A 144179-nucleotide genomic window follows, 5' to 3' on the forward strand; every position below is an offset into this window, starting at 1 on the left:
AAGTATATGAAACCACTGTTTGAAAACGCTATGAATAAATGATAATCAGTTGTGAACTAGAAGCCAGTTGGTGTGTAGTCACCGAACCTACAGTTTACATTTATGCTTGCCCCAAGATACGAGAACCATGTGAGCAACGCTGGAAGGGACTTAACAAAGCCCACTGCAAATCCCTGTGCACCTGCATTCAGGGGGCCTGTGGAGAAACAGAAGGATTATCAATAAGGAAAATTTGCTGACAACCATGAGGTGGAGGTCATTCATTATACATGTGCATGTCTGTGCGCATGCAACTGCACAAGCGCACACATGTTTGCACACAGTGTCATTTTGTGCACCCAGAGGGGAGTTTAATGTAAGTGTAGACCCCTGGTCATCAGTCTTACATGGACTATGTACACTAAATGTGCATTTATAAATGCACACATGAAAAACGTGAAATGCTTCCTTCAATAACACTGTGATAAAGGTGCCTGTTACTAGCAGATGATGAAGATGTACAGATGCAGGTGTGTTTCAGCACATACGTGGACATAATCACACATTCCATCCTGAAAATGTGTGTTATTTTATTTACAACATCCTCAAATATAATGATGAGTATTTTGAAGGTCTGAGATGCAATCGTTTTAGAGAGTGACCGATGTATCTTACTGGTTATTCCTCCAGTAATTAAGAGCAAACATGCTGCTATACATGCAATATTCATACTGGTCACTTTAAATATCCTTGATTGCACTACTACCTCTCATCTCATCTTATTTTATTCTTAAATTCTATTTTTTATTTTAACTTGTTATTCTATTTTATATTTCCTATTCTATATTTATATTATTTATATATCTCAGGTCTGTACATTTATACCAAGAGCTGCTGAACAGAATTTCGTTGTGCCTTGCATAATGACAATAAAGATTCTTGATTCTTGATTCTTGATTCAGAGGCTGTTTGTAACAGTGTTGGTTTAACCCACAGATGTAGCTGTGTTGACATGTTTGGATCAAATATGTTTTAAGGTTGCATTTATCAGTATCTTCAAATGTATTGACCTGACCTGGTGGCTGTGTGTGTGCAACTTTACACAGACTGGTGAAACACAACATGTGTACAGTAACTGCAGGCAACATTTTCAGGAGTTTATCCATAGCCATATTGATAAAACCCTGTTAACATCTCCAGATGCTGTAGTATATCATTTCTTTTTCTTCCATGCTAACAGCGACAGAGAAAAAGAGGTACTTGTGGTCACGGAAGGGCAAATTAACACTTCAACACTTGTTCAGTCGACCATAAATATGATATATCCATCCAAAATCCATCTATACTTTGCACGATACTATACAAAATAGCATGTCTAGAAGGAAACGGGAGGCCCCAAGTTAAGACACCAGAGGAATGAGAGAGAACTTTTAAACCAGGGGTAATCTAATCCAGAGAAAGACTATCCAACCAATGAGAACCAGAAAAAAGAAACAAGAACAAGGAGAGCACTGAATAACGAGAAGTCATGCAGGGAACAGTACAAGCACATCGGGTAGGTAAGTAAAACAGACAAAAAGACAAGGCTAGACAGGGACTAGCAAGGCAGTGAGGCACAGGTGAGATTAATGAGGGGGGGATCACACAAGGAGAAACCAGTCATATAATCAATGAAGGGAAACACAGACAGAAAGTAAAGGAAGACAGGAAGAAAACTTTCAGGTTTTACACAACGATCTGAATTGTCCAGTGAGTGCCGTCTTCTTTTTAATTAGTCGATAAAATCACGTATTAATCCATGCACCTGTGTTACTTATACATGTATACAGGAGGTAAACAGGAGGGTGTGTTACCTTCCCACAGCCTCTAAAACGACGGCTTCATGCGGTTGAAAATCAGCTGATTCATAGCAGAAGCGCAAGGAATTATCTGCCATTTTCCGTTGATGAAATGGTTTGAACTAAAACACAGTGAAGATGGATGGATTTGGAGGTGTTTGTGCCCACACTAAGTCCCCACAGCCTTTGTTCTAATTCTCAAAGAATTCCTGAACTCATGTGCTTTTCCACTTTTCTTTACATGGGTATTTCCCATCATCACAGCTGCAGTCAGTCATATGATGCCTCCTCGATTTCCTTTAAAGACCACACTGACATTATTTTGCATAATGCCTGGAAATACTTACAATTTTTGTTTTTTCATTTTCCTGCCAATAGATGAAGGGTAATTCTAGTCATTACAGCACAATGGTGGGTAAATGAATGGTCTCATTGGTCTCAGATGGAAATAATTTACTCTGAAGTCTCTGTTGTCGTCATGTCTGGTTATCCATTTATATTGCTTTGGACTTTTATTTGTTTTTAAGTCGTGGAATTGAGTTGGACAAAGTTAACTCTTGAATGGGTGAGCTTACAAACCTTGTGGTTATCAGAAAGATGTGTCAGTATAGAAGTCATTAAAGCTCATCCTGTTTGGAAGTGTTTTCAGAATGTCTTATTAATGCAAACAAACAAATAAATAAATAATCCTTCATTAGAAGTGATCTAGACAGTATTTTAATTTGTCAGCATAGCTTGTTACAGCTATGTATAGCCTACTGTAATTCAAAAATGATTCATCACAGTAATCATAGTCACATGTTTGTGATTAATGCAACATGGTCGCTGAAGTGTAAGAACGTAGCGCTACCATTTGGAAATCACAGTTTTCCTTTTCTGCAGGCTCGGCCAAAGTAACAAAGAGAGCAGTGTTTTGCCGTTAAAGCAGTTGAGGTCAAACCAGTTTCCCTTGCGTGTCCTTACTTCTCTTGGCGCTGCTCTCAGTGACACATTGACCGTTATCAGACTCAGGGCGCATGTCGATGGAGTATCAATCGTTGTTCCGTCGCTAAGACTTTTTATGTCTCTGTCCTTTGGTAATGAAGCTCAGTATATAGCCTTACCAGTGCATATAACAGACATTGTTCAGTCCAGTTTTGCTCACTTTGGTTTTCATGTGGAACACCGTCCTGCTGACTGATTCGTGATTCAAGTGGCCCGCCCGTCCGCACAACTGTTGTTCTCAGTTCCTCTTTCTAAATTATGCTTGCTGGTTTCCAGGCTGTGGTGACAGATGGGTAGAAACTCTATGTAGTGCTTACACTCTCTTGCCAGTTCATTAGATACACTAGTGAAACAAATGCAGTCTAATAGAACAGCCCTGCACTTAATCATAGCTTTGTGAAGGTTGTGGTATTCAACATTCGTTTCAGATAACTGAGAGAGCTGCGGTTTGTTGAACTTTTGAATTGTATTGTGTCGTACTTGACACGTGTCCCTGTTATTTTGACAAAGTAATATTGGTTTAGTGGGCTAGGTTAAATAACAGAAACACTTTAGTGTTTGATGCAATCCAGTTTAACAGCACCACAAACTACATCCTCCAAAATGATCACACAATTGAAATATCACATTTATGACACTGTTTCAATATGAGCTAAGCTTGAAATGCTTTTGTGTACCTCATAAATTGGGAGCTATGGGGAACGCGTATGTACTGCATGCATACTTTGGTGGGTGATGCTCAAACTGGCAACTTAGGTATCGTACAGACATGTGTGTAATAATTATTCATTCTAAAGTCTAAGTGACTTGAGTTCCTTGACCCTGACAGATACAACAAAACTGGAGGACGATATGGGAGAAACCCATTACGAATGCAGGCTGCTACTCTCTTTTGTTATTGCCAGACTTATATTACTGAACTGTTTTCGCCATTTCATTAATTAAAAGTCCTCTAATGATATTATCTTTCTCATCCCGAAAACAGCTTGATGCGAAAACAACGACAAAAATCTGATGCGTTCACATTAAATAGAGCAGACATTGTTTGTCACCATTTTTAATGATTTTACTACTTGCATTTGCAGAAGTCATTAGTGGCGTTATTTTGCCTGCAGCGCCGAGGTGTTAGCAGGCTCCAGCTAATATAAGCCGTGAGTATGCAAAAACATGCTCCCTATCAGTCTTTGAACAGTGTGTTGTCTCTCCTAGCACCACCAGCTGAGACGCACATCCGCTGCCAGCATCAATTCCCAGTCTGATGAGATCGCACTGTTTGTGTGTGTGAGAGGGAGACGGAGGGAAAGTTTGCATGCAAGCCTTTGTTTATCATTAGGCCTTGGTAGACAACTCAATATGTTTGTCCTTGTTGACATCTTTGTTGATGATCCCTGAAGTAATCATGTGATGCCGTTTTATTATTTGCGAGCGTTTGTAGTTTGACATCATCGTTTCTGTCTCCTCTTTAGCAGGAAGCCCAATTTAAACCAGACCTTCTGGGCTCCGTTCCACAAGTGGGAAAATATTTTCAGACTCACAGTGAGGTTTGTAATAACATAATTAAAAATATAGATTTTTTGAGATACCCTTGTTCAACAATACAGACATGGTATGTTGTATGATTCACTCCGCTGGTCTGGAAAGTTTTAAAAAAAAGTTAAAATGTGTTCTTTGTTTCATTTTTAGTATTCTCTTATTTCCATACCACAGTCAATAGAGGGGAACACACAGACAGGAAGTAAAGCAACACACCAAACACCAGGGAATTTATGTTTAGTCAGTTGTATGATTTAAAAACAATTCACCTGTGTATTTGAACATTTCAGATTTTGCCTTTTGGTTTATCGGAAAAATATTCTTGAAGGTCCGCATAACAAACTGACTAGTCTAATGAGCTCAAGCTTCTTTTTAATTATAGGTGAATCAAAAATGATTAGTGTCTGTGCGAGTAATTCTATACAGGATTATACCTGTATACAGGTGGTATATAGTGTCAGGTCTGGTGTGCTGCCGTTCCGCAGCCTCTACAGCTTCATGTGGTTGAAATATCAGCTCATTCACAGCAGAAGTGTGAGGAATTATCGGCCATTTTCCACTGAGAAAATGGTTCAAACTAAATCACCGTGAAGACGGCGGGAGTTGCAGAGGTGTTTGCGTGTCCCTACAGCCTTTGTTCTAATTCTCGTAGGTATTTCCGATCATCACAGCTGCAATCACTCATATGATGCCTCCACTTCCTTCACAGACATTATTTTGCATAATATTTACATAGTATGATTCACTCCACTGGTCTGGAAGTGATGTTTTTTTAAATATTGTGTTCTTTTGTTCATCTAGTATTGTAGAGTCTATTGGGAACCTACCCACACTGGGCTGACAACAGGGCTGGACACACTGCTGTGCCAGCTACGTTAACCAATGTTAATTATCAGAACAAAAACAAATGAAATAACCTTAGATAAGGTTAAACTAGCAACATCCAGTAAGCTATTTATTATTATTATTGGCAGTCATTATAATATGCTTCACTTGTGACTTGTACTTCTTTTCTTTTCTTTTCTTTTCTTTTCTTTTCTTTTCTTTTCTTTTCTTTTCTTTTCTTTTCTTTTCTTTTCTTTTCTTTCTTTCTTTATTTAAGGTGTTTTCTGCCTTGCCTGCCAAGATACACCTCTGTAAATAGAGTAATGGTAGCTAACATTAGTTAGTAGTAACAGACTGTGCCATGAATTCTATAATGTCTAATCAGTGCCCTGATTTTTTTTTTTTTTGTCTATTTCTCGATTGTTCCAAGCTAATTTATGATAAACTGTCAGTCAATCACATTCATTTGCTTCTCTGTTTGCGGGCTAGAGTATATATACAGCCAATGGCGCCTCAACTGGAATGTCACTTGCAATGCTGACTGAGGTTTAGCTTTGGTTTGGTTACATTGCTCAGGAAAATTCAAGGAACCCTTTTTCAAAACACATCACATCTCAGTGGGAAAGAAAGTCCTGCCGGATGTAGCCTGACAATATCGGGGCATGTTTAAGACACATCGGATGGACTGATACATAATGTCACAGAGGTGCTCACCCTCCAGGAACTGCCTGCGTACTCTCACCTCATATGGTCGGGCATTGTAGTGCACCAGGAGGAACCCAGGACACTCTGCGCCAGTGTTAGCGCTAACAATGGGTTCAAGGTTTTCATTCCAATACCTAATGGCAGCCACAGAGCCATTGTCGAGCTTGTAGAGGTCTGAGTGCCTCCATGGATAGGCCTCGCCAGACCACCACTGACCCTCCATACAGGCTTTCACATCCGTCTGGGTGAACCAGCTCTCGTTTGTGAAAAGCACAGGGCGCCAGTGGTGGACCTGCCAATTCTTGTGTTCTGTGGCAAATGCGAAGGGCCCACTAGAGAATGTCAGACCCTTAGGCCACCCTCATGAAGTCTGTTTCTGATTGTTTGGTCACAGACATTCACACCCCGGAGGAGCTGGACTGACTGTGCAGCCTCTGCAGGGTCCTGGTACTGCCTCGTGCTACCAGTAGTCACACTGACTTGTAAGAAAAGATGATGAGAGTAAAATGTCAGTGACCTCCACCTGTAAAACCTTTCCTGTTGTGGAGGTCGTCTCATTGCTGCTCCTCTGGTGCACCTGTTGTTAATGTCATTTACATTAAAGTAGCTAAAAATGATTAACCCCCCTCTGCTACTTAACTGACCACATCAGTATCCCAGAAGTTTAAATGACTTGATATTATTCTCTGATTAAGACGTGTTCCTTTAAAGTTTGAGCAGTGTGTAATGTTATTCTATGTGTGTTGTTTAAGCAGTGCTACACAACTCATGGTGCTGGTATCAGAACTATAAGTTAAGGAAGTTTTCTCCTGATGTAGCAGAGCTGCTGCCTTCAGGGGAGAGAGGCACAACGACTCCCCAGGACCACAGGCAATGGATACAAACATCTCTTTTTAGTACGTGCAATAAAATCACTTAATTTTCTCCACAATTTATTTGCACCCTCTGTAGTTGCCAGCAGTCGCTTGCCATATACTGTTTTCTTTTTCTTTTCTTTTTTTAATATATTTATTGGACTTTACCTGTTTTAATTAGTTTTTATTTATTGTTCACAATTAAAGTTTTTACTACTTTTTATTCTGTTTTCACTAACGATGAGACTGCTTTAATGAGCTGCAAGCCAAATTTCCCAAGTGGGATAATAAAGACCAAAATGAGCTGCTTTTACAAGCTAAACATTATGTAAAATCTTAACTGCTGATAAACTGCCAGCAATGCATGTAAAATACAAGCAACGGAGCAAAGAGGCATAAAACTGATGGATTTGCACACTTTACTTATGTATAGAATTAATTTAACATATCCACTGTTAATACTGTATTATTTGACCTCTTGCTTTTCATATTTTTAAGCCTTCTAACTTACTTTGATTATATGATGAGATCACAGTCAGCTTTGACTCTGTCTGACCGTCATTCTGTTTATTCTCTCTCCTTCTGTAGTTGATCAGAGCAGGAACATTAATGAGTTTGATGCAAAGGTTTATTTTACAGAACAATGTATCTTCCTACTACTGACTGGATATGAGTAATTACCAACATGGTAAAGACATGACACCATGTAGATTGTTCCTGTTCTGGAACGAAAGCTGTAAAAAATGTGTTCTTAGTCAGAGGTTGGAAAGAAAACCAGGTATCGTAAATTCAGAAACGGGCTATGATCCCATACTTATTTTATGGTAAACTTTGTATATAATGTTACTTTAAGCTCCATTTGTGTTCCGTGAAGAAATATTAATTTTTCACACCATGTCACTCACTTGCTACTCATTTGAGTTTAATTCATTCTGCCACTTTGACCTCCGGTGGTAAAAGTTTTCTTGGATTAATCTTGTTTTGAGGAGACGCTGCAGCGTTCAAGACACTTACTGTTAAAAATGATACTGTCAAGTCCAAGTTCCATGAGTAGGCCATATTCATTATTCCAAATACTGTATACGTTTCGAATTTGAAAAAAAAATAAATAAATGAAGTGGGATGAAAACCACAGGTTGTTAACAGACACTAGTGAGGTGACACCCACAGATGTTCCTACTTAAACCCCAACTACCCACCAGTCTTACATTTATAAAAGCTACTTGGATGAAGCGTCTTCACAAAACTCCACTTGTCTTTGTTTGAGCTTGTTTTCTGGGTCCCGTTTAAGACATTTCACCTTTCCTCTAAGTCATTAGAATTCATCCTCTGGGGATCATGAGTCTGGTCATGTCACTTTCATTTATTAAACCCAATATTACAAATTTACCTCGTTTACAGGCTCGGCACAAATTACATGAACAAACCTGATATAATTTAAAATGATAATGAAAATATTAAATTTTAGCGGACATTTGTCCAGAGCCAAACATCTATTGCATTTGATCCAGTAATTGGAACCAAAGTGAGGCAACAATCAGTATGGGTAAAAAGAGTTAATGAAAGGAATTCATAAATTTGTTAAGAAAGAAAAAGAAAAGCATTGTGTTGTCTACTCTGAAGCTCTCGTCTGAGGCATGGGGTCACCTCCCCCTCCCTCCCTCCCTCGGGAAGTTCTTTGACTCTAAACGGGGCTGAGTGTTAGGGTTGGGTAAACTCATAAGGAGAAAATACTTTTGAAATGAGGACAAACCGCAGCTCCAGCTTCAATCATCAGATTCTAAAATGTAACCGGTGTCCTCTCACGGAGCTAATAAGAGCGAGGCCTCGACCTCTGACCCTGCCGTGGTAAAGGCCGCCACGCTCATGTGAAATTAACAGCTATTAACAGGGAGGTCACTGCTAATGAGGACCCCTGTCTGGATGTCCGAGGAGATCTCAGCCTGTGGAATGTGGACTTCTCATGTGCTCTGGGAGAAGTTAGCACCATAGCATCCAGTGAGACAGGTTAAGTCAGTACATTAAACAATACACTGAATTTTATGAATTCCCGTGTACACTGTGGCACTGGAGACTCTGGGAGTGCAGTGCGGGGACACAAGTATTTACTTAAAGTGCAGCAGGAAATGCTCTAAATTATGAATCGTGAGTATAAACATATTTTGAAATGAACTAAAATCTAAAAAGGTGTCAGTCCTTAAGTTTGTCTTTTCTTTCTTGAGCTCTTTAGACAAGGTTACTTGTAGCCTGCAGCCGTTTCATTAATACACAACAACATGTTTGGATTAGCATTACATGGCCACAACATTTGCATACTTAGCGATCCTGCTGTCCCCATTGGCGTGTCTAGCCCATTTTCAGGGGTGCTCAAGCCTGCTAAGAGTCTGCTAAGAGTCTGCAGGGTCTGTTCAGTCCAAAAGAAGAGACAAAGGATAGAATGATGTTGTCTCTTATTTAGGGTTGTATCTTTAATAACCTTCATATCTTTAAGTTTGCTTTGCACTTAATCTTCTTACTTCGTTTTCTCATTTAAGTGTAATTTAATTTCTTTATATTTTATTGTGAATCACTATACATGACCTGGCATCTTATTTTGTAAGACATTACACAAGCTTAAAACAGTTTTGGTTTCATCACATGTCAGATCTCAGTATTTTTTTCCCCCCTGTTCTCTGAATCATTAATGTGCATGGCTAAATGCTCCCATTTGTGCCGTTCCCAGACCTTCAATTTAATTTTCTCCATCTGAACGTGGCTGTTGTCTGTGCTGATATGAACTAACTGGATTGCAAGAATCTCATTGCGATTATCTGATTACAGTTTATTACCCTGTGAACTCGCACCACCCTGTGCTGCTAATAATCAGGCACCAGGAGGTGCTGCAGGCCATATGGGGGGCGGGGGGTCAGGGTTACTTCTGTGTGAGGGCAATGCTGATGTCAGCTCTCCTTTCACTGGTGGAACTCTTGGATTTGGATATAAAAGCGTGTACTTAACATTCAGTTTTACACTGTGTAATGAAGGAAGGAGAGAAGGATTTTATCAAGCTCATAACATAGCCGTGAGGCATGGCTATGATGTGTGCTCGTCACTGTACTGTTGGATGTCCTGAAACTGACACAGTGTAACTTTCCCGGAAACAAAACCATTTTTTTGTGTAGAAATCCAAGGTCTTCATTTAGTAACCAGAAACACTGATGACAGACAGTGAAATAAAGCACCGACATATACTGCAGAGTAGACTTTAATAAGTGAAAAGGTCACAACTAACTGTCCTCCAGCCTTAATTACATAGGAATGATTCAACAACTGATCTTATTACAGGAGTTACCAGTGTTGCCAGAAACGGAAACCAGCTGATGGTTTCCAGTCCACAGACTCCTCAAAATATGAGATATGTTCGACTGATATTTTCATTAGTAAAATGTAGCACTGCCAACAGGCTTACACTCTTGCTGAAACCCAGAATCAAACCACGGCCCTTTAGATCTTCAATCTAACGCTCTCCCAAATGAGCTATTTTGGCTTGGGCCAAGGTGTATTTCATAAAGTAGTGTGGTCAAAGTATGGCGACAGCACCAGAGAACAGCCATCCACTGCAACTACTGCGGCACATAGGAATCTGATGAAGCAAAAGCAAAATATGCTCAACACGCTATTTGTCCCTTTATTTTTGAAATCACGTTAGTAGGAACAGTTAAGTCTGGTCCGTGTATTTTTTGGTCACTGAATTTTTGATTAAAAAACAAAAAATCGTTGTTTGATTTTCATTTTAAAAATTAAAATTGCAATAATTCAACTTAACTCGATTGTTTCTTAAAACAAAAAATGAAATAGTTCAAAGACAAACAAAAAAGCGGCGTTTTTTTTATATTGTGCGACTAAGTTGTCGTTTTCAAAGTAAGAGCACGGATGGGTATGGACACGGATCAATACGTTGATTTTCTAAACAATAAAAAAGTCTCAGTGAAGATGACATGACTGCAGCAAAACTAAGCCACATATTTCAGGTAAAAATTACTACATATAATCAGAGAGTTGTTCGCTACTATCCAACATTATAGATTTTTGCAGAGTCAAAAATCACTTCAGAGTAAGGTTCTAAAGACATTTTAGCCTGGGCTAGGGTAACCACAGATAACATAACAGTCATGTACTTGGGCGCTCTGGCCAGAGACACAGTACTGTCCTCATGCTTGTGCTTCTACTTTGCAAAATATGAAAAAATGGGCACTATCGTGTTTCTGTTTTCTAACGATTTTAGTTTTTTGTTTTAGAAACGCAAAATGAAAAAAATCTAATTCAAATAACTGCTCATATTTTGTTTGTTAATATCCTTTTCTGAACGGAAAATCCAATGACCAAAACATATACAGACCTCGTCCAATAACAACTTTCTCTTTTTCATTTTGGATTAAGGGATAAAAGGATTTATTTGAATTTTTGTTGTTTTGTTTTGGGAATTTAATAATAATCAAATAGCAGTATTATTTTTTCCCCATTTTTGTTTCTGGTTTCAAAAGTAAACTTGAAATACCAAAGAATACACCAGCATCCCTGACAATAGGCATCCTGATCTTTGTGAAAGCAGAGCACATTCAGTGCACTAACCCATGCACACAATCACACACGTGAAGAGTAAATGCACTTCGGTTTTGTTTCAAATCAACATTAAAAAGGTATTTAGAAAAACTAAATTTAGATTATTTATTATTTTTAGTCCCAAAATAAAATCCACAACCCAAATGAGTGTGAAACCACCCAGTCTGGCAACACTGATAGTGGTCTGTTTCTTACAAAGATTATACACCCTCGGGTGTTGGGGTATCAATCAGTGTCAGTTTGTCTTTCATTTAGCCCTCCCCATCTCTTTTTGGAAGGCTCCTCTTCTTCCAATCTTCCCTCAATAAAATTATGTTTAATGGTCTTCTTGGCTGCTGATTTCTTTTTTTTGGACTTAGGGAAAGATGATCGTTTTAGCAAAAATCTATTTCCCTAAGATGTAGCCTAAACAAACAATTCAGTCTGGTGACAAATCCTGGACTAATGGTTGCTGTGCACATTAACCACTTGGCTAAGAAGTCACAGCAAAAGACAATAAGACTTAGATGTGGACTAGGTGAACAACAACAGCAACAAAAAACTACTAACATATGTCTTGGGTGATAACAAAAAACAACCCAGACTTGGCCTGGCATGTTCCAGGCAAACCAAAGCTCCAAAGATGTTTAACGCGCTCTTTTCAAATTTAAAGATCCTACACAATGTGAGGACAAACTGTAGGTGCAGACTTCCTTTAATGCTGCAACATTGCATCAGTTTATTAGACCAGGAAAATTGTATTCACACAGCTAAAAGAATTTGATTATCTGCAACCCAGACCACCTTAGATTTAATATCAGCTACTTTACCAAAGGTGAAAACCTTGTTTGTGTCTCCGCATGCACATGTTTTTGTGTTTGACTTTTAAGTACGAGTCATGTACAGCAGTCCATCTCCAATCCCACTGCGAATCTGACCAGTGCATCATCAGTGTATCTGTTGCTGTTGCATCCTGCAGTTGCCGCGTAATGGATAGCTTGGGCGGCAGAGTAAACACTTCAGGGGCGTGAGCTGTGTGCAGGGGAGGTCAGACATCTTGATTTATAGCCACTGTGATAAATCGCCTCCTCCTTCGGGGAGGAGGTCACCGCCAGGATCCTTCTGACTGAAGAGCATCTGTGGATTCAGCTGTGGCCTCCGTGACCTGCAGGCAGGGCCGCCGATGCGTCCTGGAGGCTGAGCGCCAATCGAAACCTCCTCCTTCCCCTTGTCACTCGTCTCCTCCTCCTCATTTGCCCTTTGTTCCCTCCTGTGCCTCTTCCCACTTGAGTACTTTTCCTTTTGCAATCCATCTCTTGATTTTCATTCTTGTGCTCATTGTCTCTTACAAATCTTTGTCCTGCTGCATCTGTATCTCCACTTTCTGTCTCAGATATCACAAAACCTCTTTCTTTGCCCTCTCCTGCTTCTTCTCCATTTACACAGTTTAATCTTCTGCTCCTTTGTCCCGTCCTTGTTCGGTGCCCATTTCCATCCTCCTCTTTTCCCCGTCTACTGTCTCGCTGCTCCTCTACTCATCTACTCTCATCTGTCTCTCCTGAGCTCCTTTCTCTTTGACTTCTTTCCTTTCTTCTCCTCTTGCTCCTACCTAATGAGACAACATGCATTAATGCTCACTCCATCATCATGTGAGTGCAAATAGCTACTTAAAAACAGACTGAGAGCGTGCAACCAAGGGGTATATTTATGTACAAAGCCCACCCTGAATCGCCATGAGGGTTGATTTCCCTGCAAATGCATCAACAGGGTATTTACTACAAGCCTAAATATGTTAATGAGCTCTGATGCAGTTCATCTGCATTTGAAACTGCTCCTATTTTAAATAACTCCTTGATGGTATGACAACTGTTACACAATAACAGAGCACAAAAGGAAGCTAATCACTAAGCGAATGACTTTTTGTAATATTCTTTTCATATCTCTGCGATGTATGTATAATTATGCATGCTACAACCTACACCATATTATTAGGTGCACGTAGATATATTGCACAGGACTTGAACTTTACTTGTGGACTTTGCCTGCTGTAAAAGTTAGGAAAAACAAGCAAGATGCAACTGTGTTAAACAGAAAACTGAATAGCCTGCCCTTAGACGTAGTCCAATTACACACTATGTGACGCTGTGCTTTAGAAGCTTGACACTCCATGTGAAATCTTTTAGAATCAGGAGGAAATAGGCATATTTTTTGAACCCAAGTTAATTCTACTTGCCTGAATGGTATCATTAAATGTGCCGGCTTCTATTCTTCTATTGTTCACTTGCTCACAAAAGTGTGTTATGAAAAAGTGTAAAAGAGCTTGAGTCCATGACAGATCATTATATTATTATTATCATCATCACTAGGGGTCCTGCTGAACTACTGGCAATGGCCGCTGACTGTGACTTTGACTATTGTACAAGGTAAGTACAATGTAAGTTGCACTTGAACACAGCCAACGGCCAGCTGACACATACGCCGAAAGGAATTAGGTCTCCAAACCAGAAAGTGGTGGTAGTTAAGTTCAGAAGAGGTTTAGCTATGAAGCTAGGTAACAGGGGGGCTGCAAACCCTTGAACCGAGCTGGCATCTCTTGAATCATGCTGATCACTTGCTCTTTCATTTATTCATTCAAGATGATCATGATAATCGTTGTAAAACGGTTTTGTTGTTAAATGCTCAGATTAGATGGACACGATCAGGCATAACAAGTTTCCCTTGTGCCTCAAAAGCAGTTGTGACTCATCAGAGAATGGATATGGGCCTTCTTAAAGTGTCCTGTGGGTCTGGTAACAGAATGTTGTTAGTGGGGGTCATTGAGTCCTATGGGTTGAGGGGAGGGGCCTCTATGGATCATCCCATAGATACTTGATCAATTTGGGATCTAGTGCATTTGGCGGCCAGGTAAACACCTTGTGCTGTTCTTCATGTTTTTGTGTTGTTCCTAAACAGTTTTTGTTTGTGTGTCTGTGTCAGGCTGCATCCTGCTGACAGTTACTCAAAAAATTATCAGTGTTATTCAGTTCTTCTGTCAGTGGTTTTAATGTTGTGGCTGGTTTAATATGATAGATCCTTCTGTGTGTGCTTGTGGAATTTTGTCATTTTAGTAACTTTCATCAGTTCCGTTGCTTTGTCTTTTTGTGCACTGGTTTGGTAAACTGAACAGCCTGTCAGAGTAATGTCTTTGACCAACTCATTCCACTGCTGATTCAACATCCTGAAGAGGCTTAAATGCCTGCAGGAGTCGTCCGACTAGAGCCAATGGTGTGGGTCACACCCAAAAACTAGCACCACAGATGCACAGCTAGGGAGAATATTCAGTCAAAAATACCAAATAATGTCCTATTTAAATAATCAATTGACCAATTGTACCTTGATAATGTGGCACAAGGATCCAGATATCAGCAAATATCAGCAAAAAAGCTAATGACCCCTGGAAACCCTAGTGGAGCAAAAGACAATGGACAAATTGATTGTATTTTACCATTTGATATCATACGTTTCTATATTTATGATGTTTTCTTGGATTAAATACTGAAACGTTAGACCTCACAATCTGTTTAAACCCAGTAATCTACAAACAGAAAAAGAACAACATTATGTGAATCAATGTTCTCATCAGTATGGAGCAGGTGATGTCTACCGCTCTGTCTTGTCCTTCACTTCTCTCATTATCTCGCATTCCAGGAAACACATATGGACACAGTGAAGAGAAGTATTCTCTTAGGAGATCAGTGTTTGTGTTCATGCTCCAGATTTATCCCACGTATCTGAGTGTGTCGGTATGTGCATGTGATGCTGTGATATGGGGAGATGGGCTGAAAACACCTACGGCGGGGTGTTTGTTTGTGTGTGCCTGTGTGTCACAGGACCCTGTCATTTGATTACAGGTCACACTAATCTAATCATCCAGCTGTGAGCTCAGTGAGCAGACGTTTACGAGAGGGACTGTTGTGCTGGTGAACACAGACCTCAGTCTGTCACCACGTTACCTTTTGCTCAATGGCAAGCAGTGTCTGGGCAGACTGTGATATCCCGTAGCCGTTTCCCAGACTGATTACCAAGGGAATGAGTGGTTTTTGCTTCAATTTAGACACCTCACTGGCTACGGTTAGACATGGAATTGTAAACAAGGGGTCACGACTGGCCTTCCAAACAAATACAGGTCTATGTGAAACCTGGAAGATGTCCAGGTGTGATGGAGGACAGAGGCATCTCAGAGATAAAGCTGTTATCAGTGTGACTTACAGGACTGGCTGGGACAAGCAAGTCAGTTCTCCTCCCTGAAATCAAATTGACAGGAAATACAGTTCCCTCAGATGAACTCCAAAGGCACTTCGGCAGATTTTCGTTCTCGTGGCCGCTTGTGAGGGTTGGCAGCTGATACAGATTTTCTCAGGCTCAATCAGCTGAGCGGCTTGAGGTAAAAGAGATCAATACTTTTCATTTTTAACACGGAGGCAGTATCGACCCCCTGAAACGGCCTCTTCAGTGGGCACGGAGAGGCTTTCTGCGCCACGATAAGAGGCGTATTATTTTAATCATCATCATCTTTCATCTGCTCCCCTCTTATCTGGCGGCTTGACACAGGAAGACGGTTGTGGAGAGGGTGGCAGTATAAAAGGCTCCACGGAGTGCTGTGTAGTCACGGAGGCAAAAACAGATGGGTTGATTCAAGTCTGAACCTGTGACTTCTTATTTTTTTGAATTAAGGCTGTAGCTAATTGGATGACACGCTAATGCCAGGTTGTGAAAACTTGTTGGCATCCATTTATGAATGCAACCACGAACACTGAAGCAAATGAAAACTTGGGGCCATCACTGCCTTCTCCAAACCTAGCACAACATGTACTATTCATACTAGGAACTGGATATATATAATGACTAGAGGTTGTACAAACTAGTCAGTTAGTTGACAGCTGATCACATGACACACGCCTCAGAGAAGAAAGGTGAGGAGCCCATTGGGTTGTTGCAGCAAACTAGCATCATTTCATCAAGCATGTAGAGAAGTACCACATTTTTCCTGTCCTTGATGTCAGTGAATACACCATGTGAGAGATGGTAGTTATAACTGACAGTGTTCCTGGTGTTGACATGGGCTATGGCTGACCGTAGCCTCTGTTAAAGCTTCAGTAAACTTGCAGTAAAGACACTGTAATTTTTTTTTTTTTTTGCACAAAATATGTATTAAGGTCAAGAATAAAGATCTCATTGCTGAAAAGCATTACTTTTTACTGGGTTTTTAATTAGTGACGTAATCGGCTAGTCAACTTCAGCTCGACTTTCACCACATATTTGTCGATTTAAAAAAACAAACAAAAAAAAAGAATCAGAATAAGTTCAACTCCCCAATAATAACAGTGGTTTTATAAGCACTGTAGTAGAAGTAAGGTTAGACCGCAGGAAGTACTGTTGCATTGAGGCAGAGGATTTAAATAGTTAAGTATGACCATCTGAATGAATTCAAGTTAGGTAACATATTACTGGGCAGGGCATTTAAAGTTCACCATTGCCCTCCGCATTGGTAAATCACTTGATCTTTAGCAATTCGTGATCGGTCCTCAGGCCACTTAGGATGTGATGCATGAAACTGATTTGTTTGATTAGGGGACTCTGGCTTTTACTTTCTGATTCTTTTCCCCAACTCGTTTGTTGTTGGAGCAGCTACTAGAGGCTAGTTCATAGTTTCCTGGCACCTCCATTCTACCGATCACTCTAACACAAATGATCTAATTAATCAGTTCAACTTTGTCTGCTCTAAACTCTTTGCACCACTGAAGGTCAGATCCAGGTCGGTAGTCAAAAAGCAACTCTGGATAACTGGCCAAATCTGCAGCCACAAAAAGGGGAAATCAGAGTGCATGTGGAAGAAATCTGCTCTGGTTGTTCATTTTAATCTCATGAAGGGCGCATATCTGCAATTGAGATGCGCACACGGTTCCATTCATAGGATAATTTAGGGTATGCATCAATCTGCTACTTAGATGCATTACCAATTCTATCATTCTCAGGGTCATTGCCCCTAACAACCGACACAGAAAAACACAAGGCTGCCATAGATATTTTTGAAAGGTTGGCTGTGACTTTGTGCTTTTCTAGCAAGAGTAACTTTGCAGCAATATACATCAGCTAATAACAGGCTGCAGCCCCAAGACGGGCTCTATGGAACAGCTGGCAGTCGGAATTTGTTGCCTACCTGTCCTTAGCACAGAGTGTAAACATAGCACAGGGTCTCTGGAGAATTCTGGATTGATTTCTCATCAGTGGTTTAAAACCATTTGTGTGTCATTTTCTGAAAGAATTCTAAAGGTATGGATAACAGCAAATTTCTTGTCACTGCTTCTCCTCTAAAATGCTTCTCTCCTTGCACATGAAGTGCCTACAGTTTGCACAGAGGTGCCTCCCGGACTTGATTTACATCACACCAACTCTTGTAGGAATTAAAGGCATGAATTGACATTGACAACACAGCTCTGCTCACCTTTCTTGCATTGCTGATTTTCCGTTTCCTTCTCCCTCATCTGCCTATGACAGGCTTTTATGAGATAAGCTCCTGCCTTCATGATGTCTGGCAACCAATCAATGGAACACTGACAACCATGTAATGGTGACACCACTGCAGCTACAACAGGAGGCTTTTCAGACGTATTTTTTGAGTCACCCATTGTATGCATGTCTGGCAGAATTAAAATTAATTAGGCAATTTTAATATTAGTCCATTTTAATTAATACAGAAGCTAAAGTGCTGTTTTAGAGCTGCATCTGAGCATAAGCTGAATAGACACCGTGACGGAGAACTAGAGCTGATGTGGCTACAAAATGTACTCATGCTTCTCCCGCTACGTCAACCACTACTGCCATTGCTGGAATGGCACAGTACCTATTACTAGTGCCGCTCCAGCTGCAAGGTTTATTGACAGGGCAGCTGTGACTCAGGACAAGTCTGCTAATGGCAAGTATGGTGGTTTGGTCCTTGGATCTTTGTGTCAACACTTGAAAGTGTCTTTTCAGTGAGACACTGAAATCTGAATAAATGGGCTGTGTAACTGCAATTAAAAACTAAATGTGTGTGTGTTTAGGGCAATACCCAACTCGGTGTCTTGCATCTGAATCCTAAATTGTGTTGTTGAGCAAGGTGCAGAGACCCGCATGTGCAGCACTGCTGCTGACACAAGCTGCAGAGGGGGGTAAATGAAGGCTCATTTCCATTTTGGAATCAGTATTGTCATGAGTTGCAACACATAGCTATGTAAACACTCAACAGAGGCACCAGCACATACACTGTAATAGTTGCATTATCATAAGAAAACAATAAATGTGAGTATTCGTGGCCATGTCCACATTCAGGCACAGTGTATGATGAAACCATAATATTTCAGGAGGGAAAACAAAAAGATCATGCACCCATCCTGCTGAAGATCAGAGCAGTTGGGTTCCATCATAATTCGTCAAGTGGCAGAGCAACCAACAGACTGCTTATTGTAATTTTATTCATTGGCCAAATTGGCACACGAAACACAAACCATATTTGTGGCAAAGAAAGAACAGTGCAAAGCTAATGTGGTTGTGAAGTTGTTGTTTCGCTGCGGTAATAGACTCCCTGCGACAAACTACTGTTTAGAACTGGCCTTAATGTTTGAAGGAAAATCACATATTTATTCAGTCAGATTGAATTATGTTAACTGCAGCCTGGGTGGTTTTGTATTTTCCCTTTCGTGATCTTTGAACTTCAGAGTCAGGTTAGGTTAGGTTAGGGTTAAGTACTTACCCTAAGTACTTGTGCACACTTCTGCACAGGTGGAAAACTTGATTAAGTGGTAGAGTCTTGCTGAAAAGTTGCTATTATAGTAGCAGCACTGCCAACAACTGTCCACATTGGAGAGCAATCCAAAACAAGCAATTTAACAAAAAAGGAGTCCGATAGAGGACACACAGCAAAATACACGTCAGTGAGCTTTTCAGAGAAAAAAAAAAATCATCTGTCTCAGGCTGGACTCCAAACATGCTGTACCTCTCCTGGATGCAAGCTGTAAACCTAACTTAGAGTTACCATCAAAGCATCTTGCCTTTTTCTAACAGCAGCAAAGGACTCACAGCTGTGTCCATGGTTAATTTAATCTCATGTTCATGTTGCTAAGGAGCTCAAAGCACATGCTGTATGTCATTTCAAGAGGTTTACCGGCCCACATATTTGCAAGGTAAACAACCCTGGTATCACAGTTACAATCTAGATGATTGTATATTATTCACATGCAACTGTAGGCCTGAGCTCGGTGGGTGGAGGGACAGGACAGAGAGAGGAGAGTTGCAGGAGGAGAGCTTTATTATCAAAGTTTGTCTTCTTTTTCTTTTAAAGGTTGCTGCTTTCCCTCAGTTTTAAGCTATTTTTTTAGGGGTTTGGGATTTTAAAGAAGTCCTCTTAGGTTCTAGATATGGACTATTTTCACACTTTTCGGTCATTTTATATCTCTTAAAAATTCCAATTTGATGTTGTAACCCATTTTGTAAGTTGATTAGAGCCTTCTTCAAGATAGACATCTGTCCTATTTAGCCCATATTAATTAAGATCCATACTGACACACTTAATATTCACCTTTAATATGCAATTATAACCATGACATTTTAGAGTAAAAGTGGAAAGTGTTGGATAGGTTTTGTATGTTTTATCCACAAAGACGACAATAGAGACTCATTCCCTGATTCACTCATTCACTGATCACTATAGCTGGATCATAACTTTGCTTTGTCCTCATTGCTTCATAAGTAATAGACTGGATGTCTGGATGTGCAAAAAATCTTGAAAATTCCTGCCACTGCACCGATCACACGCTCATTCTTCCTTTGTAGATGGGATACATTGGCTTCTTTCTCTGAATCCAGGCCCAGTTCAGTCCATTATGACACTCTTTTGTTTTTTCGTGACAAGGTTACAATAACCAGGCACCTCAGTGCCGCCAAACACTGATTACCTTGAGCTATCACTGCCAGCTTCCATTCATCCTCCCTATGAATCACTTGTGCCGCGTCCATTGTGTGACACAAACCAGAGATAGGGAGGAATTTACTCACTTTTTGCGTTCCTGCTGTTAGGTAAATGTCAGTGTCACAGTGTTGCTCTGAAAATTATTTTCAGATTGGTGGCTGTGCATTATTGGAAGACACTTGCTTTCCTGAGCCCAGTGGTGGTTTTAGTCATCAAGCTCAATAAGATCACCCAGACTGTAATCAGGAGACCTCTCCTTCTTAAAAAATAAAAAAAAGTGACCTCTGCTTCCTCTCCAAGCAGCCCCTGACAGATTTACCCAATAATCCTTGCTGACAATTCACCAGCGAGAGCTCTCAGGATTGTAAAGGAGATTAACTAAACAAATACATCACCTTTGGAGGCTAAATCTGTCTTCAAGGAGAGTGGTGAGAGATGAGCCATATGTGGAGGGAAATAAAGACAATAAATGAAAACATCTGATCGCTACACAGGGTGTCCTGTGACAGTCAAAACATGCACTGCATCCTTACAGCAACCTGTGTGTCACTCACTATGGAGTTGCCCTTGAGCACAAGCTTAAAAAATACAATTTGTATCCAGAGCCTCCTCTCTTGTGACCTTTTCAAAAAATCATTTGCTATGTAAAGCACTCTGCAATCCACTTATATAAATGAATAAGCTGCATTGCCTGCACATCGTCACCTTGGGCTCGATAGGGAGCACTGAGTTGAAAAGTAAAGACCATACAGCTTTTGAAACCTTAATTAACAACCAGTGAGAATAGGAGGGATTCATACTTGGATTCTTGTAGTGAATTCACTAATACAATTTCATCCCTTCTTAGAGTAGTATTATAGTATTATTAATTGGACAGAATATAATTTTGAAAAAAGAAATCCTTTTACCTGCTTTGCCCCTCACTGCAAGGGGCAAAGTGATTTTTTAAAAAGTGATGCAACATGAAAATCTCTGTTAACATGTAACAAGCCTTGTTGTGACCAGTGGAATAAACTTTCATTTTGCTTGCAATCTGCAATCCCACCACTAGATCTCACTAAATCCAATATACTGGTCCTTTAAGCAGAATCCATGGTTTTTCTGAACTTCATGGTCAAATAGTATCAGAAACTCCATCCCACCAGATGGTGCATATGAAACTGGGTGAGTCATACAACTATTTTTAGTATTTTCCAGCATGTCTTAAGAAGTTAGCACCACTATTCCTTGTCAAACATGAGTGACATGCAACATTGCCATCAAGTTTATTTTCCAAATAACTGAACAGTATGTCAGTTTTTGTCTTTTTTCCATTTTCACTGTTGCTGTGACTTTGTATTGACCAGACAACTATGTGTTGTGTTTTCCTTCCCTATTTTCGTTGTTTTCAAAGGTTTTCATCAATTGCCACCCAACTGTTATTATTTTATGTATTATTTCATATGAGTCAGTCCCTGAACTATTTATTTTTCGGTTAATTTGCGTGGCCCTTTGCTCCCTTATGATTCTCAGTGGACTATCAGAAAACGCCCAGTGTAAAGCCATAAATGCGTTGCTCCCATGATATAATATTTGGCATCAGTGTAGAGGCTGATTACAGGAAAACAACCATAAGAACTCTTGAAAAGAAGTCACAAAATACTTTAGCGTCATTAGTGCCAAGGCACTATTTAGAGCACTTAGGGTCTGATTGCTACTGTATACAATGTGACATGAATGTAAAGAACTTTACCAACATTCTTGATGCGTGTGCGTTCAAACGCTTGTGGTTGTGGCATGGTTTGGAGAAAGTTTGTCCAGATATGGTACACATGTATATTTAAAACTTTTTCTACTGATGTTTTGGAAAACTCCGTCTGGGTGAAGATGTGCAAATCCTCAGTCTAACAGTGATAATATGTAGACAGTGATTTGTGACAACCGAGTGTGCGCTGCTTTGGGCATGACCAAAAAAACAGCAAAACTGGTGACATGTTTTCACACCAACGTAAAGTTATTCTTCCACTACACAGAGGAACAGGGGCGTCAGAGTGTAAAACAGAGATCTCTGCTACATAATCCTTCGCCAGCAACTAAACAAAACTGGCAATATTCTTATTTTAGACTTCTGATTGGCCTACGTAACTTTAGGATCATGTATCTGCCAGCTGCTTTGTTAACTTCTCAACAGAGTATCAGTTGTTTTTATTTGTACATTTTAATGTGGCCAGACAAAGTTTGCATGCACTGGATGTTTTTAGAATGAATTTAATTTAATTTACACAACAGAGGATGGGAGGAAAAAAATAAATAAATGGATGCATGGATAAGGCATGATTATGTACATGTAGCTCAGCATACGTTCACACAGGAAGACTATTTTTATCCTCTAATTCACAAGTTTGTCTCTCTTCCTGCTTCACTAATCAGCTGACTCTGGGGGTTTACATTTTAACCATTTACTTAAATTCTTGGTGCATTCCATATTTGGTGTTAGTGGTGAAATGAATGCCTCAGAAAGTGATTTGCTCATGATCTGCAGCGAATTATCAGTTAAAAACTCTCCCACGCACTTGGTATTCTTGATGATAGACAGAGATTAATCACAGCTCCAATAAGGAACCAAATAACACATCCCAAACCAATCCCACAGCATCATTAACCAAACAGCTGGTGTAGCTAGACTAATATTCTGAGAAGAACTGGTAACACACTATTTGGATTTCATTATAGAGGAACGTTTCAGCTGATATGGAGACAGAATTCTTGCCAAGCACAGTCCTACAACCAATCAGAGGCATTTTGCTGTAAACAAAAAAAGTGTTCAGAAGACATGTATGACTGCGCCACTGGTTCTTTTCCATCCATCACTACATAAAGTCCAACCAAACGATTTGATTGGCCCGGCAGATCTTTGCCAGAGCGTAATCACTTCCAGACCAACTTTTTGCCACAAAAGAATTGTTTGCGTGGGGAAGTCAGTCTCCGTTCCAGACTACTGCTGACTCATATGTCCAGTATGTTCTAAACCATATTAAATTTAACGTTCAAGTATTCAAATTCTATATCATTTCAGCTCATAGATTGACAATGTAATGGAATTAGTAGCTAACATGCAGATACTTTGCAGATCTTTCTCCCCTCTGAGTGCGTCTGTGATGCTTCGCTGGATTGGCACGGATGCCCATGATCCATCATTACCAGACTCAGCCAATGCCTAGTCACCTCATCCACACACTTCTCCGCAGGCTGTCTGCTAATTAGCAGAGGCACAGAGTTGTGAAGTAGCTGCGGTGCAATAAAATAAAATCCACAGTACAAGTTATGCGTGCACCCCTAACGTGGAGCAGTGATATCTTAGATTTAGCTCAGTGAGTGGATATTTAAATATGGTTTTATATCAAAAGTTTTGTCCAGAGAGAGGAAACTTATACTGGAAAAAGAACAAAATTGAAATGAAATGGAAAAGTTTAGTTCAGGAAACACTTTGAGCTGAAAGTTAGGACCATGACAAAAGCTAAGTGTGGAAGAAGTGAGGAAAATAATATTTCTTTGTGAGTGTTTTATATTTCTGTGTTTTTCCAGACTATATTTCCTTTATCCACTGAACAGCGAAACATCCGTAAAGGTTGATGACTGATTTCAGGTACTTGAAGTGACACAGTCTGCGTTGCCCACATGCTAGTGCAACCACATGTGCCACCAATCGTTAAAATGCCACCGTTGCTGCACCTGGCGGACGGTTCTCGTTGGCCGTTTGACAGTTTCAAGATAATTTGGTTGCTCGCAGGATGCTGTGCTGGAATCCCTGGTGCTGGGCCAAGCATTAAAAACCAGAGATATACAAATGAGAAAGAGTTAGAACGACAGCTCATATTTATAGCTTAGTGGATTTAATTATATCCCACTTCACTTCACACGAGGGTCTTTGTTAGGTTTAAGTGCTGTAATTTTACAAAATCCTAGGAGAGTGATATGAGCTGCAAGCATTCTTGTTGGTAATTCAGCTCTGTGATCATTTTTGCCATGCCTATGAACTGGATTGAGTTCAACTCTAAAGTGTTTCTATTATTTAAAAAAAAGCCCACTGATTGAAATGAGGTTGTCAAAATAATAGAAACTCAATTGAATTGACAGGTCTCTCAGTTATTTCAAACAAATGCTAAATACGCACAACTAAAGTGGCCAGTGAGTATAAATACAATGAACCTTTTATTTTTACGATGGTGCTAATTATGTAACATTTTTTGATTTACATCAGACAGCATCAGACAGCATTCAATAGACCTGAACCAAGGCAAAACTCTGCTTATGTCTATTGAGTAGATGCTCCATATATGGACCATATATGGTTCCTTGCCTTTAAGTGATGAACAAATGTAAACATGTATTTAGACCATTGCAAAATTAAGTGCTGATTCAGGCACTTGTCACCATACACATTAGACAACAATAGGCCACTTCTTCATGGTACATAATAAAGCAGTTATGCTCAGCATTCATGCAGAGGTGGACCTTGAAGACCACATTTGACCTGAGAACGTTTCTTTGATCTTCATCGATTAACAGGGTGAAAACCACATTCTTCTACACCTCAGTGAGAGGCACAGGGTCTCAATTTAAAATTTGCGGACATTACTACATATGCTTCCACGTTGCACAAATGCCTAATGTGGCCCAAAACACATTGTGTGTTCACTCTACCAAAGGAATGCAGTCAAGCGCACCCGGACCACCTCACTCAACTGACTTGTATTGACTGAGACCTCATTTGTCAGTTGTGTTCACACCTGTACTTCTAGATGGTCGATCAGATTCCTTCAGACGGATGTTCATGTAACATCTGAGCAGGGACGTTTTCTGCTCTTGAGACAGGATTACTGCTTCAGGGCTGCATTTCACCATAAAAGTATGCAGACAAATGAACACTGCACTGATATGGGATATGGGATGTGTTCATGTTCACCACAATAGTGTTGGATAGCAATGAGTTCAGAGCCTCTTGCATGGCAATCAGGTTCTTCCAGACCTAACTGAAATCTCATTTGACCTTGTACAAGGGAGTATTTTGTCATGTTGAAACAAAGGAATGTAGCCAACCTCCAAATGCGGTCAGACACCAGCTCACTCAGACGCAACCTCTGTTGGTCCTGGTTGTGTCTGAACGGGGCATTTTTCTGCTCTTGACACAGGATAGCTGCTTCAGGGCTGCTAAATAAAAGTGTGCAGACAACTGAACACTACACTGATATGTGATCCCTGTGCTCAAGTTCACCACAATAGTGTTGAGCAGAGGTGAGTTCATAGTTCATAGTTTCTTGCAGGCCAGTGAAGTTCCTCCAGACCTAATTGTGATCTTGTAGGACCTGGTATAAGGAAGGATTTTGTCACACTGACACAAGGAAAAACTCAAACACCATATTGGAATCATACATTGTATGAGAGTGCACTTTAGCTTGTAGTGCAGATTTCCACAAGCAGTTAGAATTAATTCGAGTAAAAGAGTAAAATCAGATTTTTGTGTGTGACACATTTAACATTAGTTATTGATATGATTACACATACTATGTATTAGCTGCTGAACAGAACATCAGTTGGCCTTGTTTTTCATAAGCCAATAGTCTTCACGTCATTTTCTTAGTAGCAATAACATAATAATTTCAAGCTTCTCAAATTGTCAGCATTTTGAGTTTCTTTGTTGTTTTTTCATAATAAGAAACTGAATATTGCTTTTTTGGTGCTAAGCCAAGGCAATAAGCCTGACACGCTGTTTGAATATGTGAACTTCAAACATAGAAACCCTGATTTTTTCATAACTTTCTCATATTTTATAAACCAAACTGAGAAAATAATCACTCAGTTAGATGAACCGATAACGAAAACTATCATTAGTTTTCCTAGAGTGTGTGTTCAGATCAGTTTGCTTCCCACTGGCTGACCTGGTTATCCTTGAATCCAGTGCCATTTATATTAAAACTATAACACACTTGTATCAACAGTGTAACTCAATAGTTTATTTGTGTAACCGAGGGTCTTTTTAGCTTTATTCTGCCAAATTTTAGATGATTCTACATTACATCTGGGGAGTTCCTCCGCAAGCAGACTGCAGCACATGTCATTTATTTACAAAACCTGTACTAAAAGCCACCAGCTTTATTGAAAAGTGTTTGTTTCAGTTTCACACAGACCTTCCCAGAGGGGGATCAGATATCTGTCGGAAGCAGAGCCAGACAATGTATTCCCTCCTGCCCTGCCACAGACCTGTCCCCCCTCCTCCCTTGCAGGACAATATCGGGTCGAGATCATGACCCGTCACCACATGACCCCCCCCCCCCTCCACAGACACACACACACACACACAACTCATTCATTCCATAGGGACACATGAGCTCATGATTGTTTTCTGTCATTATCTTTGGATCAATGTTGCTGTGCACGGAGTGATTATGTTTTACCAGTCTGATTCATGGCACGCTGATGACGTGCTTATGATCAAGTGTGCACTTCAGCTTGAACTACCTCACATCAAAGGATAATGAAAGTACCTGGCTATACTATTTTCAAGACCCTTTTCACTGGATGATATGAAAGGTGTAATTGTGGCATATATAATTAATCACTTTGACAGAGATTACCTAAAAGTGCTACTTCAAAGGCTCATTTCTTCTTTACATGTTCCACATACTGTACTGTACAAAATGTTTTCCAAGAGAGGGGCGAGGACTGGGCCAGGCCACTTGGACAAAAATACATTTCAATATAAGTAAATCTCTTTAGCAATTTTCCACTTTGTCTTTATTCCTCTTCCCAAATCTAATGGAGGCTCCTGCGGCTTTAGAAATAAGCTAATTTCAGCCTGACAAAATTGTGTTATGAGAATGGGACTGAGTAGATTGATTGAAAGGGCAATAAGGGAAGATCAATGTGCAGATCAGCGCTGGACCTTTGACTCCACAGTGCATGGCTCCCTGAGGCAGATTTTGCTTCGATTCGGATGACACCCTCTCGTTTAGTCTTTGGAGCAGTATGCTTTGACTCTAACTGGCTCAGTCCTGCTTACCTTAGCACCATGCTCAGAATCTCTAAGTGCCAAGAGGAGAAAGGAAAATGGGCACCTCATTCTAGTCCCACAGGTATTATAAGGATTATTTCTGTCACAAGCTCAAAGGAATCTAGCAATTATTAAAATGGCTCTTGGCATGGCCCTGGCACTAAGTTGACTTGAAAAGTGTTAGGGGAAAATATTGCTTAATTATTTTGGTACTTGGATTCACTAAAATGGCAGCTTTGTTCAAATAAAAGTTGTACCAAGGGACACTTTAATCAACTGCCAGAGCACTTAAACAGAGAGGCAATTTGGTTGACCAGCCTAGATACCACATGGGCAGCAGCCATACTCACTATAAGGGTTATATGGGTGGGTTTATAGTCAAGTTGATTGGAAAGAATTTGGACTCACTAAAACGGCACTAGTTGACCCAAAGTTGTTGGTCGTCAAAAGTGGCATTTTAATTCACTACACGGGCCTGTGCGGTCGCTTTGGTCCAACACGTAAACTTCTTTTCATTTCAGTCAACCAGCATGGGTGCTTTGGCAAAATTGTTTGATCTGATCCAGGTCACGGTATATTCAAAACTGGACTGGTAGGGTATCCTTGAAGATCATTTCCCCACTCATCCAAGTAACTTCTTCAGTCCTAAAAGACTGGTGGGGGGTTGGGGTTTAAATAGGAACATCTGTGAGTGCTGACAAATACATTTTGATAATCAATTGGAGGCTCTGTGATTTTCAAGACTAGTTACGAAGCTAGTGGCGTCCTTTGGCCAATCAAAGATGTGTGAACACCAGAGCACTTTGGATGACCAGAAGTTTATTGGGTTGACCTGAATAGAGACCTATGCTGCTTTACGGTGTGAGGATAAACACCACCAATAAGTCAACTAAAGATGTGCGTGTTGATTAACAAGCGGGGCATGCCCAGGTTGACCACTTGGACCCTTTACCAGAGCAACATATTGGTTGAACACAACCACAGATTGGTTAACGAGAGAGGCTCTTGACCTGACGAGAAAGTCAATCTGAGTGCTTTGTAAGTCGTCTAAAGGGATATTTGTATTGGAAGTGTACAGGAAGAATCTGGTAGAATAGACTGAGGTACTTGGGTCGAACTGAGGCACTTGTGCTGATCAGATGGAGAGGTATGGGTGAACGTGCTCCAACAGTGAAGCACATTGTTTCAGAGAGGAATTTCAGCCACACAAATACAACAGCGGTGTGACAATGGCACAAAAATAAGGCATGACTCTGTCCCACTGTGGCAAAAATATATGTGGGTTAAGGCTACAAAGAATAGGCACCACCCCTCCATCACCCTCTGTGCTGGTATAAATGTACAAATCTGGGGAGAACCCCCCCCCCAACCAACATAGCTGGCATTCCAGTGTCAGCAGTCCTCAGTCTGAATGACTTTAAGCAGGGCAGGCTCCATGGGTCACAGACATTACTTACCTACATGCAGAGAAACATCACTATGAAAACATGGATAGAGATACGTTTTTTTTTTCCCTCCTCCATAAAAGCACGTGAGGTGCGTCTGTGTGTGCAAGCGTTCGTGTGAGTTTACACACTCACAGGCTTTTGTGTGCAAGTGTGAGTTTGTGTATTTGTGTTTTCAGAGGTCATGTATACAAAAGAGTTCAACCAGGTGCCACACACAGACCTACAAGTGCAGATTCAACAGGAATAACTAAGACCTCCCACATCTTACTGGGCCTGAGTCAACCTGTCATCATGCGTCTTTCTCACACCCCGCCGCCCGCCCTCTCTCAACTCCTATTTCACCTTAATTTGTATATTTTTCGCCCCAGCCAAATCTTTTATTAGAGGCTATTCTTCTTCTCAGGCGAACATCTAAATCCTGCACGGAGCAGCATGCGAGGCCAGCTGGGAGGGTTCATGGTGGAGTTTTCGACAGAGCGATGAAGAAGGAGAGCCAGCGGACTAAACCGCTCCCTTGGGGGAGAGATAAACATTTACTTTTCCATGAGGGGATGGCAACAGCATCACAAGCAGTTGGAAACAAGGGGAAGAGAAAAAGAGGTGAAAGCAAAAGGAAGCGAAGAAAAAGAAAAGGAAGCGCGTGACTCATTAATCTGAATCTAATGCCCAATTTATTCCAATAACTGTGGCTGACCTGAACACTTTTTTTTTTTGAAAGCCTTTTTGAAAGCAAGCAGACCCGAAGTTGCGAACGCGGTCGCCACCAGACATTAATTATTTTCCGCTGCACTGTTACTAGAGGGCACTTTGTATGGGGCGTGATGTGGAAACTGATTTTTATAAAACAAACTGCTACATAACCAGAGCTCTCACTGGGCTGTCAGGAACATTTACAAATGTGTTTATAGATCAGAAAGTGTGATTTGTTTTTCTTAGACACATTATTTTAGATGAAAGAAAACAATCTATATTAGAAAGTGCCAAGTCTCGGCTTTCATTTCAGCAGGTTTACATTAGGATGGGAAGAACCGTATGGGAGCCCTTTTAGCAGGTTGTCCCAAAATTCAAAAGGGTTCAAAAGTAATTGGACACCCACTTAGTGTCCCCTGTGCAGCTGTGAGTTGTTTTAGAGAGTCCAAATACAGAAAAGCTCACATGAAGCTCAGAGTTGATTTAAAGCTGACAGACTGAAGGAAATGAAAATAAGTGGTCCGATCGGCTAGCAAACTCTGACGGGTTCAGTAAAATGATGTCCCATTTTTAACATTCCTTTCAATGGTCTAAGTAACACCAGAAGGTGGCCGTGTGTTATATAGTACTGCACGCGGCCAGTGTCAGGCTCAAATTCATGGTAGTTTTGACTGAATATTAAAAACTCAAATAAACGTTAATCATGCTTTCTTTGCAATTTCTGCCACTTAACAAAACTAACAATTCAACCCGGGGGCGGGGAGGTGAGAAACGAAGGCAGAGGTTGTCTTTCAAGCACAACAGTCCCCGCCTTCAGACACGGTCCATTAAATGATTTGTGCTCTTCCAGTTTGCGTGAGTTTTAAGACACAAAGTCAAAGAATAACCAGCAAATCTCACAAAAAAAAAATTTTAAATATGAGAAAAATATAACAAGTTGCCGCAAGCCTCAGTGCCCTGCCATGTCTCAACAACTTTTAGTGTGTATATGGATGTGAGTGTGCGTGTGCCTGTGTAGTGTGTGTATGTGTGTGTATATATGGAGGGTGTGGAGCATGTGTGTGTGTGTGTGTGTGGGTGGGTAGATGGGGAGGGAGTATAGACTAGCAAAAAAAAAAATCTACAGTTTTTATTGGATTTTAACAAATCATATTAATATACAGGGAAGTTTTGAGCATGTAACTCCGGCGGCTACTGCATATACAGGGAATGTTTAACTTGTAATAAAAAAGCAATTTGTTTAGTTCTTCAGTTGCAAGACAGGAATATTGAAATGGATTTTTCTTTACGGAGCAGAACGTGATTAAAGTCTGTTTACCAGCTGCTAATGGAAGAAGACTGGTTGTTGGGGGGTGCTCTAACGCTCCTGTCCCAGCATAAACCATTGGTGACACATTGATGGTGCACTGCATTCATAAACAACAGAAATCTTTTTTTTTTCTTTTGGACCGACGGGCAGCTCTCGCCACTGCTTTGCTCGCCACATATGGGAGCGTGACTGTGATTTAGTTTCAGGTGGTAAAGCTGTGTGTGATATACAGTACGAATCACATAGAAAGCTCATTCCTTGGAGTGTGTAGTGTGTGGTCGACTCGTGAGACACATTGGGATGCTGTGTGTTGTGCTGGCAGCCCCACTGACCCTAATTTATAATGACTCCATTGTCTTGGGGGAACACAGACGTATATCAGGCGTAAATGAAGTAGGACAGGCACTTTAGCTGGGGAGATGAGGTGATTATAGCTCATGGATTAGTCTGCCTGGGTGAGGTGGATCATCAGCCTGGTTTACACACACACACACACACACACACACACACACACACACACACACACAAAGCACAACCTCAAGCACGCAAACACACATGCAAATCACTTGACCCGCCGTTTTCTGTACGCACATTGATACGTTGATGAGTTTGCAAGATGCACGCATTCATGCCCGTTACACATGCAGTGACTTCACCGCTGCACCCAAACAAACACGGTGTGAAGCTGATTTACTGTAAACAAAGCCCACAGGAACACGATCATGTGCCTTCGAGTTAGCGCCAGGCCCGTGATTTGAGGATTCACAGTGTGCAGCAGGTGCATGTCTGTGGTTACATTATTTTCATTTCTTCATTTTATTTTTGGAGAGTTCAGGTGGTTCTGGTACAGTTAAGACCACATAGAGGCGTTTTACAAAGACAGACTACAAGTAAAATCAAGCTTGTTTCTTTAGTTCAGGTGTGAAGAGATTTGATCTCAGTTGCTAATTCTTTATTCTTGTTACTTTTCTGCACTATGTATGCTGTTGCAAACTGCAATTTCCCCACTGAGGGACAAATAAAGGTTTTCTATTCTATTCTATCCCTAACCCTAACCCTAGGTCCTGGGATATGGTTAGGACCTCAAGATTAACGGGTGATACAATCAATCTGCTGCACTGAAATCCAGTGAGTTCCTTCCCGAACGTTCCTCTCCAATGCCGCGCTGTGAACACGAGTCAGTTTAACTTCAGTTCAGTTCAATATTAAAGCTCACATTGCCTTGAGCCACGGCTGAAGCCTCATAGCGCCAAGCATTTCCACCATGTGTTCTCCCTTAAGTACAATTCAAGAAGGAGACACCCTGAACTCACTTTAATAAAAAATACAAAGAGGGCAGAGACAATCTGAGGTAATTTCAGCTTTAAACGCACGCCTTGAGACTGCACTACACCCTGTATAATTCCCTAATTTCTTTTAATTAAGTTTTACGCTCACTTGTTCTCATCAAGCTGCTGTTTTAATAGTGTTCCGGTGTAAAAATTCAAAAATAACAACAAAATAATCCTGTTCTTCATATTATAATTGACTCCCAGCATGCTCAGTGCTGGTGTTAGGGTGTAATGCTGTTTTTTTCTTTGTGACTGTGCTGTTATCTGTTGTTACTGAGAAACACAGACACAACAATAGAGATGTTTATTTACATTATTGCTCTTCTGGAGTAATATGATACCCAGGTATCATGGTCAGTGCAGAGCAACAATTTGAACTGACACTGCTGCATTTTGATTGCAGCACATCTGTACATTAAGAGGCTAGTTTCTGGGCCTTTTATAAATGGGATCATTCCAAAGAAGGACAGGTGTATGAAAATGGCAAAGGTCAGATAGCACAAGTTCTGAATAAAACCTCTAACAGAGGTTAGGGCCAATGGAGGAATCTGACATAGTTAACTCAACCACCTGCTTGAGCAGTATTCCTGGAAAAATGCTCAACTATGTAAGCGAGAAGATATTATAACAGTCTACCTACTGAGCACCATATGGCAGACACACAGAGTTAGCTAAAACAGTTGAGCAAACAAACATGAGCACTTGGAGAATTCGGCTCATTTTAGGTCTTTGTTGTGCACAAACCTACCAAATTCTCTTTGTCTGGGCCGTGTGAACCACTTAGTCACTGTGTTGCTCGGCCCATAGCCAAAGACAATATTTGATTTGATATAAATTGTAGTCCATATGGCATGACATCTACACAATGTCCTTTTTTTCTACGATTTTACCTAATTTTGCAGCCAGAGCTTGCAGCCTGGTAAAATCCTTAAGAAAATCCTCACGTGAAAAGCAATATCTACCCCCTCTATTAAACTGCTGCATATACGAGACTATTTAATTTTTGTGGTGTGAGAAACTCCAAGTAGCTTCTAAAATAACTTTACACACTGCGGCATCAGAGGCTAAACAGATGGAGAGGAACTGTGAACCGGGTGAGACGGAGTTTAGCAGGTCTTTTCAGGTGGAATAAATCAGGCAGTTTGTGAGCCGCAGCCCGAGGAGCAGCAGCACAGACTGTTTAGTGTCTCAGTGAAGTTTACAATCCTCCAGTTGAGCCCAGACCAGCTTCCTCAGTGGTACTGTTGTTATAATGAGGATTAGTTCAGCTACCAGGCTGAGCCCTGTCTCTCTGACTCGCTAATGGACAACCTCCCAACTCCTCCCGAGAGCTGAGGTTCATGTACTCTGGACAATGTGAAATTACGAATAGTTTATTTTAACCTGCTCCTACTTGAGCATGCTATAGATCCCCACACCCCAAAAACACAACACACTGTGCAACCTGACCGTTTGAAGCTTTCCCCACGGTCACCGCTACATGGCGCTCCTGAGCCCAAACCACCACAGAGCACACTGTACGTCCACATCACTGAAACCTGTTAGGATTTATAGTCTCCTCTATAAATGTATAGCGATGGAAAAAAGTAAACTAAAATAAGGACAAACAAGTAGGTTTTCATTTGTTTTCGGTATAAATTATTCGACTTTTTCGGTTATTTAGTGCGTAATGGAAATATTGTTCGACCGAGGAAATAAAAGCTCTGCCAAGAGAGATACTTGAGACTTTTTTTACTGGTTCCTGAGCAGGCTCGCTGGGGGAAAGACATGTATTGAAATCATCTGAATCCTGTTGAGGGGCAAGGCATGTTACAAGAGGATTATTTCCTGGAAAAATAATTCAGTAAACTCATTTAAAGACGCCTCCACGGTAAACTGTAAACTGGAGTCCGCCTTATCACATTCGAGCGAAGCTGTATGAGAGTTTTAAACAGAAAGTAAAATTTCGACAGGATTTATAACGACTGCTTTATTTTTAATGAAAAAAAAAAGTTCAACCGGTGAAAGTGGCCCGTTGAGCAGCGCTGTTTATAAAACCACGCGGGATCCGTCTGCGGGTCTGGGAAGCGCAGATACCCCACTAGGAGAAGGGATGTTGTTTTTGTAAGAGGAACGCCCGTCATTCAAAACCCAAGCCAATGAGACTGCGCGCAGCCGCGAAACTGTACACTGCAAGAAGTATCTGCAATAACAAACAATGCCGCAGCGCCTGCACCTAAAAGTTCCACTTGCGTAACTTCATTGGGGTGGCCGACAATGCGGCGAGCAAAACTGTCTTTTACTGTATGAGGCTGTGATGCCTTTATTTAAGTGAACTCGTCTGCTCTGGGAAATACCTCCATCGCAAAGTTTCAACAAGGCAAAGCTGGGGAATCATTGTTGCGTCTTTCTTCGTTTCCTCTGGGAAAATAAACGATCTGAAAAAGTCTTTAGTTATGACTTCTCAAAGTATGTCTTAAATAAAATGATTAAAACAAGTGTTAAAAAGTGTGGGCTCTATGAAGGAATATCAGCGACAGCTCCTGAAGCCTGTCTCTGATATAGGCTCCGTAAGAGAGCGGCACCAAGGGATCACCAAGTCCAGGCAAGAAATCAGATAGACGATCTGAGACTAAAAAGTGTCTCAGCCTTAACTGTCACAGACGAGCTTTTTTTTCAAGTGTGCAGCGCCTGGCACAGTAGGAGGGAGGAAAGGAGAGAGAGAGAGAGAGAGAGAGAGAGAGAGAGGGGGGGGGGAGCTGGGGGGTGGCGTTGGGTCTGAAGGAGGAGGGGGGTTGGTCCGGGAGAGCAGCATGGTAGTAGGAGCAAGAGCGCCGCTGACTTGGTTTGCTACCCCCAGATTCACAACACCGCCTCCCGTGCGCTCTCGGTTACGTGGCGGAACAGCTCGTCAGGGGACGTTCAACCCAGAGATCTTGTGCGTTTACGCGCGGCGGTGAGGTTTGTTTTCTGCTGGACCAGCAGCGCTCGGGCAGCCGGCGGAGGCGGTTTGAGTCCTCTCGATGATCCACGGCGAACCGGAGGAGGACAGACCTCGAGCTGAACGGGGACTGCGCTGCTGCTCAGGAGCACTTCTTCTCTGATTTTCGCGTCTTTCCTTTGCACACGAAACGTCGCCTCCTGTTAGTAAATTTCACCGCGAGTTGGAGAAAGTGCTCGCGGAGCGGAGCTGAGTCGGAGGAAAATTGTCCGTGGCCGAATCAGAATTTTGTTTGATTTCGCGACTTTTAGCGTTTTTAAAATATTGTTTTCATTTGACCAAGTTACTCGTTTAATGTAGAGAAGTCTGCCAAACACAGACTGGATTCAGACTCGCTATTTTTTTAAAAAAAGAAAGAGAAAGACACTCAAGCTTAAATGTTGTTAAACACCGAGGAAGGAGCCACATCTGTTCGGGAATAAAAAGCCTGAGCTGGACTGAGATCCCTTCTCATCACCCTTCACTATATTCATCATTTTTTTTTTTTTTTTATTTTTTTTTTTTTTTTTTCATATAAATAAAAAAGGACTTAAGGACGATTTTGTTTCATCGGAGTTCCAGAGCAAACATGCCGCAGGTGGAAATGATCCTCTTCCTCATCCTCATCATTGGGGTGTGCGTGTACGGCCAGGACCCAGCGTCCAAGGTGGTGTCCGACCGCTACGCCGTCTTCTGGAACCGCACCAACCCGAGGTGAGTGAACCCGCGTGCCCGCTACCGCGCAGAGACTCGCCCGCTGAAGAGCCGATACTAACACCGTCGACTTTGCCCGATTGCAGCTGCACTCTGCGACCACTTTACGGCAATTTAGTCGCTGATTGACTGCATGTGTAGTCTAATCAGAACACCCCGAGCTTTATGTGTGGCACCACACGTGTTTAAAATCAAGATAGCCCCGCTTAGGAAGCACAGCAGCTCAGATCATGAGGTAATATTTACGTTCTGTTGCCACCATCATTAAAGCAGACTCGTGGTTGACTAAATTAATGTTTACGTTTCGCTCATAACTACAACCTTGTACTTATTGATGGAGAGTTGTGATGACTGCAGTTTAAGCTTCCTCCTAATCAGCTGTGCGTAATCCTCACTTCACATGCTCCTTGCTATTACGCACCATTACGCGCTATTACACATTAATGCTCAGTGTTTGTTTTTACATCCAGGTTGTATTCAAGTGTCATACAGAGGCGCTGGTAGGAGTGTACCAGGCTGAGTTGAGGCTGTTGCTTTAACTGAATCACCACTTTTCTGACAGCGATTAGAAAAGGCAGAGTAGTGTCTGTGCCATGGCAGGTTGGTAGATATTTCAAGTCAGTGCGTGGTCTGTGTGGTTGATTATTGATCTGTCACAGTAATACACCGATTGGCTCTGAACGCGCTGCTTAAGTGTCATTTGTTGCATAGCTTAACTGAAAAGCTGCAGTGCACAAATGTGTTTTCCTGCCAAAACTCCTGGGTGATGGTGCACAGATACTCCTAGTTCTGTTACTAATGTGACATCTCTCCGTCTAAATGTCCTGGTGTGTGTCAGGGCACCTCCCTTGGTGACTCAGTGCGTCTCTCTTGGCACCTGAGCACATACTGTTATAATGAGTGTCTGTCACTTTGTTTCAGCTGAGCAGAAATACTTTGTCCTCACTTGTGTGTCAGCAGCCTGGAGTTTCGGCATGAGTCAAAAAACACAAAACAAATTTCACATGAGCATTCGCTCAGGCACAAGGAACTGGTTTGTTGGGCTTTGCAGTCAAAACACATATCGAGGCTGCTGTTTGGCTTTGAACACATTTTGCCTCGGGGTCAGTTTAACCGACAATATGTTAATGATATAAATGCAAACGCGGTGGTGGTGACATGAAAGGCAGCGGATGCAGATCCTGCTCCGCTAACAGATAGATATGTGAGTCTGATAACAGCTCTCTGTCCTGCTCACAGGCTGTAGGTTGTTGTTTTTTTCTTCTTCCCCTCTTGGCATTCAAGCAGTTCCCAAGTCTGGTTTCTTGGTTTCCATGTTCCCTCGTCCAAGTGTCTCCTCCACCCTCTCTGCCCCTCTCCCGGCCCACGCTGGGGCAAACAATAAGGGGGTACACAGGGGTATTTCAACAGCGGCCAAGGCACAGCGTGGCGCCCGGTCTTGTGAGAGATCCACACATGCTGAGGTCACACACTTGGTAGTAACCAGGCAAGCCGTGGGTTAAGCAGCACAGAGGGGACCGTTGTCAGGGTCAAAACCGGGGCAGTACCGCTGGCCGTGGGGGCCCGATGACGGCCCCGGCACGGCACCCTGCCTCGGCTTTGTCTCGACAGAATGGAGGCTAAATAAATGAGTAACTCTAAATGACTGTCTCCTTTTCTCATTCATGACTTTAATCTAAACCTGACCCAGGCTGTATAATGTAAAAGAGGGAAGAGGGCCGTGTTTGAAGCCCGGGGGCCCCCTGACCCGCGGCAGAACCTAACAGTATTCCATACAAGCTCACGGGCTCTGAATCCCCGCTGTTTAATGTAACCATACTCAGTATTGGAGCCCTGGGAACCTGCTGCGGTACAGTCCCAACTTCCAGATGAGCTCTCTTACCCCCCTCTTCTGCCGTCTCTGCTGCATATTTGACCAAAGTGGGGAAAAATGGCATCGGGAGCAGCAGTCCATACTCAGCCATTCATGAAATCCCCTACAGGAGCCCTGGAATTGGAATGGGAAGTGAGTCGTGAAAAATGGAAATGTGTTGACATTTTGATGATTTTCTATTGTTTCAAAGGTGCTGAAAGGAGCCCCCTTTTTTTTGCAATTTAGATAAAGGTGTTTGTGGTGCTTTGATCTCAAGGAAGCATCTTTCTGCGCTGATGCTTGATGCTGATTAGGCTCAGATGAGCAGGACCTGGAGCAATGCAGGAGGGATTTACAGCCGCGAGGATGGTTCAGCTTTTCCTGGAGTTTGAAAGGCTTCCACGGTGACAGCGAGCAGCTACGCTTGTATAAGCCACGTAATGAAATTAAAAGGAACTCCAGCAGCAGGGAGCCGTGTTAGAAAGGCATTGATATGAAGATTCATAGTTATTTTTGTTCGTGCCAAATCCCCCCCCAAATAACTGAAAAGACCTCAAATAATTGTGGCATTTTGGTATATATCAGTCAACAGTCATTTCCTCGGCGTAGAGGCTGCAGTAAAATCATTTGTGTTTTGCTCAGTGAGTTTACTCACAGTGTGTCTATTAATCTGTGGGTGTCGCGCACGCATGTGTGTAAGCTGTTCACATAAGCTGGGATGTGTCTGGGAAATTCAGGGAATGCTCCTAATTTGGATATAAAAAGCCATAAAAGCCAGAATTTAACTAAAAAAAGATTGTGCATAAAATACGTAGAAAACTGTTTCGTGACGTATCCGAGTGCTGTGAACGCAGCACTCTGTGACAAGGCTTCTATTTTCAGCACTTTTTTTTTTTTGACACACCGTACTTTGCAAATAGAAGTTAATTCATATGGATGTAGTAGTATTAATCGTAACTTTTAAAATTTTAAAGATATGTAGGAAGCCGCCCGAGACACTCGTGTGTTCCCCGTCTGCTCAACAGTTCAGCCTCCTCCTTTATGAGAAATGGCAGTAAATTTTGCACTTATCCTATTTATATTAATTCACATCGTTATTCACAGTTACAGCTGAAGACTAGATGGAATATTTTAGCACCAGAACCTTTTATTATACAGTCACGAACATTTATATTCATAGACATGATGGCTTTTGAGAAATTTATGACCGAGAAAGCCAAAAACAAAGTTTAGTTGTACACTAATTTGTGACTTGACAAGACTTTATGAATAAAATTAACTACGAGATGACGTCTAATTTAAAATTTTTACTAAAGACATATTTATTAACCATTAGTTAACACTAGTTGCTACTCATAAACCTTGTAAAACGTGTCCTTTTATGTTATAAACACTACATTATAAATGTAGTGTTAACATGTGACATGTTAACCTTTGATAAAGTCTTTAGTTATGACTTCTCAAAGTATGTCTTAAATAAAATGATTAAAACAAGTGTTAAAAAGTGTGGGCTCTATGAAGGAATATCAGCGACAGCTCCTGAAGCCTGTCTCTGATATAGGCTCCGTAAGAGAGCGGCACCAAGGGATCACCAAGCCCAGGCAAGAAATCAGAACCCGGAAAACAAAAGCCGTGGCAATTTGCGGTGGAAAAGCTCATGTAAGAAAAATGAGCCACAGATGTTGCTTGTCAGCTTCGCCGGCTGTGTCAGTAACCAAATGATGGAATAAAGTGTAAGAGTCGAGTATTTACTGCTGCTCTGACAAGGAGCTATTAGTGAATTCCCCGCTCACCAGCTATTTAGCTGCTTCATTAAAGCCCACCCGGGTCCATATGGTCCGCACGCAGGCACTGCCTTTGCCCAAGGTGTTTATTTGTTGCTGATAGGTGGGATCAGCGAAGAATCAGGACCGGGTTCCGTCCCTAATCTCCCAAGCTGTTTGTGTCTCAGACGCCATGGAAACTGATACCCCTCGTCATCAAAGAGCCTCATTGGGTGGGACTAACGACCTGACAGCTGGGGAGAGAGGGATTCCAGCATTCAGGGAGAGCACTGTCACCCCAGGGGCTTCCTTTAATCCCAGATAAACCCATCCAAAGCTTTCTACAGCAGATGCAACATATTTCCCCATAAGACAATCAAAGAATCTTTGCAGTGGCTTGTTTTCATGTTCAGTACTCGCTTACAAGACCTCTGATGATCCACATACTGTTTGTCCTTTTCACTGCACTATGGATGCTTAGCTACGGTTGTTGTTCTGTGGAGGTAATAAGCTCAGGAAACTCCTCGTTCACGTTTCTCCTCATAGCAGAATGACCTCCGCTATTTGCTTTTCTTGCACTGCTCTCTTTTTAATCTCCACTTAAAGAACAATGTTCAATTTTTCTCTCGGTGGCGAGCCGATGTTGTGATAGTTTCCCAGTGGCATTGTGAGTTGCCCCATTTGCATTGTTCCCAGTGTTTACCCTCGCTTTCCCCTCTCAGGCTTTTCCCCGGCTCCCTGCCGCTCGGTTCCGCTTGGATTAAAAACGGACACAAAAAGGCAACCACGTCCAAATATTGACTGGGTCTCAGGACCGCAGCCCTCTCCCAGTGCCGGCGCAGACCGCCTGAAAGGCCGCTATTGTTCTGCTCACACTCAGCGGCCCATAGCCAGCTTTTAGGTATGCAGAGGCAGACTGGGAGAACGGGGAGATGGGAGAGGTGGTAGTTGAGAGCGTGCATATGTTATCTGAGGTGGGGCGAGAGAAAGGTGGGGGTTCTATTAGGAGGGATGACACATTTGTGGGGGTGAGTGAAACTTCCTCACAAGAGGCCAGAGGCTACAACAAGGGAAGAGTGTCCGGGCCTCGGAGTCCCAGGGTGGGGTCAGAACCTGAGTTTCCACCCTGAGGAAGTGTTGATCTCAAAAAGCATCAAAGGGATCTGAGTAATGTGATTTCCTGCACCAGGGGCTCCAGAAACTAGCAATAAAATGGGCATGGTGGCCTTCTTATCCGAGGTTTACCTTCCGTTTTATTACAAAGTCACAGCTCTTCCGTCTCCTCCGATGGTATGAAAGTGCGTCACATCTCAGAAAGGGAAATCTCCCATATTCAGTTTCTCAGATCATGTCAGTTTCCGACCAGTCTGCGTGCTTTAATCAGTCATACCTTACACAATGTAGTCAAGAATGCTGAACCTACAGGTTCACAGCCGTGAGATTCATTCTTGTTCTGGAATCGGTGAATAGATGTCCAGTGGAGACGCCCGTCATTCCTCATGCTCTGTACGACTCTGCCTGCGGAGAGAAGCTGCCCCAGCCCTCCCTCTACGCTCTGACTAATAAGACCAGGGCCTCAGGCTGCTAGGGCGTGATTGACAGAAACTACCGACTTGGAGGCGACTAATAAGCGTGGCGGGTTTATTGGTTTACGGCAGTATTTGTCTCAAGTTGTTGTGAAGGTTACAGTAAATTACAGGAAGACATCTGTGCAAGCTTCATTTTCCATCACTACAATCTCCATCTTTTAATGTAATACCAAAAGTTTCTTTTTAAAAAAAAAAAAAAAAAATTTTAAAAAGTTTGTTGTTTTCAGGAATTTTTCAGGAATCAGCGAGAAACTCAAGAGGAACAATCTGGTCAGGTCTCTAGGCCTACTTGCTAAAACATTGGTCAAGAACAGAGTGCTTTGAAATAAAATCTTAAATCCCAGATCTGGCCTAATTTTCTATACAAATTTTCCAGAGAAACAAAACAAAATAAGCCAAACAATTCACAATAATTCCGCAAAATGTCTCTGGAATGTTACATCGACTTGTTTCAAGATTTGTTTGGAACCGCTAGTGTTGTTAAAACTGAGAACAAAGCAGAAAAGAATCGTTAAAAATGTCTCGTTTTAAGTGTTTATATGTGTAGGATTAGAAATCGGGAGAAATGAAAATGCATGTCTTGCAAAACACATCAAGAGAATATCAACATATTTCAAAGATGTTTAGAACGAGAAACCGCATCATCTAAAGTGAAAGAAGAATGAGATCTTACACAAATTTAGAGATTTTTTCTAGAACTCATTATCTGGACAGTAGACAGAATTAGAAAGGTCACTGCAGGACCAGCATCCCTTATTGTTCAACGTTAATCAATTGTCTGGAATTGATTTATTGTGTTAGGAAAACTGATGCTTAAATGTAGGAAAGGGAGTAGGCTGACAAACCGTTTTGTTGAAGAAATCCAAATTTATTTATGACCCTGGGACCAGATAAGATCCATTGTGTCTGCGTCCGACCCTACGTGACATTGGCCCCATCGCGTTTGATATGCGCAACAGTCGGTGTGTTAGTGTGAGACTCTTCAGGCCTAATCTGGCACAGTCTCACTCCGCTGCACAGGTTCACTTTTCTGCCGTTTTAATCTTGGTGGGGCTTCTTTTTTTTTTTTTTTTTTTTTTTGTGTGTGCACGCTCTTTAAATGTGAGTGGTGAAATGGCATCCCCTGTGTCTTTGTAGGCACCGGTGAGGGTATTAGCAGAGAGGCTCTAAGGGGCTTAAGAGGTCAGCCTTCCCTTTGTGTGGAGACACAAAACACTTCCTGTGGGACCCTTCACCCCTCTCTGTTCTTCCCTCAGAAAGCCAGGCCCTGCCTGACCATTCACATTAATCAGCCTTAGCTCCTAATGACTGCAGTAAAGCTTCTAAAAAGTGCTTCCAAAAAGGTCCTAAAGAGCCACTAAGCTGCTAACAGACTGGGCACGGCTGCTGCTGTTTGCAGGGCAGCGCTAAGTATGAGAGATAGCCGAGTGGGTGCTCTGCATCTGTTTATGTTCACAAACTCAAGGAAGACGAAAGTGTTTATCGAGATCTGCTTTAAAAGTTTCAGGCACAACAATTCAAAGTAAAACCTTTAAAAAAAAATAAAAACTGTTCTATGTGTGTTGTTAAACCCAATTTCTTTGTGCAGGAGCATGACTTGAACTCATTTCCAAAACCAGTCAACTTGTTTCATGCATTTTCTCCGATCGTGACACGTTTGTCTTGGTTCTCGTGCAACATTTGAACTCACTCTGTTCTGGTTCTTAGCAGAACGTTCTCGATTTGTGCTGGGGAGGGTTGCATTTACGTGATTTAACTGGTTTATCGGTTCCCTTCGTGCTTTTGTTCGGAGTTACGAGCAAAATTACAGAAAGCTCATTTTAATCAGTCCTTCAAGGTGGAGATGATGCAGATGATGAGCTGAGGACTGACTGGAAGCTGGCGGACGACAGAATCACATGTAGCAGTTAATTTAACAGGGAATCATCAGTCTTTTGCAGTAATCGTTGAGCTTCTAATGACTTGAGCTAAAATGAAAAGTTAGACTTGTTTGCTTTGATGTCATTGTTTTTTTTTATTACGTGACTAGAATATTCTGACAGGAAAGGCTTTGCTGTCTCCTCTTGTTTAAGACAAATGAAGGATAGGGGAAAAACTGGCACAGCAGTAGGTACAAATCATACACACTTACAGCTGAACTGTAAATTGGCCAGAGACGTATGCTTGATAAAAAGCAAATGTGATCATACTGACAGCGGAGGCCAAACCTCCAAGTAACTGTTTCTGGAACTGTATTTGGGTCAGCACGGCTTTGGAGGGAGGCCCGAAAGTAGAAGTATGCGTACCTTCTCTTTGGGACTGATTTTAAATGGCTGCTGACTTTTCGCTTTTTGTGTATCTTGGAAGAAATTAGGCGAAGCTGATGTGTGAGCGTGTTACTTTTCCAGTCAGTTTTGTGATTCATGCGTGATTCAGAGTGATGAAGCCGTGTGAGCTTCACGTACGATGGCCCTTCTCTTTTTCATTTAGCCGCGGAGACAATCCAAAACATCGCTTGCGAAGGAAAATATGCCTTTGTGCGAGACGCTGCTGTTGCTGTCTAATTGCTTTTGTTTCTCTGGTTTAGATGTAATCACTCGGGTATGAGGTTTTATCTGATGATGGTCTGAAGCTGTGATTTTCGGACCACAACAGAGAAGGCCCTTTTCTTTTGTTCGGCTGTTTTCAGACCCCCGCGGTGTAAAAAAAACACTGACGGGACAAATGTGATTTATCTGCATGTGAGGAGCAGTTGTTGTTTCATGAACTTGGTGTGACTTTGCGGGACCTTTCGTGTGGCTCTTGGGCCTGTTGAAACTCAAAGTGTTTCCTCCTGCTGGATTTCAGCACACTCGGTGCTTTGGGACCCATGAAATATTAAAAAAGCTGTTTGTGATCTCACGATAGAGCCTGGACAAACCTTCACACGCAACCAAGAGAAATCCAGGTCAGGACCGCCATGACTTTAATAGAGGGGTCGACATGATGTCGGCTTTTCTTTCAGGTTGTGTTTTTTTTCACAAATCCTTTCCTGGCCTGCGTTACTTTAGTGATGAATGACTGTGATTAAATTGTTTTTGGTATTTTATCATCGCGCGAGCTGACTTAGTTGCAGGGTCATTAATTGAAATCTCAGACTGCCAAGATCTGTACACTTTCCATAAACGTGGCTGACTTCTGCTCTACGCCTTTTTTCTCTGTGGTGTGCGACGCAGCGGGAGCACCAGGCAGCCATTTTCCAAATTTGACTCCATTTTGTTTCAGGGAGTAAAAGTAGGTTACGAATCCCGGGAAGTCACGTGAGCAGTTTCTGATCTTTCCTCATCCAACACTGAGCTACTACGGGAAAAAAAAAAAAAATCCCCTTCTCGTGGAGCCTTTTGTATCTGTCACTGGGTCCTTAAAATCTGATTTTCCTGAACGTGCAAAAAAAGAAATCTGCCAGCGAACTTAAAATATATATTTCAATCTGTAATGAATTCAGATCAGTTACATGGAAGTCTGTATTATTTTCTTTTTTTTTATTCTAATGCAAAAAAACATACGTAACTTATGTAGTCTTTTGATTCAGGCTTCAGACTTGTGCGCTTTTTGCTCTGACGCTTTTTTTTCTTAAAATTTGAGATCATTTTGAGTATTTACCAGTAATTCATAGACGGTAAATATCTGACAAATGGAGAATTTTGTATATTGATCATGCTATATCGGAAGTTCCTTAAATTTAGAATTTTAAATCCGATTTAAAGCGGATCACTCAGCATGAAGGGCTCATGGAGGCAGAATTTGGATCCAATCAAAGAGGAGCGCTGGGAAAAATTAGAAACGAACAAAAGCTCAGTCGGGGTCGAAGGCACAGCGACCTGAAAAACAGTTTACGACCTTTTTGACCTTTCCGACTCACGTCAAGAATATGACGCCACCGGGAAATTGAAAATAAAAAAGTAATTTTTCTTAACAGGTTAGACTAAACTTCCTAAAAAAGAGTCCCGTACGAAACCGGCTGTATAATCGAGGGCCCATTCTGCACATGGCTTATGCTTCAATCCATGAAGCTAAAGTAAAGATTTACCACTGCTGAATATCTTGTTTACAGTGAAGCCTGTAAACCTGTTTGATTGACCCACTAACACACCACAGCACTGATGCGTTTGTTTTATGCGCAGCCCCGTCGGTGTGCGCCACCGCTGCGGCCCTGCGTGGGGCTGGTACCTTTGGCGCACGTATCACTGGTCGCAGGCAGCGTGGTGGGAACACGCGGGCAGAAGCTGCTCGCTCTCGCGCTGATGATCCCCTTTTATGTCTTGGCTCCATCAGGGCCCTGAGTTATTCTAGTGCATAATTGATGGAGGAGTTAGAATAGCAGAAGTAATGCGATGAGAGGGTGCAGCCAAGCGGAGCGAGGGATCGCGTGCGTGGGGCTGCAAACATTGCAGGGGACGAGAGGAGGGCATCTGGCGTAACAGGTCCCTGCGCTGATTCGACTCAGAATATGTCACCGCCTCAGCCAATCGCAGCCCTCCTCTTCCCTGCCAATGAGATCTCTCCCCTTGAGCAGAGTACTACGTTCCCATGAATCAGACAGAACTAATATTAGTGCCTTGGCCACCTGCTATCGCCTTCTTATGTGTAGTATTAAATCTTCAGGTTCTGATGTTTGGCTAAAACAAAAAGCATTTTAGTGGTGGTTACAAGTCTAAGGAATGCTGTAACTCACTTTTGGGTATCGCCGGCCTCAGGAGGCTGTCTTTGTCCCCGTCGTGCATTCCTCTCCTGGCTCCGGTATCAGCGGGGACAGGGTGGATATCACACCTATACGAGCACCTACAAAGAGAAACTAATGGCCCAACAAGAACGTATTGTCCGTTGAACAAAAGGGACAAAGTCAGAGATAACCTAGCCCGCCTGACTTCAAAGAGATCGACGAACTCTGAGGGGGAATGAGATAATAAAATAAAAAAATAAAGCCCTGCCTCACCTAAAGTTTCACTGTGGGCTGTCGTAAAGTTTTTTAACCGAAAAGAAAAGTAAAATAAAATACAAAAAAAATAAAAGAGAAAGAAGAATGAGGAGAAAAATGACGAACGACACATTCGAATTCCAAACATGATCAGGAGTTAATGCTTATGAATCACCAGAAGTCTCATTTTACTGGACGGATCAGTTTTCAGTAATAACGTTTTTTAAATTTTTTTTATGATAGAATGTATGATAAAGAGCAGCGCAGACAAAAAATAAATCTGGTGTGTTGAGATAATTTAACGGATTTTCAGTGTAAAAGCTCACTTAATTTAAGAATTATTCTAAAATCTAAGGAATAGTGGAAATAACCCTTAGAAAATGCTTACTTTGTACTTCCTGACGAGGAGTGCGGTATCTACAATGAAGTGAAGTGGAAAATATGGAGCCTGCGCGGTTTAATCACCGCATTCAAGCCAAGGATTTTCTAAAAGAACGGTCTTTACAGAACTTGTTTCTGTCATCTTATCTTCTAATAAACAGACCACATGACTGCTACACACAGTGTTTTTTGTTTATCAATTAGTTTCATACTCTGTGTATTAATGTGCAGAATCAGTCACAGCTAATGGGAATTTATTGCAATTTCACAGGCGGAGAAAGTGTTCTTTCAATTACCCAGCAGCCAGCATGAAATAATGAAAACAGTAAGTTGTGTGCCGTTCCGCGCGGTTCTGCAGACAGTAGCCGGTGTCTGAAGTCGGCTCTGAAACGCAGACCTGTCCACCGGAGCACTTAGAGGCCACTGGACCGGGAGTGTGCCTATTAAGATCATAAAACCCAAGTCATAAAGATGTTTTATTTGTTTCCTGAGTGTGCCGGCTGCTTAGGTTTCCATCAGAAGTCTTTATGGCTCACTGCTCATATTTCTGTCTCTGGATGGAGGTGACTATTAAGTTTTAGTGGAATTTTTTAAGTATCAAAAGCCTGGTCACCAAAAGTTCACTAATTGTTTTTTTTTTTCTTTTTTTTTTTTTTTTCCCACTTGCAGCGGTGATGCTTTAAAAATAATGTATTTGTCAGTGATTGTGATATTCTTTTTTTATAGCGGACATATCCGCAAGAAAAAAATTAAATTTTAATTAGATGAATTCCATTTATAGCTATAGAAATAGTTAAGATCATTTATACGAACTAGATCTACCAAGATCAGACTTTTTTTTTTAAATCAGTAATGATTTTTGAATCTGCTTCAACTTCGGCATTTTACTATCATCATGTATAGATTATGCCTTTTACAGTTAATTGTTTATTTCCATTCATTATAACTGAAATACATTTTTAGATCATGCGTTTAGAAAAAAAAATACTAAATTGTAAATTTTAATTACAAAAATTATTTAAAACTATTTTTATATCGTACAATTTTTTGCATAAACTTAGGTTTAGGTTAAAATTTTGTTCAGAATCAAAACACACGATATGCGCAATTTATATATTTTAAAACGAACGATACCGAATACAAATAAGCATATACTAATTATATGTATGCAATAAGTATCTTGTAAAATTTTGCTTTATGTGATTGTGTACTTTTCTTCAACTTTTCTGGTGTGTAATGACTTAACTACACACTGACCTCAACCTGAAGTGAACTGAATCTTGAATATTATGTTAAAAATATACAGGTTTGATCAGTTCAGTAGCTTTTTTTTTTATAATAAAAGAAAAGTAAATAAAAAAGAAATAAATAAACAATAAAATAAAATATTGGTATTTCTTTTTTTATCATCAGTTTAATGTATGTAACCCTAGTTTACTATATTAATCTGATACTTTTTATGGTTTTATGATGGTTATTTGCTTACAATCATGGGATAAAAAAAAATAAATCTTTGAATATTTTCGAAGGGCAGCCATTTGCAGATCTGGACTCAGCCGTCATGGAGCCATGTGGCACTGACGCTGGTGCTTTGCGTCGTTTCCCCTCAGCTTCACGTATTTGAGTCTGTCTGACTACGGGGCTGGAATTAAGGCTGAAGAAATTGATTGAAAAGACCTGGTTTGTTGAAGTCCTGTGACTGTTCCTTTGGGTCACGTGGTCTCCCCAGAAGTAGCGCTGTGGAGGTCTAGACACGCAATACACAGGGGGGTTAGAGAAACATGCCGGCTAAGACGTCACACGCATTTACCATCCACCACCGAGCCACTCCTGTATGGAGGCAGGCCCGTTCTAAATTTTGCCCAGCAACCCAGCAGTGTAGTGGGAGATGTGGTGCAGCGCCACTGTTTGACACACATACCGACTTTTCCATTGAGAAAACGTATTTTTAGGATTATTTTTTCCAACCGTAGCAAAAAGATTTAAGGCTCTGCATCGGTAAAAAGTTTAATTTGAGATTGCTAAAATAGTTTTATAGATTATTTCTGGGGGCAGCTCTTAAGGCTAAAGCACCAGCTGACAGGTCTCGGAAATATCATTTGCTAATATCACTTCTTAGACATTTGCAGCCAATTTATTTTTTTTAAAATTAGGTTACAAATCCTCCATGATACAGTGAAAATAGATAAATATGCAAATTTGATCCAAGGACTCCCCCCTCCTCCTAAATACCACACCCCCACCATGAAGAAAAAAAAAAAAAAAAAAACGGGGGTGTGTTCCCTCACAAAGTGACCAATCAGGATTAGCTCATAGCCCCTCGACAGCCAATGAGCCGTGGAGCAGCTTCAGTTTCATTGGTCCGTGGAGCACCGATAACCAAAACTGTGCCAGATACACCAGGGTAGAAATAACCCAGAATTACTGTTGCCTGAAGGGAGCAAAGCTCCTAATGCTGCATGCTGTAGTCATGCTGCAGCAGCCTGCTCAATACTAGGGGACGCAAACGGAAATGCCAACAACTATCTGGTCTGTTTGGACTGTGGCAAAGAGACACGTAGGCAAACATGCACGGTTGTAGTATCCATGACAGTATAAGCTAAAAGTAAGTGAAAAATCAGCTTGTTTAAAGTGGAAAGATACCGCATTATGCCAGTATATAGCCACAAGAAGCCTTCCTTCTAGAATTATAAATGTATAACATCTGCATACGGGCTCTGTAAAGCCACTCTCAGATTTGCTATAGAAACACAAAACTCCCCGAACTGTAGCCTTCCAAGGCCAAAATGTATCACTCTTAAGATTGTGTCAGCGTTCCAATATTTAGTTTCAAAACCTGATCTAGCAGCAGTTTTTCAAAGGTCACCCGCATTGGTGTGAATGCATTTGTGATGGTCGCCATGGATTCCTCAGATAAGTGGTAATTTTCAGAACAACTGAAGTCAAAACAGGTAAACAACGGGTGGGGGTGGATAGAGTGGATAATAGCAGTGCATGTGAATCTGTTCAGTTTGCTTTACTACGTCGTAACTCGCATCGCAAAATCAACCCCAAATGTGGTGCAGTTCAATCGACCACCTAATATTTGTGTTAATACAGCATCACAATTGCAACAGCTGGCACTGTTAAATGATCGCCATTGTAAGCCCGTAAAAAGGTTTTAACCATCCCCTAAATTTGTAAAAAAAAAAAACATTAATTCATACCAAAATTTCTTAATAACGTATAGCAATAGTTATATGAAAAAAATATATGTACTTTAAATTACAGTGTGGTGATTGTTAAACCAGAATTTGTTAATATGGCTACGAACATTTGATACGAGGGGGGAAATTTTGGACCTAATCAAAACGTATTTTGTCAAATCCGAAAATGAAATTTTACAGGCTTGAGTGTTATAACTTTAAAAATATAATGAATTATCTATAAAAGCCAGAAATAGTTCGGGTTTTCAGCGCGTTCGGGGAAGCTGGGCTGCTGAGGGGACATGAGCCGCGTGCGTCCGTCCAGCTAACCCTGGCGTCCAGATGTTTGTTAACCAGCTGCTGCTGCTGCTGCTCCGCTATCAGATGTGAGGAGGGCGATTAGAACTGCTCAGACTTCACAGCTTTGTTCTTCCCCTAAAAAAAAGAAAAAAGAAAAAAAAATTAAAAAAAGAAAAATCACCTTTAGCCCTGACTGCTTAACTGGTTCCTCATCTTACAGCCAGCTATGAGCTCGAGTCACTTCCCCCATGTGTGCGCCACAGACCCGGTCACACTGCAAGCTGGGGTTACTGTAAACTCTATTATCCACTTGTTCATGAACATTGAGCTTGATCAGCCTCCGAACACAGATTTTCAAGGCTTATTTAAAACGCGGACCAGTTCTGTCCTGAGAGTGGATCTACTTTTGAGCAAATTTGCGCCGGGGAAAAAAAAGAAAAGGCACAGATGAAAGTCAGCACGTCGGTGGCCTTAATTTGGTGGCGTGCTCCGCGGGTGCAGACACGCGCTTAATCTGCTGTGGAAAATGAGTCTGCGGAGTTTGGTGGAGACGCGCACGGGCCACGCGGAAAACGCACCAAGCTGCAGACTAGTGCGCAGGGTGTTATATGTTTATCCTGTGAGGCAGTTGTTTGATCATAATTTGTGATTAATCAGCCATGAGAGCTTTTGAATTAAGAGCAGCTTTTCATGTCAGAGTGACTGCAGCCTAATCCGTCTGGCCTTCCCTAAATACCTTACAGTTTGGCACAGTGGCCGACACAAAGCGAGGCGGCTGGGTGCTGCCACTGGTTCGTGTGGAGCGTCTTCGAGCTAAAATGGCAGGTTTTAGTCCCAGTTATTCCTTGAGCGCGATACATTATTTCTGCCTTACCGATTAAATGCGTAATTTTGGGGGGAATCCCCCCCCCCCCCCCCCCCCCCCCCTCCACAGCATCTGCCTTCTCATTCAGAGAGTTTAATTTCTATATAATCTGCTAAGTATTTTTGTAAGACAGGAAACTGTAAAGGAAATTATTCTAAGAAGTGGCCATGTCTGCGGACAGTGGAAGTAACAAGAATGTGTACTAACAACAGGGAAGCAGACAGAGAGACAGGCAGCGGCAGATTTCCAGTGTCACCCTTTTAGCTTTTACTTTAAAAACTGGCATTAATACAAGGAAGAGGTATCAGGAAACATGGCTTATTAATACCAGGTGACCAGAATTTGGTGGTATCACTGAACTGTAACATAATGCTTGGCGCTGTCTTTCCGTCTGTGTCTCTGATTCCTGCTGGAATGATGGATATAAGGAAGAGGGACAGTTTGCCTTATTGTGGTTAATGGCATTTTATTGAATCAGAAAACCTAACATGTGGCTGTGTGGATATATACTGTATCATGCAGGGTTAAAACCGGGTCTCTGAAAATTTGCAAAAACCCTTCTGTCCAAAGATCTTAAATCTCCTTTGTCTGGTGGAGTGTCAGGTCCACCACCCGTTCTCGCTTGCGCTCTACGCGGCTGCCATGAAGTTGCAGGTTCACCACAGCAAGTCTCAGACGCTGCTATGAGGTGTAGACTTTGCGCATACATCTGAGAAGAACAATTTCCTTCCAACCAGCTAGCATCATCGTACCCATTAAAACGCTTAAAATGCATCCGACTCACCCTGCGTGGCATGCCCTGGGCACACCGTTCCCTCCCCACAAATGTTTCTCCTACTGCCCCTTTGTTCCGCCTCAGAATGGAGTTGACGCGTGTGAAACCGAACGTGATACCAGGGGCCTGAGAGTTCATTATTTGCCGCTGTTCTCACGGGGCGAGTGAAAAATCACTCCTTTGTGCCAAGGAAGAAAGAGCCTTCCTCTGACCTCATGGTTGCACAGTGTAATGTCAAAGGGCCCAGAGGTTTGTGCGGTGTAGCCACACCCACTCTGTTGTGGAGCCGCCGTGGAATCCAACCAGGGTCCCTCGTTCCTGAGAGAGGGAGAGAGAGAGAGAGCGGTGCAGAAAAATTGCCTCTTGTAAACAAATGTTTGGATCCCACATCGTATACCACACTAATTGGACCTTGGCTGCTTGAAGCATTCTTTTTTTTATACTTCCAAATCCAAATAGTGCATTTTCTACATTCTCTGTAGACTGTCCACTTCAGACCACACTCACTCTCCAATTAAGCTCTCTCTTTTAACATGATGAGGACATTTCTTTTCCACCGTCTCTCTGATGTAGCGCTGCCGTGCAGCACCAGAAAAGTCGCCCTTGTAGTTTTCTTGACCTCCGCTCGTCTTCCAGAGAGTTGACCGACATACGACACATTCTGTCTTGGTCGAAGTGGTCGTTCACAAACCAACCATTAGAGTAGGTAGTGACTCTGAAGAGCCTCTAGCGTTTTAGGTGTTAATTCAGGCTTTGCGAGGGTATATATGAACTGCTTCCTCAAAAGTTTTGGTTAAAAAAAAAGTTTCCTTTATTCTAGCCCAAATAGCCGACATATGTCTTGTTTTATTCTTGAAATATGAGATTTTATTTTGCTTGTATTAGTCCCATAAAGACTTTCAGTGGTCAGCAATCAACTAAAATGCCTGTGGTTTTTACGACGTTCCCCATTACGATCTTCTTTCAACAGTGTGATATTAAGTTTGAGAAAATTATTAAAACAGACATTTTTTTCATATATCAGCAGCTTGTTCTTTTTTCTTTTTTTCTTGTTTCCAATGTGCTTTATATGTTTTTTTCCTTAGTAATAAACCAAATGACCTGATATGATCCAGCTGCTAACCGTGCTTACCCGTCTTATTGCCGTTTCTGAAAACCTCTTGGACCACAGTACATTTTCTTTCACGTTTTCATACGCAAGACTTTTAAATCTCCATAATAGATACCAAATAGATACCATCCTTTTTTCCCAATTCTTTAAACTTCCTTTTCTGTTCCTTCTCAAGATGCGGAGCCTGATTTTTATTGGTGCACCTAATGAAAGAGCACTTTTAGGTCTCCATAAAATGGCTTGAACATACGAGAGATTTTTGACGCATCCCACCTGCAGTCCTATTCTATTTTTTTAAACATCCTTTCACCCACACTTCTCAAAATCCTTGAAACAACAAGTTACACACACAGCCTCCTTTGTGGCTCTGTACTATATTGACAATAGAATGGATATCAATGGCAAAATCAAGTCGCAAAGATGGAGGCGCTTCTGCAGCAGCTGCTAAAGCCTTTGCTCAACCTGGATTACTGGCAGCGGTGATGTTTTCATAACCCATCCTTGTAACTGCGTGATATATGATAGTCTTCTTTAATCACTTGTAATTATGACACAACTCAACCAACCCGCCGCTCTCATGAGGTTGATTTTGGACGCAGCTTCGCCGTTCCATCCAGCTCCTCTGTCTTTCCGTCGTCTCCCTCCTTCCCCCAGATAGCGCCGTCTTGTTAGCCAGGAATGTGGAAATGGCACATTGCTGCTAAACTCAACCTTCATGGGAAAAAACGCCGCTTCTTCTGTGGAGGAAGAACTGTTAATGGATTAAGTGGCTGCCGTTTCCCAGCCGGGGGGGCCAAGCCTCGATCGTACCCCAGTTTATTCAGTCTAGATGTCCCCCCCACCCCCACCATCTGCGCCGCAAGGCTAATAGGCATGGCTAGCGTAGCACAGCTTTAGGCCCTGGTCCTCCGCCATGAACTTGGCTTTCCTGCCCCTCTTCACCCCATTCATGTCAGCAGGCCCTGGCATTCTTGTTGAGCTTTTTAAGTGTGTTCACTTTGGACGGCGATGAAAGGAGTCGGGGGAACACGGGATCTTAAATCACTTAATGAGGGGAGACAGGCAACGCTTTTGTCCAGCTTGTTCTGGAGCTGCGTCCAGCCAAAGTTCTCTAACGGGCTCTGACACTTTGCTCTGCAGCAGACATGAGTGTGTGTGTGTGTGTGTGTGTGTGTGTGTGTGTGTGTGTGTGTGTGTGTGTGTGTGTTGGTGCATCGCCAGCATTGCTTCAGCTCGCCTGGCTTCGACGTCTGTACTATTTTTCGTTCTGCATCTCAGCATTTATTCGCCGATTCCTCACCGGCTCGGCATGTCTATTGGGTGTATTTTGCGTCTTCGGGGCAGCGGGAAGCATATTTGTGTGCGCGGCCAGGGTTAAGCGACGAGGACGGGGTCGCTCCCTGCGGGTGTTTGGCCTTGGCCTGCGCTTCGCTTGTGCTGACTGCGCCGGAGCATGAAGGGAAAACCCAGAGAAGGAAAGAAATAAACAAGTGGCAGCAGAGTCTCACATGTTTGTGTTTGGTCATTACATCGGCCTTCAACTTCCCAACACACGCCTCGGTTGATCCAGTGAACTAAACACACAAATATGTTAATGATGGGTGTATAAGGCTGTTAAACTTTTTAATGAGCTCCAAAAGTGCCGCTCTCAGGTTTATTCTTTTCACTTTAGTAAAAAGTAATGTAACCCTCAGTTTATATCATGTGCTAGCAACATAATTTTGTTCGATTCAATTTTATTTATATAGTGTCAATAACAATACAAATTGTCTCAAGATGCTTTACAAAATTCGATCCGAAACCCGGCATGAAACCTCCAAAGCAAGTCTGAAGGCAACGGAGGCAAGAAAAAAACTCCCTCTTAACAGGAAGAAACCTTGAGCAAAACCCAGCTCATATGGAGGGACCATTCTACTTAAGGCTGGGCTAGATCACAACAGAATCTTGGCTCCAACTCAGTTAAGAATGGACAGTATATCTAACAGTACATGTACACATATGCTATATGGGGAACTATTACTATAAATAATATATATATATATATATATATATATATATATACACACAATAATTTGTTCTCGATATTTTTGGAGTGGGAGACCCCATCACGTCAAATACAGCATCTCCTTGGACTCTCACTGCTCTGTGGTTGCTCATCATAGTGTGTATCATATACAACTTTTATCCTATAGCACAGTATGCAGTGTTTGTACCATGTCAGTTGCTTTTCATTGGGTTCAGAAGTCCACCCAAAGAGGTGCTTTAGCATAGATGCAAGTTCTTTAGCTTTACATTGTAGTGTTTCAGCCCCCACTCATTCTTATCATGTTGGCAAAATAAAAAAAATGGTAAATATACATTGTATTATTGTGAGATGGGAGAAGACATGTGCAACTTATAAAATAATTGGACTTATTCATTTCTGGCCTAATTGGTGAGCCTGTGTGAAAGCATTGCTTATTATACGTAAGGTATTTTCATTTGTCATATGTGGAATTGCTTTCTTAGTAGTTCAACCAGACAGAAACAAACTGTATAGGGTTGTAGTAAATGTAACACATACGAGGAGAGTCAAAACATCCATGGCCACTGTTGTCTGAATGGCTTACTGCGTGCAGCTGTCGGTTGAAATGGACTGACATGTCAGGGTACAATACGTCTCTTATTTGCTGGCATGTGTTGTTGCATGTGGACATTTTTGTGTAAAGTGATGAGTTATAGCCTGAGCCATAGTAGAATCACATTTCGGGAATTTATTACTTCTTCTCAACGGCACGTGTGGATGTCAATTTTTTAGCAACCTATGCTTATTCGTGTGTACTGGCTTAGCTTCCATTCAAAAGTGAAAAAAAATCATATCGTAGGAGGCTAATGCAGTTTTTCCCCTCACACGGCTTCTCATGTTTATGGTCTGTAGGAAATATGAACCTGTCTTTGTTTTTCCATTCCAGTCTTGATTTATGTCAGTCAAATACCAGATTAGTTTGTAACAGGTATGGTGAGTAATAAAAATATTCCCCTTTGTCTGTCAGAGTGTAGCAACACCCTAATAATTAGAATCAGGAAGGGCTGGGCAGTCAGGGGTCAGCTTTTAAGAGGAGGCCTCAACCCTCTGACATCCATTAGCTTTAACCTCCCTGGCTTCCCCCGTCCTCAAATCAACTGCTGGCTCCCTCTCAACTCTTCAACGCTCGCTGCTCCACACTCCTCCAGCCGGGAGGTGAGCCGCTCTCCCACTCTGCTGTCTCCTCCACTGCTAGTTAAGTCGGTTCACCTCTCTCAGTCCATTTTCACTCGTGCACTGCTCTTAACACTCTCCCCCTCTTCACCCTGTACTCGCCCATTTTCCTCTGACATTTCATTCTGTTAGTGTTCGGGTTTGACACTTGTACTGCTTTCTCTCTTCCACTCAATCGCTCATTGTCTCCTGCTGTCTCCCAGTATGTCCCTCTTCTCTCTGCTTCACACATTACTGGACGCATGTTTACTGGCTGGCAGGCAGGCTGGTGTGCAGTTACAGGACACCTATCAGTGCTTCCCCACTGTCCTCCAAGTGTAAATGAGTTTTCGTGAACTCCTCTTCATTAGAACTGGGGCTTTTCAGAGGCCAGAGTCGGTGCCCTGGCAGCAGACCCGCTCGGGACGAACCATTAGCGCGTTAGCTGTGAACGGTCACGGCAGAGCTGCAGTGCATGTGTGCATTCACATGTGCGTGAGTGATTGCATGTTGATGTGGCTCTCTGAAAAGCCAAGATTTATATGACGTTCTCAATTTAGCTCCACTGCAGCCGGTTCTTGGCTGTCAGACCTCACTGTTCTTTTCAGCTGGCTCAAGTCCGGTTCTTTTCACAGTCCTCCAAAACAAGAAGAATGCCACAAAGTTCCCATGGTAAATCACATTTGCATTTACATTTTAGGCCTCTGCCCGAATACAGCTAACACTGTAGGATCGACTGTGTGTAGACTCACAACAACACTGCATTAAAAAAACATAATGGTCTGCATTGGTAGTTGCCATAGGTACTGAAGAGATTTAAAATGAAGCACATAGTACAGCTTGTATGTTTATCACACACAAACACACCAATTTACAACTCTGCATACATTTGTACATTATTCTACAACTATGGAAAGTTAATTAAGTCATTTTTTTGAACCTTTTCATATTTTCATAGGAATGTTTTTGGAATTAGGTCATGTTTAAAGAGAGCATTATCTCAGTTTGCAACATTTAAGTTGTTGTTACAAATCTAATACACCTGGAAATAAGGGATGTAGTACAAAATATAGGAAAAACAATGTTTTAAAAAAACTATAGAAACAACTTCTTTGAGGACGATGTGACTGCATTTAGTGAAGGTAGGTGAGCCTTTTCATGATATGTGTCTAGAAAGCTAAAAGTGGCATCATAGAGGAGATTAGATAGATTTTAATATATTGTGAAATAGATAATAAAAAAAAACTAAATAACAAAGTAGGTCTGACAGTGACTCTAGCAAAACAACAAATGACATGACATAGTACAAAGACAGGAAATTTAGAGCAAGTGTGTTGGAATGTCACTGAAACATCCAGAAGGGGTTATGCCTGATATACCACTACCTTTTCATGTACTTAATTTCTTTTTTCTATCAATACTGAGCCTTGTGGCTGTATGAGCAGCAGTGACAGCAGAAAATGAGATTGACGGGAACATGATGTAGATATCACAACACGTCGAAAATGAGACAAATGAAATGCTCTGGACACATCACTAGTGATTATAAGTGCAGGAATGAAGAGTCTTGAACCCAGTTTTAAGAACCCTGCAGCGCCATCAGTCTTTGTCGGATGTTTACTAGACTAAATGACAAGCTTGTGTAAAAAAGAAAGAACCAACCAAACCACAGTCCACCCAACTGGTGGCTGAAGAACAAATCCCATTTCCAGAGAGCGTGTTCCCTGCCAAACAGCTCTATGCCAGCGCTGCCACATCTGTGTCCAAGTTTTCTGCCGCATTCCTCTCCTCAAAAATATGTGGACATGTTTTCAATCAATCTTTATGTCTCCGGGCTGGAAGACAGCGTGATCGTGATTTTAACACTTTTCTCTCCCAATCTAGTCGAGACTTCAAATTGAGCTTTTCCAAGTGATGTGACTACTGTTTTGTCACGTCTCATTACCATACTTAATGACACTTTAAAAGAAAGCGGTTGTTCCTTGTTGCCTGCCAGGAGTGAACGTCGCCGCGCTCCGATAGATATGGATCCATGCGTGTGTAACCAGACTACAAACAGACATTGTGTACTTTGCTTTGCAACCTCTTTGCATGGTGTCTGAATGGGCGGCTTGATAGGCCATGAGACCATGAGAAACCTCCGACATGAAAGCCGTCGTCTGCACACCAAGGAAATTCTGCTGACACCTAATCACAAAAAGAGAGGAGCGGAAAAAAAACAGCCGGAGCTCAGAGCGATCTCCGCGGGTTATCTTGAGGGAGCGTAACCTTTGTGACATTGATAGGATTGTACACAAAAGAGGGTGCTTTGCCCGTGCGCGCAGCAACACACACAACTCCACCAACTTTCTTTCTTTCATTAGCTTTCTTTGGGATGTGTGTTGTCGGGCTCTGAAGCGGCAGAGGTGATGGATGTCAGGTTGCCCTCTGTCGCTGTTCTACTCGGCTCGCCTTAATGGACCTTTTAGAGACTCAACAGAAATTGATGGGAAAGCTAACCCCGAAAAATAAAACTGTGGCTTTCTTCTTTTCTGTTCTTTTCTCAGGTTTGCAACCGCACAGCGCCTTATCAACACCCAATATTTTACACACAGTAAAACCTCCCATAAAAATCTGTTTCTCTTTACCTCAAATGGCCAGTCAGAGCTCATGGAGCTGGAAGTTGAAGTCAGCCTGGAAGGCAACCAGTAAAACCAGTCACTCCTCCTTCTCTCACACTTATTTCTCAATGTCTTTCTTTCTCCTCATCTGACAGCGCTTTCTTATGTCCGGCCAAACATGTGATTCCCTTTAACCGCTGCCTTGGAGCAGCTGATAGAGCAGACGTCTTCTGAGACAGGCCGCCGTAGAAGGCAGACGCACAACTGTATATTTTCTTTACTATCTATGGAAAGTAGCTATTTCTGGGGGAGGTGTAAGACCATCTGATGATGTGTTTAAATCGGGGGGGATGAAGACCGATCGGTGATGGCCTCCCTGTGCCCTCGCTGGATTGCGTTTGACTTTTCTCTATTAGGGATAGAGGGTGTAAGAATGAAAGAATGAAGGGAGAAGTGAAGGGGGGGAACTGTAGTTATATTTGTAGTGTGGCACCACCAGCGTCTCCAGCCGTTATCCACGAACATTTTAAGAAACACAACTCCCCACATCTGTGTTTCAAAATGAACTGAAGGTTATTTTTCCGTTCCCAGAACGTGTGGAAGCCTTCACCCAGTCCCCTGAAATCACTTCTGACGAGATCTGCTGTTTTCTTTTGATGCGAGTTCACTGGACCTAACTTTTTTAAGAGCCGTGACGGAGAAAGACACGCATGGAAAACAGGTGTTAGGGGGAGAGAAAGGGGGAGGGGGGACACACCTGGATAGAGCACGCTGAATCCATTCAGATCTTCATCCGTACCTGAAACTGCATCAACACTTATTTCTGAGACGGTGAGAAAACCCTCTTCGGAGAGTCCGAGGCCTTGGCCATGTGCACCGCATCACGGCCTAATCTCACGTCTGCCGCCACTTCACCCGTGCCGCTCAGCTTGACTGCTTGACTCTGAAGTGCTTTTGTTGATATCAGTGGCGGGCATACCTGAGTCCCCACCTGGGGAGGACTACCCCGACATAACAAAACTGATCTGATACGAGGTACCTGCATGTTTGCACACGTGTGTGTAATGATCTCATGTCTGTGTATCTCAGTTATCAGGCCGTGGCTCATAGATAAGAGGGCAAACACCCGGCAGGAAGTCACCTAACACACACGCACACTCTGAGACAAACTCCTCTGCACACACAAGTGTCAAAAGTGTGGTGTCTTTTGTTTAAGTTTTGACCATTGGTGGATATACGTGATTACTCCTGGAAGTGTTGTATGAAAAACTCAGTGGTGTAATATCGAAGTTGTGTTACTGGCCCTTTTGTTCGAGCTGCATTTTATAGTTCGAAGTGGTTATGTAGTGTTAATTTGCACTGCAGTGCCTGCTCGTTAAAAAAGAGAAGCGCGTTCTTCTTTGCGGCAACAATATCTTTGAATCCCGAAAAGTTATCTCGCAGCGAGATGTCAGAACCAGATCTCGTTTGACTTTTTTTTTTGTGTTTATCACCACCTTCGTCTGCGCGCCAGGTGGGGTAACACTCTCGCTGTAATTTGTTAGACAGGGGAGAAATTATGGGTTTTGCCCGAGCTTGTTAGGCGCCACTAACAAGCAGTGTTCATGATAGCAGCGATAAGCATCACTGGAGAGAAGGGAAGTTGTAAAGAAATGAAAAGGTGTAAAGAACAAAAAAAAAGGGAAAATCAAAGGATATTGAACGTTCTTTTTGAGAACGCTAATTAGCTTTCTTGCTGAGTGTTTCTTGCTTTCATTTCTGTTCTGTAGCTAAATGTAGGTTTTAGATTAGCTTAGCATTTGCTTCACTTATTGTTTAAGCAGTGACTTTTCCAAGTTTGCGCTGGCTCCCTGGCAGCCTTTATTAAATTATTAAGTTACATTGATCTTTTCCTTTAAGTTTAAGAAAGTCATTACAAGTTGCACTGTGCCTTTAAAAAAGATCATCAGATTCCAACAATGACTCCTTTTCAGATTACGCATGTGTTCCATTTAAAAAAAAAAAAAAAAACTTCTTTGCGCAATATAAACTGGTACTAACTTCACCAAACTATCATTTGTTAGTACTTGAATGTCTTGAGTGGTTGAGGCCCAGCTTTGCCAGGTTGAGGTTTTGGATAATTACAACCCCTTCTCTGTAAACTGGGCCAGTCTTCAAAATAAATCACCTTACTTCACATTTAAAACACCAGGCTTCCTCTAGAGGACGATGCTTTCTTAAATCTGAGCAATATTTCTCATCAGTAATGAGGCTGAGAGCAGCAGTGACAGCAGGTAATATGATTGATGGCAACATGATGCTGATGTCTAATCAGGAGGCATTAAGTGGACAACCAACATGAATCTGTCATTGGTTCCTTTCTCCTCTTGTTATTCTGCGCCTTGATGTGAGCAGAGGTCCTGACCTGCTGACCCCCTGGTCTTCAAGAGTCCACAAAAGCTTCAGCCGTCACTCACATGATGGCCGTCGACAACGCCCCAGCCGACCCCCTCCGCCTACCACCCCCCCCACACACACCCGTCCTGCAGCCATTGTATAAATGTCATCTGGCAAACAAAACGCCTGTTCATACAAAGCCGGAACAAAACACAGCATCCTCCATTCACACTGCGTCTGTCAAACACTCCGGCGAACACCGCCACCTTCTCAGAAACCCGGCCGTCTCGTTCCTCTTTATTTTTTTTTTGTCATCGGGGGCAGAGAACTTTTCACCCCACATCAAAGAGGGTATCATAGAAAACATGGCACACATCCCAATTCTGATATCCATCCTGTGTGTGTGTGTGTGTGTATGTGTGTGACAAAGACAGTGTGTATGATCTGTGCATGCAGGCCATGAAAAAGCCCATTGTGGTGGTACCAGTGTGCCTAATTAGTGTGTACACAACTATGTCAGTCGCCCTCTGATCTCCTCTTGTTCGACTGTTGTGTGGGGCTCTATTGTGAGGCGAGTGGGAACGCTGGTGGAAATGTGGATTTGTGTGTGTGTGTGTGTGTGTGTTATCAGAGACACACATCAGCGTTCCATTCTGTCTGGTTGCGGTCTCATCTTCGTCTCACCCGCGAGCTCAGCGTCTCGGATGGCTCTTGATTTACGGTGTAGAGGCCCCGCGGCTCCAGGATCGGGTGGCGCTGCTTCCCCGTGTGCCAACCAGGGGCCCGGACAGCCAAGTTCATCTGGGCCGCATGCTTATTCCACTTTAATAGGGGAGTTTACACCCCTATCAACGGATCAGGGGCCAGTTTCTGGATTTTGTCACGCAGCTCTAGTTCTGGTCTCCCTTGACTTTTTTTTTTCTACCATTGTATTTGTCTCTCTGATTCTATCTTTTTTTTTTCTTCAAAGCAAGTTAAAAGATAATTTCTCCTATTTTTAACAGTTATATGTGTTTCTTCACAGTTGAAACTTGACATTCAGAATGAAGAATCGTTTTACCTCTCAATATGTTTGAGAAATTCGCGTTCTTGTTGGTATAGAGAAGTGACGACAACTTAACAAGCTACTGTAGGGCCACACTGTATACGTGTGACTACTGCAAAAAGTCCTTCAAAGAATAGTTGTGCCGTCTTACCGTTCAGTTTGTGTAGTGACAGAAAGCAGGTGTTCACAGCGTAAGGTCGGGTTGAGGGTTGGGACTGGATTTATTTTCATTCATATTAACACATTTATTGGAATTTTCAGACATGCCCCAGAAGGCGAGAAATATCTGCTGATAAGAAAAGAAAACACTGAGCCTTTGATACGAAATGGCACAAAAATCCATTTCTAACTCCGGGGACACGAAGTGACAACACAGAAAAGCTCCTTTTGACTTTCAGGAAAATGGGTCTAATGGGTCCCCTTGAAACAAAGCTCGGCGAGTTCAAGCTGTTGGAAGATTAACTTTGACTTAATCAAATGTTTTCTGTCTCCCCCCTGCCCTGTTTGTGCAGATGAAAGAGTTGACTGAATGGGCTTTGTGCGGCATGAGGGATAAGACCATTGTCTGGATTCAGCTTTTGTCAGAATGCCCAAAGATTTTCGGTTTACCTTCTCAGGGTTTCAGTTGCTGGGTTTCCTCCATGGAGACTACAAGTCTGACTTAGTGTCCTTGGGATTTCTTCAGTGTATTTCTTGGTACGCTCTCTGCACTTCACATTTAGATGAATCCAAGAATTACACATTAAAACCTTACACGCTGACTTAAAGGCATTCGGATCCAGCACAAAAGGAGTTTAATGCAAGGATGCGTTAACACTTCGATCTTATTTGTGTGCTAACATCATCGACTAGTATGATTCTGCTGCTTTGTGATAAAAATCTTGTTTTTGAACCAAACCTTTCATCAGAATAAAGCGAGCGTTTCATCTCTTGTAAACACTTAAAGATAGATTTGCCCTGTTGAAGCCCCATACTGTCCTGCTCCACTGGAGGGAAAAAAAAAAAATCAAGGAGTTTGCGTAGAGTTGTCTCGGGAGACAAAGGCACGGGAAGATAACGCTGAGGTGTGTTATCAGTCTTTCATGTTCTGGTATGGCTGTCTGAACGTGTGCGTGTGTTTGTGTGTGTCCTGCTTTATCAGCGCGGAGAGATGGAAGGGGGCCTGACCTTATCACTGCGTCCCTGCCTCCTCATCCTCCCTTTCTGCTCTTGAGATCATCAGAGCAAACACACACACACAGACAAACAAAGCAGATCAGAGGAAACGCTCCAAAACAGTTCAATGCATCCATCAGTGACACTCTTTGAAGGGACAAGGATTCCTGACAGCGTGTGGTGACGCACCCAGACGGCCGATATCGATAAAACTCTGGATGTCGGTGAGGTGGAGGGAGTGGGGTGGCCCAAATCATTGACCTGTGGTCACTTATAGAAGAGAGCCTGCAGTGTTCATGGATTTTCTTTTTATGTTGTTCAGAGATATGTGAACCTGCACAGGTCAGTGCTGCATTGCAGATGCGGTCCGAATGAGCCCATTTACCCACATCCCATTTACTGAGCACGGCAAGAGCAGGGATTGAGTGCCGCAACGCACAACTGAATCTGCTTCTGCTCACATGCTGCTCTCCTGTACAGACACCGTGTAAAGCAGAATAGATCTTCACGTCACATGTCTTCTCATGAAGTGAGTCTTTTCAAGTAGATGGGGAATGAGATTAACAGGTGGGCAGAAAGGACCTATTCATCCCGCTACACCGATTTCAAGTAGTTAATATTGCGTTCGTTGGTAACTTCCAGTCTCCCATGCAGAAAACCCATGCAGAGTGAACATGCAAACTTCACACGGAAAGGCCACAGAGTTCAAAACCCCAGAACCCTTTTTGCTGTGAGGCGTGCTAACCACTACACCACTGTGCCGCCCTGCACTTGTCACACTAGCACGCTTAATCTTGACACACACAACTATATACTAGGATTGTGATTGTGCGCTAAATTCGTCCAGTGCCTTGGTTTTAAGTTTACTTTTAACATTTTTCTGGAACTGTAGGCTACTAAAATATATATCGTAACAGATAAGACACAATCCCATTGTGGGTTGAATGCGAGGAGGGTATAATATTTGATAGGATTGAAATTCAATCATGGTTTGGTGATTAATTACGTGAAGCAAATAATGTGCCTTAGAGCATACAGCAAACATCTGAGAATGTTTCTGCTTAACGATCCTAATCACACCAGTGCGCTAGTCTACACCTTTCTAAAAGAAACCGATCGGATTGCCAGTTGCCTGTAAACTTCCAGCTCATGTGTTTGGTGTGAATCTTCATACCATACCATTATCTGAGGATTTCTGAGGTCTAGTTTCCCAGAGCTGGGTGACGGCTGCTGGAGCGTTTGATTTAAGGCCGTTATTTTCGCCCAACACTTCTCCACCAGAAGAAAAAGCTTTAATTTATGTCCTGGTTTTCGCTGTGCGACTGTGTGGTCACAGCCCTCATCTGTTTTAAAGCACGGAGGGGAAGTCATTCTCTAACCTCTCTGCACGTGTGACTCGTTAGCTAACATGGCTATTAGCCACAGTTAATTCCTTTCTCTCTCTTTGCCGAAGGCCCGCAGAGACGCTCACATAAATATCTTGAGTGGAAAAACTAAAAGCAGGGACACGTGACTCCAATAGCTTCCTGACCACCAGCTGCCCAGCTAAGCACTTTTTGGTCCTAACAAAGTCCTTGATATACCTCATGACCGCTGACGCCGCAGAGAAAAGGACTGTCGCTTGGTCTTGATCAGCGCAAGATTTACGGTGGCCTGACCCAGGCAACACTGTCGTGGGGCGTCTGGAATTATCCTAGGTTGACTCCTGCAGGGAGTGAGTGCTAGAGGTCAGGGTGAGGGATGCAGATTTATATAGTCGGAGCTACATGCTGCACATGCTCTTTCTCCATTTAGCTAATGGCCCCGCTGTCATAATAACCATCCTCTCAGGGAGGAAGAGTTATGGCCTTATTGTCTTTCTGCTAAAGTTGTTTGTCTGTTTTCTTCTTGGAAAGTGTGAGCCGCAGGTTTGATGCTTATGTAAGGAGCGCTGGACTGGCCTGATGAAAAACGTGCGATTTTATTCCCGCAAAAAAAACACCATCCACGTGAAAGCGTCCTTCACCGCGTCCCTAAGGACGCTGGACAATATCGTCCCACTGTCTTTCTTTGATGTGTTTTCTTTTTTTTTTTAATGCATTTATATTGGTGGGATGATCAAACATTTTTCTGCTCTTGTGTTCTCAGCATATTTTAAGCTGAATTGCTGGGTAGAAACCGATTTAACACCTGTCATTTTTAAGCACGACCGCCATTCCGTTTGCATTCAAAGCAAGAAACACGCGAGAATTTTACCAGCGTTCAACAACCGTGGCTCCTGCAACACTTTTCCCAGCATGCCAGTACCTAAAGGGCAACGCACACCAGTCAGTGTCATGTAGTGTCATGTCATTTGATGCCCTCTGGCACGCACCCATAATGTGCAACGTGGACAGAAGTAGTCAAGCATATGCCAAACGTGATAAAATAGTTGTTTTTCTCGGTCGTCGCCTCGTAGCCGGGGTGACATTGTCACATGTTAGCCCTCGGTGGCACCCGGCGGTGAGTGGACTCACAGAGAAAACATGATACAGAGCTGTTCTGACTCGTGTCCTACGCTGACTGTATGTGCAGCCCTTAAATCGTGTGATCTGATGGGGATGAATGCTAACAAAATAAGCACATGCTTCAGCTACTGGTAACCCTTCTGATTAAATTTGAGGCGGGAGTAATACACCATGCAGAATACAATTGCAACTTTTAAATGAATAAACTAACGAGACATAGGCTAAACGCTCAGAGTAAAGCAACTTTTTAAATATTTTGATTATTATGAATTATTGCAAATTAAAAGGCAACCAGAATAAAGCTAAAAGCTTTAAGCTTAAACTGTGTAGGCTGTGTATAAACAACTCGGCCTATAAGTGAGAACATGACAGCAACACGGAAATCATGACCTACAGGAAAAGTACACAAACGGTGCAACAACAACACCATGTTAAGAATTCATATGCGCATGGAGTCCACGCGGCAAACATCTGTGTCACATTCCTCTCCCATTCAGCATAAAGACAGCAGAGCCGTAGCCTCCAGCTAACCCCGAATAGCACCGATTAGCAACGCCACGCTGGCTAACAGCACAATACCAAGTGTTGAGAGGAGCTAACAGGCCGTGCTCTGGTTGCATGCGGCGCAGGTGTGTCGGAGAGACATTAAAAACGTGCACGCAGGTACACGACGGGCACACTCAGATTCATCGTGGGCTCATTGCAACAAGAAAAAAAAAAACACGCCGACAGCACATACAGGCCAGATGGGCGGTTATATATCGACCTGGGCCATGTGCCAGCCAGCATCATGGTCATTAGAGGGAAGAGGGTGAGCAGAGACAAGGAAGTTGGATCGTGAGGGAAACCTAAACCTCCTGGGAGCCGTTCGTCTCTCCGGATCCGCGTGTCACATTTGGAGGAAGATAAAACTTTATATTGTCTTAGGATGAGATTTTAACTTTGTTTTAGACCGGGTCTCGCTCCAGAATTAATGTTGGCCCCTGGACAAGCGTTGAGCTGATGCACCACTAAAAATCTCCACTGAGACCAATGCTAATTAAATTCTTTCAGGCGGCGTGACATCTCTGGTGCAGCCTGGTAAACTCGGAGGGAAGCTGGAGTGAACGCATGTTTTCAGAGCCAACAGCTTTTGCATCTGTAGGAATAATGGATTGAGCCTCGCCATGTTTTTCATGTTAAAAAAAAAAAATGCATCTGCGGCAAGGATTAAACCAAACCTGGAACCGGATATCTGCTCACATTTGTGACCTATTGTGTTCTTTGTGTATGACTCTGGTTTGCATTTTAGTATCAGATTCCGGTAATCGCAACCAAACACTCTTATCAAATCAAATTAGGTTTAGCTTTTATCATTTATAAGAACCCAAGGCTATACACATATATATATATATATATATGTATAAAGCTTGTTCTGTTATCAGCTTTTGTTGACTTGAGGAAGCAGTTTTATGGGGTAGTCCAATAAATATTAATAATCTGTGACCTGAATCAGGTTCTGGCTGCTCGTAGAAACTTGCGGAACTAATAACCGTCTTAAAATATCAATATGAAAGTTTAACAGGGGATTATCTTACAACTCATGTGACCCGCCGATTAGCCAACACTGCTAACCCCTAGGTTTTCTTTGGTTGAGATAAAAGGTTTACTAATATCCCAGATCCCAAGCAGATGGGCTCCAGAACTGATCAGGTCCAGGCAGCGTTTGGCATTTCAGAACACTTCAAATGAAAGATTGCGGAAAAAAGCACGCCCGTATCCCTCGACGTAGGGAAATCACACACGCGCACAAAAATATAAATTGTCTTTCTATCGGCTCCGATTCTCAGGTATCAGCACCCTAATAATAAAAATTTCCAGCCTGGGTAACAGATGACAGTGCAAATTTATTGCTTCAATTTATTTTTTATGCTTGTGTGTGCCTCCCTCTCTGTGTGTGTAGTGTTTATTTAGGTAGTAAATCCCCGGCAGGCAGGGCCGAGCCTCGCAATGTAGCTGTGTGTCAGGACTTACTCACTGGTGTTTGGGGAAGGGATTATGAGGGATGAGAGACCTACATTCACATAAAACAGGATGAAGGGAATAACAGGGAGAGGGAGAGAGAGTATTCTTACAGAAGACAAGTTCTCCGCCTGTCTGTTCTTCTCTTTTGTTCTCCTGCGCCCTTTAGCGAGCACTTTCCTCCAAAGTGCCTCGGCGCAGCGTTGCGTGCGTACATTTTTAGCGTTGGCGGCTCCGCGGGGAGTGCAGCGGCAGGCGCCTCATCACCGCTGCCACCCCGGCGGCGGCGGTACCATGCTCTGCCAGTTGAGTTATGCGGGACCACACACTTCTTTCCTCCTCGTTAGGCCTCTGCTGTCGCTCGTGTAAATTATTAGAGTAGCGTCCCGCGTTTTACACCAACTGCCTCAGTCACAGCTGCATCATGCGTCTACCACGGGAGGGCCGCTGCTTGACGAGCTTAACAGAAAACTATTTACAGTATGGAAACCATATTGGACAAAACATCATTAAAACTCTCTTGTAGTGTTGTCTAGGTCGAGTCATCGTCAGTCATTGTGGCTATAGTTGCTATTTTTTGGATGAAAACATGTGAAATGACTGGGCGTTATGTGGCATCCCTGGTGACCAATGTACACAACTTGTCCAGGACCAAAAAGCAACGTTAACAGCTTGACCAAAAAAGTCCAAAAATAATTCGACAGAGCACATGCTAGCAGGCCAGAAACATAAATGCTTGTGTTCTTTGTTGTCTGCTGAATTTGTAAATTGTGTGCTAATATGTTAGCATCTTGATTGGGTTGGTTAAAGTACACAACATCAAGATGAAATATGTGGTCCCTCAACAAACCAGAAGTGTTTTTTTTTTTGTAGTCTTTTTTGAAAGAAGTTGTCTATCAAACTCCTGTCAGTAATATCTGATGCTTGGGTGCCTGTTTGTCACAGACAGATAAAAATATACTGCCTACATGCCGAACGACAAGGTATGGTGAAGTGAAAGGCATCCTTTCCCCACTCTCTGTCCTTCTTGTTTTCTTCGTCTTCTATCGCTGTGTCGCTGGTCCTCCACAGCTCACCCCGAGCTGTCAGGCTCAAATCAGGGGAACAGATGAGAAACAAATGGGTTTTGTCTGGCACACATGAGGGAGGGAGATACGCTTATCAGTGCTTCAGTGGTGGGCTTTGCCCGAAGCACCTCCAGTGCTCAGAGCCACAGCTGCCCCTTCAACTCTCTCCTCTCCTCCTCGTCCTCTCTACCTGCCATTTTATCTAAGGAATGTGGGAACGCTGCAAGACTGGGTATGGAGGGAAAGAGAGCAGAGGGGAGGGCAAGGATAAAGAAGGAAAGGATGGTGTCTGCAGGTGCTGACAGGTCCCCTCTTTACGCCGACACCTTCTCCTGAGCCCAGACGGATTAGAGCCTCAGTGAAGGGCCACGGAGCTCCTCCTCCGTGACTTTCACCCTTCTACCCAACCATAGCCAGTCCTCCTCCACCTTAAATCAGACACTGGTGGCCACAGAAGGACTTATCGCAGCTGTCATACTGGGAAAAGAAAAAAAGACTGCCTTGAATTCTGCTGATTTTTAGCCGAAGAAATACCGAAGCTGGCACTTTATGGCTTAAAATAAAGGTGGTTCAGTGAGTTCCTTGTCCCTGTGGGTGGCCCAGAATGTTCAGACACGTACATTATAGAAAAGACTCATTTAAAAAGTTTTTTCCCACCGTGTTTTTATATAATACAATGATTGGTATTTGTTGACTTAACTACGGTTCCATTATGTTTATTTTTGCATTAAAAAAAGGACAAGTGTTTAACTGGAATCTGTAGGTACTCATACAATCCACAGCTATTCAATTACTGCATATGTTTAAGCTAATTTTGACAAAAAGTGAGAATGAATGTATTTATGCTTGAGTCTGAGATTTGTAGAAGAACAAATACTCAACACACAAGCATGATTTAAAGTAGGAGACAGCTCGCCCTGATCCGTTCGACTACGAAAATGAAACACTGAAAATGTGGACATTTTTAGTGAGTCACAGTTGTTCTTATTATCCCTTTTTCAACACTAATTACACAGTATCTGGAGTTCAAAACTAAAGCAGAGGAGTTTGCACATCAGGGTCCGCAGGGAAATTGTCGCAGGTATAAAAATAAGTACAGCTTCTCGTTGTGTTGGCCTTTGAAACTTTCGCCCATCATTGAAGTCTTTGGAACAGGTTGGATTTTCTGCCTGTTGCCCATTCTGCAGAATAACATTTTAAAATAGCTGCTGAAAAACTGTGCACACCCCACCTTTAGGATATAAGCTCAGTTGAATTGGGAAAATCTTACTGGTAATGTTACAATCCGGTTTTTCTAGATGCTTATGAAACTGGACTGTTGCCAATCTGTAAATCCACAGCTCGTTTATCAGGAGGTGAAACCCTCCTCGCTATCAACATCCTCTTAGGATATTTCTAATTTGAAGTGAGGAAAACACAAAATGACCCCTCATTCAACCTTGTGCTGTAAACTTTTGATACACTTTGATCCATTTATTAGCTCTTCCAGTACTATACTGTGCTATACTATACTATACGTACTTTGGTTTTTGGACTTTTTGTTTGTGGTTTCCGACATTTTATACAGTACAAATCAACAGATTAACCAATAAGCACTTCCTCTTTTACTATCTATGGCATTCACAGTTCAATTAATGGTGCAATAGTTTGTTGAAGCAGTTAGTGGTACCACCATCAGACATCAGCCTCTTAAATGGCTTCTGATATCAGAATTCATGTGCTGTAGAATCAGTGGTTTTCACTAAATTTTCTGCTGTCACTTCGTTGTTTTTTCATGTCCCGCTTTTCCCTCCGTCCGCAGCAAAAACCGTCAGACAAACACTGACTCTCTGTGCTGCGAAATCCACTTGGGGCCATTTAAAAACTCATCGAACGTAATATCATCCCATTGTGCAGCGTTCACTGTCAACACCATCCACTTAACGCGGCCGCAGATGCGCGTATCGCCCGCTGCTGGCACCGAATCCGCGACACGTCATTTGTGGACCGGTCCCGCTGATTTCCAGGCCACCCCCTGACGCTCTCAGCCATTTACGGCCAGGCAGTGAGTGCTTCAGTCATGACGAGAGGCCCAGGGGCAGCGCTGGCAGGGCCCGCGAGTGTTTGTAAGTGTTGGTTAGTGAATGATTGAACGCAGCCCCCCTGTGATGTGTGTGTCAGGAGCAAAGAATTGTGTCAAATATTGGGCCCTGGGCATGCTGACTGATTCCGCTGAAAGAAGCCTCATTTGCAGACTTTCTGTGTGAGAGAGTGTGTGTGTGTGTGTGTGTGTGTGCGTCTATGAGCTTGATTGCGGCGTTAATGAGAGGCAGAGCAGCCCGAAGGTGTGCGCGCTACGAGCTCTCATCTCCGGTGTCAGATCGTCGGCGCAAAGAGAGGAAGCACAGAAGTGAATATTTATTCCAAATGGGGGGAAAATCCTCTTTATGAAGACAAATACAGGAAAGACAATGCCGCAAAGACTTTCAGAATCAAAGACTTGTCAAACATTCATTAGCATTATTATGATCTACTACATTTCCCGTTTTAATCATCCCCGTTGTGATCTTCCGTCTTATTTAATCCACATTACGTTTGAGAGCAATGCCACGCACACATTGAGTCTGACAGGCAAGCATTTTATGATCATCAAGTATCAATGAATCACCAGGGAACATTAAATAGGGGAGAATTTGTTTTAATCACGCTGCCGCAAGGACTTAATGACAACAGTTTATGCTGAAACATATGGTTAAACATAAACAGACGCCCGTGTAGTCTATACATTCACTGCCACATGTAAATATTCTATATTCTCTAACTGTGTGGATTTTGCGTTCATTACAGACTATATAAATATTTTAGCTGGCAAGAGCTGACAGTTGTTTGCGCGCATTAACCACCAAAAAGTCAATTACGTCTGCTCCCTTGTCTGTTATCTCCTATAATTTTTCTCCTCTTGACTGATACGGAGCCAAGTGAGCACAGCTGGTTTGTGACCCTTCAGCAGGGTCCCTGCCTGCTCCCGGAATCCCCCACACTCCTCTCTGGCCCTTTTCTGTTTGCTCTTGAGCTCAGCCAGGGAGGCCAAGAGAGAGTTGGGGCAGTAATCGGACACAAAGCCAAGATGTTTGTGTACAGGTGCCAGAATTTTGATTTTGGTTTTCAAGAGCAAGTACGATGCCGCAGAAAACGCAGAAAACGCCCGGTTACTGAGCTAATAGCTGCGGCGCCAATATACCAAATCCAACCTCTGTTTGCACTGAATAGCAAATATGTAAAATAATATGTGCTTTTGAATCTAATTAATTTCACTTTGTTTTCTTTGCCGCGACGATGATGGATCAGTCGTTAGGCAGAAAACATTATCTCAGTAATAGCGTCTCTGTGCTGCCTGATAACTAGTTATGCTGCACTGCCATGCAATACTCAAATAAGTGCAAAACAGGTAGAGTTTTATCAGCAAAACGAAGCACATGCAAAATAGACAGAAGGCTGATAGGAGCCTGTGATCTGGTCCGACAAAGGTTAAAAAAAAAAAAAGGACCATAAAGGTCATTTCCATTCCCCTCGTGTGCTGTCTGTCTGAAACCTGCTTTACGTCTGCCGCTGAGCTGAAAGGAGCAATGCTGTTCCTTCCAATTAGGACCACCCCCTAAACACTCACATCAACGTAACCACCGCTGCCACCGGCCGCTGTGCGTCCATCTGTCTGGCTTTGGCTTTGTCCGCCCAGATGTCACTGTGTGTCTGTCTGTACCGCTGTTTAAACAGTGTGAATAATGTGTTTTTATTACTGCCGTGGAACACTGGACGCTTTATGCTCGAACCCTGAATTTCTCATCTTAAAGCTGTAGTATATTTTGTTTTTTTGTTTTTTTAGATTACATTTAGGAACACCTATTATTTTTGGCTGTAATTATAAAATCTTGCTTAAATGTTAACAGTGATAAAGGTTCCACACCCTACATCGTATTTCACTATATCATATATTTAAGGGATCCCCATCAAAAATGCTTCTTGTTTTGTTCTTGTTATTAACAAAAGAAAATTAAAAATATTTCAAATAAAACTCTCAAAATTTATCCCATCAGGTCTTAAAGAACCAATTCAGGATAGAGTTGAGTTAATGTACTGTCATTTTCCAGCAACATCCAACTATTTGATAGATTGTTATTAAGTGAAGCACAGCCGTTTAATCTCAACTATTAGAACCAGGCTTTATTAATTCTGTGAAGTAGCTTTCGCCGCAACGTGTTGGTGCAGCATTTTAAGAATCAGCCTCCAGCCTCCATCTGTGTCCCGCGGCTCCGACTCTCTCGTCACCCGACACCATCTGCATGCTAACAGGCCCGTGAGAGCCTCTTCAGGACGGCCAGCTCACACTGCCGGGCCCTGCGCTGTCCGGTGACAAGTGTGGTGGGACGAGAGCCAGGAGCCCAACAGGAATGCAGCGGACGCACTCACCCGCTCTCTCTGTGCGTGTTTGTGTGTTTCTTTCTCCTGGTACGGGTCAAAGAATGGAGGAATTGCTCTCTCTAGTTTGTTGAAGGCAATTCTTATTGTTTGGTTGCCTCTGGCTGGCCTGCGTCTCCTCTGTATCACAACTGGCCCCAAAAACAAAAAAAACATTCACTTATTTTTTATGTCGCGACCGCTGCCCCCGTTCCCCATTTATCCTTAAAAGTGTTCATTATTATTTATTAGGGATGGAATTACTTTACTTTCTGGTTGTGTTCTACTGTAGTTGTCGAGCACACTTAAACCTCGTCTTGGCTAGACAACCTTTTCCCACACGCTGAATCTGAAAAGAATGAATGGAAATAAGGGTGATGAGAAATGGAGTACAGTTACGTCCACTTATATTTAAGTAGGAGATAAAACAAAACAAGATGTTCCGACGTATCTGCTATATGAGAACACTGTGTAATGCCAGACACATTTAAAGGAAACACAGGGGAAATGGAAAGGGAAATGAAGCTCTATTACAGAGCACCACTGCCCATAGAAATATAGTGTAAGCAGTCAGCGTAGCATTACATTTGTTCTAAGACCTATGGTAGGAATCCATAACATAGCAGAAATCATCACTTTTATTCCTATAGGTATCTTTAAATTCCCCTTATATGCTTTGGTTTGTCTTATTCATTATTGTTTCTATAAAGTCCTTGACTTATATACTAATAATAATTTTTATGGAAGTAGGTTGGTGTCCTGTTCCCGCCAACAGTTAGTCCAAATCTGGATTATTGAATAATAATGACAACTGGTCAATAGTCCAGTATAATTTCTGTTGTACAAGCTGTCAAGTTTCATTAACTGTGATATTTTTTTTTCCTGGAAATTCCTGCCTGGGTGTGCGTTGTCGCTCATGACCTAAGCTTAATCGTTTTAGGAACTATAGGATTTGAGCTTTCCATACCTGCCATGGGAAAAGAAAAGATGACCTAATCAGACCGTCTGCCTGTAACGGCCGCAGTCTCGGCCCAAGTGTCCCAATGCCGACACAGGCCTGGGCATGTCACGCATACACATACATACACACACACACATATATATGACGACAAAAGCAGGCAGGGGACGCACTGTTGATCAAATGTGTTTCCTTTGACCTCGACTCACACACATGCACACACCTACTCAAACATACAAGCGCGCTCAGTAAAGCCACCTGTGTGAATAGTGGTCAGGTCGGAGCAGTTTGCGTTACCTGAATGATGATCACTCAGGCTGTCAGAGCAGTAAAAAAAGGCTTTGTTGAGGAGGATTAGCCGACTGCAGGGCAGGACTCGGGTTACTCCCTTGGTTAGGCTTAGCTAGTGCCTAATGACAGAGGGAAGGTGCACCCTGTGACCTGTAGGTGTTAAACTGAGACCTCTTCTCGACTGCGACGACCTGGCCCTGGGATCCGACAGGTTGAATGTGCGATGTGACATCTTTACTCCACGTACAGAACAGGCTTCCCTTGTGGATTACGTCAGCCAACGTTTCTAACACTTAAACTAATGTGAACGCAGTCACAAGACCAAATAGTTCTTTTGTGATGCTAGTAGTTTATACCTGTGTAGGCATAACTATAAAGCTGAACTGAACTGAGGGACCGCCAGTCGATGACTCAACTAATTGGTCCTTAGGATCTCTGGTCAACCAAGAAATCTTTAGACGATTTGTCATTTTTATGGTCTTTTTTCAGTGGAGAATGGGCTATTAATCAGTAGCCAATGTGTTACTGGGGAAAAATGAGCAATCAACGTGTGTGAAGTTTTCTCTAATTTCACCCCCCCCAAAAAAAAAAAAAGGTAACTGATTCATTAGGCAGTTTTTCCTATAGTTAGAAATACATTTTCTTATAGAGGCTAAAACTATAAAAATAATGAACTGCTAGTGATTAAGGGGCAAACATTATTTATGGCTTAGGTGAGACCATTAAGGTCAAACTAGACTAAGCAGGAATTAAATGGAAAGAACAAAGTCTGACTGCTCCTCTCGTCTTTGCTGAAAAAACATTTAACAGTCACTGGACCAACGGTTACCCGGCACTTTTATAGTTTCCTGAAACTGGGGATCAGCAAATCAACAATCAGTGGGGTCACAAAGTGGGTAAAGGGATAAGAAAAACATTTCCTTCGTACATTTTTTGTGACTAATATTTCCAAATTTGAGCTTTTTTTGTGTTTAAACGTCTGTGTTCACTGCACAGAAATTAATATCTGTTTGTTATGAGTCCATAAGCAAAAAAGGCTGCCATGGAAATATTTTAAACATTAGGAAAGTCATCATTAAAAACATATTAAGTGGAAAATCTTATTTCCAACAAAAAGTAAAATTATACAAAAAAATTATACAAAACTGAAAGAGCTGAAGCTTTTTTTTTCTTTTCTTTTCTTTTTTTTTTTTTTTACCATTATCCATCACAAACATGACATTTGACAAATATTCCACATGTTATTGGAGGAACGGGGGTGTAGCAGGCGCCCATAGCTTGTATTTTGCCCCGGGGCTCTTAGAGGCTTAATATGACCCCGTTGTTTATGGTAGTTTTCACCAAAGTGCCCTATTTTGAAAATGGAAAAAAAAAAAAAATGAAATCGATTTGAGAAATGATAGCTCTGGCACTTCAGTTCGGTGTCCAACGGTTGGTGAAAAATGGTTCCAACAGTATATTTATTTCTGCAGTGAGTAATGTTCTTCGCTTTGATTTTTTTTAATTGAACCTAAACAGTATTGTGTGGAATACTATACAACGTGTCCAAATGTTTGCGTCTGTGTGATTATAGTGGTTCTGGTTTAGCTGCTGAAAGCCTCCCCTTCCATGTAATTGGCTGTTGTTCGAAGGGTAAACACTCTCTGAGAAGTGTTGAGCCTGTGAAGTGTTCTGCGTGTGTGTGTTAACGTGGTGAGTGCTGAGTGCAGTGAGAGAGTGTGTGTGTCTGGTGACTGATGCTGGTTCTGAATGATTTTAAACTCTTGCCCTCTGTCTCTTTCAAGCAGAGACGTGTGGTCATAGTTGACGTGGTTATTTTTGGTTGCTCATTGTCAAAGTATCGGCAGGAATACTAACCATATTACACCGGCCTCAAATAATCAGACTTTTAGTGAATGCCACGTGTTCGTGGGGTGCTCGGGTTAAAGCCAATATAGGCAAATTCATTGCCTTTATTGGCCTGCTGCATTACTGATTTGCCTTTTACTAAAGGTCATTCCTGCCCGTGTCAGCCGTAGCCTGGAAGCTAGCCTGACGTCTCCTGGCCACAACATATTTGCAGCGGAAAACTTCTCTGGAGGCAAGCCGCTTGGAACTGAAATATCTGTCAGGGCAATCAGATCACTTGGGTGGGCTTTATGAGAAGATGGACAGAAGAGTACGCCTAGTACGCACGTAATCACGTAGTACATAGTAATAGTAATGACATAGTAGTATCGTCTTCTGAGCAGCATGGGAGTCTAGAGCATAGGACCGTGACAACTAGGGGGTCTGCGGAGACGCTGCAAAATCTTTGGTTGATTAGACAAGATTTTCCCCCACAAATTTAAATTTCTTTCAAAATACATTAACATGAATTCAATATATTTTAGTAAAAAGATAAAGGATAGCTTTATATTAAATGCACAATGATAATAATACTGTATAATTATAAATAGCACTAGACCGAATTTAATGTAGGACACATATAGTAGGTAGGGGGACACCAGTTTCCATCTCTCCATCGGTTTGGGAGTCCTTGGTCTGAAAAGCGTTGAAGACCCCTGGTATAGAGAGGGTATCTAACAAATAAAAAACTAAATCAATCTATCAACATAAGTCAATTTTCATAAGGTTTAATTTCCTTAAAGCTTTTATGCTGTAACGATAGACTTAATTTTGGCCGTGACATGTCAAGTAGCCAACAACTTCCTGTACAGTTTGAATGCAGTGACTTAGGTGTATAGACGGTAAAGTGGCTCTGATCAGCTGGCTCACCATTAAATTTTGTAGAGGATGAACGCTGCCCACAGTAGGACCAGCTTTAGGCTGATATTTGTGACTCTAGTTGATAGTGGCTTTAATTTGCTCTCATGTGCCTAGTATCCCTAACCGTAACCTACTCTCCATCACCATTTTAGCTAGCATCATAGAATGAGGTCCCAGTTTAAATACATCTCATAATTATGACCATACTGATCAGAATTCTAGTTGATCTCATGACGCGATCTGCAGTTGCTAGTATGCTAACATCACATAACAGAACAAATTAGTGTGGCTGTCTTCGCATTAAGATATTAAGTACAAGATCTAAGCAAAAGACTTTGCCAGGCTTTATCATTTCTCCCCATCACCTTCACTTATCTCAAGCTTCCCCACTTTCACATGGATTTTACAAGCAAACCTGCTTGAGCGCAGCAGTGCTTTTAATCCGTACCATTTTTGTAATGCGATCGCGCATTTTGACCGGTTGAGAACAGCACCGCATCATTATGTGATTCTAATGACACAGGATACCAGCTTATTGAGTTGCTGCCCCTCCCTGGTCAGATAACAGCAGCATTGATTGAGCTCAAAAACTCTGCTCGGAGCTCTGGTAATTGGTGCAGCTATCAAACCTGTGGCTGTTTTGATGACAGGATGGTCTCTCCCACCGCTAATTTCTCCTCCTCCCCTGGCTTCAAACACTGAAGGACAGGAAGGATGTACATTAGGGGCCAAAGTACTCAAAGTCGTAAAAAGTAATGACAGCATCTGCTGGCGCGGACGAGCAGCTGTAGTCCAACCGTGTGCCTAAAGTCCATTATTTGAAGACACTGTGTTAGCGGTCGTATCTTTTTACAATGATCCTAATGGTTATGGATGAAAATGATGGTGCGCATGATGACGGAGCTCTTTCCACAAGGCTATAATGGCGGTCACATGCCATTTAGGACAGCAGAGAGGGTTTGCTAATAGCGGTGAAGGGGCTCAGGCACGGAGGAAGAGACGGAGGGTTAGGGGTTGTATTAAAACGATTAGAGATGCAGGGTTAAGATGGCAGCCCTGAGCGCCAGGGAAAGAGCAGGCAGAGAGATGAAGAAGAAAGGGATGGTAGTGTAAAATGAGCTGAGAGGAAGGGTTAAGATGGCAGGTCCAGCCCTGTTCTGCTCTCTGTCTCCCCAGGGGGTAGATGAGAGATGAGAATGCCTATCATTCAGTGGAAGGGAGTGTATTTATCCAACATTCCACCCCAGACTCCTATTCAATGTTTCTCTACCCTTTTTTGGACTTTTTGCTCTTAAACATTCTTCATTTTCAATTTCCTGCCTTCATTTTTCAATGTTAATTATTATTTTTTGTTTTTTACTCTTATATCTCCTTTTGTCTTTTTTGTTGTTGAAACCACTTCTGCCCCTTGTGTCTTTTCTGGCACGATGTACAACCCATTGCATACTGTGATGTTCAAATGTGTACAAAAATTGTACATAAAACAGAGAAACTGCGAGCCACTGTTCGCAGAAAAATCATTCATTTAGAATCATACCACATTTGTAGAATGACAACACATATGAAGATGGTGTTGTTCAAAAAAAAGGCTAAATGTGGTTTAAGAAGTTTACAGTTGCTAGGTTACTCATAATCATTGCTTTGCCAACATTAAAATGTATAGTCCGTTTCAGTTTTTATCAAATTGCCAATTAAAATAAAAAAGATTCCCATTTGGTATCAATCATATTTAATTAAGCCTGGGAACTTGTTTGTGTTTGCTGATTCATAGTTTGTGAGAGTACAACTCCACACCTACATGCGCTATTTAACGACAGTTTTTTTTCTGGAACCAGGCTACTCTGCGTGGGCACGTACTTTGTATCCACCTCCTGTAGCCCGACGCACCAGATGAGTTGTTACACAGAAGTCGATTTGAAAACTGTTTGTGAGGGGAAATGCACGTCCAAAAAAAAAAAAAAAATCCAAATAATGGCAGCTGTTTGGTCCATCTATCACAAGGCGACTTCAGTCGATCTCACTTTTGTCACAATAGAATGTATTCACACCTACAACATGCTCACACCTGCCAGCCGTACGTCATAGGATAATCATCGGTGCAACCAGTGTGGCCTGCCTGCAAGTTTATTGTTTAGCTGCCGCCTTGGCGACCACTAGTCTTCCTTGGGTCCATAAAAGGACATAAAATATAACTATAAATTAAAACATTTAAGCATACAGACAGTAATACATTCATGCGTTCCTCATATAAGTACACTTATATTAACAATGATATTAACACACACACACACACACACTATGAAAAAAAAATTATATATATATATATGCATAATATCATAATATATTAATAACACTATAATTATAATAGTACTATAAGAGCACTAATAATACCATACATCAGTCAAATACTTTCAGTCACTACTATTATAATAATAGTTTTACCAATTTCAATATCAATAATGGATTCCCAGTCTTATGGTCTGCAGCGTTAAGTGAGTCTTAAGTCGTTTTTTAAGAGTTAATTTGTTTCGTGAGCGAGATATTTGAGGACGTAAAGACAGAGAGATGATATTAATTTATTTTTAAGCCTGGGGGTAACTCAATTTATCCGGGAAATTAGCAGCGGGTAAGAGTTGGATTAGAATAATTCCAATTTAGACATCCCGTCAGTATATACATTTTATTGATGGGCTTGATGCTGAGTTTAAATTATTGATTCTAGGTAGATACCTTAGGTGGATAAAAACTTTCCCCTTCCCCTTCTTGAGACCCACGTGTACCGAGGCACTCGTGTAAAGGCAGCGTGAAAAAACCCAGACGCCGGCCCGCGACTGCAACTCAACAGATTCCGTCTGTTTGAGAACATCACATCAACTCTACTGCAAGCACATAAGTCGAAGCCCGGCGAGACTGATTCTCTCAGGGTTTCACGAATCTCGTGAGAAGACTGCCGCCTCGCAAGGTACCCATCAGATAAAGTGGAATTATAGAAAGGTAATTGAGCAATTTAATTAATAGAGGAGTAAATAAAGACTGGCCAGTCACGATTAGTCAAACGGTTTGAAAACTTGAAAGTGTTCGAGGTTCTGTTATCTAAATGTCGTAAGTGCCTTCACTTATAGTTTGCCCCGCAATTCACAAAATCCACTCCCACCAATTACCCTCCTCATTAGAGTGCTGGGCCCAACAAATCATTATTTGAACTGAATTTCTCGCCTCCCCCTGTGCATTTAGCGAGGGCCCCGACACATCTTGAGTTCCCTCCTTCCGCGGCTCTCCCACAAGTGCAGGCAGTCACGATGTCGCCGGCGACTGTCAGAGCGAGAGAGAGAAGAGATAGAGGGTCGCGCACGTTGCAGTCTGAACAGCAGGCTAGTATCTCCACTCCAATAACAATTACATCAAGTGGTGTGTTAAATGAGGTGGCCCACGGTTCAGAGGCTAGGGCTAATCGCTGCAGTCTGCTCCCTAAAATACGGCGATAATGACGGGCGCAGGGGAGGATTCGGTTGCCGCTGAACGCCTAATTTAACCCAAGCACGTACTGTACGAGTAGAAACACACAGGCAGGGGTGGACCACGGCAAGAAAGAGGAAGTTTCCCACTCTGAGAGTGTCCGAAAAAGAGATACACATCTGTCTTGTGTCTCCTTCCCTTCCCTGCGGCGAGGTGCGGAGGTGAGGACGCTGTCTGCTTGTGTTCTCAGAGATGGAAGCCGGCCCGTGGTGAGGTGATCTATCAACGGCGGCTCTATCTCTCCTTTATGGCCCCTCTCCATCATCACATAGACGCAGTAAATCCTTCCTCAAACTGACGTGCAACTGCTGACATGTGGTTCCTATCTGGAGATTTCACAACTGGCCCGGATTCAGCTGAGGGGACGCTCGTCGGGGAGAGATACACGCCGATAGCTGATCTGGGGTCAGAGAGCAGGCCGGGGAGAGGCGGGAGACGTGTGTCAGGTGTTGCAAAAACATTTGTGGGGGACATGCACACGTTTCTGGGATGTGAATTTATTCAAACATTTGAAAGCCGCGTTTAGGCTCGGTTTGGTTTAATGCTGATCAGCTGTTGTGCAGCAGCTGGTGATATTTTTTTTGGCCGGGCCGGCGCGTCGGGCCGGGTCTGCTTTGTCCCGGGCCAGATTTCTGCTGCTCTCTGTGGCCTTTTGCTCGGAATAATACGAGCTGTGTCTGCAAAGTTCACGTACATGTGGGCGGATGAGTTTGTATGTGAGTGTTTTTTTTTTTTAAACTTATTTATCTAGGGAGGGTTTTTTTTTTTTTCGTTGGCTACGCCCTACTTTAGGCTCCCAGAGTTGGCCACATTACCACTTTCTACACTACAGTATTTAACTCGGTTCTCAGAGAGGCTTTTATTTTGGATCCTGTTGCAAATTAGCACTTAGCTTTAAAGCATTTTATCCCAAATATGTCTACAAGAAATTTATTGAACTAATAAAAAAATAATAATTTTTGTTATGCATAGTACAATTCATGCTCCACTGATCGTTGATGCATAGTTAAATAATTAAAACCTTCAAGACTGGATGGCCTTTAGGCTGGATGAACTGAATGGCTTAAAGTAATCGTTGTTTACTCTTCTTCCTCCCTGCCATAAATCCTCCTTCCTAAACTTCTAGTTCCTGCTGCCTCTGTGTGCGTGCGCATCAGTGAGTGTATACAGTCTTCACGTGTGCTTGAAATTTTGGAGCTCCTCTCAGCTCCATCTGTGTTCGGTAGCAGCGGGGAACCGTTTGATATGCATTGAAATTTGCCCACTGGAAGTCCCAAAAGACGGGCCATTACCCCTCTGAATGAACGCCCCTCACTGCGCCGAGTATGTGAATGAGGAACATGGCCTCCACCGGCGCTGACACCGGAACGCTGCAGCGGGTGTGAATATGAAATACGGCCCGGGACTTATAAAGGCGGCGTTTGTGAATCCGAGCCGGGGGTCTCTTAAGGCGGTATGTGCAGATCTGAGATGGTCTCCGGTTTGCGGGCTGATGGACGAGACTCTGACAGACATTCTGTGTCAAGGGGAACGGGCGGGGGGAGGGAGGGGGCAGATTGAGCGGACCAGGTGGGACTGCTCGGCCCTGGCATGCGGGGCACTCAGAGGCTTCTTCTATGTTTAGCCCTTACACGGCGTTACATGTGCTGTTTTTTTTGGGCCTGCTGCAGGGTGTAAAGCGGAGAGAGCTGGGCCTCCTAAGTGGTTCTCCCACTGCCCCCTTTTACAGTGAACATGTTTAACTTTTACGTTAGGTTTGTAACATTAGCACCAGTATGTGTGCAGCCGCACACTGGGCAACATTCTGCAGAAATATATCAACGACTTAATGCAAATGTGCATTCACTTACTTTCAGGCAGTTGCAGTTTTCATTTACAGATCAGATTATCTTCAAATTATCAATATGATATGCTATTATCATGTCTGCCATTTAAAATAACAAGAAGCATATTAGCAAACTTCCCAGCATGCACCGTCACAAACAGGACACATATATTTTAAGCTAAGTGGTGATGGTTTGCTCTCAAAGTAATAAAAAAAATGCTCACATTATTAGATTAGATTATATAAAGGTTCCAGTTTAAGGAGTTTACTATATTCATGAGAACTCTCTCTTCATTGTATTGTGATGTTGTGTTCCCCTGTCAGCCCCATAATTCATTTAAATCCCACATTCCAGTAGAATTCTCTTAAAATATATATGTACTGAAAACTCTAACTGACTTTGACACTCAGCTATACATCACTCCAAAATGTACATCACTTCAAAAAAAAAATGTGTTGACTTCATAGCTGCACCCCATTTGTGAGTAATTAGTACCAAATTGTGTACGACTTTTTTTTGGAAACCTCACAGTGACTTTACATCAAAATACTATTTCAAGGAGGTTATGAGAAAACTTTCCGGGACCTCATCGGGAAAGCGTGGGACAGACGCAAAAGAATCCCACACCAGGCCACGTGAATCACAGTAATCATGATAATCAGCCTAATTATAGAGGTAAAAGTAGAGAATTCTATGTGTTGCATATTTCCACTGAAATACGGTAAAATGTGTTTTTTCTGCTGCATCCCTGCCTGAACGGACACAAAGGATTTCTCCGTTGAGTGTGTCTTATTCAAAAGGCGATGGGAACCGTGGATGCAGCAGGCTTTTACAACCCGTTGAGACATTGTATGTGAAATTGGGCCAAACAAATAAAGTTTGAGAGAAGTACGCTCACAAAGGGACCTCCTACTTCGTACACAAGACCTTTGGGAGTTTTAAATCAGGGACGATCTCTTTCCAAGTTCCCTGGTTCGCGTCCCTTAAATTTTTCTCACATTATTTCGGCTTCTCCTTTCACGAGTCTATCCTTAACTCCTAAACTCCTCCAACTTCAGTTTTGTTCCCTCTCTCCCTCGCCGCTGTCTTCCGACCTTAACTGCAATCCCCTCTCACCCTCTTTCTAACCCCCCACCCACACACACACGCCCCCGACTCCTCTCAGAACCTTGAACACAACAATTTTTCCAAGCCCAAGAGTTTTTAGCATTTCACCATCTCCCCACAGAACGCCTATTACTCAACCAAGTCGACTCCACCGCACTTTGATGTGTGCGAGACCTCACTGGTGGATAAGTGCTGGTGTTGGTGTGTGTGTGCATGCCATGGTAGTGGCGCATGTGTGTGTGTGAAAAGCTTTGCAGGCTTGTCATGGGCGGGTGATTGAGTCCAGACGTTGCGGGTTCCTCTCCTCACCGTCGCCCCCCCTCTCACACCACCCCTTCCCCCAACCCCTGGTTGTGGGTTTAGAATGTGTTGGGCCCGGGGCAGGCTCGGCCGTGGCTCCCTGGGGTGCAGTAAAGTGATAGGGCCGCGCAGGGGGCTAGGATCACCCCTGGGGAGGGGGTCAGGGGTCAGAGTCCCGGCCCTGCCAAGTGAGGATCAGGGCCAAGCTAGTCAAACATGCTTCAGGTGGGGGCGACCTGCAGGATCCACTGCTGCTAAAGCTAGCTCCCATCTGGCTTTCTGTTTATGTGTTTGTGTGTGTATTAGTTTGGTTTGTGTTTCTCGTCTTTGTATTTATTTTTGTGGCCAAAATTGACATTTTTTATTTTTATTTTTTTTATTTATTTTTGCTTAGGATAGGATAACAGCAGAATCAACTAATGTTTTTTCTACTTTTATTTTTATTTTTTTCTCCCTGTATTTTATTCAGTGCCAATTTAACTTTGTTTGCAAAGAGACACGCGTGTCACCAAACCCATCATCCGTCCATGTTCAGGCGAGCACACTGTGGCAGGAGAGAATTTGCAGCATCTAGAAGTGATGATCAGCAAAACAAAAAAAGTTTTTTCCCACCTTAAAAGTTCCTAAAGTTATTATGAGTAACTGCTGCAGCTACTTAGCTTTTCTTTTTTAATTATTCATTTTTTATTATTATCATTCATCTCGATACTATCGGAATTCAAACTTTATGGGACAGTAGTTTTGGACAATTCAATGATATATACAGACAAATTTTAAGACTCTTTAGTCCCTGGCTGCTTCAGTGAGAGTGAGAAATTTTCATATTATTATTATTTATTTGCACACACACATACACACACACACACACACACACACACATATTTACACACACAAAGGAGATTTTCCTATCTCGTTATGTTGTTCATATGTCACTACTTCTACAAGATTTATGGTTTCAAAATACTAAAAGATGAATATATAATTACATATCTGGTTATCCATATTTTAAAAAAAAAGTTAAAAAAAAGTCTTTGTAATTAAGATACAGACAAAAAAAGGAAATAAGTGAACGATCAAGATGTTCATTAGATGTCCACTGAGCAGAAGGACGGGCAGAGATCAAGGATCCCATTTACGGGCAGCAGAAGTGAATAAATTTCGAAGCCTGTCACGGGAAATTTAGTTTTTAAGAGACACTCTAAACTTCACCTTCCGTCCCTCAGCAGCTCCTAAGATGGACGGCATCAAGGTCAGACCATCACCTGGGCTCAGACACTGGCCAAACACGGGCTCTCGGGCTGAATAATGGGCTGTCACTAACCCCTGACCTCGGCTCAGAGTCTAAGGTGTCAGATCGATATCAGCCGAGGGCGGCGAGCGGCTCGTCTGACGGCGCGGCGTCCTGGGATGCTGAGCTGCTCTCGGAGGTTGCGCTGCGCTCTGCAGTGGTGTCGCCGGGATGTGGCGTGATCGTCCCCGGAATCACATGCACATATATTCATAGTGGTGCATATGCGCTCTATAGTGATCCGTTCCACTTCAGCAGGTGCTGATGGGACATATGTTAGTGAGGTTATTTTAACAGGACCTGCTGTGGGCCTCCTGGAGTCATGTGGCATTAGATAGCGGTTGTGTGTCTGTCCACACGTGCTGTGTACGTGTGCTTGTCTACACACACGCTCAGGTATGTGTTTGTCAAAAGCGAAGGATCGCGCGGTCGGAACGTTGTGTTGTAAACTGGCGCCATGGCAACCCCGAACAACCATCTTTAGCGCAGACGGGGGTTTATGAGTTGCTTTGCCGGCACCCTCGGAGTTTTACACTGACTGAATGACGGAGTCCCGCTGTGTGTGAGTGTTTGTGTGCGCGTGCGTGCCCGAGTGCGCGTGTGTTAACTGACACTAACCCCATGCTGCTGTTGCTGCTTTGACCTCCTTGACACCAGAATAGCTTCGTCAGTAATTAACCTGCCTCATCCATGTAAGACAGGAGGGGGATCGAGCATGAGCCCCTCAGTTTGTTCACTGTCAGAAGTATTCATCTCCAAGAGTCAGGCCACTCAAAACAAGTCAGTCGTGTCCTGATATCCCGGTGTTTTATTGTGATAAGGTGCACGGCGGTGACGAGTCCAGCGAGTTGTTTTCTAGTTAAAGTTAGATGTTTTTGTCGCACCTCATACCGTAAACGACAGACAGGGGCCCTCATTTTGTAGTCAAAGTAAAAAGAAAAACTGTTCACTTGCAGGTAGTAGACTGTACGTAATATTCAGAGTATGATTGGTTGATTAGATATGCAAAAAAGGTAAACCTTCGCATCGCACACAGCTCATGTCGGCGGTCACTTCACATCTCTGGCGATGTGTGGACTCTGCAAAACACCTGCAGTGAAAGCCGGGAATTTTTAATTTGGAGTGGACATTTACCTGCCTTCAAATGGAACTCACGAGCCTGCGGTTACTACACGGGAGGCAGCAAATGCAAAATGCTCGGCGCTCCAGCGGCAACGTAGCATTCGAGTATTTGAGTCGGTGCTGGGCAACTGTTGGTGTCCAGTAGCAACCGAGGCTAAATATTTTGCAAGCTGCAGATGAGGTAACTGAAGGCATAATGAAAGGATGAGGCTGTTGGGAATACCATCATTTTCTTCAGACATGTGATAAAATTATGAAAGAAACTCTATGCAGCTAATTTACAGTGCTCTTTGTTAACTTCCAACCCAGTTATTTTTTAAACTGTCAGTATAGACTTATTATGGACATATGGACATGGACAGGAGCCCATTTGAAGACAGCAAAAGACACTGAAAATTTAAGTCTGATTCACAGAATTACTAAACAGGTTGTTCTGTGTGAAAATACACAGTTTCACCTGGTCTGTCTGTCTGTCTGTGTGGCACACTGCTCTGCTGCAGCTGCATCGGAGAGCGAGTTAGCGATTGGCACGGTCGGGACCACCAGGATCCATAAACAGACCGTCCGCTCTCATTCTTCCTGCCTCTGCTTCCTCCCACACCCTCCAGCCTCTGTTGTGTTTTTTAACTAGATCCGAGGTGCCTTCCCACCAGCAGCAATGTGTTTTCAATCTGAGGCCAATTATTCACCTCCCCTGGTTTTGTTCCCAGCATGAAGAAAAAAAAAAAGTACCGAAACAGAAAAGTGTCTATACTTCAGAGGGGCTCCTTTTTCCCCACCCCTGTTCTGTCAGCGCCCAGCCGGTCCGAGCCCTCTGGCAGACGCATTATGTGTTTAAAAGCGTAATGTGCATATGTGCGTGTTTGTGAGTCCATGGGCAGATGTGTGTATATAATTAGCCAACTAAGTAATAATGGCTTAAACTTCCCAGCGGTGGAAAGCTATGAATGATGGGACAGGTGGAGGGAGGGTGATGGAGACCTCCCAACCCCGAGGGCAACAGGATGGATGGACCCCATCTGGTGACATCAAGTCACACCATCAGCACCTGAAGAGCGCCATAAAGAGCTCCCCCTAGAGGTTGAGGCTGGGAACTACAGATTTCATTTATAAGTAGGACTAAATTGCGGGGCTTGATATAGAAACAGCGTGAGGTCTGCAGTCTGTGACTTGTGTGTTTGCGTCAGACATATCGCTGTGTGTGTGTGTGTGTGTGTGTGTGTGTGTGTGTGTGTGAAGACAGGAGCTTCATGTGTTCCTCTAGGCTGAAAGCATCTCCTCTGTTCTCTCTTTGTGGAATAACCCTGGGAAGCTGCCCCTCGCCTGACCCGACTGTGTTCATGAGGAAAACAACAGGGCAGCTTTATCCTCTTCTTTTCCTCCTCCTCCTCCTCTTTACCTTCTTCTCTACCCTCTTGTTTAGTCTCCATTCTTCTTCCTTCGTCTCTGTTCTCGCCCCCCTTCTCGCTTTCCCTTCTTATTTTGTCGTTCTCCTCATTGCCTTCCTTTTGCATGTTTTTCTCCTCGTTTTCCAGCCCTCTGCTTTCTCTCTTCTACACATATTTCCCTTTCTGTTCCTCTTTCCTTCCCTTTTTTTCCCGCGTCTTTTACTTTTTTGGGTCTCTTCTCCATTTTGCCCACCTTGCCCCTACCCTACCCTCTTTTCCTCTTAACTCGTACTCTACCAGACTCTTTGCTCTTTTTCATTCTCCTCTTTCTCCCTGATCCTTACATCCGTTTTATACTTGTTGCTCTTCTTCTCACCTCTCTTCACTTTTCTTGTACCGTTGAGAAAGAAATTTGCAATATTTTTTTTTATAGTTTTAAATTTTGACTAAGACCCACTTTCAGAAACAGTTTGAAACCCTCTCAATTTAAACTCAAGTTAATTATCCACACATGTGCTAATTGTTGAAATTGTAGATTACGAGATTTCCTCTTCTAGATACGCATGCTTATATTCGACAACTTGTGACAAGAGGGCTTTGATGGCTGTGTAGCAGATGTGTGGAGTTATTCCTAAATACATTAAGAATTTAGTTTCCACTAGATGTAATTCCTTGCAGCTCAGAGGAGGCTTGAAACATCACTTAGACCCTCAGGTTGGGAAATAAAACACAAACAACTTATTTACTGCGATTTTCCCAAGAATATCTTTCAGCGTTTCCCGGAAAGAACTTTGTAACCTGGCACTCTGTAGAACGCAAATAAAGGCAAGGTTTTTTTACTTAGAGTTTAGTCAGTTGCATTAAGTTTCTAAGCACTTGTTGATTGCCCCGAGGTCACTTGCAGGAAATAAGATTAAACCGCTAATGGAATAAATTAAATAGGAAAATTCCTCTGCCGAGTCCCACTCTCTCCTCTCCATCTACAACCTCTCAACCTCTCCATGTGTGGATTTCTCTTCCAAACTGGCTCTTCCCTTCCCTACCTGTGCCAGGCTCCAGAGTGACACAAACATAACAGATGGGGATAAAGAAAGCAAACATGTGGGGGAGCGGACTGAATGGAGGGATTAGCCTGAGATGTGTGCTTTGTTAAAAGCTCCGGTTACTGATTCATTGATAAGCCGCACTAACTGGCTGTGAGTAATTCTGCCAATCAGGGACCATTAATCCCAAAACAAATGGATGTGGGATTTAGGTGCTTTTATTTTCTTAATGGCTAATTATGACACATTTATAACTGATGAAGAACTCTTGAACCGTGCTTTCTTTCCTCATCGCTCTCTCTGCCCCCTGCTATCAAAGCCCCAAAACCTCGATCAGCTTTCACCACCTCCTGCTGCTCAGAGCAGCGACAAAAGGAAAACACAACTGTTGAAATTGCCCCGATCAGCTTAATGAGTCACTAAATAGCCTGTAACAGCAAAGCCATTTAGAGAAACAGATGAATAAATCTTGCTAGTAATGAAAATGAAGGAACCGCGATGCTTAAGATTGCGGCTGCTGTTGAAGGTTTTCGGGGAAATGAATCAAGGTTTCTTTCTCACGCTTCAGTCCTGCCTAGAGTAGGGGGAGACGACTGATGCCTTCGTAGTCTCAGGGTAAACATCGTAGAGATCAGAGCGGATATCAACAGGAGAAAGTCTTTGGTTAAAAGAAGAGACCGGGAGGCAGGGAAGTTTCTAATGTCATCTATTACTCAACATCTTGTGCTCATGGCTCTGTGTCGTATCAATATTTTACCACTCACAGGCTCCATCTTGCAAACATCTGGCTCATCTGTTGGTGCTTTTTTCGCTCTCCCTGCATTTTATTGTCCTTTGAAATAAACACTCACAATCCATATGGAGCCTCTCTGCTGCACATATGCCCACATTTGACCGTGCTCACATGTGCACTTGAATTCTGTGTCTGATGGTCTGAACCATGATAACCATAAATAAAGATGAAGGGAAAGTCCTGAAAAGTGAAGCCAAAATAAGTAGAGCTCCACCTGTTGTCTGGCTGCGGTATAGGTCATAAGGTCTACCCCCCTCCAATGTTAATGATGGGATTTGGGCCAAACTAAAGCACTAAAATCCACGTTAAATGTTTTTTTTTCATGGATGGTTTCTGTCATTTTTGGTAGTTAACATAATACTGGTGCATATTCAAGTGTCCATTGTATTGATTCGTATTAGTTAGTTATTTGACGCTAAAGAAACAGAATGGGACATCTTGATGATTACCAGTTGCCAACCGCTCCAGGAAGCAAGATGGCGCATGTCAAAGGAAACTATTAGCAATAAATGCATCCACTGCAAATTCTAAAGCTTCGGTGTGAACGTTTTCACCGTTTTCACTGACCACCGTTGATCGATCATGGGAATGTTTGCATTGTTTTTTTCTTTTTCTTTTGCCACATCCCACTTTTCCTAGCCCATGGTACTCTCTGCAAGAATGTTTGCTGTATTTATAGCAAACTTTCCACATAATTTCCTCGACTGTTTTGTGTAGCACCCTACTGTGGTTGGTCTGTATTGATCTGTTGCGGTAGGTTTGGACAGGATTCAGACAGACCTTTCAGCATGACCTGGAGTTTAAATGCAGCTAAGCAGCATTTGTGCAGCAGCACAGTGTAGCATTGTCATCAGGGTGTGCTTATTTTGATGGCCGTGGTACATCTTGTCAATGTGTATACTCTTTTATGAACACTATGTTATACAGTGTCATCAAATTGTGATTGTGAAACTTTAGTCGTATTGTAGTTGTATTGGAGAAATGACTAATGCGTTGCTTGCACTAATGGATCTAGCAATAAAATCATGTAGGCATCATAAGGCAACAGGTGCAGCAGCCCCTTGCAAAATTCAAATGCTCAAATGTATCCCAGAGTTCCGTCCAACAATATCTGAAAAACTGAAAAAAAAATTGGAAATGTCGAGAACAGTGTATTATTCACATCATTGTTTTTAAAGATTAATGCAAGATCTTTCAGGGAAATGAGACCCCGTCCAAGAATTTTCGTCCAGTTGAAGGACTGCTCTCCAACTATATTTATTCTTTTTGGTACTTCATCTTTTTTTATTATTCTTACTTGTGCTTATATCACATTTTGTCTTTGCAGACTGCTCAGGTTGTTCTCTTCCAGGTGGTTTTGGTTTTGTTTGCACGTGTTTTGAGGCCGCTGCGATTTGTGTCTCCATTCCAAAACAATGGACGCGATGTGTGCGGCGTTGAGAGCTTTCGGCTTACAAGAGCAGCGTCGCGTGCTGAGTGAACAGCTTGGACTGAAACGCTGTGGAAGTGATGATAGCGTGCATGTATTTCCATTAACTGCGGAAGTCTAGACTAATCAGTCACTGGAGACTGATTCCACAGTGCCCGTTGACTCTAGAAGTAAATGATGTCAAAACCCAGAGGTACAAATAACCACAACTGAGCATGTCCGTCATCAATTTTGCAAACCTTTTTTTCTCACCTCTCTCACAAAGGTGCTAGTTAGAAGCTCAACTTAATCCTGGCTAATCTTAGCTGTTACTCCCGAATTGAATTTGATTGACAGCCACTGACACTTACAAGGCCGACTCTAACATTTACAACTCAGTAAAGACACAGTTGGATAAAGCAGGCTATCCCACGGTGCTCCTTGCTAGGGACATGATACTGCAGAGACGACTGACCCCTGGTAGTCATAATATCAGCAAGCTACTCTGAAACTGAGGCGATGGAAGGCCATGCTGTGCTTGCCTGGAGCCAAAGCGCTCAGCTGGTGCTGGAGGGGGAAATAAACTGAAAGAGAAAACAAGGGCTTTGGTTTCACATTTGACCAGACTATAATTAGAGAGAGAAAAAGATTAGAATATGGCTGACAATGCCACAAGACACCCACGCAGCCTGCTACCATGCAAACACACACACACACACTCGTTGTTGGCCGTTGCAAACCCAGTAGGATGGCCACTAATCCTGCAGCACATTTACAATCTGTGTAACGACAACCTGATACGCCCAGCAAGCCACGCTGAGCACACACCTCCATTTGTGCTACTCATGCCTCCCTAACATGTTCGTGTCGGCAGCAACAGCTGCGGTGCAACCCATCCCTCTCTGTCTCACCTGGCTCCAGATCAGCTGATTGTTACTTCAGTTCCCTCGGCCAGGAGCAGGAGTAGGCGCTAGATCTGATCTGTGGCCAGCAAAGTGGAGTCAGGGCAGAGCCCCCCCCCCCACCCCCCCTGCGGCGCCCAGCCAGGTTCATCCGTATCGGATCATCAGCCTGCTGCGTGCTCCAACACGGTCTCTGGCCCTGTGTCCCCTGACTGCTATCACTGTGTCAATGAACAGAGGTGGAGCATTGAAGACATCCGCAGTATGTCAGTGATACTGAACCGCGGGCCATTAGCAGCTATACAGACATAACCAGCCGGCTGTCCTAGCCTAATCTGTCTCCGCTAAAAGCCTCAGAAACGCAACCTTATACGGCGCCAATGGGAATATGCGTTTCCAATCACTCTCCTCAGGAATGAATACCTGGCATATCTCGCCTTTGCACTTTTTTCCCTCCTTCTTCTGTCCACTCAGTTTACAGTAAACACCGGGCGAAAAACATCTCGGGGCTGCTTCAAGGCAACACTTGTGAACAGGCCTCATTTTCCCAGACTCAAAGATTCCACATGGGGCTCCTACATCAAGCTGTCATATTGGGCTAATGAAAATCTCATTCTACAGAGGGATCCTCTTAAAGCTGCTAAAGGCACATGCTAACCAGGGGATTAGCTCTGTAACGCTAAGGGACTTTAATTTCAGCACCAGCATAAGTCATCGCTGCTGAGCACTAACAGTGATATATGGCTTAGGACTGACTTGTGTTCGTCATGAGAGTTTTCTGCTGAGGCGGGTGTGTTACATTGGGACTCACTTGAGTGTCACAAGAGCTCTGGATGATTGAGACTGACATTATGAGATGTCGTAAACAAAACCAGAGCAACCATTGCCTGGATGCATCTTTCACACGCCGGCTTCAGTTTCCGAGCTTGTGTGGTATCAGTGTTCGCCCTGCTGAGATAATTTCTTGTTACCAAGTTTTGGAGTATTCATGACGCATATTGAAGAGGGCATCATCAGCGAACATGATGGCAAGAGACTCCCCGAACAAATCAATGAGTAACTTCCTGCACACTTACACAGATGCTCCTGATGTACCCTTTAGCAAAGCACAGCTCCAGGGGATTTGAATGTTAAATATGAACACAACATAACGCGGGCTGCTGCAGGGAGCATGCACGCTCAGCGCATCTTCGTTAGGTAAATAAATCATTAGAAAGGTCAAGACCAGTGATCACAGTTTGCTGCTGTGGGAATTGTTTTTGCATGTAAACACAAGCAAAGTCATTATCTTAACCAGTAATAGAATAAGTATGTTAGTATTATCGCTGACACAAAACCTCCCCTCAGAGTTTAATATAAACACAATTAAATTCAGCAGTCTATGCTTCTTTGTTGTAAATGCGACTTAAGTCCCGTATCTTTCAACATGTTTGGAGTCAAGTGAGATTTGAATCGACGGTTTCGGTTTTGTGAGTTTGGCATTTTTGTTGAGATTCATTGTTTATCACCAAAATGTGTGCGTTACTTACAAAACATTTGGGGATAAATGGGAATGCGATGCACATAAAGTATACCTGACATGTACGTCATAGTAACCAAAGATCCAGAACAAAATAGGCACCCACACTTAAAAATATTTCTCTAAAGCACTACTAGTGGTGTCCACTGGACCTTTAAGTCACAGAAACAAGGACTGAAAATTGGTGCCATTCAGTTTGCTTAAAAACTTCATTAGCGTAATTCTGATATATTTTCAACACTAAACATATGGGATGTATTCATAGCCTGTTTCTCCTATGTCCTTTTGTCTCTAGGTTTTACCGAGGCGATTACCACATTGACGTCTGCATCAATGACTACCTTGACGTCTACTGTCCGCACTACATCAGCCCGGTTTCCGACGACCGGGCCGAACGCTACGTCCTCTACATGGTGAACTACGATGGCTACAGCTCCTGCGACCACACCGCCAAGGGCTTCAAACGCTGGGAGTGCAACAGGCCTCTGTCGCCGAACGGACCGCTTAAGTTCTCTGAGAAATTCCAGCTTTTTACACCCTTCTCTTTGGGCTTTGAGTTCCGCCCTGGCAGAGAGTATTACTATATTTGTGAGTATGCCCATATCTCATTTTATCAGAAACTGTTAGGTGCTTGAAGATGGTAAAATGTTTCCACATTGGACCAGTCGTTCAAGCAACATTAATCATTTCCAAACTTTGGCTTCTTTTGTTCAGTGAAAAAAAATCTTTCTCAAGGTTAGATAGATATCGTATCAGTGATGAAACATACAGTACAAACACAGTATGCTAACCACGAACAATATGAGTGTGATGATATTACTATCTTAGAATAGTACAAAAAGAAAGTAACAAAGTTCAGATTCAGTTATACAAACCCTTGAAAAATGTCTGAACTGTTGAGGAGTTGCCTGACTGGCTGAGCTCAGCTTTCCCCTCCTCATGAGAAGATTCTGGAAAATAAGCAGCCCGGGAAGTCATGTTTTTATAAGTGAAGTCAGTGCCCTGCAGGGGCTCAAAAGATGGACTAAACGAGACACAGTGCTCCCCTGTTAGATTTGAGGTATTGAGCCGACACTTGTGGTCAGGCAAGCTCTAACCGGCATTAACAGGACCCAGGACCCAGCGAAGGTAGACGAGTCAATAGTAAGACATTGTGGCGTTAAAACAAAGGAAAGAATAGTTCTGGTGCAGCTTTGAAACCATGTCCCCAGATCCAGAGCAGGTGTATCTGTTAAAGCTGCCCGAAAAATGAGGATTTATGCTCATCTGATCGATCTCAAAGTCTTTGTATCTGCTGGGCAGGCAGCTCATTTAACCCTCTGACATACGCAGGCTAAAAATCCGACGTTTAAGTTAGATACTTTTCTTCTTTCCTCACTTATTTTCTCTCCAAGCGAGCACCTGGAATCGCACGAGCGTCCTTCTGAGACTTCAGTCGAATCTCAGCCTGCTTCTTTGTAATATTTTGCATTGTGATATATTACCCGTCACCATATGTTTCTGTTAGATCTCCGTCTCAGTTGGCGAGCCTGCTTGACTCCATTGCAGAAAACTGTGTTGTTTAGGGAAATTGTGGTCCACTTATAGCCGTGCCAAGGAAATGTTGATGTTGTAATTCCTTGGATGTCGATGAGAAAAATCATGGGTTGCCTAGTTTTTATCCATTTGTTCAGTTCACGTGGATCTGAGCGGGGAGGTTTTTTTAGACTTTGATGGTGATTGATCATCCAGGGAGACAGAGATAGAGACAGAGAAATAAAGACAGAGAGAGAAACTATCCATTTGGCTTCAAGCAGTTTCAGGCCATATGGACTATCTCTTGCTGACTCAGATTGATGTCTCATCCATCAGATCCTTGTTTTTTTACCTCCTTGAACATGGGTTGTGAGCATGTGATGAAATAACAAATGACAAAGACCTCCAGGAATGTAGCAAGGCTTTATAGTGGGATCATGTCACATATAGATATTTGTTCTCTCAGAATTCTGAAGACAGAAGGTGCTGGTTTCAGAAGTATTCTTTTATGTTTTTCAAGTTAGGCAGTGGCTATATATTTATGCTGTGGAAAGAAGTGAGGTGCTTTAGCTAAATAAAAATCTTATATTGGCACAACAGCTGATGAATCAATCTCCAGTGAAATGGATCCAACATAAACAGATTCAAAGATTTCTCCCACTAAAACATAACATTTACTTTAACCCTTTGAATAGACAGAGCAAAATTAATATCAATCTGAACCCATGTAACTTCAATACTCGCTCTCCTTTTAGCTATAATTTTGGTTTCTCCACTAAGCCCATGGGGAAATATCTGTCCCATATCTTGTAAATGCTGTTCCACTGGAATCATGTTAGTCATTTCTCTGTGTTTGCCTGCGGTTTGGTGTTTGGTAGTAGAAGCAGTTAAGGGCTATTTCACTGGAAACATCCACCTATGGATGCAGGACTTTTCAGTTTTTAGTTTGCTTTTAGCAACACGTCAACACAGCTTCATGCTTGGCAATTAAAGGTGTCTAACTTTTTTTTCGACGTAAGTGTTCATATTTGTGTGACGTGTCACGCTGCCCAACAGGAACATAAAACGGACCCTCCGCTGTCTTTCAAATGAGTCACATGAGTACTTGAATTTATACCAATTCCAGTAAGACATAGTTATTGCTGTTTACCCTCGGAGCGTATTTTTCCAGAGGGATTCTTGTCTTTTTCCCCAGATTCTAAAAAGCTGCCTTTGTTACAGTAAGCTATGTTTTATCAGCTGCTGCATCAGGTCAAATTGCAACAATAGCCGACAGTTAATACCAGTGTTGAACATATAATATGTCCTGAGAATCTGTTAAGTGGGCATGTAAATGACATATTGGAGGGGGGTCTCATGTCTGCTTGTCTCAATGAAGACAGACACTCCTTTGTCCTCCTCTCCGGTGATCGTCATTTGCCCCCAGGCGAGGGAGAGAGAGAGGGGGAGAGGGACAGAGGGGGCGGGGACACGTCAAATGGATGACACCTGCAGCTGGATATGGGCCAAATTTATGGCAGACAGACAGACTGACTGCTCAGGGAAAGCTGCCCTGGTGTGAGATCAGTATAGTCCCAGAAGGTCAGAGGTCACCGAGATGACGAAGAGGTCTGAGCTGCGGGCTTCTCCTAACCTCAGAGGGCGGCATGTTTTTCTTATAGAGCCGCGGTGGAGCAGGGGAAGCCTGATCTTAATCTCGGGGGATAGAAATCCAATTTTCAGAGGAGACAGTTGAGAGTCTGGCTTTCCTTGTGTGAGGGAGATGACTGTCTCTCCGTAAAGCCTCCGTGCTTCAAACGCCCGAGCCCCGCTCCGTACAGCCAGCGCAGATCTACATCCATAATGACATGAACCCCGGCAGCACTGCGCCTCAACAGCTCCCCTTCGGCTTCTCACGGCTGCAGCGAAGACAAAAGGCTTTGTTCCCCAAGATAAACCGATCACCGCAAGGAAAACATCTGATCCCGCAGTATTTATATCGGGATCCGCCTAATTCTTCTCACAGTCACACCAAAGCCTGGCCTTACATGGCATCCCAGCCTGTGATCTGCGATCTGTGCTGCCAGCGTCGACGGTGCAATCACAATGATTACGAGCCGCCGCGGCACATGACCGAATGTGTAAAAGTGTGTCTGAGCGTGTGACCGGGATGTTTACCGCCGACCCGTGTCCATGGTGAGGCAGCGTACGGATGACCTGACTGACGCTGGTGTCTAGGGTTGCAAGAAGAGCTGGAGTTACAGTCGCGCAGAAGCACGGCTGCGTTTTGCTCGGGGATAGAAAACCCAGACTCTGACCTCGGTGGCAGACACGAGAGAAAGGAAGAGAGACAGTTGTGTAATTGCGTGTGTGCTGGAATCTGCAGAGGGATGGTGGTATGGGGGGTGGGGAGGCTGGGGGCATAGAGAGGGGGTGAGAAAGTGAGATGGGAAGAAGATAGTGTGACACAATGTCAGAGAAAAAGGAAGCGTGGGAAGGAGAAACAGAAGAAAAACAGAAGGAAGGAAGAAAAGATTCTTCAGTAGCTCTGCAACTAGAACAATTTATTAAGTTTCTACCTTAAAAAAAAAATACCATATGAGAGCAACACATTGTCCCCAACACAATGTTCATGAGTGCTTGAGGTGCGTTCAGAATTATTCAAACTGCGTACTGCACACAAAGGAGCAGTGTTTCATCCTTCTCAATTCAGATTTTTTTTTACGTACGTTACGTTTTTTTAAGTTTTTACAAATTTGCCAATAATACCACAACTGCAGCTGTTTTTGTAGCACAGGTACAGCTGCCTAGATACATCGCTTTTTGTTCACTTGTGACTCTGATTGGCCACCAAATCTGTCTTGTGACACTATGCAAATTCAGACTTTTGCACATTTTGGACATTTCCGCTGATCTTAGCAGCAAGCATCCATCAAAATCTCCATCTCTACAATGTCTATTAGACTAAAAGCATGCTCTGCAGTTCATTCTTTTTTTTCCAATAAGTTATTCATGAAAATTAGGACAACAGCCTGTTTGTCAGATAAATACAATGTAAGTTCGTTGCTATCTGAGATATTTAGTTACTGTAATCGGTGTCTGTTTTAGCACTGAATTCACTGGCAATGTAGGGTCAAGTGTTTATGTTGTTGCTATGGTTTCCTGCAGTCTAATGTGTCTTTCTTTCAGATTTAGTGACCGGGGGAAAAAAATCCTTAGTCTCTGTAAAAGAAAAGAGTGCAGTTTTTTGTGTTTTACAATTGCTTCAGTGCGCAGATCGGCTGCTCGTTCTGATTGCTCTTGTGTTTTGGATTTTGGTAAATGTCATTTCTTTGGCCTCGGACTGTCAGTCAAGCAATAATTTGAAGGAGGAACTGGAACTGTAGGAACTCTTGAAGGACATTTACCATTTTTACGAGATTAAATGGATCATTTAACCGGGATATGATCAGGAGGCTAATAAGGGATTCTTAGTTTCTGCCCTCAACCTAATCACTTCGTCAGATGCATAAAATGTTTTGGATGGGATTTTGGAACAGTGTTTTTATTGTCTAGACGTTCCGTGCAAACTGCCCTTTTTGTTAGGGGTAAGAAAAAAATCAGAGGGCGATAACGATAGCCAAGGAAACTCAGATAAAAAGAGCATGAGACACAGACAAAGAACGACGCAGCCAGAGTTAGGCCAGTTGAGTTGAGTTGAGTTCAGAGCCGCTCCAGCCACCGTCGCGGTGTAAGTTACTCGATACCCGCTGACACAGACAGAAGCAGCGTGATTGACAGCGTTTCTCCCTCGTTTATTTCCTCCCTCTGCCGCTCCACTTCCAATATTCCTCTCATGGTAAACTTTAAAGATGATTTCTATCTCCTGTCACAGCCGCACGGCATCTGATAAAGTTCCTTTTGAAATAAGAGCCTGCGTCATGTGCAGCAGTGGAAACACTGACATGGTTTACTTTTATCAGGAATTTACCGCTGGGCCAGAATCCATCACACGGAGCGTCTGGGCGATAGTGTCTGGAGACAGAGCCCGGACACGTCCATACACAGATGTACACACTTGGGGAAAAGCACGGCACACATAAATGAATGTACACGTGCTTGACACAGAGTTTCAGGGTAGTGTGTGATTTTGTGGTCAGTTCAAGAGCAGTTTGAGACACTTGATGGGCAACAGGAAAAGACAGATGTCACAATGTTGGAACGCGTGAGGAGAAGTCAGAATAAAATGTACTGTGGGATGAAGATAAGAACAGACAAAAAATAAAAACACGTGTGCAGTATCACTAAAGCAAAACAATCACAACCCTCACCCCCCTCCAAAAAAACAAAACAAAAAAAAAAACACTTTTAATTTTTGTCTTTCAGCGTCAGGAAATAGAGGAAATGAGATTTTGTAGGCGAGCGCCACAGTATCCCACACATCTGCAGAAACGACTAATGCCAGTGGCCAAATTAGACTTGGAAATACGAGGGTGACATCGATATAAAATGTGAATGCTTTTACATCAGGATGAGTAAGAGGAGGTTCACACACAGAAATACAGAAATACAGCCTTTCGGACTGTATTTCTGTATTTAAAGGGAGAAGCTGATGAAATTGCCTTTTTAGAAACGGTTGAGGTGGTCGTGGAAGGTCCTATCAGAACTGTTCAGAACAGGAAGTTGTCACATTTTGTCAGAGTATCTGACAGTGGTTTTCATACAACATAGCAAACCATAGGAAACTTTGATATTTTTACAGAAACTTTTTTTTTTCCACATAACAAAAGAAGCCAAACGTAAATCAAACAAAATGTAATACCCACAAAGACTCTTGGCTAAAGACAAAGAGAAAAGGCAAGATTCAATTTTGTACTGTGGAATGAATGACATAACCTTCATATATTAATAGACACACAGACTGTAGAAGGAATGTACAGGTGGAATCCAATTCAAGATGAGTTCACAACATGTGCCCATACTTCTCTTTAGGAGTGGCATTAGAGTTAGGGTTAGGGTAGAACTTGAAAGACCAGATTCAGTAAGAACTAATGGGCAAAGGTATTTTAGTACTGTACGTGCTGTACGAGTGAATGCAATGTGTTTGAAGTTTTATTGTTTCCTAACTCTTTGCAATGTGTCCACAGCCTCCATCACTGACGAAAAAGGAAGGAGGAGCTGCCTTCGACTCAAAGTCTTCGTCAGACCTCAAAGTGAGTCACGGATTGTTGTGTCTGCTCTGCCCAGTCTTCTATTCTGTTGTTCACCAGCTTGCAATCAGCACGTGGACGAGTGACGTTTGACTTGTCTAATCTTCACATCTCCTCTGTCCTCTTTGTTTTTCAAAGACAATTGTGTGAAAAACTCCGGGAGCACGCAGGAAGGGGTCGATTTTGAGGACAACAATCACAACTCCCTAGAACCCAGAGGTTGGTGGGAATGTAGTCTGTAATGTTTGCGTGCGCAGTAGAGGCAGAACAATATGGAATCAGGATAGATTATTCTGAATATAAATCTGCTAGTTGAAATTACACATTGGTTGAAATAATAATATTTAAAATAAATAAAATGACAAGGCTTAATTTCATACTATGTATTTAATTTCAATCAGGTTTGGCCTACTATCAATCAGCTAGGTCCTTGTAGTTGTAGCTGGGTGAATTGCATCTTCTTTTCATTAATTCCCGGTATACAGCCCTTGTCCTTTATCAGCTAATAAAGAAACACGGGTAATTAAATAGATATTTTTGTCAAGGGTTAAGCATGAATAACATCATCTTCCCAAATATCAGTTAAATAGGAAGCTGCTGCTACTAGCCTGTTAGCTTAGCCTAGCATAGCAAATGGCCTGGAAGCAAGAGGATAAAAGTAGCCTGGATATATTTAGTGCTAACTACTTAAAAAAATGTATTTTTAACTCATTAAAATAAAACACAGTTAATATAAAAATGGATGAAGCCAAAGCAAGTAGAGCTCCCCCTGGTGATTGGCTGTAGTATAGGTCATAAGCTCCACCTCCTTCATGTTAGTGGATGGGACTTAAACCATAACACTAAAGAACATGCTAAATGTTTTTTTTTTTTTTTCAAGGATAGTTTCTGTCATTTTAGATAGTTAATATGATGCAGCTACATTAGTTTTGTTTAAGTTTTTGTTTAAGTTTGTTGTTGTTGTTGTTTAAGGATGACCACAAGTCATGCCGCCCGCTCTGTAAAGTGTTCCCATAGGACCCTGAGAGTAGGAAAAAATAGCATCAGTTTGGCTAATGCAAGGAAGAAGGGATGCATTCTCCATGTTTATATACAGTCTATGTTTAAAAATGACAAATTGATATTTAAAGGCGGGGCCTCTTCAATTGAAGTGGCTGTAGTGCCTTGAATGGCTCCAGAAGTGAGTCAATCCAGAGACCTTTCTGTTAAAATGCCCAACACATAAAAGTGTTTGTGTCTAATTTCTTCTTCTTCTAAGCTAATTTCTTCTTTCATGACAACTGCAGAAGGGCTAAATGTTTACTGAAGTCAATTGTGTAAATTACTTTATATTTATGCATAATTAAGGGAGCGGCCACTTTGAGTCTCATGGTGTCGTCTTACTCGACAACATCTTCCTCAGCTTCCCCTGCACTCTATGATTTTACAGTTTTCCGCAAAAAGCTATCCATCTTTATACAGAGTTAGTGCCTGAATGTGACTGCAAGATTCAAGGGAGTCACCATGTACAACCAAGAAATAATATTGGCTTTTTGCTAAGTTTTGTTTGCAGTCTGCTGCTAATGATCCTAATTTTTCTCTCCCCCTCATCAGACGGCATCAGTCATGAGTCACCAGAGCCGGCGAGAAGGGACGTGAACTCTGCCGGTCGGCACCAGACTTCACTCCTCCTGCTCAGCTTTTCCCTCATGCTCCTAGCCGCCATCTTGTCTTTATAGCGCCCAGTCGCTGAAATTCTCCCCAGGAATTGACTGTCCTGATTGGACCACAGGCCACTCCACCCTGCTACCCCTCCCCTCAAGGAGCACTTTTTTTTGAAGAAAAAAATAAATAAAAGAACAAAAACACTGACAATCTCTCCACGTGAAAGGAGAGAGGAAAGGACTTCGACGCTGAAGCCTTTGTTGCTTTTTGACTTTGTAAAATGCCAACCAGTGTGATTCCTGACTCTCCGGCAGGCGCCGATGGCCGAGGCACCCCAAGGTCAATGCGTCTCTTACCTGTCTGCCTCGCCACCATTCACAGTGTGCAGATATTAGGCCACTTATTTGTGTTTAAGACGAGCACACAAATATGCTTTTAAACATATAAACCCAGAGAACACAATCTACACAATCCTTGGCTCCAACAAGCACAACAGGATCCCTCAAAAGTTTACAGACCTTACCATTTTTTTTTTTTTGTGTTCAGGAACATCACATAACCCCCGACATTAACATGATTTAATCTCACCTCCAAGCGGGAGAGGTTCCAAGACAAGCGCGACACATCACGTGCTGGCCAGCAGGAAGGAAAACAAGAAAGGATGCCGTTGCTGGGCGACTGTTGCTAGGACGTGTGGGGGGGCAAGGGGCGGGACTTCGATGACTTAACCTTCCTCTCAGGTTAAAAAGAATGCATCATCTGAGACTGTGGAAGACACTCGTTGAGAGAAAATTTGAAGAAGCACTCATCTTTTAGTGTTCGGATAGGGGCGAGTTAATGATCGATTAATGTATTTGTGTTTTTTTTTTTCTTTCTTTTTTTTAAATGAATCACGTAATACAATTGTAGCAGCCAACACGGGTGTACAGTAAAATATTTGAACGGAGCGTAGAAGTTGATATGGTATTTTGCCAGGCGAAATGTATTTTCCTATTTATTGTGAAGTCCTTGTGCTTTTTTTTTCTTTTTCAGTTTAGTCTGTAAGTACAGTAGAAAGGCAATAAAAAACAAATACCCATTAAATTAGTTCATATTACACACCGTTCATTTGATTTAAAGAAAAAAAATAAGTTTGCTTGGACTGGTTGCCCATGATAGTTTTTATTATTTTAACACAGTCCTGAAAGGAAAAAAAAAAAAGAGACTGATGTGCTATCAGGGTGTAGAAATCGTAGAATATTTGTGTTTGAAATCTGTCATTAACAAATGTCACAAATGTAGTTTTACTGATACACTATTGTTTTTGTGGATCACTGTCATAACACACGACAATTGTAAATAGAGGCAAATTTTCTACAAAGTTCAGGGATGTGTCCATGCCTAACATGTGGTAAAAAAAGAGGGATTGTCCTCCTTGAATAAAGCAAAAGTTTTCCGTGGTTAAAAGACCTTTCAGCGAGACGGTGAGCGAGTTGCGAGACAGGTGGTAGCGTGGCACATGGGGCGGTTTGCTCTCTCTGATGTCGTGTGAAGTGGCGTCTGTACAGAAACTATACCGGGGGCACCCTCATACCGGCTATTTCTGGAATGAAAAATCGACCACCAGGGGAGATGGGAACAGACAGAGTGAGGTGTCCTGTTCTCTCGTGGCAAACTGAAACTAAGAGGGGAAAGAGGAGGAGAAGGGTAGACATGTGAAGCTTTGTAGTACTCCTGCTAAGATCGATACTCTGCTCTTTTTTTGTCCTTCTTCCAGCAGTAAGGTGTGATAAGGATTCATTTTCACTCAAATTAAAAAATAGCCCTGGTAATTTTAAAACTGAAAACCAGTGTGAAGTAATATTAGGACCACTGTTGATGAAAATAAAATTAATAATGAGATCAAAACCTTAAAGGAATATTAGAATTAAAAAGGGAATTGTAGTAACAATTTAGGAATGTGAGAAACAAATGTTAAAACTACTCATTTTAGGGGAAATGTTACATCACATTTAGTCATTTAGGGAAAACTTTTTATTTGAAAAAGCCATTCGACAAGAATAAACAGCGTTTTAACCTGGCAACATGAGAGTAGAGTTGTAGTTTTATTAAAACACCTGAATATAATGCATAAAGTCACACAGAGTAATAGTGTAAGGATACAATGAGATCAGAGTAATCTAATGAGCAGAATATTATGGAATAAATTTATTATAATTTATTATAAATTTATTAAGTCCTAATACTGCATCACTGTACAGAGACAGGGCTGGGTCAGAGAGGAACATGTATCATACAGGGCCGTGCCATCTTAGCTATTGGCTATATTTTCCCTGCTTGGCAAATGCAAATTCCACACCTCCATATTTTTAGGTACGTTGAAGACAGGGCGTGAAATCTGTGACGTGTGAAGTGCGCCTCATTCCTCTTTTTAAAAAGTACATCCTTCTAGTTAAAAGACTTCTTTTTATGTGGCAACAGTAAAATCATCAGCTTCCCTCAGTAGCCTCAGTAAGGATCACTTCTGACTCAGCATGAATTCATTACTCTGAGTAGCTTTGCATTAAACGATCTCTGATTACTTTACTTGCTCCTTTTGCCCCAGCGGTGTTTCACTTGTCTCAGTGTGAAATATATATATATGAAAAAAAGAAATGTCATTAAATCCAAGCTGGGAGTGCAAGGAGAGGAGCTCCGAGGGTAATAACATTACACTTTAAGTTTGCAGAGATGACGTAGCCCACAAATTCCTCATCTGAGGTGACGTTTTGTTCGTTTGCGCTTCTGAAATAGGGATTTTTAAATCTTGACACCTGACGCCCATCGGCCTCTGTACATGTTAACTCAGCCATCATTAATAGTCCACCGATATCCTCGCCTAACAGCCACACGACATTGAGAAACAAAAGAACTATTAATTTTGTGGATACTGTGTATCCAGTAGTTAGTCCCTTGTAACATACAGTGTTAGGTTCTTTCTGCTTTCCCCCCAGCCACACCTCTTTCGAAGGGCGATTTAACTGACACATTAATGTTCTTAGCAAGAAAAAAAAAAAGGTTTGATACGATAAATGCTGAATTTCATTTTGTATGTCTTTTATATGAAACAGGAAAAAAAAATAAACAGGATCAACATTGCATCTGCAAACGTGGCACATATCAAACAAGCAGTATGGCTGGGTTACAATCATGACTCAAAAGGGCCTGAAGAAAGAACAGATGGATCTGTGTTTCCTTTCCTTTTTTTTAAAAAAAAACACACACACACAAAAAAAACAACAACAACTGGTCTCGTTTATTGTATTGTTGCATCCAAAGTGTCTTTACGGTGCAGGATGTTCTTTATTTTTCTGTTGTGGAGTTCTGCTTATCTTCACCTCCAGCTGTTTCGGGCCGAGCTGTGGTTCCGATCACTGTAACGACGGCCGACACGATTGACTTTCCGTTGGCGTGAAAAAGCTCGGTGTGTTTGCGGCAGAGGAAGAAAGTCTGTTTTCTGCATCGAATTGTGATGTTTCATGTGTTTTTGAACGAACTCTGCCGCAAGGAGGACTGGTAACAGGGACTAAGGACATCTTCACCCAGCGTTGGTACCACGTAGCCTGAAGCTAACACCACCGTGTCCCTGGTTTGCGGCGTCTGTTCCTCATCCTCTGTATCTTAAAACCGGATGTGTGCTTTTGTCAGTGCATCTAGCAGTGGGAAACTTTTCTAACTATGGCCACAACTGTGCTTTTTCCCCCCCAACTAGAAATGGATGTGCCACGAAACTGCACATTTCTTTTAACATTGTAGTAACTGTACCTTGTGCCTATATGAGTCCCATCTTCTCCTGTACTCATCTGAACTACTCTGTCTGTTTTCTGCTCAACCCCTCACTAGACTTTTCTACAAAAAGGCCATTTCTTTGTAAATACACGTGTTGGAGCAGCTATGACTAACTAAAAGAAACAACAAAAAAAAATGATTTAATAAATATTTCTTTGTCGTTGTAACTGTCGTGTCTGATCTGTTTTATTAAATCGAGAGAACGGCATAAGGAGCGAAGGCCTCGTCAGAGCAGCTCGAGCGAGCGCCGAATGTTTGTCTTGGTTGCGACTCTGTGTGTAATCACGCAGGAGTCCAATGAGGAAGTGAGCGAACAGCTGTTTTTCTATAATCTGGAGGTAATTCGCGCACTGAAAAAACAAAAACAGAAACAGCTCCAATTAATCTTGCGGGAATGTGCAGCGCTTCGGGGGGAGCCTTCGTCTCACACGCTCTTTTGCTCCCCGCTCCGCTCTGCCTCTCCTGCTGTCTGCTTCAATTTCTCACTCTCTGACTTACTCCCAGCCTTTCTCTACATCCCTCTGTCTGTAACCAAGCTTTTATGTGAAATGACAGCTTCAAGGAGTCTTTCCATAGCGCTCAGGCTGTGTTGTCGCAAACAGAATTAGACCTAGACAAGAACACGAAGACGTGTGGCGTCTGAATCAAAGTGTTCTTTATAGAAGAGGCTAGCAAACATGGTCCAATCCGAGATGGTCACATCATTAGGGATCGAAAAGCTTGTCCGTGAGACATTGAAGATATTTTTCAAAGGTATGTGGGAACCAACCTGGAATTGGAGCATGAGGAACCCAAACTACGGTAGGCAAATGAACACGAAGGTCAACATGTGATCTGTTCATTTAATCAGTTAACAACTAAATTCAGCATAATAAGAGCTAGAAATGCAAAAAAATATTTGTTTCTGCTTCAAAGGCAAATTAATTACTAAACACATAATTGTCCCCTTTGCTCAGTGTAATGCATCACATGACCAGAGCTGACTCCGCTTCTGACCGAGTCACTGGACATATTGACACGCTCAGTAAAGTGAGGCCATACCTGACTCAACTAAGTCCCAGACCACTACACTGAGAATAATCTTTAAAAAAAAAAATCTGTGGACTGTACTTTTAAATATACGCAGCTGTACAGTAACATAAAGTGAGTGTGCAGTTTCAAGATAATCTCCAGATTTGAAACTTCACTCATTCACATGCTGAGATTGTTATTATTATTATTTTTTGTTTGTTTGTTTGTTTTTGTTTTTGTTTTTACTGTACAGGCAACTTTGGGAAGAAAGAACTGAGAGAAATACACTGACTGTTGCATTCATTGCCATTCATTGCCAATTAACTGCAAATTGCCACAAAAAATATATCTTTTGGATGCAGATCACAGATTAGGTTTTAGATTTCATTATTATTTTTTGGCGTAATTTTATGCAAAAGTAGAAGTCAAACACAATTATTTTACTGCACCTGCACTTGAGATATTAGGTGTTCCGACCATTTGCCGCTCCTGTCTGCTGTTGTTATGGAAACTCATCAACTGACTGATTGATAGACGCCCTCTCCCATCTACAGAATTATGCCGCTAATTTGTTCAAATGTGAACCCAGTGTAAACAGTTTGCACCTGTTCCTTCAACCCTGAGCAGATTCTATTATTTTGTCTGTCTTTCTGTTGACAAATAGCAGATTGTGGGAATGTCTCAAACTCAACTTCCCACAGATAACTAGTCCCTTGTTATCAGTGTTTTGGGTACAGGGAAACATGTCTGTCGGACATGTCCACTTCCTGCTCTGTTCTTATGTGACTGGTGGTTTTCAGTGTGCCTTCATGAATGTGTGTTATCTAGTTGCCTCTGGAGGATATAATCAGCCTTTGAGACAAAGTGATTGAAGTTTATCTTACAAGACTTTGTCCACAGCAGCTGGAGACAGACATCATCATAAGGGATCATTTCTACACGACTCACCGAAGACACCTATTCCATTAGACAGACAGCAGTGTGACATTTCTGTGTTGCACATGTGTTCCCAGCAGATCATCCATGTGTAATCCTGCATTAAACCACAAGTCAGACCGAGTGAGAGCGAGAAGAGGCTGGTGAGTGGGATTCCCACTCTATTATATTCTGTAAACCAGTAAAGGCCCAGAAGCAGTTTTCTGTCAGGTTCTGTATCGGCAGCGCGTCTCACACGGTTGATGCCTCAGCAGGAGGCCTGAGAGAGCGTCGCTTTCATTAGAGTAGCTGCAAAGAAACCTGCCACCTTGACACAGTGTCCACTGCAGGAAATGGAGTCTGCTAGTTGCTTTTTGTTTGGTCTCAGGGGAAGGGGAGATAAAGTGTTGACTGACATCAGTGGGCACTGACAAAGGAGTTCTTTGGTCATGGTAGGCAAGAATTATGTGGACGCTCCCAAATGGACTTTATTTGGGCATCTTACGCTATTGTTTACCAGATGTGGTAAAGACATGATTGAGATTAAAACCTCCTTTTCGATAATGACCATAAAACACAATATCTGGTTCATTTATGCAATAAAAGGTCATGTACAATTCTGAGGAATTCTGAGCACTTTGAGTGTCTGTGCATTTTTTTTATTTGGAATTCCAAGCTGTTATTTTAAAAACCAGAGAAGAAAACTGGACAAAAACTACTGAAAACAAATATATATGTATAATAAAAATGCAAACCTTACATTTATTCTGTGGTCTGAAACATAATGTTAATTTACCTTAATTCTCTAATTAGGTTTTTCTAATTTCAAAAACAAAAAAGTTATTTTTCTTGAATGAATCAGCACTTATATTCAAAAGACAACAGCTCAGAGATGACATACCTTCAGTCATGTCTGTGGTGACAACAAAGCAATTTACTGTCATGAACGACTCATTAGTCGCCGTCTTCTTCTTTCCTTTCAAATCCATCTGGTTTTGTAGAGTTTCTTTTTTTAGAGTCTAACACCAAACTTGATGCTAATTCCTCAATTGGTTTATGACTTTTGTACCTTCTACTTGAATGACAGTGGAGAGAGACATGAAACTTGGAAGGAGAGATAAGGATGGTCGGGCTGGGAATTTGAGATCTGCTGTTCAGAGTATATTTACCCATACACAGTATATTAGACAAGGCGTGCTTCCTTCAGTGTGCCAACAGTTTGTGTGACTTCTGTTCCAACATGACAATACCTCCTCCATGCACAGAGCCATCCTTGGACAAAGGCTTTTAACAGTTTGTTGTTGAACACACAACTGACTTACACAGAGCTCTGACTGATACCATGTTCACACCAAGCAGGGATAAATCTGGAGATACAATCTACACCACTTTGGTTCTGTTGAATGAAATTGCAGAAACACTAGCATACTGTATTACTGTCAGTCATCACTTGTGGTTTTAGTGTTTTTCTTTCCTTTGTTTCTGTTTGTGTGATAATGTTCAAATGTGTCTTGTGGCTGTGGTGCCCCAGCCCCCTTCCCGGTTTCCTGATTTATGATCAGCCTAAACAACTTTTATTTATTCATTAACCAACAGTATTTAATCGCTGGTTTTATATCCACTCTTCTCCATGTCCTGTAGATTTTTGATATAATCTTGTTTTCCCCTTGCCTCCAGGACCACAACACGTTTTGCTGTATACATACTGGCTATGCAGTGTATCATGGAGAATATTCAGTCATCAGATAATCACATCCCACCCAAGTATTGCACTGCCTTAAAATGATGCAGCACCCTGCCACCTGGCGAAAACGTGCTGCACTCAGCAAATCAGCAGGAGTATCCAGTAGCTACTGTCCTGTTGTGTGTCGTGTTTAGTTCAAATGCAGAGCCAGATGCAGATTAACAAAAAGGTGATGACTGTAGTCTGAAACACATGGAGGACAGACAATTTGACAAAAAGGAAACAAATACAAGGAGCATACCAAAGCTGGGAAGCAATACTCAAAAAACAAATAAAGTACAGACCAAGAGGTCAACATCCTTCAAACTAATTTGTATTTAATCTGCCAGAAATCTAAGAGAAGTAATTTATTCCACCAAAACTGATTTCATTCAATGGATGAAGATTACCAACGTGGCCCCACATTTTCAACGGGGGTGTCCACACCAATTTCAGCATTATTCATGCTTTGAAATGCCTGTTTTGAACAACCCGTTATTTAGCTACCAGTGTGTTTCTGTCCCTCCTGGAAACTATCTGTGCTGGGATAATCAGCTGTCCATTTAAGTCAGCCCACAGCTCCCAGGCTCTGCCTACTCTTAGCTTCAAGATCACATCTACACATCTCCATGTCATTAAGAGCTAATATTTTTCTATCGAACATCCTTGGTTTCCTTGTCTCTCGAGGTCTTACACCTTTGATTTTTTAGAGTGGCCATGTAAGCACAGAAAATGAGAGGACATGATCTAAATACACAATGCAATGGTTTATCCCAACAGGCCATATAAAGTCATGTTAAATATTAAACAACAAAAAGGGTAAAATTCACATTTTCTTTTGGGTTTTTGAAATTTGGACTACTACTACTACTGTTGTGGAAGACAACAGTCCTAGCCACTGGAAACCTGGAAAGTAATCTGTGAAAAAGAATGACACAATTTGCACAAGGTGAATCAATCTCCCGCCTTTAAAATCAAACCTGTCTCATCTTGTTTGACATTCCTTGAAGACGTTTAACCACTTATCCAAGTGGTTTGGATAACCAAGAATCTGAAAGACCTTCGCCTTCAGATTCTCAGGTCATGAGCATGCTGGGCATCTACATGCTCAACATCTTGGAAGCAATTTGAAAGGGAGCACCCATGTTCACCACCTTGTGTTCCAGATCCACTGTCAGTCATGTGTTATTATGGAAACGTCGGTGGTTGTTGATATTGTTAGGTGGAACATTGACCTCTGCCAGCAAAAATTTATGGCTTAATCTAACCTAGTTTCCATCTCAAAAGGGCAAAAATATGTCATCTGATCCTCGTATTAGAGGAAAGCCAGCGGGGGAGCAGTGAATGAACAGCTGATGGATGGGAATTCTCAAGATGTAGTTATGTGCTCTTGAATAAAATAAATCAGGGATTAAGGGAAGCAGTCACGGTCAGTGAGGTTAAATTGACATGCAAGACTGAGCACAAATCTCAGAATATCCAGCGTACTTAACAGACTAGACGGTTACAAGTTTGACACCTCCTAATTCGCAACCCTTCATTTTCCTGATTAATTTTCCTGCCGTCTCAGTCATAAGAGTGTCTCATGAGGCTCATGTTAATTTGATCTCACAGGGAGAGCCCCTTCGTAATATCTTCACTTAAATTCTCAACGCTTCCTCTTCAAACTTTTTATTCCTGTCCTCTTCAATTTAGCTGAAGGCCTGGAGCAGATGGAATGGGCCGACGGGGCCGAGGTAAATGAATCGTTTTGGGGGCGCGAGGCGTAATATCAGCAGCCAAACAATCGCACCCACTCTTCAGAATTGTTGACCTTCGACCGCGAGGCAGCGCAGCCGCAAACCCCGAGGACAAACTCATTTCAGAAACCATCATGGAAAATCATGTTGGCCATGTGAGCGGACAGCGAGGGACAGGCTGTATTACTGAACTCCCCTGTATTCCCATAATGGAGACCACACAATGGCACGCCAGCCAATTCTCCGGCCCGCTGTTAAAATGAAGCCCTATTCATTTTTATGTAGGCCATCTGTAAGTCTACTCAAACCTAAAAATAAAGGCCGAGTGCAATAGAACATATTCATCGCTCTCTGCTCTCAACGTGGATGGCTGCAAGCTGAATGGGATCTCTGAAAAGGAGAGAGCCGAGCCAGAGAAAACGCAGAGCACTGTGATTGACTCAGGGCCACTGAAACCGGCTAAATCTATTATTCGGAAGCATGCAGGACCGCACGGTGGAGAAGCAAAAAATAAATAAAAAATAAAAATCAATATCTGCAAAACGGCCTCTTGTGTTGGCACAGCACAACATGGGACACTGTGATTGATCATTAGTTATCCCTCTATACATTAAAGCCCAAAAATAACATTATACTGCCTGTCATCGATCTCAGGGTTATATATTATGTCACGTTAGAATAATAACTGTTATATTAAATCACTGAGCCACTGCTGTGGGGTTCTGAATAAATGAAGCCAGCGGGATGTCTTGCTGCCCCGGCTGTTTCTTGTAGTAGCAGTTGATGTAGTGGTTTCAGCACGTGCTTAGGCCCCAAAGCGCAATGCTGTAAAAGAGACTAAGAGTTTGGAGACTGGCCAAGTTTAAAATGTAACACGCAAGTTGTAATCATACTGTAGGTGTGATTGAATGCATGAATGCATGGGGATGGATGGGAGGGGCAGGTTTTAGCTTATATGTTCTAATGTTAGCAATAATTTGTCATCGTTGCTGAAAAATCATTAATGTCAACCAGTGGAAATCTCTTGGTCCTTTAGGCAGTACAACCAAAGAAAACAGTTTAGCTTGGTTGATTGTTCCATAATATCTGCATACCTTCCATCCGTTATTTCATTATTAATGTTTGGTATAAGATTTAGACACTTGCTCCATTCTCTTCTGGAGACTAGATATTGAATTCCTTAACTCATTATTACATGAAAACTGGTTGTAAGATAATGTAGCATCATCATTATATATATATAGTCACGGTATGCAGGAGATGTGAGGAGCCAAGTGCAGGACAATAGGGAATGAAGCAGTAGTTCCACCAAAGTATTTAATGACAAGAAGAAACAGAAAGCGCTGTAGAGATGGCAGGTAAATCCAAAACACAAAAATCATGGAATCAGGAATCATGAAGGCAGACAAAAACATGGGAAGACAACTAAACATAGAGGCTAAAGCATGGGAGGAAGACAAGGTGACTAAAACATGGTGACTAAAACATGGAGACTAAAACGACGCGACAAGAAACAAAGGGAAAGGCAGGGCCATACAAGAGAGCTTCTGTGCCGCCCATAAAGACTTAATTACATATTTTCTGTTGCTATTTGACAGTTTTTTTGTTTTTCGTTTTGTTTTTTGCTATTATTTCTACCGATTTATTTCTTTTTTACAGTGTAGGTGTGCCAGTGTTTGAACACTGCCATGGGTTTGTCATCAAGCACTAGTTTTATTCACTGTGTTAAGGGTTTAGATCATACACTCAGATACTTGAGGAAAGGAATACTTTCAAAACAGAGAAACAATAACCACATTTGGAATAATAACTTTCTTACAAATGAGCAGGAGGGCTACTTTATGTACAGGCCTTAGTTTGATGGATTTTGATTTTTTATTGAACTGGTTTGGGTATTAGTTTGACCTCACAAACCTACTAACTGAAATGCTCTGTTGTGTGAACCTTAGGATTGTATTTTTCTAATGGCAGAATTTGGGAGGACCCAAATGTAGGACACACACAAGTAAGCAAGGCTGGATAAAGGTCAGATTAAAGAGACTCACAGCAAAGACAACAAGAAGCACTGCAGGTTAAGACAGGGTAATCCATTCAGTCTAAAAGACAAAAAGAAGTAAAAACTCTGAGAACAAGGAAAACCATGGAAGGAGAAAGAACACAGAGGAACTGACTAGAAAGACAGGAATATATATATATATATGCACATGTCATCACATTAAGAAATTAATTGTGATCCTGTTCTATTTATGTTTCAGAGTCATTCTAGTGAGACAGTGTGCATAATACTAGGGCACTGACCTTGTAAAATAGAGCAGGGCCTTAACAGAGATTATCAATTAAACCTACGATTAGTCTACTTTGACATGTCAAAAATATATTCTAATATGGCTTCTCTAAAATGCTAATTCAGTGTAGAATGTACTCTGAGTAGTGCCATCACCCAACTCATCACTTCAAATGAATACTTCAAGTTAACAACTCATCTTTTGGATGTTCCTAAGTAGTCTGAAGATTAGTTAAATCAGTTAAATCAACTTGACATGAAATAACTTGCACAAACGAAATGAACGGGTACAACCCAATTCCTAAAAGAGCTTTTGTGGAATAAAAAGGCAGCTTGTCTCATTTATGTTGGAGACAGTTTAGCTGTTCAGGCTTATTTATGGGTGGCAAAAGTGTTGACTATTTTGGACTGATGTTTTCTGTCACTTGAATCAAGCTTGAAAAAGTACATTAGAGAAAACAGCTTTAGCCAAGGCTAGCTCCATCGAAGGCTAGCTTTAGCTAACATTAACTATCTTTCTTGGTTTTTATTTCAAGTAGGTGATGTAGTACACTTCTCTTTCTGGCAGAATATAACACAAAGACTTGAAGTCCTTTCAGCCTAAACAAGAAAAAGGCTATTTTAAGGTAGTACAGTGGAGTACTACAGTGTTTTCTGGTCTAATGCCATAAGCTGCTTTTGAAACCACTGATGCTTCTTTATGATAACTTACTAGTGGTAAATGGCCTTGTATTTATATAAAAGTTTTTAGCTACTCAAAGCACTTTACAGTCACCATGACACATCTACTCATTCATTCACTCAAGCACTCATTCACTTAACAGCGCCAGCACTGGGAGCAACTTTGGACAACTTCAGTGTCTTGCTCAAGCAGAACATGTGGTCCGCCAGGGAATCAAACTGCTAGTCCTCTAGGATGTGGACAACAACGTGCTCTCCATTTAACCACTTAAATTCCAAAATAAATATAAAATAACTGAGAAAGCTGTTATACCAGAGCTGTCCCTTGTGAGGTCAGTTCATGAGAGAACTTGTTCATCAGAATAGGGAGGAGACAGAATCTAAAGAGTTTGGCATTAAGCAAATTAAGGTTGAAGGTAAGTGGTAAAATGTTTTTGTTACATGGTTGAAATAACCTTTTCAGATACTTTAGAGATACTTTAGTACAACCAGTAATATTATTGGTTTTAAAAGTAACAATGTTAGTCACAGTATTAATGTAGTGCAAATGAAGTATTCTGAAAGCCTCCATGCAGCCTTCAGCAGTGTGTTACAATAACTGTTACACAACAACAACATGAAGCTGGAACACATGGGACAACCGAGGCTGCAGGCGGTGCACAGGCAGGTGTTCTCTGAGGCCCTCAGGAGACCACCTGGCGCTCAGGAACGCACCTAACCACAAACAATTACTGTATGCAAGTACACACTTCCCGACAACGCAACTGCATGACATCCCAGGAGCCAGCTCACAGACAGGGCAGCTCTACAACACACACTTTAACATATGCACACACAAACACAACCAGGCGTTGCAAAGATGACCCCTGCCCAGGTAGAATTAGTACGAAGTGAAACAAAGTAACTGGAGCAGTCACTGGAGTTTTTGGGATCTGGGCTGGCTGGTTGTTCACGCACAGAAGTGATGGATATCTCAAGGAAGGAAGGAAGCAAGGAAGGAGGGAATGTGCTGCCTTCAGGTGAAACACATGAGACGATATGAAAATGAGTAGTCAGGAAGAGTTTGGTTGGCATTATGGTGGTTTCGTAGGTTAGTCACGATAATAAAAGAGGCAACGTTAACATGTGTGACAAATCACAAACTTGAACCTTTCAATAATTTCCACAGTACAAACTAAGAACATATTACCAGGTTCCTGAAATAGCCTTCAAATGCAACGAACTGAGCCATGAAAAATGCACAAGAAGTTGTTTGATTTATGAAAATATCAAACGGAGGCAGAGGCAACAAAGGCCACAGTGACAAATGGAGCATAGTCCATTATTTATTGGAGGAAACCTTGCAAGTCCATTATGGTCCTGCCGCTTACAGCGACACTGTGCTACTATATTACCTAAAAATAAAAGCTTCAATATAAATTTGATGTCACACAAAGAAGGGAGATGCCCAGTACAGTTACTATGCCAGAGACAAAGAGGTTGGAGAAGAAGAGAAAAGGAAAGAGAGAATGAGCAAGATTTAATCCTGGACCATTTTTAATTTATCTGTGGGATACATAGAATCAAAGACAGCAAGTCCTATATAGAGTTACTTTCGTACTGTGTATATCGTACTGTATATATATACACTACCTGCATCTTTGATGACCTCCTTTACATTCTCATTGCAGGAACCAGGGCATCTGTTCCAACCCTGAACCTCACTCCCTGGGTTGCTCCATCCAAAAACATACAGGGGACCACCCTCGGTCTCTGCATCGTCCTTCATTATTTCGTCAAAATAAACTCCTTTGTACATAATGAGTGTGATCTTGTGAGTGTAGTGTTGAGGGTGTGGCAGAACTTTGTCTCCATTGTGTTCTTTCAAATCAAATCAAACTTTATTTACATAGCACTTTTCATACAAAATGCATCACAAAGTGCTTCGCACAAAATAAAAACATAGAACATTACAACAAATAACAAAAACCAACCGCACATATAGACCCACAGTCACATGCATGCTCACAGCATGGTAGAAAGTCCAGTAACATGCCAACTGAGGATCCAGGTGAGGAAACATCAATGAGGGACCATCCACACCAAGAGGAGCCACAGCCTGTGTCTACAGGGATGACTGCCACAGAGACCACCCTGATTCCCCAAGGTGCAGAACACCCCTGTCATCCAGGCCTGAGGGATATCAGCCAGACACTGCTGAAACTGAACAAACCAAGGTTAAACACAACATGCTTGTAACAGCATTGTATACAGTGTTGCCTGAATCTGGACAAAATATTGGTTTGAAATAACCTTTAATGTTTTTTTCTCTAGTGTTGTTATAACAACCAATATGATACTAGGCTGGAAGAATGTTAATGCTAATCAGTCATTAGCTCCCTGTGGCCTTTTTGCATTGGACTGTTTACTCCTCCAAACATTTTGTTGTTGGGAATGTTGCTATGTAAGCCCTGCGATAGGCTGGCGACCTCTTGCCTGATGCAAGCTGGAATAGACTTCAGCAACCCCTGCGACCCTAGTGTTGATTAAGCGGTACGGAAGATGAGATGAGATAAGATTGTGCTATGTATAATTTCACTCAGTAATGCGTGAATGATTGGACTAAGTGTGTTTCTGACGGGCTCTTTGGATGTTGAAAGCCAGCAGTGGAAATATTTTGTGTGAAATGCAGATATTCTCATATTCAGATTTGAGGGTGATGCACAGGTAAAGAAACAACTTAAGTCAGTCTTGTGCAAAGTTGCCTCAGTGCGGTATTCCTCTACAGACTACAGAACTGCATGCCTCTCCAAACTCAGATTTTTCTTCTTATTTTTCTATCCTTTTCAGGGCAAATTGCCCTGCACATAAACAATACAAGCTGCTGATTGCCATTCATGTTTGTGTTGGTTCAAGAATGCACAAGCAAAGATCCTCACAGCATTTGAAGTGTGGCCTAAAGCCAGGACTTTCAGTCGTTAACGGCCATTCTTTCAGTGTCTTGTCTAAGGTATTTACTCCTCTTATCAAAGACTTAAATGTGTCCAAGTTGGTGCAAACAGGAATTGTGTGTGTTTTTCATTCAGACTTTGTAGGTTACAGCTAACCCTCTGGTGTTTTCCAGGCTTTAGGACGATCAGGTCACGCGTTCCTTCTTTGAGGAGAATGTACAAACACACTTGTGTCAAGAATTCCAGGCTGAAACTCGGCAGGGATGTATATTGAAATACAGCCGGTGTTAATGTTAATGGGAAGGGTGATAGTGGGGTTGACGATGGCCTGAAGTATCAACCTTTTACAGATACAGCCTGGATATAAACTCTTGTAGACTGTTTAAATATTTAGAGGTTGCTGGTGAGAGGTCTGCAAATGTCAGGGATACTGAAGAAAAGTGCCAAGGTACTGGTAGCTTTTCATTTAGGAACTGTGTTATGTCAGCGTGGCAGTAATTTTCCATTGGCTTTCATTAATTTCTATGCTGTTTTTCTAACACATATTTAATGTATGAACATTCACATTAAGCACACAAATCTACGCTTACTACATTAGATACAGTAGTAAACAGAAATAAGAGAATAATAGAATAGAAATAAATATAACAGTCCTGCAGTAAAGCTTGGCCTCATCAAGGCTGTGGTATTCAGTAGTTAATTAAAATAACAGAGATTTTTTGTTTGTTTGTTTTTTGGAGGTTGTGGTTATAATATTGAATTGAATTGTGTCGTACCAACACATATTTCTATTATTTTGACACACGATTTTAGTCAGTAGGCTAGGCTAAATAACAGAAACACCTTAGCAATTATTTAAATCCAGTGAATCTACACCACAAACTACATCCTTTAAAATGATCATCAGCAGGACTTTTTTTTATTAGAATTGTGCAGTATTTTTTATTAGAATGCATTTGTTTTCACTAGTTTACTCTATGAACTGTCTAGGTTAGCTACATGTACTTGTTAGTTGCTTAGTTGCAGGTTTTCTGCCTTAACCTTCCACATGTTAGTTCTTTCCCTATATCTGTATTACAGTATTTTTTTTGTTATTATTTTTTTTGACATTTTTTCTTTTTACATTGTGGATTGTAGTTGTTTCCTGCAACATGCCTGAATGGCTACAGCCGTGAAGTGCCTCAGTCGTCATGGACGACTAGTCATGCAGCACATTACAGCCACCCTCCCACCAGTGTTGGACAACTTTCAATTTGCCCACCACTCAGCTACCTCTAAAGATGATGCAGTATCCCTGGTGCTGAATCTGGCCCTGACACATCTAGAAAACAAGGACAGTTATGCTAGAACGCTTTATAGACTCTGTGCGCTTATGTAAAGAATTTTGAGTACCTTGAAAAAAACAAGTTCTTCTTCTTCACAGCAGCTCATGGGCCTCAGCTCTAGTCTCCTAGAGAAAGAATACAATCAGTCCAGATAAGCGCTTAGCCACGACCACCCTGAGCTCTGGAGCCCCCCAGGGCTGCATGCTCAGCCCACTGCTGTTCACCCTGCTGACTCACGACTATGCTACGAGGTCCAGCTCCAACCACATCATAAAGTTCGCTGATGACACAACTGTAGTTGGCCTCATCAGTTACAACAAGGAAACACTGTACAGAGAAGGCAGAGAGGAAGCGCAACACCTGGCGAGGTGACACAAATACAACAACCTCTCTTTAAACTTAAAACAAAAAACAAAGGAGGCTGTTATCGACTTCAAGAGAGTCCACCAACAACACCAACACCCCAAGCTGACAATTGTCAAGTCTGTAGTGGAGAAGTTCAGCTACACCAAGTTCCTGGGGATGCGCATGACAGAGGACCTCTCCTGGACTGAAAACCCCACACTCACCAAGAGAGCTCAGCAATACCCCCCCACCACCATGACAACCTTCTACAGAGGCACGATCGAGAGCATACTGCCAATGCTATATAAGGGGATGTACTGTATATTCTATAAGCAAATCTGACATTTAACACACTTCTTAGAGGCTGTGTGTTAAATGTGTTTAACCCAAGCATAACTTGGGTCTTGCGCCTCAGCCTGCCAAATGTATATCTTCTTTTATTGCAGGACACTGTACATGTTTCTTTGTGAAAGATAAATGTCGTACACTGCCAGTAACTACACCACCAGCTGGCTGATCTGTGGGACTCTCTGGGTTGATAATTAGAGGGTCATACCTAATGCAAATTTAATAGAAGCACACAAACTCTGATCAGCTGATCAGCTCAAATGCCGTAGTCATGTATTTAAAGGCTGTTGTCTTCCATCCTGCTGTTTCTTCCAAATTGCATCACCCAGCTCCAACTCTGTTTGACAGTGTTTGTTCTGTCTCAGTTTTAAGGCTCATTAGGGCTAATGCTTGTTTGGTTTTTTAGTTCACTCACTTTCCATATAATAAAAAGTAAAGAACTTCCTTTTACTTCTTCCTCCAGGGGGCTGGGGGAAACATTAGATAAAGTAAACAGTACAGGGGCGTGGGCCATCCAGTGGGGGGGGGAGCCTGATTTATATTGTTTTTCTGGTTGAATGACATGTTTCCTCCCAGTAGTGTTCAGCATCCTGCAGCCACCAGTACACCATGAAACACGCTCATGGCTCAGTTCTCAGAAAACAACAGTTTAAAGGACTACAAAGCATGGTTCAGAATACTGGAATCTAATACCAGGATGTGTGCATTTATTAGAGAGCTAAAGGAATTCTTATAAACACCTAACACACTCACTGACTTACAAACCTGCAGGCATACAGCTCCTGCCATGACAAGTGACTGCAGATGTGTCTTCTTATGATATCTAAAAGGCAACCACTAATATAGTTGAGATATAGTTAAAAAGTTTGGGGAAAAAAATAATGTTTTTTGAGTTAAGGTAAGGACATTTGTGTTATATATATATATAGTTTGAAAGGATAAAAAGTATCACACAGGCTGACTAAAATGGTAACAGAATTTCTCACTTGGTTGCTAAAGGGTACACTACTCAAGAGATGAAGGACTGACTCCTGTTTGTTAACTGTCTGCTAGCTGCCTCAAGTTTGCTTTGTGGACTTGTTCAAGCCCCGTGTCCAGCTTGTCTCTTTGAAACATGCATAACTGTGATCAATCATCCTGACTGCAGTTGTTAACCTGTGTGCGGGTGAGTCTGTGCGCTTCCCTGTAAAGGTTGTCACACACCAAGCCAGTGGTTGCTGCAGCTGGCCTTTTCAGGAGTGACCCTTGTTACCAGTAGGTCTTTGATGTCGGTTTGGTTAATCCATACTTTAACCCTCTGAGAAAGACATTCGGCCAAGAACATGCTGGTGTTTTTCCAGTCCTTTGCCCCGGCCTCATAAATGCCTGCACAACACACAGATGTCCTGGAATCCAGAAGTTCTTCCTGTTTTAACATTTTACGGACCGTTTTACTGCTTCCCATTGTTGCAGCTGGGTTTGTTGCAGGGAACTTCCTTTATCCTTTACAGATGCGTACCACCAACATGGCACCGCTGCTTTTTACTGTTGTACAGGACTGCAGTCTTCAGTCACACCTTATAAAATAAAACTGCACTTTTTAAAAAGCTTTTGTTTGTGTATTGCAGCTATTTCGCCACTTGTCATAGTGTATGCTCCATTTGTTCACGGTATTTTGGATATTTCATTTGTATGAAAGTCAGAAAAAGTTTAAAAAAAAAAACAATTATCAAACTGACAGCGAGAAACATTCATCATTGTAGAAATTAAATCATGCTTACAACATTGCATGATTTAATGCACATTAGCATCCTGGTCCTGGGTAGTCTTCATTGTTAGAGCCCTGGTTGTGCCTGTGAGATATGCACACGAATTGAATCAACGAAAAAAAAAAGCTATTATTGAACAGATTCCTTAGTCATCTACATGAAGCTGTAAAGACGTTTTAACGTACTGAGATAATCCGGGTGTTTAGATTTAATTTTGGTTTTGTGCTTTATTATGCTGTGACTGTCTGTTATCCCCTGGCGCCACTGTGTTTTGTAGATAAATCAATAAAGATGAATCTGTCTGACATGATAGAGGCTTTAATTAGAAAACAAACCCCCAGTGACCACGTGAAAGAGCTGGGCATTCTCAGATATTATGCCCTCTGCCTCATACACAAACACCTTAATCTCCTCCTCAATTAAAACAAAGCAAAAAAAACAAAAAACAAAAAAACACAGACAGGGGCACGTCCAGCCTACACTCAGCTGGTGCTTAGTCTCGGACATTCCATGCTTTTGTGAGACACGGTTTGAGCTCCCTCCTCCTCTTCTATTTGACATTCCTTCCTTTTATGTGCCTTCTCTTTGTTAATTAGCCCCAATGTTTTTATTGCTTGGATAATTAGCATAGCTTTATAGAGAGGTGACACCTGGTTCTGTTTCCCATGCTCCAGTACAGTAACGCTAACTAGCCTGGGGACCGGGACCATGTAGTTGTATGGTGGCTTAGAGACGTGTGCTCACGTGGTGTGATGGATGAATGACCGTGGCCCATTAGTTATGCAGTGTCATTAACAAGGCACCACTCCCAGGGCTGAACGGTTTAGTCTGCTAATTATCACAAGTGACAGATGAAACTGCTTTGGTGTAAACTTAAGTTTGAACATGCTGCAAGACCCTCACCTTGGTAGTGATGTGAACATGTACACAGACCAGTCCTTTAATATAATACTGTACCTTTATATAAAGGTTTACAGATAAAAGTGGTGGATTACATTGGGCTTTATTTAACTTTATTTAAAAAGTAGCAGAACAATGTGGCATTGAGACATAAGGTTCATTAACATATCCCCAGGGGAACAGGAACCTTTTAAGGAACTCAGTTCCCCAGCCTGCATTACCAGCAGAGGGATGAGGCTCTAAATGAAGTTACATTAAGGGTGAAGGGAGATAATCCCTGCTTTGGGGTAATACTTTGTGAGGGTTCAAGAACTCCTGTAGTGTGGAGATTGTTTTAGGACACTGGTGTTCCTGCACAATTGTTGTACTTCAAACTTCAACCTGTGGCCGACATTAAACACAACAGAGCAGCCAAACAGATCAGAGCAACAATAAAATTATGTCAATTTCCATGTCTTGGAAATACATTATATTAGTTCTTTGAAAGCTGTTCCAATACTGCGGTCTTGGTGATAAAGGAGCATGTTGCCCTATCCACCTCCCTTTGATGCGTTTTTAATATTTTTTGGGAAACAAAAAAGTTCTATGACATTCATCAAGGAACACTTATCCAAATTCAGCTTTAGGTATCAGAGTAGAAAAATGAAGAGGCCAAAGCCAACAATAAAACAGTTCCCTTTGTGTATTGTGTTAAAGCCTGTGTGTTATCAAAAAGAAACGATAGCAGACATTTCATAACGAGGAACTGTAGCTTGGAGTAAACATAGCTAACAGTTGACTGTGATGGGTTCGACAATATCCGTCTCTCTAGCCCGTACAGGACAGGTGATAGTGCCCTGAGAATTTGCAACAGTTGGTTGAAGGAGAGAAAACATGGCGATTTACGGTGCACACTGTTAAGTGAGTGAAGGAATAAATTTGGCACAGTCTGCTGGTCAAAAGTTGAATTATGGCGGGTGTGTGGTGTGCAGATGTTCCTACGCCTTGATTCTCACAGTGCTGGAATGCTCTGGAAATGTTTATAGTCAGTGTTTACTCAGAACTGTACTCAGGACATTGATGTTTCCATGTCAAATGATGGCATAGAGTATGCTATCATTTGACATGGACATGTCAGTGTAGCATATAGTTAATTTCACATGCAATCATTTTGTTTTCAAATGGGTCCCAGCAGTGCGCCACAGTGGCTTAAGGTCCAGTGCTGTCAAACCTCTGGTCAATAATTCAAACTCACAGGAGAGCGAAAGTGAATATTTGTGTTGGCTTTCAATGTGTCAGGGAGAAAATTAGCCATGTGTTAGTCTTGCAGTAACGCAAAAGCCCGCTTCTCTGGAGGAGAGAGCCGAGGTGTGTTGGAAAGAAAACTGGAAACCCACCGTGCGCTGTCATCCACTTCCTCCAACCGCTACTCCCCACAGCTGAACAAAGGCCCTCCCTGTAGATCTATCAACATCAGAAACGATTTTAACCATGTAACTATACCTTGATGTACAAATACCCCATGTCAGTGAAGTCTGAGCACCAATTTTACTGTATTTTTTCAATATTATGTTCAAGGTCCTTCGTGAACTGAGATTCTGCAGCATCTTGCAGGATGAGTTCTGGCAAAGCAAATTTAAAAAGCATAAAAAGCTCTAAGGGAGCTTTTAGTACTATGGGTGTTGATGATGCAGTGGATGAGATTGAAAATTGAAAGAAGTTACATTAAACCAAATAAAATAAATAAATAAATAAATATTTACCTCTAAAATTGGTGTGGTACATGGTGTTCCACCCACAAAAAAGAAACTTGCTTGATCCGAGGCAGCCTGGATCTGAAAATGGGGCAGTGATCCCATCTTGAATTATGCCCATTTTTACATTAATTAAGATTCCAAGAAATCTTTTGTTCAGAGACGCCTGGAGATTTGTGGCCAGTCCCTCAGGAAATGGATTGAGGTTTCAATTTCACATGGTGGTGATTGAGAGACAGCACGGACGGGACAACAGCAGTGATTGTGACTACCTTCTTCCCCTGAGTCATATCAGGCTTCAAGATGTCCACCAATCTTGTGCTGTGAATGACAACTCCTTGTGCCCAGCCGTCTCTAGAACAGTTCAGAGAGTGTTAAATTATCACACTGGAGAACTTTCCTCAGTGTTGAGTTCCATCCTATCCTAACAACAGCAGGAATGCCTTTCTGCTCTCCGAATTCAGCTTCAAACTCATCTTTGAAAGAGATGCTTGTGTGCAGTAGTGAACTGAGTTTACATAACTTTGACAGAGAAGGAGATGTCGCTTTAGTTTCTTTCAACCACTAGATGAAGTGTATGCACAAGACACTGCTAGCGTTGTGTCTTTGCCCTCGGCAGCATCTACTGTTTCCTGATATTCCAAGGTTAAGTCATGCCAGAGCTCTGGGTCATCAAGATCATTGTCACTGTCATGTGCTTCATCTTGTTCAATGGGGAAGCACACAATGAATGTTTTCCGCATGTTAGCTGCATTAATGCTAACAATGTAGTCCAATTTATCTTTAATCCTGTATTCATCATATATTGCCTCAAACTCTTCACAGAGTCAGTGATGTTAAAGTAAAGCTGCAAGTCCTTTTAATATTTTGTCAAGTCGAGACTAATAACGACGCAAGTCCTAGTCATGTGATCCGAGTCCATATCTCTGGTAACAGCTACGTATAAAAAATATCAGCAACATAAAGTTTAACTTTCATGAATTTAAATAACTATTTTATAAAGGCTAAAATTTAATTGGACCAATGCCATTAATCATGAAATGTTTATTCAACCCTGGAACCATAGACTGTAAAAAATGTGTCTCCACTTCCTCTCATTGGTCAAATACACTGGTGAACATTAGGGGAATGGACAGTGGACTGTTATGGGTGTTCACCTGAACACCTGAACCAAAAACTGGGCTGGACTGACAAGAAAGGCCAGAGCAGACTGGCTCTGTGAGTGGTCTGCTGGATCAGCAGCATCGCAGCAGCAGACAAACAAGGACTGAACAGACTGGTGAGGAAGGGTGGGTCTGCTGCGCTGCCCTCTTGAGGCTGTGGAGGTGGTGAGTGATCGGAGGATGAAAGCAGAGCTGTCCATACTGATGGAAAACCATGCTTAGAGCATTCCTGGAGGTTGTTCCTTCCTGCCGCTGTGAGCGTGCACAACCAAGCCAACTCCCGCTAGACCACATATGTAGAAATACTGTTGTATTTAATTAGCTATTTTTTGTATAGATTTTTTGCATTTCTTGTATTATTTATTAAATTCCTTATTTATTGTATTCCTTATCTATATGCTGTTGTAACACTGCAGATTTCCCCTCTGTGGAATAAAAAGGATTGTCCTCTCAGATCTTCTTTTGGATAGGAATGGCGCCGTACTGCAGCCTGACACCAGGGGGAGCTCTACATGCTTGGAGGTACATTTGAGGAGGTATCATGGGGTCCATTTTGTTTTACAGCCTATGCCTGGAAACGATGGACATTACCAAGGAATGCGTTTCATCCTTTGTAATGCTTTGCCAGGCTTTTTCTGCAGCTGTTTTTAGTTGTTTGTGAACATTTCTGTCTTTAGTTTCGAAACTTACTTTTACTTTTGTAACAAAACTTTGTAAAATGTCAGATTGGCTTCAGGTTCAGTGATTGACCACATTTTTTTCCCCCCAAAAAAATTAAGTTCAGTATTTGTCAGGAAGACTATCTCTGGCCTCATGTTGAGTTTCTAGCCAGTCATTCAAACTTTCCCACTGTCTCAATCCAGTCATGTCTTTGCTGTCCAATATTAAAAATGTCCTTCTCTGCTGCTGTCATATGTCATTTCATTTGACTTGCTGCGGCCCTATTTCACCCCATCCGCCTCCTGTCATCACATCCAGGATCAAGGACAAGCTCATCAGAGTCCCCTCGTCATCTCATCCGGAGATCCAGAGTTATCCTCTCCTCGTCACCACCACCAGAGTCCAGACCCAAGGGTGTTTTCTTTCCTACTCTAAGCTTGGCTTCTCCTTCTCCCCTTTCAAATCCTGAGGAAGTCATGACATCCAGATTTGTCTAATGTGTGTATATATAATAAAAATCCTAATTGTTCATTCACATATAATGACCTGCCTGACAATTTGTTTAATGTAACGAAGTGAATACACAGAAACTTCCCCTAAATTGTACAAATACCAGGTTCCCAGATACGTGTATATATACTTAATTACTTTGAACAATTTAAAGTGTTTGTTGCACTTGCAAACAACCGCCAGATCAAGCATATTGTATTAGCTCCAGGAAACAGTGGATTGTTCTAAAAAAAAAAAAAAAAAAGAAAAGCCAGTTGGATTTCCTCGGTTCAGCATGTGTTGCTCTCCGAGATTCCTGCTAATATGTTTCTGCTGCTGCTGTTGCTGCTCCAAGTTGGAAAAACATAATCATATTGAAGTCTAACATTTAGTAAAATGTATACCAAAATGTGTTTCCATACACGAAAGATCATTCAGAGATGTGTAAAGTAAGTGAAAAAAGAAAACTTGAGAAAGATTAGATAAGAGGTGGTTGAGGAGTAGCTTATTTTAAAGGAATTTTAAAAAAAAATGCTTCTTTTAAGTTACCTTTAAATCTTAGTAACAATTGGGAACAGGTGGGCAAACACTTAGAAAGCTAGACATGCCAGACAAGCTATGTGCTGTCCTCACATGGTGAATTACATGAGTTGGTGGGATAAACTGAGAGTATTTGGTGGATTTATGGAGAATGTGAATGCAAGAAAATGCATTACCCAGGAAAAGTGAGAAGTGTTGCAACAAAGGCCACGTTCACACATACCAAAGCATCTTTTCGTCTCCAGTTTTTCTTGGCATTGTGTCAAGAATTTCTCAGTAAAGGTGATCCATTGCAAAACCGCATCTAGTTGTAGCAAGGCATTACTACATATGCCAGGCCTATGTGTGGCATTGTTTCTGCTAGAGAAGTCGGAGATGGAGCATGCGCATCAAACCTGCACCATATACTTACAGTCCGGATTACAGTCCTAATCCTTTTCAACTCATTGCAGTGGTAAAGCAATAGTACATATTGCCCTAGCCACCTGACAAGGGTCAATATCTGATGCAGCAGCATCACAAGCCTGTAATCTGTCCCTGATGTTTTTATTGTTAAGCTCCATATTTCTCTTTTTCACCCTGGGACCTGGATTCAAAAAGGTGCAGTCCCAGTCCCAGTTCATGTTTGGGATATGGGGGTACCAAGACAATAAGAGTGGAAATCACACAAATGAGTGAACAACATCTAAAAGAAACCCCAGTCTGACTACGGTCAATAGAGAACACAAGGAGGCAAAACCGGCCTGAATCATCACACAGCAACAGGATCCTGGTGTCTGCAAAGAGAGACACTTACATGCATTTATAAAGTGGCACAAAAGCAACAACTTAACTATAAATTATTCAAGAGACTGGGACGGGATTAGTCACGATGTAATAGCCAATGACACCGTGTACGCTCCACAGGTGAGCTACAGCATGCAGTCACACTTTATTAGCAGTTAAATCCTCCACATGTGCGCTTCTGTAGGGAAGTAGCAGCCGTTGCTCCACAAAAAGAAATCTGTAAATTAAATAGCTGATTTCCAGAGCCTCGTTCAACTGTACAGTGGGGGAAATAAGTATTTGATCCCCTGCTGAATTTGTAAGTTTGCCCACTTCCATAGAAATGATCAGACTCTGGTTTTTATGGTTGTTTACTGGTTATGGGTATAGACAGAATATCAGTCGAAAATGCATAAAAAACACACAATCTAAAAGTTATAAATTGTTATGTATTTTATTAAGGGAAATAAGTATTTGATCCCCAACAATTCACTTAGAATTCAGGCTCCTACAGATTGGCTGGTGCGCATGTGGCACACAGCTGTGCTCAGTCAACTAATTACCAATACTCCTGATCTTAACTCGTCATGTATATAAAGCACACCTGCTCTAAGAATCAGTTTCTTACATTCCAACTTCTACAGCACCATGGGCAAGACCAAAGAGCTGTCAAAAGATGTCAGGGACAAGATTGTAGACCTGCACAAGGCTGGTATAGGTTACAAAACCATCAGCAAAAGGCTTGGTGAGAAGGTGACAACTATTGGTGCCATTATTCGCAAGTGGAAGACCCATAAAAGGACCATCAACTGTCCTCGGTCTGGAGCTCCCCGCAAAATCTCGCCTCATGGAGTGAGGATAATGATGAGAAAGGTGAGGGAGCAGCCTAAAACAACACGGCAGGAGCTTGTTAATGATCTGGAAGCAGTTGGGACCTCCGTCACCAAGAAAACAGTTGGCAACACACTGCGCCGTTGTGGATTGAACTCTTGCAGTGCCCGCAAGGTCCCCCTGCTCAAGAAGGCACATGTACAGGCCCGCCTTAAGTTTGCCAGTGAACATCTAAATGACTCAGAGAAGGCTTGGGAGAAAGTGCTGTGGTCTGACGAAACCAAAGTTGAGCTATTTGGCATTAACTCGACCCGCCGTGTTTGGAGGACGAAAAAACGTGAGTATGACCCAAAGAACACCATACCCACGGTTAAGCATGGAGGTGGAAACATCATGTTTTGGGGCTGTTTTTCAGCAAAGGGTACAGGGCAACTTCACCGCATTATGGGGCCAATGAATGCAGCCATGTACTGTAACATCTTGGACAAAAAACCTTCTTTCCTCAGCAAGAACACTGAAGATGCCTCGTGGGTGGGTTTTCCAACATGACAATGACCCAAAACATACTGCCAGGACAACAAAGGAGTGGCTCAAGAAGAAGCATATTAAGGTCATGGAGTGGCCTAGTCAGTCTCCAGACCTTAACCCGATCGAAAACCTGTGGAGGGAGCTGAAGCTCCGAGTTTCCAAGAGGCAGCCAAGAAACTTGAAGGATTTAGAGACTGTCTGTAAAGATGAATGGGCCAAAATCCCTCCTGCGCTGTGTGCAAACCTGGTGACCAACTACAAGAAACGTCTCATCGCTGTGCTTGCCAACAAAGGTTTCTCTACAAAGTACTGACTTGTGTTGTGCTTGGGGATCAAATACTTATTTCCCTTAATAAAATACATAACAATTTATAACTTTTAGATTGTGTGTTTTTTATGCATTTTCGACTGATATTCTGTCTATACCCATAACCAGTAAACAACCATAAAAACCAGAGTCTGATCATTTCTATGGAAGTGGGCAAACTTACAAATTCAGCAGGGGATCAAATACTTATTTCCCCCACTGTATATATGATTGACAGCTTTCTTGACTGTAATCAGCGGATGCTTTCACAGCTTTTAAATTCATGCTAAAACGGTATAGCCATTATTGCTCGTGTGCCCTATGGTTTGTCTTCTTTGGCTTCACACTGCGATGATCTGAGTGCCGTGTTGCTCTGTTTTACAAGCTGCTTTTGACAAACACTGATAATTCCAATGAGGTAGGCAGGACTTCCAGCCACAAGCATCAGACACGCCGACAGATTTGGTGTCAGTCTCAGGTTGCTTTTATCCGGCCACACAGAACAGAGCCGGCGCGTATGAAAGCCGCTCCCTGCAGCAGTATCAAAGATGCTGCTGGCTCTTTGTCAAGACAAAGACGTAATGAGATCTTAGCTGTTCCGAGTCAGCCCCTGAGAGTTTCCTCCTACCAAACGTCCGGGGCCAGCTGCAGGTCAAGTCTCTCCTTGTGATTTATGTTCTTCTTTATCAGACATAATAAGTGTTCTCACAATTAGCTGGAGGCACGCTATCAGAGTCCAGCTCCATGTCAGTGCTGACCCCTCGCAGACGCAGCTGCCTCGTAACGACGGCCAGGGAGAACCCGCTTTTTAATGGGCGGAAATCGCAGCTTCGGCCTCTGCCGCAGCCCCGGCTCATTACGCCACCTCACGAGAACGGCTCTCACCTCGTCACCGCCGAGCATCGGCTCACATTTTCTGGCCTCATCCTGCTGCGACCTTTGAGGTTTTTAGCGTCCTTTTTAGTGCTCTAAGTGTTCGTGGTGGTAATTAGCAAAAGGCTGAAGATATATTATGGGTGTCCTGCCTGAAATGGCAACAGAAACTGGTGAATAGAGTTATGACCTCCATCAGTTTTTTAATTTATATTACAGGCTTTACAAAATACATGTAAAATATTGCATTTAAAAAAGTACAAAACACCTGTGGAAACTAAAATAGCACACGGTAGCTCTGTAGGACTGGTTCAACAGTAGAGTATGAAATCGAAGATATGAAAGATTAAAAATGAAGTAGCGCTAAACAGAACTTGGTTTCTCCTTTGTACTATTTACTGCATAGAGAGGTTCAATGGTTCTGGTGTCATCCAGAATATTCTGCATGTTGTGTGCAAGGTCATGGTAAAAAGTGTACTAACCCACAGTTTACAGTCCTGGTATTGTAATGTCATGTATAATTTTTAAAACATTTAACAAGAGTGTCAAATTCTGGGCTCAGACAACAGACTCTGATTAATCTCCAGATTCACCCCCTCCTGAAACTTCCTGAAGAAATTCTTGGGATAATATTCAGTGTGTTTATTAAAACTGTATAAGTTTATCAGTATTTTCTATAAAACAGTGCGAGAACTGAGTTCAAAAAGGATGCAGTGCAGCTCATGGGAGAACATTGTAGCCCTTGAGGCTAACATTAGCTATAGTAGGATATGACAGACATTAAATCTGACAGTTAAAACCTCAACGACAGTTCTTGTTAAAGACGAGATCGTCCATATTGACAGGGGTCAAGTGTCATAGTGAGCTCTTCTTCTCAAACCCGTTTTCAGGTGCTTTATCTGCTCTCAGATCTGGCACTACTGTTGAAACAAGTTTTCATTTTTTCATTTTGATATACACAGCTGGTCAAAAGAATGAATGCCCCAATATTTCATTTTTATTTATTTGTTTTATTGAAATATATGCAGCTTAATGTCTCATTGTACTCTGAAATGAAAGCAACAAAGAAACAGCTGAAGTTATTGAAAAAAAATGCCATTAAACCCTAGACTCATCAAAGAAGCATGTGTACTCACTTGTGGCATTCTTTCTAAAATGAAAATTAAATATTACATAGTATTCAAATAATCCTCACAAGGGTATGGTACCTCAGTGTGTTCCAGTGCTACTTTCATACAGACAGAGGGGGTTGGAAGTGGAGGAACTGGTAGCACCAACTTTTAAGGCTTGATCAAGTGCAAAACAGTTTTTATTTATTGTTCGTTGAAAAAGTATTTTTGTATAATTCTCAAACACATGAGTTTTCAGTTTTGAGTAACCATACATTTTTTATTTTTATTTTTTTAAACCTCTGGCAGTTCATCGTTGGACTTGAACTGCTTCAATTGCAGTGAAATAGTGGAAAAATTTAAGTCATCTAAAACTCTGGGCAAATACGAGAGTAGAAAGAAGATCATCTGTTAGGATTTTAAAACTGCTGCAGTCTGATCCCAGCTATTACAAAACCAGAAAAATTACAACTGAACACAGAATTTTGACATCACCACTAGGTCCCTCTGATTCCATGATCAGCATCGGAGAAAAAATATATATAGTTTTTTTATATGAAAGAGGATTGTGAATTTTAAAACTGTAAATGTACAACAGTGCTCTGAGCATTGGGTAAAAGTGAGAGTGACCCTCACCTTCATTTTAAAAGGCTTTATTAAAACATCCATTTTTAATGGTAAATAATAAATGCACTCAGTCCTTACTAGTAGCTGTATTGATCCACCCTACCCTATTTGGAGGTGTTTCACATTACCCACCCTCCATTTCACTAAAAGGTGCCATTCCCAAAGCAATTGGGATCAAAATATCTGATTTTGTTTGTTATTAACACCACTGCTTGAGACCACAGATTGGCTTGCATTTCTAATTGTGGTGTGTTGTTTTGTTACATTATCTCCATGTTCCATTCCAGGGTTTTCCCTCAGCATTAAAATGGCTTAGGTGTGGTTTGGCCTGTGAGAGGTAGTAGTGCTTGGGTGTTTGTACATCCTGTCAAAAAGTATGTTTCATATTTAATGAAAATTAAGTGAACTTGTACACGTAATGAACAATGAATGAATAAACGTGTTTTGTGAGTAAAACTTAACATGGTGTATTTTTTACACACACACAAAAAAACAATGAACTTAATAAACTGTTTGTTTTGGATCGGTGCAAGTGGATGTACCTCCTGATATATTGGACTAAAAACACTATGGCACTCTCCAGGAATGGACACAGCTGAGGACACTCAGATTCTCCAGTGTTCTCTTGAGAACTTTGTCTGTCTCATTGTGGCATCACTATATCTGATATGGTCCACTGGAGTACCAGCATCTCCGCTGAAGTCAGGAATAGACAGTCAAGAAGGTCAGCTTTGGCCCTGACCCGGAGGTGGAGGGAGACATGAGGAGGACGGCAGAGCTATCAAACTTAACATGTCCCACATAGATGGGTAGGACCAAGCTCCTCCATCTGTGGCGTGTGAAGGATTCATACTGCAGGTCCTTCCTTACTGCTGCTGTCAGACTCTTTACCAGAAATCTACCGCGTCCTTCATGTACAATAGGAACACCTGTGCAGTTATGATTCACTGTTTAGAGAATTTAACGTATGTTGACTATTTTTTAATCAGTCTTTGCACTTTCCCTGAAGTATTAGGCCCCACTTTAATACTACTTTATTTTTGTTCTGTACATTCCTTATCGAAATCCCACCTCTGACAAAAAACTATTATTTAACCATTTGATCTGGTTTATGCTCCCAGTGTGCTCACCTATAGTCTGTTTAGGCTGTTTTCTTTTATTTCCATCAACCATTCTGTGCTCTTCTTGTTCTTCTTCATCTTCGATAATAAAGAAAGACTGTTTAAATTAATCCAAAAAAAAAAAGAAAAAAAAAAGAACAGCACTCACAGCAGTTGTTTTTCATTTCAGTGACTAATTCAAATGAATCAGTGAGCGTGCTTGTTCGAGTCACAAGAGTGGGGGGATTATGAGTTTCAGACAAACTCATTTGTTATCTCCTCACGTGATTTATTAAAAATGGATGAGTCAGTAATAATTCAGAATAATAATGCCCTAATTTCAAACCAAATCCCTGACAGCGGATATGAAACATTAATGTTACAAAATAAGGATGAAAGACTCAATTAAAACACCACAGCGCATTCAAACATGATGTTTCAATTCACTGCGCATTGAGTCTGAGTTGTGTTTACTGCCTGATGGGAAACCTGAGGTCGAACAGCACCGCCAACTCCTGCAAGATGTTGGAAAACAACTTAGAAACCTGTAATGAAGACTTGCACTCAAAGTTAAATTATGGTAATATTAATGCTTTGGAAGTACGCTGCTTTATTTGTTTGGGGATATCTTTACAGCGCTGTGTTCCCTACTTTGTCCTGCCTCTTAAATGTAATCTGAGCCTGTCATATTAATAAAAAGTGACAGGCGGAGAAGTATGATTTTGCAGTAGAAATAAAAAATATGCCATTTAGATGATAATATTTCATTTAGTCAGAATGAAAATGAGTCTGTTTGAAAGCCCGTATTGTGCTTTCCTGTCTGTTAGCAGGCAGCTATTGTTTCCTCTCAGCTAATTAATATCCCCACGCCTCAGGCTCCCAGCATGCATCCCTGCATGTTGCCCACACAGTCAGACTTCCTGGGAAATGGGGACTACACAGGGACACACATATTCTCAAAGGCCGTATACACAAACAAAGACCCGCGCTCAAACACAAAGTTGCTGAAGACAGATGTTCCCCGTGAGTCCTCTGCAGGTCTGCCAAGAGCTGTGGACATCAAACAGTGAGGGGAAGATTTAATATTTCACAACTACGTCAGAAGTTCACTTGCGCTGATCACGCAAAGCTCTTTGCGTTTCTTTCCTTGTCAACACAGTTCTCTTAAAAGAAACATTGGAAAAGAACATCATTCTTTTTAGGATTTAAGTACTTTTTTGGCTATTAATGGGCTCTCTGTAACGTATTCATGCCCCCCCCCCCCAGAGGGTGATTCCTGCAGTTTTGTGTGATACTCTGACCTTTCCTTCAGCACCACCATCATCCAAAATCTTTACTTACACTCAAAATCTTTCCAAGCTGTTGGATTCCTGACATTTGTTGAACACACTCCTCCCAAAAACAGCATTTTAGACTTTTATCTAATGCTACCATCAGTTCAATATGCTAAATATTTAATCCAAACCTAAATATCCTCATTCATTGTAGCAACAGCTGTCTTTTACTCAACCAATGCCCACAAATTGAACTTTAAGAGCGACACACAATTCACTTGTTCTATGTATGTATAGTAATCTTTTTATACTATATTTTCTTCTTTCACAAAGGTTGTATTCTATGGATTACATTTAATAATGAATTAAATCATACATCCAATGAATATAGTGAATTAAAATTTGGCATACAGACGTGGGGGCCACCATCTTGCTGTACTGTGGCCTCTGACGTCATGGAGTTGGTGATTCCCATAGCTGAAAACAGTGAAAGAGATGGAGAAGATTGAGAGCTTGAGAAAGACGGACGGGTAAAGATAGATGGCGTCTACCTCCCAGCATATAATGTGGAAAGTTAAATAGCCCAGCTCTGAAAGAGTAGCATCAGTGTACAGTAGTCACACTGACACCAGGTTGCCTACATGCTCTTTTCTCCAAACCACTGCTTTCACCACTTCTTCCACAGTGGTACCACTGCTCAGTTTCCACACTGCATCAGTTCAAAAGAATAACCAATAGGATTTATAACAGGATCAAGATCTCCTTCATTTTCAATCTCATCCATTCCTGATGCCTTCAGAGTGATCCAACCAACCCTGCGACATATTTGATTATGTCACTTCAGAATGGTACTGGTGGAAATTATGAAAAATAAACTTCTTAAATCTTTGATTTTGGCAACTTTTTTATATATGACTTTAGCAAAGGTGTTATTTCGGATATAGTTCACAGTACAAGGACTAATACATGTACATTTTATTTCTCCTTTAAGTACACATCAAATAGGATGTGTTCAAGGATGTTTTCAGTCATTTTAGGTAACTAACTAACTAACTATTTTTCTAAGTTTTGTTTTAGTTATTTGACACAACAGGATGCGACCTGGTGATCACTACTAGTTGCCATGCCAACAGCTCCATGAAATGGTCCTGTAGGGCTGTGAGAATATAAAAAAATATACATAAATAAATCGGTACAGTTTATAATCCAACATTGCCTTGTAATTGCTGGAGGTAGGCAAGGCAAGGCATTTTTATTTATATAGCGCAGTTCATACCAAGAGGCAACTCAATGTGCTTTACATAAAGACAAAGCATTTAAAAAGAGCAGCATAAAACAGATTTAGCAAAGAAAAAGAAAAAAAGTACAACAAATAAAAATGTAAAATAAAATAATAAAAATGTATAATATATATACACACACACACACGAACGTACATATACACAAATACAAACATACATTAAAGCAATTAGGGGGATTTACAGTGCAGATTACGATGTAAAATGATTTAATACCGCTCAGCCATAAGCACATGAAAATAGAAATGTTTTTAACCTGGATTTAAAGGTGCTTACAGTTGGGGCTGATTTGAGTTCTGCTGGTAGTTTGTTCCAGTTGTGTGCAGCATAACAGCTAAATGCTGCTTAACCATGTCTGGTTTGAACTCTGTGCTCCACTATCTAACCTGAGTCAGTAGATCTCAGAGCTCTACTGGGTTTATACTCTGAGGTAGAGCAGAGTGCAGTATTACTCAAACGAAAATGCGAGTGAGGAGGTCATCAATAACGCCACTTCGCGTGGCTCCACTCTTGGTCTGCTCTGCACAGACTCTGGATCCAAACTGGCATGGTGGTGCTGCCCATATCCCAGAGAAACTAGCCTCAGTTTGGCCAATGCAGGGGAGTGGGAACGCATTATTCATAGTTATATACAGTCTATGGGCAAAACACTCAAAGTATGGTGGAGCACTAACGCTATTGTAGACGATGGAGTCAGGTGTGCAGAGGTGTGGGGCAAGGTCAATTAATGCAGCAAATGTGTAGGGCTGAAGATACAGAAGATAATAGTGAACAGGAAACAGAAACCAGAGCAGAATTAATACAATAGCCAAATTAGAAACAACATAGCACATTGACGCTTGTGTATTCTCCTCACTGCATAATGTACACCCAACGTTGTTTGTGTGCACAGGGTGGTACCAAGAACACAAATATTCTACACTTGCAAATGTGTTAAAAAAATAATAAATGCATGCACAAAAACCCAGCCCAGCACATTGTTTACTGGATGAGTTCCTGTACTGACATTGCAGTAAACGGTTGGGCAATTTGCTGAATACCTGCAAAGCTGCCATTCCCATGAGCATCAGCAATACATTAACACTAATGCTAAGGCACATGGAGCACAGCATTTCTGCTGAACATCGGCACGTTAGTATTATCATTGTAAGCCTGTCAGCATGCTAAAGTTACTATTTAGTTAGCTATCCTTGTTCCTAATACAGTACATGCTGAATGTGGCACAACCCTAATGAAAAGAAAGGCAGTCATAAAAATAGCCCCAGGAGAACTGGCTCTTGATACTGCTTCCCCCACTGTGGGATAAATAAAAGGATTATTTTATCTTATCTGATCCTGAAAAGTAATACGCGGTGTGTTCATGGCGGATATGAGTAACATTACATTACATGAACTTGTGTAATGTGTGTTGTGGCTGTCATGTGGGGACTTTCTGTGTCCTCCTGTGACTCACTGCCTCCTCTATCTCATATTTCCTCAATTTCCAGGCCTGCATTAACCACAGTGCAGAAACTGCTCTTTATGGATTGGCCCATGCTTAACCAGAGCCATCAATTATAGGACAGTCAGACACATACGATATTTGGTCATAACTCAGTGAGCCGGCCATGCAGGCAGCAAGCTCCTCCTGCAGCATTTAGCCGACTAATAATGATTTAATGGACAGTCTGTGACAAAGATAAACAGTAACCTCATTCTTGACAAGGAAAGCTACTAATTACATCACAGAGCACAGGCAGGGAGGCGGCCTGTCTCTGCATAGGCAAATAACCGGGTGCATATGTCTTCCATATGGAGGGCCAAACCCCAGGGCTGCAGTTCAGCCCCTGGAAACAAGTCGATGGCAAACCGCGAGAAATTCCCAGGGAGACAGGCTTGATCATTACGAGCACGGAAAAAGGGGTTCACTGATGATCACCAAAGTCATCATAATGAGCTCCGATTTCATTTACCATCATCAAAGGCAGCTCGTCACAGCATGACTATTGTGCACTTGACAATAAACCCAATGTCGCTGAGAAGAGGCACAGACAAAACATGCCAAGTTTCATTATCCATCTCTCATATCTTTTTTTTTCTCTTCGTAATGGAGCATTTCAAATTTACAGCCAAATGTTTTGGTGTTAAATGTAGATATTTGGAATAATTTAGTGTTGAAAAAGTAAGATTCGATTTCTGGCCTGCTGACTGCGTTAGGCAGCTGACATCTTTAAACACATAATCTGCTCCGTCTCTGGATGTTGAGGGAAGAAATCATTTTAATTTGCACCGATGATAATGCTGTCAGGGCATTTTGAATGATCAGATGGGGTCAAAATGAATTTGGTCTTTTGCTAGACGCGAGGGAGTTTTGTGCCTTCGGGCCTATAAAATGTTTTTGTGGTTAAATCAATTGTGGAAATTACTCCATGGCCAACTTCATTTCATCTCTGTGGCCATAATAAGACACTTTATGTACTGTAAATGTATCAAAAAAAGTTAATAATTTGCTCCTTTCATTTAAGTATTTGGTGTCATCTAAGACTGGAGCCCAGAGGGGAGGAGAAGAAGCAGATGAACCTCTGCAGTTTCTCCTTATATTAAAATGCTGTAATGTTTTTATCATTCATACCACCCACAGTGAACATAGCAATGTGGTACATGCAGTGTATTTTAGTTGTATCGTACTGATTTGAATATTTAACACAAAAGACTTTCTGTCTTTTGTTTCTGCCTTCACATTAAAAAGGATCCTTCTCTTTTATTTAAAATTGAAAGCGCATGTTTCAGCTGCACTTGCTAAATTCTATATTTTCTAAACCTTTTTATGTTGTAACTACTTTTGGAACTTTGTGGTATTTTCTAAAACGGTTTCCCTTTACCAATCATAAATCTTCCTTTATCCATTTTTCTATTCTTCACTGGGCAATTTTTTCTAAGATATTATCTTTTATTTACTTTGTCCAGTTTTCAGCGTACTGAAACCTCCATACACCCTGAAATGTATGCGTAATTAAATTAGAACTCTGATTAAATTACAAAAACAGGAATCGTGTCACATCCACTTTACCCAAAACCCTCAGAGAGTCATTCTTCGCATGTGATATGAGTATTTATTGATTCGGTCAGTGTGGTCATCTAACTGAGCAGGCCGAGTTATAATTACTCATTTCTACCAGGGACAAGTTATGTTTGGTTTCTGCTGGCTTCTGTGCCTCCGCTCACATTCCTGGTTAATCCTGTCATGTTGCAGTGTTTACCCAACTAACACAATTTTGCCTGCGCACACTGGGTCCGAGCCCTCGCGCTGCACCGCGGGAACCTGAGTGGCATATTAAGTTATAAACAGACCAACACATGGAATCCGCCATTTTCCATTTCTTTTCTTTTTTGTTTTTTCTTTTACCCTTGTGCTTCTCTTGTCCCAGACAGTTGTGCCTTTCAGGAGGATTACTGAGAAATAAAAGCCCTCAGACACACGAGAGGAGGCATGTGCAGGCGAATCAGGCTCGTTCTATTAAAGAGGTGCAGAAGGTATTTATTACAGCTTTAAGCAGCCAGCAGTGGAAAAAAGAAGAAGCGACAGGGATGTAGGGGATAACACTTTTTGAAATATTACTCTAAGTGGAATTAATTCCTGCCTGCTGAGCGCCTGGACATCCCAGGTGTTACTGTGAAAATACCATCTGGCTCATTAATTGGAAGTTATTCCAGACGATTACTGACACCCCCAAGGACTGCAGTCCACTCTCTCTGCACGCATATTGAATTTCATAAATAAGATACCACCACGCTTCACCCCGGGGAGTGGCTCAACCAGGTTTTTCATGGGTGAACATTGATTATGGACGGTTCAAGGTAGTTTATGCACATTAAGAGGAATTCACAGGTGAAGGAGAAAATTGAGCCGCCAAGTGAAAATATGAAACAGAAACAAATCCAAGGTTTTGGATTATCTAGTCGTAGAAATATTAAATATACACAGATCAGGTATAATATTGAAAGCAGCCATCCCCAACAGGATGCAGCCTGACACACACACACACACACACACACACACACACACACACACACACACACAAAAGCGGTTTAGGGACAACTAAAAAAACAAAAAAACAAAAATATACATAAACAGCACTAGGTGTTGACATGATCTCCAAATTCACTAGATCCCAAACTGATCAAATACCTGTAGGATGATCCACAGAGGCCCCTCCCCTCAACACATAGGACTCAAAATTCTGGCACTGTCAGATTTTGCAGTGACCACACATTTAAAAAATATAATCGAGAAACAATATAAGGGAGGGAAATCAACAATATACTTGTTAAACAAAAGTAAAAATCGTCATGACGACAGTTCTGTCAGGCTAACACGCCATAGGGATTTCATAAACAGGTGTGTTTCAACCAAGACATAGAAAGGAATATTGCTGTGCATGCAACTGGATAGTCCCACAATCAAATATTAATTTAAGGCACTTAGATGATGTGTATGACTACGTCGCTGTTACTCTTCTGGCCATCACCATACGAAGTCCACCCCAATGATCTTACTGGCCCGGCAGATGTGTGTCGGAGCACACCCCAACAGAAGGGATTCCAGACGACCTTTCCCTGACAAAAATGTTGTAGGAGGCAGATGTTTGTTTGGCTTCCAGGCAAAGATTGAAATTCTTTTTGGTCCAATAACACGTCTGTAGTTAAAAGAGCCATCATAAAATTCTAGTGTGTTACATGCTGCATCGGAGTTGTGCTCCATATTCTTGAGAACTGGAGAAAGTATCTCAAAGGGCCCCGTATCTCTTTTGAGTTTTCAGCTCATAGACATCTGGTTTGAGTCATACTGAATTGTCTTCGCTGTTAGCAATCATGGGCCAGTTCTTGTAACTATTCTCGTGAACTAAGAGGTTACGGTACATCATCCAAAAAGGGAAACATGTCCTGAGAGTTAATGTAACATGGAGGGTTATTAAAACTGTTCCCGTTCGGCTTGTTTCATTCCACACGGACAACTCTGCAAAATACGTAGTCTCAATTATAGATTATAATGTTGAGTCAGATATGGTAATAAAAGAAATAGGAGTTGGTCAAGTCAAATTAAATCATTTGCAACAAGAACCATGAAATTACCTTGTGAGTCTTTCGGATCTTGTGCCGACTGATTAGGGAGTCTTGCCCTCGCTCTGTGCAGGGCATGGGTTCTTTGTACCTCTAACCCCACCACTTAACTGTGACCTCCCCAAAGCCAAGAAAACAGGCACATGCTGTTGTATTTCTGCTTAGTTCATGGTCCATGTCTTTTTGTCATGTCTTTTTTTTTTTTTTTTTGAAGAGATGCTGTGGATAGATTCTGGGTTTTTCCTCTCACGAACCTTCAGTTCCATCCAGTAACCTTTGGCATTAGGTGAAAAAAAAAAATCTTTTATTTGCCTGAGAAGGTTTTAACTTTATCAATTGATGTCTTCCCAAATGTAGTAAGAGTCTTTGAGAAGATCAACATTGTTTTTAAACCTCTAAGTGCACCAATTGAAAAAGTAATGGGTGGAAATGATTCAATATCCCAAAGAGGAAACATCCTGATTAGTAGATCAGAGGGGATCGTTAGCTTTTAGCTACTTGATCCAACGTCTGGACTTGAAGTAGGTGGATATTTCACACTGAAAGCGGTAGAATGCACACTTGTTTTAGGTAAAACAGCTCAATGTAGATCAATACCTTTGCTGAATAGTGTTTAAGTGCTGTCAGCTGATAAGTGTAAACACCAGCGCCTTTCAACCGAAACGCAGCATTGAATTTCAGGGAATCAATCATTCATAATGTTATTCAGTAGCAAAAAAACAAAAAAACAAAAACAAGTCACTCAGTTTCATGAGTTTTACTCAGGTTCAAAATTGGTGGACTCTCCCTGCTCTGTGATGATCTATTTTTCACTTGTGTGGTTGTTCATAAAAACTATTAGATTTTTCAGAAGCATGTTGCATGAAGTCCTGGAAGACAGAGATGTCAGGAAGTAGGTGGTATAGAGGGGTACATTCACCAGATAGACATCCACCATTTCTCCAGTGCCTTTTTGAGAAGATGGCAAGATTCATACTTAACGCTCATTAAAAACAAATATTTTCAGCTTTTGATTAACTTGAGATTGGTTTGCTGAGTTTGCAAAGTTTACTCTGATATCAGTTCCTCTGGAGACACATTTAGGCAGTTGGTAGACCTTGGTTAAGCTCATGGTCAAAGACCTCTTTTAGACCTTACATCCATCCTGGGCAATCTAATCACAAGTGTCCATCTTAAACTACAGGTTAGAACTCACCCAGGATCTCATCATCTGATCTCTGACCACATTAGGATGAGGGCTGAGACGTATATGACCACCTATTCAGCAGGGGTGCTCTTGCAGTGTTTTACCTAGTTCATTAAGAGAAAAAAAAAAACGCACAACTGCTATTAGAAATCATCACGAGAAAAGATTTTAAAAATATTCTGTCCTTGTAGCAGTTACCTAACTAAAAAATACACACAACTAAGCAAGAATGAACAAATGAAATGATTGAATATGAGTAGACTGTGTCAAAAAAAAAATAAAAAAAAACATTTTCTGGATATGTCAGTCTCCTCCTACATGTGGTTTAATAAAATTACCAATAGTTTGAATTATGTTGCTCTCAAAAATATGTCTTCAAACCCCACACAGAAAGACAGATGTGATCAACTTTACCAGTCAACTGGAGGAAACCGCCAGTGTGGCCAGGTTGCCTGCAGTTTGAGTTAACCCTATTCATTTAACAGTGAGTGATAGAAACTGTTGCTTGGCACATGTCATGGATAATCTATGTGATTACGCCGCAAACAACCAATCAATCGTCCAGATCCCTGCATCATCCGCTCCATCCACCACTGTGAGCGATGGTGACACCTGTAATTGGATTCACTCTGCGAAACAACGGAGCAGAGGAACGGTCCAGAAAAAATGAGACAATTATACACAACGGTAATGTGCTGCGCGGCAGATTTAGACAAACTCATATTTATTCTGGGCGGTAAAGTGAAGCAGAATGTGCAGCAGGCGCTGTTCAGAGGTGTTTTATTGAATTTGTCAGGCTCTTTCCTTCTCCACGGCCCTATCCCTTCCTCTATCTGTTATATCCATCATCACACACACACACACACACACACACACACACACATACACACACACACACACACACACACACACACACACACACACACACACACACACACACACACACACACACACACACATAAACAAACTCAAAATGATGGGTTTCTCCCTGCACCCCAGGGCTTGCTCGACCCTTGCACCAGATTAAATCTGACACTCATGACCACCACTGACAGTGGGAGAAAATACTAGCGGGGGATTTGAGGGTGGGGGTGGGAGCTGAAGGGGGTGGATGAGGTGAGGAAGGGGTTTGAACAGTTAGTTTGGAGTGACAGACTAATTAGGGCTTTCCTGTGTGAAGCTTTATTTTCATATTTACTCCTGAGCATCACAGGACCAAACAGCACTCTGACCGGAGCAGCTTGGATTACATAGTGCGCGGCCACACACGCACACACACATGCGTACACACTCGCGCAAGGAAGATTTCACAAAAGCTAGCAAAGACTGACACTTGTGTTAAATCCAGGAGACATTACTTGATTTCATGAAACTGGCAAGGACTCCCTCTGCTGGTCGACATAGAGGGTACGTTATTAGTGGGTATCAAATGATGGGGCAAAAACTCCTTTTGCACAAATGCAAAATCCAACCTGACTCCATTAAAATCACACTTTCTATTTCCTTTATATTCAGCTGTACATTTCTATTTATAAGGATTGTTATTCAAGGTGGTGCATGAAGTCTTTGAACCTAATAAACACCATAGTGCACTGTATTTTGAACCTCGTCGATTCCTCACATACAGTAATGCAAACATCATTTAATATATTTTTTCAAAATGTGTGATACTCCATAATGTATGATGCATGTAGTGGAAAATCATGAAAAAGTAAAAAAAAAAAAAAAAAAAGTAATATAAAAATGGCATTGAAGAGTAGAAAACAGAAAAGTATGTCGGTACAACACGACGTAGTTCAATAGTACGGCAAAGCACAGCCTCCAGAATGAAAACACAGCTGAATCAACAGCTCTTTGAGTAATTCTATACATATACGGAATACCATAACCTTCATTCAGCTAAGATTTAGCGCAGGTCTGCATTTGTTTTCCCCATTTTCAGTGTACCTAATGAACTGGCAAATGAGCGTAACGTATGCCCTTAAATCAATAAGTTGTACCTTGAAACGCTTTGATTCACTCAAAACTCAAAGTGAGCCTGAATTCCCCGATACAATTTGACATACCTTACATACACTCACCCCGAATGCCATGATTTGTTGTGAGGAGCTGGACGCTGTAATTTTTGGCAAATGTTACCCTAAACAGAAGTAAATAACACATTAGTCGGAGGGCTATTTCAGCTGGGGATTAATACGCATTTGGCTGGTGAGTATTTATGACAGCGAGAAGGAGAATGTGGGATTGGTACAAAATAAACATAGGCTGTGTTTGTGGTGCTGATGAGACATGCTGACCCAGTGCAAGCGTAGATCACTGGTTTGTTTTAATGTGGCTCTTTTTGTGGGTTTGTTGAAAACAAGAACATCATAGGATTACTCCATCTTAATACTTCGTAACACAATCATGTATCATGCCACCACAGAGTTTTTATAACTAGATTCCCCTGAACCCGTCCCCTCAACCCATAGGACCCAAAGACCCCCACTAACAACATTCTGTTACCAGAGACCCCAGGACACCCTCAGAAGGCCCATGTCCATTCTCTGATGAGACACAACTGCTGTGGAGGAACAAGGGAGACCTACACAATATTAGGCAGATGGCCATAATGTTATGTCTGATTAGTTTTCTTCATTGTGCAGGCTGGCAAACCAAGCATGGGGCAAAAGATTCTCACACAGTGAAGCAGAACAACATGTATCTTGCAGCTGTATATCATAGTACACTGTTTGCATTGTGGTCCCATTATAGTATAAAGGCATGTGCGTCATGTAGTGTGGCTGCAGCTGTAGAGGAAACGGTGGAGAGTGGCCAACGGAGCATGGCTCAGTGTCTCCTGAGAAGTGGTATGAGATGAGGTCATTTGTATAGCGTATCACTTGTAAAAAAAGGAAAATATTCCCAGAGAAAGCACATAAATGGACGCAAGCACATGACAGTGGCATTAGTATGAAAGACGGAGCGCACAACATTTTACTTTACCCTGAATCACGATACATCCATTTCCTGCACTGTAGTTTGTGAGTGATCTCTCCCTGAGGATAATTACAGCCTCTACAGTTTAGCTTTTCTCCAGTGATTTCCTGCCCCATGAAATTAGGCCTCGCTCAGTCCATTTATCATCCCATTACCACAGTCCTATTCTCTATATATAGAGCCAGGTTTCAAAGAACGAAAGGACGAAACCAACGGTGCCAACAACAACACCACCAGCAATTGCACAATCAGTCTCCGCCGCTTGATTACATGACTTACAATAACCGATATGTTTAAAAATGTGCTAAGCTTAGTCGTAGTTTAAAGTTTAAAAGTGTACAAACAAGCATCCAATGAGAATATTTCATTATAAACTGGATTTATTATTTATTAACTGCAAAATGTTTTTGTCTTTTTACAA

The 144179-nt window shown here is 42.0% G+C and overlaps 1 protein-coding gene across 1 annotated transcript; it reads left to right on the forward strand.

Moving 5' to 3' along the window:
- The first annotated feature begins 34868 nt into the window (after window positions 1-34868).
- On the forward strand, window positions 34869-105414 carry LOC124996469 (ephrin-A5b-like). Its single transcript, XM_047569521.1, has 5 exons — window positions 34869-35766; window positions 93409-93701; window positions 99734-99799; window positions 99935-100015; window positions 101390-105414. The coding sequence occupies exons 1-5, from the start codon at window positions 35642-35644 to the stop codon at window positions 101512-101514; spliced, it is 690 nt and encodes a 229-aa protein (XP_047425477.1). The 5' UTR covers window positions 34869-35641; the 3' UTR covers window positions 101515-105414.
- Window positions 105415-144179: the final 38765 nt, after the last annotated feature.

This window comes from Mugil cephalus, chromosome 19 (genome assembly GCF_022458985.1).
Source record: "Mugil cephalus isolate CIBA_MC_2020 chromosome 19, CIBA_Mcephalus_1.1, whole genome shotgun sequence".
Taxonomy (NCBI): domain Eukaryota; kingdom Metazoa; phylum Chordata; class Actinopteri; order Mugiliformes; family Mugilidae; genus Mugil; species Mugil cephalus.

What these genes read in the sequence shown, in the direction of transcription:
- LOC124996469 (XM_047569521.1), top strand. Translation starts at nt 35,642, where the DNA reads ATGCCGCAGGTGGAAATGATCCTCTTCCTCATCCTCATCATTGGGGTG. An exon ending in TGGAACCGCACCAACCCGAG is followed by an intron (nt 35,767 to 93,408) that starts GTGAGTGAACCC and finishes TTTTGTCTCTAG; the next exon opens with GTTTTACCGAGGCGATTACC. An exon ending in AGTCTTCGTCAGACCTCAAA is followed by an intron (nt 99,800 to 99,934) that starts GTGAGTCACGGA and finishes TGTTTTTCAAAG; the next exon opens with ACAATTGTGTGAAAAACTCC.